General features: G+C 34.8%; 4 protein-coding genes across 9 annotated transcripts; 3 read left to right on the top strand and 1 right to left on the bottom strand.

Annotated features, from left to right (window-relative positions):
* The first annotated feature begins 12,543 nt into the window (after positions 1-12,543).
* Positions 12,544-45,209, top strand: LOC108330230 (serine carboxypeptidase-like 11). 5 transcript variants are annotated; one of them, XM_052876374.1, is made up of 14 exons: positions 12,544-12,866; positions 12,952-13,098; positions 13,176-13,252; positions 13,916-14,038; positions 14,176-14,278; positions 14,418-14,455; positions 16,589-16,687; positions 16,787-16,873; positions 44,019-44,168; positions 44,265-44,336; positions 44,422-44,540; positions 44,636-44,749; positions 44,923-44,968; positions 45,126-45,209. In XM_052876374.1, exons 1-14 carry the CDS (start codon positions 12,701-12,703, stop codon positions 45,207-45,209), a joined length of 1,425 nt encoding a protein of 474 aa, XP_052732334.1. In that variant the 5' UTR covers positions 12,544-12,700. The 5 variants fall into 5 exon arrangements, 1 of the variants encoding a protein (XP_052732334.1); XR_008248399.1 differs by lacking the exons at positions 12,544-12,866; positions 12,952-13,098; positions 13,176-13,252; ... (7 more) ...; positions 44,923-44,968; positions 45,126-45,209 and adding exons at positions 19,717-19,782; positions 19,887-19,992; positions 34,847-34,966; ... (6 more) ...; positions 37,137-37,235; positions 37,315-37,541 and having other exon boundaries at positions 16,634-16,687; XR_008248400.1 differs by lacking the exons at positions 12,544-12,866; positions 12,952-13,098; positions 13,176-13,252; ... (7 more) ...; positions 44,923-44,968; positions 45,126-45,209 and adding exons at positions 34,847-34,966; positions 35,119-35,363; positions 35,471-35,728; ... (4 more) ...; positions 37,137-37,235; positions 37,315-37,541 and having other exon boundaries at positions 16,637-16,687.
* Positions 45,210-61,122: 15,913 nt separating this feature from the next.
* Positions 61,123-62,149, top strand: LOC108330229 (pathogenesis-related protein 5-like). The gene is made up of 3 exons (XM_017564728.2): positions 61,123-61,229; positions 61,368-61,425; positions 61,700-62,149. Exons 1-3 carry the CDS (start codon positions 61,123-61,125, stop codon positions 62,147-62,149), a joined length of 615 nt encoding a protein of 204 aa, XP_017420217.2.
* An 11,971-nt stretch (positions 62,150-74,120) lies between these two features.
* On the top strand, positions 74,121-85,243 carry LOC108332119 (serine carboxypeptidase-like 13). 2 transcript variants are annotated; one of them, XM_017567243.2, is made up of 14 exons: positions 74,127-74,530; positions 74,616-74,761; positions 74,839-74,915; positions 75,071-75,193; positions 75,270-75,372; positions 75,520-75,557; positions 76,333-76,431; positions 76,535-76,621; positions 83,876-84,025; positions 84,122-84,193; positions 84,279-84,397; positions 84,491-84,604; positions 84,774-84,819; positions 84,962-85,243. In XM_017567243.2, the coding sequence occupies exons 1-14, from the start codon at positions 74,364-74,366 to the stop codon at positions 85,043-85,045; spliced, it is 1,425 nt and encodes a 474-aa protein (XP_017422732.2). In that variant the 5' UTR covers positions 74,127-74,363; the 3' UTR covers positions 85,046-85,243. The 2 variants fall into 2 exon arrangements, with proteins under 2 accessions (XP_017422733.2, XP_017422732.2); XM_017567244.2 differs by lacking the exon at positions 84,491-84,604 and having other exon boundaries at positions 74,121-74,530.
* A 25,896-nt stretch (positions 85,244-111,139) lies between these two features.
* LOC108331131 (transcription factor MYB98) lies at positions 111,140-113,526 on the bottom strand. The gene is made up of 3 exons (XM_017565761.1): positions 112,886-113,526; positions 112,486-112,612; positions 111,140-111,993 (listed from the first exon to the last, which is right to left on the bottom strand). The coding sequence occupies exons 1-3, from the start codon at positions 113,446-113,448 to the stop codon at positions 111,313-111,315; spliced, it is 1,371 nt and encodes a 456-aa protein (XP_017421250.1). The 5' UTR covers positions 113,449-113,526; the 3' UTR covers positions 111,140-111,312.
* Between the last annotated feature and the right edge of the window lie 8,370 nt (positions 113,527-121,896).

Below are 121,896 nucleotides of genomic sequence, written 5' to 3'. Positions count from 1 at the left end.
TTCATAATAGTGAGTGATTACGGCGCATGGGCGTCCGCCCTTCAATACCTAACCCTTCACAATCAGTAAGTAAAAGGGTAGTTTCCTGGGTCCCCTACGGTAATGTGGGCGGCCGGTTCGTTTGGTAGTAATAAAAGTTTTAAAGAATAATTCTGATGTATTATTTCAAAGAGTAGAGTACCATATATATACATTTAAGGATCCTATAATCCTTCATCTATTAAAGGAATGACAGGTGCACAAATCTGCACAAATTATAATAATATCTAAATTATAACTAACACAATATTTGATTGCCTAATATCCTTTAATAGAATATTTGGCATATCTTAACACCCACGCTCAAGTTGGTGCATGGATATCACACATTCCCAACTTGAATAGAGACTCATTAAACAATCTTCTTGATACTCCTTTGGTGAGAACATCAGCCAACTGCAATTCTGATCTTACAAAAGGAAATGAAATTATTCCAGCTTCAAGCTTCTCTTTGATGAAATGTCTATCAATCTCCACATGCTTTGTTCTATCATGTTGCACAGGATTGTGAGCAATTGCTATAGATGAAGTATTGTCACAGTACAAACTCATAGCTTCATTTTGTGTAAAGCCCAAATCTGATAGCACATTTTTAATCCACAAAAGTTCACATACACCTAGTGCCATGCCTCTGAATTCTGCTTCAGCACTAGATCTTGCTACTACAGGTTGTTTTTTACTCCTCCAAGTTACAAGATTCCCTCCTACAAAAGTAAAGTATCCAAAGGTAGATCTTCTATCATCTTTTGAACCTGCCCAATCTGCATCAGTATACCCTTCTACCTTTAAGTTTTCATGATTTGAGAACAAAATTCCTTTTCCAGGAGCGGACTTCAAATATCTCAAAATCCTTTCAACAGCATCCATATGAAGCTTCCGTGGGTCATGCATAAATTGACTAACAACATTCACTGCATAGGTGATATCTGGACGTGTATGGCACAAATAAATTAATTTTCCTACCAGCCTCTGGTATCTTCCTCTGTCTATGCTTGTTGAATTTGAGCATTGAAAGAGTTTATGATTTTGTTCAATTGGTGTATCAGCTGGTTTACTCCTAAGCAGTCCAATTTCCGATAGTAAATCAATAGTATATTTTCTTTGGCATAGAAAAATACCATGTTTTGATCTAGCTACTTCAATACCTAAAAAATATTTAAGATTTCCAAGTTGTTTCATCTCAAATTCAGATGCAAGGTATTGTTGTAAACTAGAAATCTCATCTTGGTAATTTCCTGTAACAATCATGTCATCTACATATATAATCAAAGCTGTAATTTTTCCTTTTCCTCTCTTAAAAAATAAGGTGTGATCAGAGTTACTTGCTCTATAGCCAAAAGCCTTCATAGACTTGGTAAACCTTCCAAACCATGCTCTTGGTGATTGTTTTAATCCATATAGAGCCTGTAAGATCCTTGAAAATATTTGTTAGATACTAGAAAAAAAAAATAGTGAATAGTAAATTGTGAATAGTAAATTGTGAATAGTAAAAAGTGAATAGTAAAAAAAAATTATTTTTGGAAAGGATAAGTGTTACACGTAGCTTTGAGATCAGAATTCACCAATTTGCAAATAAAAAATTATTTTTGTAATAGTAAAATGAATAAAAAAATGAATAGTAAAAATGAATAGTAAAAATGAATAGTAAATTTTTTTACTATAAATAGTCAAGGGGGGAAGGCTAGAAATTTACACCAAAATTCTAGAGAAATTGTGAGAGAAGAGAGTTGGAGTAAATTCTAGTTGAAGAGGGGAAATTCTGAAAGTTTCCGGAGAACGGTTTGAGAAGAGGAAACTAAGTCTGTAATAGAGGTAAGGGGAGCTAACTTTGAGTATTTCCTTTTGTATTATCTTGAGTCTTGAATATGCTATATTTTGCTTTTGTCTGATCTTAAATCTTGAATATAGAGTATTTTGTTTCTGTATGATCTTGAATTTAAATGAGAGTATGCTTTTGTATTGATATCCAAGTGTGATAGTTGTAAATTGTGATGTTGAATATGTTATGCCATTTGTATGTTATTAGTTGTTTATTTTTATATTTTGGAAGGATTAGAAATTGTCTAACCGGCTCTGCCAGATTCAATTTCTTGTTTCCCCAAACATTTTATTGTTTTCCTTATTTATTTTTATTGTAATTTGGAAGGATTGGAAATTGTCTAACCGGCTCTGCCAGATTCAATTTCTTGATTCCCCAAATTTTTTTTATTTCTTTCCTTACTTATTTTATTACATTTTTGGAAGGATTAGAAGTTGTCTAACCGGCTCTGCCAGATTCAACTTCTTGTTTCCCCAAACTATTTATTGCTTTACTTATTTATTTTATTGCAATTTTTGGAAGGATTAGAAGTTGTCTAACCGGCTCTGCCAGATTCAACTTCTTATTTCCCCAGACATGTATTGTTCTTGTTATTTAATTATATTGTATTGTTGGATGGATTAGAAGTTGTCTAACCCGCTCTGCCAGATTCAACTTCTTATTTCCCCAAACATGTATTGTTCTTGTTATTTAATTATATTGTATTGTTGGATGGATTAGAAGTTGTCTAACCGGCTCTGCCGGATTCAACTTCTTGTTTCCCCATAAAATTTTATATTAAGATTATTTTTATGATTGTCAAATATTGTATTCTTGTATGACCATTTATAGTAATATTTTATTATTGTTAATTGTTTATAATTATCTTGTATGAATTCTATTATGGATGTTTATTGTGATGAATTTAATCTGTTCTGAATGAGTTTGTTGGCTGAAATTGATCTTGTTGGAAGATCTGAAGTAAGGGTTCTGAAATAGCTTATATATGGGTATTAAATAGATGTACAGATATTGTTTGAGGTTGCTATGAGAGGAAGTGAACACATTAGAATTTGGCATTTCAAATTTAGAGCATAAAAGAACATGATAGATAATTTAAATAAATCAATTGTTAATTATTGAGGGCCTTTCTTTGTTGGTAGGATAGAGGAACCTCAAAAACCTGAGTTGGCACATCCCTGATCATAGAGCAGCCCTGGCCTGGTCCAGTCAGTTGTGACTAGTCATATGTGCTGGCGGCGAAAGTGAGTTTGATGCGTTCAGACATCTGGGTCCTCTCCGGTGACCAACTGGAATAAAGAAAAATCCATACTAGGATGAAAATAAAATAAAACAAGTTGATTGTAGATGCATAATATTATCATGGTAAAAATTTCATATATATTTTATTACATTGAGCCCAGACTTTAATATGTATTTCCTAAGATATGTTGATATATTTTGGTTGATCCATGATCTTTGTTTGGTGAAAATACGTTGAGTTATACTCGTTATGGGCAAAATGAGTTTATAATATGAAGCATGATATCTGGCAATATGTTTAATTTATTGATACCAAAACGGGTTATTATGAATTCATGATTAAAGAATGAACATGATTGAGTTAGATGGATAAGAGGGTATGAATTGTTGGTTTTATGAAATGTTGGAGTGGATATGAGAAATCATTACTTATGAAATGATGTTTACTACCGGGAGTAGTATGTTCGAGTTATACCATGAGAGTTTGGTATGAGCAATGTAACACCTGAGGTTTATGAAAGCAGGCAGAAAGTGGTCTGACCATAAGGCTTTGACATAAACATATGATTCGTAAGTTATATAGAAGCAGGCAGAGAGGGGTCTGACCATAAGGCTTCAGAAAGTAAGACATAGTATATAAGTGAGGCTTAAGGAAGCAGGCAGAGAGCGGTCTGACCATAAGGCTTCATGAGTAAGCATGGTACACTTGTAAGATTTATGGAAAGGAGAAAGATGATTTTGATAACGATGAATTAATGACATCGGAATAATGATATTTTATCAATTGCAGAAACACATGATTATAATATTTTTATTACAAGTTTAATGATTTTATGATATGGTTGGCTTACCCTTATTTGTTTGTACTATGATCATATAACTCATGTTATATGTGATTAGATAATGTTGCAGATGCGGTTGAAAAAGCTTAGAGATGAGAGAGATGCGGGGAAAAACTTTTAGGGATTTTTTGTAAAAAGAATAAATTTGTATTGGGAAGATTATGTTGTGTAAATCTTATAAGTTGAAATTTCAATGGTGAAGTCTATATTGTTTAAAGTTTGTAAGTTTGGTATTGTACTTTGGAGTAATTGAAATAAAGTTTGATTGTTTATATGAGATATCAAATTAATTTAGTCTCTAACTATCAGTAATACCCTTTAAAATATTAGGGTGTTACAGAGCCTTCTTTAATTTGCAAACCTTCATTCCAATTGAATCAGTTATGCCTGGTGGAGAATCCATATAAATTTCTTCTGAAATTTCTTCGTGTAGGAAAGCGTTTTTCACATCAAATTGTAGAAGAGGCCAATCTTGATTTGCAGCTAGCGACAAAAGTATTCTCACAGTATTGAGTTTGGCTACTGGTGCGAATGTCTCTTGGTAATCTACACCATAAGACTGAGTGTAACCTTTAGCCACAAGTCGTGCTTTATACCTCTCAATAGTTCCATCAGCTTTATGCTTAATTGTAAAGACCCATTTGCAGCCCACAGTTTTCTTCCCTTTTGGTAAGGACACAAGATCCCAAGTGTTGTTTTTTTCTAAAGCTGCCATCTCCTCAACCATTGCTTCGGTCCATCTAGGATCTGCCAAAGCTTCTTGTACATTACTAGGAATAGAAATTGAAGATAATTGAGATACAAATGATGCATATGACTGAGATAACCTGTGAGATGACACATATTTACTAATGGGATATTTAACTTTGGCTTGGAGGTCTGGTTCATATTTAACTGGAGGTTGACCACGGTTAAAACGAGGTGGAAGAATATATTGAACAGTAGTAGACTCGGTGTTTGGTGTGCTGGTGGTCTCACGCAGAGAAGAATCAATTCCATGATCAATTTCATTAGTATTATCAGAGATAGGATCAGAAGGTACCTCTAAAGAGTCAAGTTGAACCTGTGGAGAAGATTGAGCCAATTGGTTATGATCAGAAGACACTATATTATCCAGAAAAGAAGGGTCCATATTTAGGATTGGCTCACTTCCTGCAGAATGATCCTCACACAATAATTTATCTTCACAATCAAACATACCAACATCATGATTATGCACTTCACTTTCACTGCCTCCCTGAAGTGGAGAATCAACATAAAAAAATTCATGCTCATTAAATGTCACATCCATAGAAATATAAAATTTCCTTGATGGTGGATGGTAAGCACGATAACCTTTTTGAGTTGATCCATACCCAACAAAAACACATTTGATCGCTCGTTCTTCAAGCTTTGTACGTTGATGTGGGTGTAAGTGAACATATATAACACATCCAAAAATATGAGGTGGTAAATAAACTATAGGAGGAAGGATACAATGATCAGACAACACATCAAAAGGCCTTCGAAAGTTAAGCACACTAGAAGGAGTTCGATTAATTAAATAAACGATAGAGCTCACAGCCTCACCCCATAAATGAGATGGGACATTACCATCTATCAAAAGTGATCTTGTCACCTCTAATATATGTCTATTTTTCCTCTCAGCCACTCCATTTTGTTGTGGTGAATAAGGACATGTAGTTTGATGCAAGATGTCTTTAGAGTTCATGAACTCTATTAATTCAGTCTTAAAATATTCTCCTCCATTGTCTGATCGAATGACCTTAATAGATGTGTTAAATTGTGTAACAATAAAATGATAGAATGAACGAACCACATCACACACATCACTTTTATATTTAAGCAAATATACCTAGGTTACCCGAGTACAATCATCAACAAAACTGATAAACCATTTTTTTTCCATTATGTGTAGATTGCGGGGCAGGGCCCCAAACATCTGTGTGAATTAATGAAAAAAGAAAATTAGTTTTGTTATTGCTTAAAGGAAACACAACACGATGATTTTTTGCCAAAACACAAGTTTCACAAAAAAAATCAGAAATATTGCATTTATGAAATAGTGATGGAAATAGTTTTTTTAAATAACCAAAAGAGGGATGTCCCAACCGTCTATGCCACAACCAAATTTCTTTTTTGTTTTTATCTTGTATGTGATCGTTCGCAAGACAAGTCAATCCTTTTTTATGGTTTGATTGTGAGACATTTTCAAGATAATACAGTCCTTCACTCTCTCTACCACTAGCAATCTTCTCCTTGGAATGAATGTTCTGAAAAAGACAATGGGTTGGGTAAAATAAGGCAACACAAGAATGTGATTTGGTTAACTTGCTGACGGAGATAAGATTACAGTTTAATGTAGGAACAAATAAAATATCAGGAATCGATAAGGAGGGTGAGAGGGATATAGTACCTATACCTTCAATAGGAGATGAGACCCCATTGGCATTAATAATAACAGTTTTAGAACAATTAGAGGAAAAATTAGTAAATATATGAGGATCACAAGTCATATGATCAGTAGCACCCGAATCAATTATCCAATCACTATCCTTAGTAACAACAGAAAGATTAAGGGCAGAGTTAGATATACCTGACTTGGTCACAAATCCGGCAACAGTAGAAATATAACTCTTGAAAGCAGTGGAAGTTCCAGAATCATGTTTCTCCGATTGATTGTTATCAGAAGAAGCCATCAGAAATATTCAATGAAAAAAAGCACTGATTCCTATATCTTAGGGGATATCAGTGTTGGCTCTGATACCATAATAAAAGTTTTAAAGAATGATTCTGATGTATTATTTCAAAGAGTAGAGTACCATATATATACATTTAAGGATCCTATAATCCTTCATCTATTAAAGGAATGACAGGTGCACAAATCTGCACAAATTATAATAATATCTAAATTATAACTAACACAATATTTGATTGCCTAATATCCTTTAATAGAATATTTGGCATATCTTAACAGGTAGTCCGATGTCGTGGATGTCCTTCCGTACAGTGTCCGGTCTTTAGGTCTCATACAGTGATGTGGGCGGCCGGTATGTTTGGTAGTCCAGTGACGTGGATGTCCTTCTGTATGGCGTCAGATCCCTGCTGGTACATCATACAAAAATAACACAACAACAAACCCAAAGATCATAACATCATACAAAAATAACACAATAACAAACCCAAAGATCATAACATCATACAAAAATAACACAGCAACAAACCCAAAAATCATAACATCATACAAATAGCATGACTATAGACTCCAAAATAAATACGATAAATATTTCTTTTTTTTTTGCACAAGTGATGTATAACTCAGTTAGCAAGAATTTCTTGTAAAAGGATAAATAGTTTGATGTTTAAGTAGTAAGAATATGATTTTATTATTTTATTTAGTCTGTTATGTATCCAGGGTATGAATAGGTATTTTTTTTATTAAGTCAGACTACCCAATCCAATAGCGTATATGATTTTTAATGCAAGTGATCCCTTTTAATTAAAAAAAACACGTAACTTTCCATTTTTCGCCTTCCATAAAAGTGTTTTCTTTTTTCCCACACCCTTGGACTATTTTTTCTTTTCCACACACAGAATTTGTTGTCTTCCTTTTCACCGTAGCAACCTTGACGTTTCTGGTTTCACACAACAAATTTTTGTCGAAGTAACCAAAAGAGACAAATTATATGCAGTACTTTGAAATGGGACACAACCGTCCAACTCTTGATTATTTAGGCGGCTGAATTACAAGATTAAAAAGGGTGTCTTCTTCCTTAATTGAAACTAAGCCAAAATTAACAAAGAAAACCGGAGGAGTCAACTAAAATAAGTTAACATTGTGCATAGTATGGTTGTAACTTGTGTCGGTTAAGAGCAACTTTATTCTTTTACCTCGTACAAAATTTTGTCATTTTCACAAAGGTGGACATTTTTTCATTCAAACGTGAACATGTTATTTTAATTGAACTAATCTTCACTACATCTGTTACCACCAAATGAGACTTTACTTCCCTTAAATATTTTGTTTATAGTGCAGGTTTTTTTATTGTGTTTCTGCACCAAAGGTTACAATTGTTAAATAAAGAATCACTATACACACCCTCATTTCTATTTTTTTAAGTGGAGAAATTCATGTATTGCTTTCACGGTCATGATTCATATTGAATGGTTGTATAAAAAACCAAACGGTCAATTAATACATCAATGTGCAACACTTTAAGTTATTTAAAGTTTCATCTTAATTGTCACATGGGTGGGACATCTTACTCTCTCATCCATGAACTTCCCTTTTAGTGCAGATTTTTCTGGTTTTATTTTTTACGGGATCGTTAGACTTCTTTTCGGCTAAGATGCAGTGCTATTGTTCTCACTCATCTTGAATCCATGAACATGATAATTCCTAAAACGAGTAACTTAATTTAATGAAAACTAAAAAGGATCTGCAGAACGTTTTAGTACAACATTTAAATCTGGTTTCGTTTTCATAATCTAATATATGCAAAGAAATTCTGTTTGGACATGCCTGGTTCATGAGCCTTGAGTTCATGGTTCAACCAGTAATTAATTTCTGTTTAGTCTGAAATGTTTTTGATGTAGTGATATTAATGGTATGAAAAGAAGTGGGATATGTTTGAATCAATTGAAATTTGGGTATTAACGAATAACAGAGTTGGAAAGTTAAATATAAGGATATATGTGTGGGGTAAGTTGGTATTGTTGGAATTATCTTTAAATTCTGAAACGGTAGAAGACATGTTATAATGTGAGAATAATAGTATGTACTCATACAATTTTTCTTTTTATTGAAATGATTAGTTTAGTTAAATTAGTTAAACTTGGGACTATGGGAGTAACAAACACTACTACAACCAAGGTGTTACTATGGGCTCACAGACTACCGATCGGTCTTAGGGCTCACAGACAATCGGTCGATCTTAGACTACCGATCAGTCTCGACAAGCTTTTCAGCGGTTCAGTTCCGACAACCGTTGAACAGAGTTAAGGCACAATAAATGTGGCAACGACTACCGTTAGACAGTTAAGGTTTGCATTAATGACCATTAAAAGGTAAATTAATTGGTCAGATTCCTTTAAACTCTATAAATAAGGGTTTAGGCTTGAGGTAAAATAACGATCAACTCATACTCCAGTATGCCTTACTTACGTCCGGTCAAGACACAAATATACAACTGTGATATACAATTCATTAAACCGCTCCTAACTTGAGCGTTAGAGTGTCTTTTGCAGGTACATCCCCCTCCGATCCAAAGCGACAACCGAGCGGTCAGAAGCATTGCCGACCGGAACTAAGTGACAACCGAACGGTAGACTGGGAGTATACAAGAGGAGCACACAAGTTAAAGGTTAGTGTCTCGGTCTCACAAACCCAACTAAAACATTTTGGCGCCCACCGTGGGACCGAGGCTTGAAGACACCCAATGGTGACCACAAGAAATATGAAAGAGCAGAGCACCAGAGATTTAATCAAAGAGTTACAAGCCCAGATTGAGGCACAGGCGCAGACCATACAAGCGCAGGCGCATGCACAACAAGAGATGCAACGGAGGCATGCAGAGGAGATTGCGGCGCTAAGGGTCAAACGGGTCCCTCCCGAGCGGTCCGCCTTAAATAGAGAGAATGACAACGAAGAGCCATAATCACACCAACCCGAACGGTCGAGGTAGAAGGGAACCAACGCCCCTGCATACCGTTTGGCCTACCAGTTTACTTCCCTTTACGACGACCATCATGCAAACTCCCATGCCAGAAAAAACTTCGCCCGCATTGGATAAGTATGATGGTTCAACCGATCCGGACAATCACCTAAGGACGTTCGGTAATGCAATGACATTCTATACAAACAGCGACCCGGTCATGTGCAGAGCCTTCTCATTATCACTCAAGGAAGAGGCATTGGAATGGTATAACACTCTTCCTCCCAACACAATGGATTGCTTCGCCACTGTGGAAACCCTCTTTAGAAGGCAATACGCCTCCAATCGAAAACAGAAGATAACACCGGCGGAATTGGTAAATACTAAGCAGGAGAAAGGGGAAACTTTGAAGGCCTTTATGAAAAGGTATACTGAAACCACACGATGAGTTAGAGAGGTCAATCACTCTTTTATCATCAACAATTTGCCTTTATGTCTGAGACCAGGATATTTTGCGGAAAATTTGTATGTACGACCACCAAAAACTATGGAGGAGTTCCAGGAAAGAGCAGCTGAGTTCATCCGTATGGACGAAATGCGAATCTCACAAAGAAAGCGACAACAAGAAGCTGATGTAAGCGGAGGCAGAAGGGACGACAAGCGACACAATAATGATAAAAGTGGGGAGCTTCCCTGAACATTTAAGTTTAACCATTATACAACCCTCAATGCACCTAGGGCAAAAGTTCTCGAAGAAGCCCTCAACGTAGAACTTCTCGCACCACGAAGTAAACCATCTCCAAAAAACGCAGACGAGAGGAAGACCTACCATTTCCATCAGAACCATGGACATACTACAGAAGAATGCATTACGCTGAAAAATGAAATAGAAAGTCTTATTCGGGCGGGACATCTCTGTAGGTATATAAAGGAAGCAAGAAGCAGCCTCCAAAGGGAAGGATATTCGCGAAGAAACCCCGAACGGGCGTATAGGCTTGAGGTAAAATCACGATCAACTCATACTCCACTACGCCTTACTTACGTTCAATCAAGACACAAATATACAACTGTGATATACATTTCACTAAACCGCTCCTAACTTGAGCGTCAGAGTGCCTTTTGCAAGTACCTCCCCCTCCGGTCCAAAGCGACAACCGAGCGGTCAGGAGCATTGCCGATCAGAACTAAGTGACAACCGAACGGTAGACTAGAGTATACAAGCGGAGCACACAAGTTAAAGGTTAGTGTCTCGGTCTCACAAACCCAACCGAAACACAAGGGATATTGCCTTTGTTCTTTTTGGTTTATGACCACAGTTATAGAACCGAGGTATATTCAAGTGAGGTAAAAAGTTCGAACTTTTAGCTTCGGTTCAAAAAGCCCGAAGCAGTAAACCAAAAAAGAGAAAAAATAGGTCTATTGCCTTGGTTCTAGTTTGAATCGAGCCGTAAACCTTAAAAATAATTGATTTAAGGGTCTATGACCTTTGTTGGGGTTCAGAATCGAGGCAATAGACCATTTTTTGCCTCGTCTCTTACCAAAACAGCTGCCTAAAGTATGTTTTTTTTTTTTTAAAAAAATTGCTTGTTTCTACAAACATTCCGTAGCATATATACAAGAACACAAACCCATAAACACACATATAATTTGAATTTTAAAAAAATATTTGCATTGCAAAACTTAAAAAGTCTTTAACTTTCACTCTGTTAACCGATCAATATGTTGTTTTCTATTTTTACGATTTTTTTGTTTTTTTTCAAACTTTACAAAATGAAAGCATCAAAAACTTAAAACGAAACTAAACTTGAAGGTTGAAGACGACTTCTGTGCTAAAACAAAACGAAATAAACATCAAAAAACACATGTGCACAAAATTAATCGGTAAAAAGGAAAGACAATGATAGATAAACATTTAATCAACGAAAAACAAAAGAAATAATGAAAAAACTGGAAGATGATGGTATGAAAGGCGTGGAGAGAGAGCAGTAGCGCATAGGAAATACAAATGTTTCAAATGTGCAAGAAATTTTGTTTGAGAAATTTAACCCTAAAAGCATGTTATTATCTCAGTTATAATATTAATCGAGACGATAAGGTTTTATGGCCTCAGTTCTTTTAAGAACCGCTGCCTAAAGCCTTTCAAAAGAATTAACAAAAAATATTTCAGTTATTTTATGCCTCTATAGCTTCGGTTCTCTAAACAACTGAAGTCATAGACGCTTCAGTTTTCTGTGAATCGAGGCATATACGTTTGTGATAATTACAAAAATGACAGTGTGGCACTTTATGCCTCGGTTGTAATGGAACCGAAGGTAAAATCCATATTAGTGTATATTTTTCTTCAATCTGATTTGGTACGTGGTAAATAAGATAAAGTTAAAGTGTAAGACATAGATTCTGGTATTTTAAAATTAAGAAAAATGGGAATAGAGTTTAGAATAAATTCTGATAAATATAGTTAGTCCTCTTATTCTGCTTAAGGGAGACCGTTGAAGACTTTCTAATTTGAAGGTGTGAGATAACTTGGAGTGTTTGGAAGGAAGTAAAGGACATCTAGATCATAAAAAAAATTTAAATAAAATTCTAGATCATAAAAAAAGAATTCCTTTTAGAAAAATATGTACTTATTTCAATAATAAAATAAAATATTAATAAAATTATAAATTTTATAAAACCCTTATATTAAAGGAAAAAATATAAAAAAAAATTCTTAAAAATAGAACTCACGATTAATAACAAGAGCATATAATAAATCTTGTAATTTAACACCACATATCTTAAGTGACTGATTTCGTCCACCAATTATCAAACCTACCACCAAACCTACCAGCTTGTATAGAAAATAATACAGCATTACCGTACGGACCAAAGTCACCGTTATTAAAGCCTTCAAATTCAATAACTACAACTAAAACCAATAAAAAAGCTGAAAACTGCGTAAAAACAAATCTTATGGACTAATATTTTGAAGAATCCAACTTTTAGGCATCCATTACTTTCTGTCCTTATATCAATCCACGGCTCACCAGGAAAGTTCTAGAAGCTAGCTCCAGCTATAAAGCATGAGAGTGATGAGAGAAAAGGTTGAGAAAAGAGCATAAAAAATGGGAAAGTTGAAGTCAAGCGTCATTTCTTCAGATTTGGTTCACCGTAGTATTCTACTTTTCCTACTTCTTTTATCACTCTATTCCATTGAACCAGCATCTTGTGCCTCCAGAGTGAAGTTTCTTCCAGGATTCGAGGGACCCCTTCCTTTTCTTCTTGAAACTGGATAAGTTAAACTCTTACTGCTAACTACTAATCCTATATATGCTTTAAGTTTTGAAAGCATTTGGTTGAAACTGATGATACAAAAGGTATGTGGGAGTGGGAGAATCAGAGGATGTGCAAACATTTTATTACTTCATTCAGTCAGATAACAATCCCAAGGAAGATCCTCTCCTGCTTTGGCTATCCGGTGGCCATGGTTGTTCATCCCTAACTGCCCTTTTACTTGAAATAGGTAACACCGTTTATCTTCCTTTTCATTTTGCGTTTAGAAAGAGAAAAAACTATGTTTACTCCGTATGGGTGATACAGGTCCCCTTGCATTAAAACAGGAGGAGTACAATGGAGGTGCACCCAACTTGATCGTCAGGAATCAATCATGGAACAAGGTGCTAGTCTACATCCACTTCTCACACAAATAAGTTCATGACATTACTAACATTATATACAAAATGACGTTACTTATATTCAAATTTTATTAAAAATATAAAAATCACTGGTGCATAAATGATTTGTTATGACGAGTAAAATTCACATATTATGATAACTGAATTGATGTCATAGTTGTAACACTCATCACATTTAATTTGTCATAAAAAGTATCATCATTATAATGTATTTTTTATTATTTATCATAAGATAGTCAGTGTATTGTGACAAACTTTTAGTTAACAGTTATATAATACATTTTATTTCGAATTAACCTGTAATAACATCAATCAATTTTTTTATCATCTCATCTATTTAATTTATAATTCTTATACTTAAAATAAACAGATTCAATTCAACAAACAAAATAAAATTTATTTTATATATTAAATTGTCTAATAATATTTAATACATTATTTATACCTAAAATTATATATTTAATCAAAATATTACATTAATCTACGGATATTACTAGTTAAGTTTCTACTGTTTAGTAACACTTAAAATAAAGAAATTGACTTGTTTATAATGTCTTCCATGTTTGAAACTTCATGGGAGATAAATATATTTTCTGTTTTCAAATTCGGTCTTATTCTTACGTTTTTTTTTTGTCCTTTTGATAGGTTAGTAGCATTATATATGTAGACTTGCCTGTTTTAACAGGCTTTAGTTATGCCAGAACAGAACTTGCTGCTCAAAGAAGTGACAAGTTGTTAGCCGATCAAGCCCATGAATTTCTAAGGAAGGTATTCTCCAAAATTTATTTCTTTATTTTAAAATCCTTGTCTTTTCTTTGTTTTTAGTTGCGTTTGCAGCTACATTTCTTTTCTTTTCTTTTCTTTTCTTTGTTAGTCAATCATTTTCTTTTCTTAATTGTTTGTAGTGGTTAATTGATCATCCAAAATTTTTGTCAAACGAAGTTTACATTGCTGGTGCTTCATATTCTGGCATTCCAGTTCCAGTAATTGTTCAAGAAATTGCACAAGGTAAAATGTTTCTAAATTATTTAAAAACCACATATTAACAATCATTAGATCGTTAATTGCTGACTGCTGAAATGTAAATTATATCATTAAGTTACTATAGTTTGTTATAATACGTGTTAGCAAATTTCATTACTTTCAGCTAATGAAGAAGGGATTCAACCAACGATAAATCTCCAGGTTAGCATTTAAAATTATTGTTTTATGTTATATATAAAAATAAGTCTTTTTATAACAGTTAAAAATAAGTTTTTATATCGATTATGCCTCAATCAAGTCACAAAACTTGCCTTTGACTAAGGCGGTTATGCCGACTTTAGAAGAAATCTGAAAAGAGAAGTATTTGAGAATTTTTATTAATGGGTTTATAATTAAAAAATTAAAAAAATATTTTTTATAACTGTTATAATTAGAATTTAGATATAAAGTTTTTTTTACTATGAAAATGAAAATGTTATTATATTCACTTTTTATATCAATTATAAAATTGATATAGTTTTTTTTTTCTTTTTTAAAAGATGTCATCGCATATAGTTATCTCTCACTTTTATACTAAATGAATTATAATTAATATAAAAAAATACTTTTACAATTGTGATATTTTAAATTAGAGTTGGACTGTATGTACATGGAAACTTAATATCGGATAATAATGTATTTTGTATGGTGATGGGAAATAATTAAATAATAATTAATTTTAGAGATAAAATAATTAGTTACTGAATTAACTAAGTAAACTAGATACTATTGTAAATTAAAATATTAATATTTAAAATAGTCTCTATTATAAATAAAATATTATAATTGATATATGAATTAAAGTTAAATTAATCTCTAATATTAATTATCTAAATTTTATCTATTTAATATTATTGTTTTTAAATTATTTATAACTTTAAATTAAAGACTAATTTAGATACTAGTTTTTCATGGTAACTAAGTCAGAAATTAATTTAAACTCTAAATATAACTTTTTTATTCATGATAAAGAATATTTTATGTATTAATTATTTTTAATTTATAAAATAGAATCTAAGTTAATATAGTGAATAATTATTTCTTTATGTAAAATTAATTTTTATTTAATAATTTATTGTACTATTATGAGAAAAATTAAAAGTTTATTTCAACTATGATAGAACTAGAGAAAGTTAACTAAAATGGAGATTCAAAGTAGTTTAAAACAAAAAATATCTTCATAATAAACAATAACAAGATATAAAATATTAAAAAGAATAATTTTAGAAAGAAAACGCTTTCATTATAAAAAGTTAGTATGTTACTTCCTTTCACTTTTATGTCATCAACCATGTTTTCAAATTCATAAATTTAATTAAAAATAGATTCATTATCGTTCATTTCAATCATTTTTCACAAAAATATTTGTTAAATATTTTTTAATAAACTTATATTTCATGTCATAATTCAACATTAATTTTAGTATAACATTGTTTTGAAAATACTAAAAGACAAAGATCTTAAAATATTGAAATACGTTCCCAATATAAAATATCTTTCTTAAAATTACCATGATTAATGATAGAAGATTTCTAATAGTCACTTATTACAATATTACAATAAAGGGAAAATAAGTTTTAATTTTAGTTTTGGTTATCACAAAAAGGACCAAGTTCAATGAGTCAAAGCTTGTTTGATAAAGACTCAATGATGTAGATATTAATAAAAGAATATACTATATCTTGAACTTTTGTAATTACGAAAAAAAAAATAAGAGAAATAAATAAAAGAACTTTTTTTCTCACTCTCTAAGATTACCTGAATAAGAAAATTTAGTGAAATGAAACAAGCTAGAGATCAAAATAAACAATTCTTAGAATATATTAGGATAACAAATGATAAAAAGTACGGGATAACAAATATTAACTTTGCATGGTAAGAAAAATTAATACGCACTTATTTTTTAATACTATATGTCAAATCACTTAAACGTAACGAAGAATCTTCAAACCTTAGCAGTATCAATATTTTTAAAGTGTACAAATTTAGAAATTTTTTAGAGAAAACAAATAATATATATATATATATATATATATATATATATATATATATATATATATATTTTACTCTCAAGTACTTATCTCTTTTTACAGTAACAAAATTCCATAGATGACCTATTTAATTTGGTACTCTTTGTGGTAGTATAGTGGAATGCAACATGAAAAACCTAGAAATAAGATTCTTAACAAAAGCTAAAAATGGAATTATGTAACAAATGAAAAAAATTATTTATTTTTTAATAGTAAAAGGTGGCATCAAACTTAATTTCTGATAATGAAGCTTGTTTTACTTTAGGGATACCTTTTGGGGAATCCACTAACAACTAGAAGGGAACCAAACTATAGAATCCCTTTTGCTTATGGAATGGCACTTATTTCTGAAGAGCTATATGAGGTGATTTTATTTTATTTTAATTCATGAATTTCTATTTTAAAGGATTCTACTGATTAAAAAAAAATCAAAGACTAAGGAATTCTCTTAATTTATTAATAGTCACTACAAAAAAATTGTAAAGGAAACTACATCAATGTGGACTCCGAAAATGTATTATGCTATAAAGATATGGAATCATTCAATAAGGTATGCATTCTCTCTTTTTTATATCCCTTCTTTTCTTATAAAATTTTGGTGACTAGAATTTTTAGTGAAATAATAAAACATTATAAGGTCAACTATTATTTATGTTAGAATTTTAAGAGTAAAAAAGATAGTTGCTATGTTAGACATGTTTAATTTAGTGAATAGTAATATAGTAAATATAAGTTGTAGAAGATAGTTTTGGAAATAATGAATAATGTGGAGGAGTTTATATTGTTACAATAAGTGACTTTACCTATCTACTTAAGTAAACCACTAATTCTACACTTTTCTAGATGATTTTAGATTTTCTTAACTTTTGTAATTATCTTATTGTTATAATTTTAGGTTTTATCTATTATTTGTCTTTCTAGCTTTGTTTTTAGATTTTTCTTTTCTTGTAACTTCTAGAAGTTTATGCCAAATTTAACACTTTTAAATGCAAATTTATGACTTTGGGTGATATCTTGGTGAATATGTTTTCAATTTGATTTTTGTGTTTATAGTACTTGAGTTGAATTTGCTTGTTTGATTATACCCCTTTGATGAAGTGATATTTAATAAGTATATGATTTGTTTCTTGATAATGGAATGAATTATTTTACATTATCATAATTGGTTTGTTGTCATGATAGTAAATTTATATTGTTTTTCTTTCATTTATTCATGTATTCTTTCATGTTTTGTTGATTGACTTGTAGTTTTTACAAGTGTCATATAAATTGTTTCTACGGTTGATTTTTTTATGTCTATGAAACAGAATCCTAATCCAAGTAAGGTGTAACCTGATCTACTCTTTATGTCAACCAATCACTATTAGTGCAATTGACTAGTCTTAAGTTTTTCATGAACTTGTACTTACCAAACTCTCTTATGTTTTAGGGATTAAAGTTCTTTTTTTTGTTTTTCCAAGGTGTACTTAATTAATATCAACTTTGACAAAAGACTTCTAACTTACATAATATTTGACTTTGTGGTTATCAGACATAATAAGTTTTAATTAAACAAGTCTAACATGATGCATCAACTTACCGTGCTCCATCATCCTTTTGCATCTTCTCATTTGTCATTAATGGAGTAACAAAATTTTTCACCATACATCTTGAACATCTTTAGTCAGTCTCAATATATTTATTTTGAGAGGTAAACATTCTTTCTTTTTGTTGTCTTACCTCTATATGTCGAGGAAGTAATTTATTAAGTCAAGATCGATTATCTCAAATATTTTCATTATTTTTTCTGAGTTCCACCATCATATTGTTTTTTATGTGGATAAGATATACTTAAAAAGATATATAATAAGAACATCATATTAACCTTAATTCTTAATGTATAGAGTTGTCTCACTTTTTTTCCTCTTGAATCCTTTATTGATGATGGAGTTGTCAATTTTGCTCTATTAGGATCAAGGAGATTGCTCAAAGCCATATACAATTTTAACTTATGTTTCTTTTTTCCATTTTAACATCACCTATCCCTCATCTACTATTATCATATATTACACATGTAAATCAATTAAAGTGAAAAGTGTAATATTTCTCCATCACTAGTTAATGCTCAAGAGATTCTTTGGAGATCTCCATGACTATGCAATTTATCCTTTCTAACAAAGTATTTTGTTATGAAGAATATGTAATTGTAAGTTGTCGCTTAATTCTTTCATCCCCACCAAACTTATTGAATTCATGTGAGTTATGTTTTTTTCCTCAACCACTTCTTAAAATTTTGTATATGTTTACCACTTCATTTGTCGTTGAGAGCTTTAATCTTTTTTGAATATTCCAAAATGTTCTAATCTTTCTACATCCAAGTCATTCTAGAAAACTAATTAGTGAAAAGGAAAACATACTTGTCAGTTATTTATGGTAGCTCTAAAAAGTTTTTCACTCTCCATGCCTTTGTCTATTGAAAATGGTAATATGTATTACTTTCCTATGAGATCCTTAGCTAACTTTATAATTTCATCTATGTATGGTAAACCTCTCCTAATGTCTAATAACTTCAAATTTTGGGTGTTGACGCAACAAAATCTTGATTCCAATGTTATATGAGTCATTAATGGTGGCACTTTCATGGAATTATCTATAAAAGCTTATATTTCTCTTCTCCATTTTAACTTCACCTATCTCTCATCTTCTGTTATCATATCTTACACATGTATCCCCATTAAAGTGAAGAATGTAACATTTATTTATCATTGGCTAATGCTCAAGAGATATTTTTTAAGATTTAGAGCTAAAAATAGTTCTTTTATTGGTCTTGTACTTTTCTTTATCTCTACAATAACATTGACTTTACCTTTTAACTCCACTAGTGCATCGTTCATTAATTGAACTTTCACTTTGATATACAATCATCAATATTTCTAAATATGCTCATGTATTTGGTAATGTGATTATTGAATTCCGTACCCAAGTATCAACTTTCACTTGTTTTTTCAATGAAATCTAATGTAGCATAAAAATATATTATTCACAATCACATTCTTTATGAAATTTGTGAGACCCTGGATAATTAGCAAAGCTAATTCTGACACCACACCAATTACGCACGCCACGTCACACACCAGTGCATTAAAAACGCACCAAACTCTGCATGCACACACGCCACTTGTCGCATTGGAAGCGTCCGTTTCAGAGTTTGGAATGCAGGTGTCGGTTTGGGAGACGTTCGTTCAAACGAACGTGAGTTAACAAAAATCAGAATTTTCGAAAACCCTTTCTCTCACCTGCACCATTCATCTTCTTCCTCAGAACTCACCCTTTCAACTTCTCCAACCTCTCTCTAAAACCAGTAAACTTCTCTCTACTGCAACTCCTCATTTCCTTCTCCGATTTCAATTTCAGAACCATAGGAACGTTTCCAGAGACGCGGATGTTAGTTTGGACCGAACAGAAATTGATTCTAAGCTGGTAAGTTCCTTCCTCTAGTAGCTGTCCATTAGGGTTTCATGCGAAACCATGCTCTCGGTTCATGCATGGACCGTATCTGAGAAATTTCTGGTTTTGGGTGTTAGATCAAGTGGTTAGATTGAGTGGAAGGAACTTAAGTGGCTGTTACGTATAGAAGAGCTGTAGTTGAACGTGTGGAAGTCATATTTTAGGGCGTACACTGCTATCCAGGTAAGGGAAGCTTACATATATTTAAATTTATACGTGTATGAGTGTATGAAAGCATGATGTGGGTTGTCTGTATGAAATTTCTGTATACGTGTTTTTCTGGATCTGCATGAACGAACCCTGTTGTGCTGTTATGAATGTTTGCTGATATGATTTCTGGGTTGTTGAACTGCATGCTGGTTGAAACGTATGAGTGATGGATGAATACTATAATGTATGAATTGTTAATATGTTGATTATTGAATATGAATTAATCTGGAAGTGAAAGTATAAAGTTCATCAATTTGAGATTCATTTGAAGTATAAAATATAAGTTAAATTGTTGAAATCTGGAAAATTGTTAAGGTTGAGAAATCTGCACTTAAATCATGTCTTTGATAAATGACGCTCGTCACTGTACGGTCTTAAACCGTTCGGTTTCCTCTTAAAATAACTTAGAATGAGATTCCTTCATTTGGAAAGAATTCTGCTCGTGAACGAGCGTCCCTATTTGGATCTGTGAGAGCGTTCGACCTCATGTCGAGCGTTCGTCTGTGAGAGCGTTCGACCTCATGTCGAGCGTTCGTCTTTGAGAGCGTTCGACCTTATGTCGAGCGTTCGTCTTTGAGAGCGTCCGACCTTATGTCGAGCATTCGTCTGTGAGAGCGTTCGACCTCATGTCGAGCGTTCGTCTTTGATAGCGTTCGACCTCATATCGAGCGTTCGTCTTTAATATCGTTCGGCCTTATATCGAACGATCGTTCTAAATCGCGCAAGGTCTCCTATCAAGCGCTCGTACAACTGAATAAGTATTTGATTTTAAACAGTGTTCGTCCTGAATTTGAAATAGCGTTCGTCCTGATCTCAAATAGCGTTCGTCTATACAGTTAATTAACGTTCGTCTTTTAGAGAAGTGTAATTGAGAATGAAAATGTGATGTTGAGGAAATTATAAAATGGGCGAATCATATATGAGGTGAAGTTATGATATTGATATTTGAACGAGCGTTCCAAGGAGGAACGACTCTGATTTCTATTGGATATTAAATTGGTAAAGTATGACTGTGGATAAGTTAAGACTCGCTGTCCATCCTGATGTTCCGTGATACGCCTCTTCAAGTAGAAGGGGGTATTCATGTGTGGGAACGGCAGGAGGTCCTTAGTCCATAAGTTAACATGGGCGACGTAAGAACGGACTTACCTCGAGTGGCAGCTGTTTGGTGTATCCCAGTTACTACATCACTCGGGTGCAAGGACGCTTGTAACTACACAGATTCATACAGTCCGGACGGTCGGTCTAGCATTAGTATATTTATGTTTGATTGATGTTATGCGTATATGAGTTGATTGTATGATGGTTTGAATAAAAATGTTGAAGTATGAATTTAAATTACGTAAGCTTACCCTTTCGTTTTTCCTTGTGTTGTCCACTGTCCATGTACGTTCGTCCTGTCTTGCAATGATCATCCGTTGTGGATGTGAGCAGATGGTGGTGCATCCCTTGAAGAAATGCTGGAAGAAGAAAATTTGGACGATGCCAATCTGGTGGAAGTTGAAGTAAAGGCCGAGCCTTAGAGCGCTCGTAGATGTTAGGTTGTAGACGTTAGCTCATTTTTGGACGTTCGGTTACTTCTTTTGTAAAACCGTTCGTTCTGATTTATTTTCTTGTTTCTCTGAAACGCTCGTTATTTTGTACTGTAGCCGTTCGGCTTTGACCCTTGAACTCTGTTTAATCTTAAGACTGTTTACTGTACTGTTAATTGTAATTAATCCTGATTTATGGTAATTATGATATTTTGGGATGTTACAAAATTGCTTTATGCTTGGTTTTTGTAACAATTCTTTATGTGTCTAAATTTGTTGTAGTACTAATGTTGAGTTTCTTGGTGATACTAACAATCTCTTTCTTAGTAACTTGACATTTTGTAAATGTCACATTGAGAACATTTGTCTTTATTGGATTTTGAGAAGCTTTTAGAATTATTATTTTTTCAATTTTTTTCCTTTTTCTTTGCTTTGTTTCCTTTATTCTAAGATTGTGATTTAACCTTTGATTTAAAAATATATGAAAAGTGTCTTTGTTGTACCTTTTCAATCTTCGCTTAAGGGAACCTATTCATATTAGTAATAAGATGGACATATCCTTATCTTGCTCGATCATTATCATAATTGCATCATATTTTACAGGGGATAGAAATCATAATTTTTTTTATCAAGCATATGTCTTCATTTTAATGTTTTGATAAATATAATTTTTAGTGAAAATAGTCATGGGTAACGATGAAGTTGAATTTGTATAGATCATGATTAAGGAAACGTTTTGGAAAATACTCTAAAACAATTGAAATTTTGAGGTAGTTACGTAAGATATCTATATCCTATAAATAACCAATCTTAACTTTGGTATACCATACTTAGAATTTTAGAGGAAATAGTAAAGGTTAATTGTTTTGTTATGATAGTTTAAGATTTTGTCTTAGTAACAATGTACTAAATATAGAGTTAGACATATTAATTTAGCCTTATCATATAGTTTGATCTTGATTTGCATGGGTTGGGCCCAAAAAATTTACAGAACTAAAATGTTTTTCATTGAAAAAACTCACAGGTCAAATTATTCGCAAAAGTCATGTGAATCAGGGTCAATCCATGAATCTTCATTTTAATAAAAGATATTCATTTGAATACAAGAAAAAAATGTAATTCACTCATAATTAGTAACAAATTTAAGTATTTTTAATTTATCAAAGAACTATGAACATACATTTTAATAAGACTAATATAAACTTTCCTTATTATATTATTATTACTATTATTATTATTATTATTATTATTTTAGTAGTGTTGCAAATTCTTAAAAGAATTTTTCTCTTAGAATTGCTAAAAAGTTTTACGTATTGTATATTGATATCTAAAGTATTATTTATTATAGAGATTGATATTTTTAGTTAGTCAACGTGGGGCCACTGTAGGAAGGTGTGAGTGAGGAAGGTAGGTAGAGTTCTTTTGGATTTTGCATGAAATTGTGGTGACGTAAAGTGGTGTGATAAAAATGTGTATAAAATAATATAATATATAGGTTAGTAAAATATTTTTTAACGATTTTTTTCACATTTTTTTTTGGACTGGTAACTTGTGATAGGTTGAATTTAAATATACATACCAATAAAATAATGATACATGTAAAAAATTATTAAAAAAATATTGTTGACATATTATAGTCCTGTACGTCAGATGGTGGTGGGTCGTGAGGAATTTGTAGAATACAGTGTATAAAATAATATAATATATAGGTTAGACGGTGATGAGTTCGTATGAGAGAATGTAAAAGAAAACTTGTAGCATAGTGTGGGACCAGTTGGGTATGGGAACATGGAGAATTAGGGGAATCATGTGACATCTACATGGGTAGTTATATAGCGTTTTATTTTATTAGGCTTGGTGGTTGTAAGTAAAAAGAGGGGCTGTATTTAGTATATGGTTGACTATTTTGTGTGTTTCGGTTGATTTTATCTTGGTGTGACATTTATTTAATTATTATCTTGTGAATGCAACTATGTGAGGGACAATTTTGTATGAGATACTAGACAACATGTTTTCGAGTGTGAAGTTGTGAATACGTGTATTTCTGTTTGGTTGTTTGCGTGCGAGGATAAGACATGGGATTACAGTGTTATTTTAAAATATGGGAAATATAGTGTAGATTGACATGTAAATTGGAGTTTTCCAGTCTCTTACTATATTCTCTAAGTGTGATTTTGGATTGTTGCTGTGTTGTTTAGGTGTGTTTTAGATTGTTCCTTTGTTGGTTGAGTGTGTGTTTGAATTGTTATTAATCAATTAAGGTGTATTATTATGCGTGTTTTGAGATGTAGCCAACCTATTGGTTATTTTACTGGATTGATTTAGTTACAGTATAATGGTCTTTGAATGTTATGGGTGATGAGTGAATTCATATTGTTGGATTGTGGGTTGGATGTATGGTTGTATGAACTATAAATGCCAAACTATGTGTGATTGAACGTTGGTTATGATGTGGTTGTGTTGTGTGAAGTTGAAACAAGTGTTGTTTGCTTTGTCTTCTTACCATACTTCATTAATTCGTTGTTGTATCTTTCCTCTTGTGAAAATGTAGAAAGGTGAATCTTTTCATATTTAAGAGTCAATGGAAGAGATGAGTCTCTTCATCCATGATGGACAGTAGAAAGGCCTGATATTTGAGTGTTTCTCTTTCCGCTTTCAAGGGGTAGAACGAGATGGATGTCTCACTATAGGGTTCGAACTTATGTTAAGTATAGTGCCAATGGGAATCATATAAGAATTTTTAGTCATAAGTCTTTCAGGAGTAGGAGAGATAGGTCCAGAGCTACAATGGAAGACGATTCAAATCGTCTTATTTTGGTAAACAGGAATGATGTGATGAAGTATGAAAGATGACATACGATTGTGAAGATAGTTAGTATTGGCACGAGTTGTCCTTAATTCAAACCTGTGTACAATGCTCATTATAATTTTATTGGTATTTTGATGTTTATCGGTAGCTTCACTAGTAAAAAATTGCATTTTTAACTCGCACATTAGGCTTTGGTTTTTCTGGAACCGAAGCGTATCAAAACGCGGTGGCAGTTCTGTAATTTTCAAAATAGTATATACCTCGGTTGTTAAGCAACCAGTGTCTAAAAATAATACTGCCTCGGTTGGTAGGGTAAAATCGAGGCATAAACCTCACGTGACAATGATACAGCCTCGGTTGGCAGATGGACCGAGGCATATGGGCTTGGGCTGAACCTTAAAAAGCCAAAAATCTAGCCTCTGCGACCGCGAATGATTTTCCCCAAAAACCTAGCAGCACTCTCCTTTTCTCCTTTTCTCTGCGATGTGCGATGGGGTGAGAGCGGCGACGGTGCGGCGAGACAGCAACGACGGTGCGGCGAGACAGCAACGACAGTGCGGCGCGACAGTGGCGACGGTGCTGCGATGGCGGAAGCTCTTTTTTCATGGAGCGGCGGGGAGGCGGCGGCGACGGCGGAAGCTTTGCGATGTGCGATGGCGGAAGCTCTGCGATGTGCGATGGCGGAAGCTCTCGAGAGCGCATCTCTCAACCTCCATTACACATCCACCTCTCCTTCGCACTCTAAGTCTATTTTCCTATGTTCATTCCTCTTTTCCACCGTTTAAAACCTTGGTTCCACCGATTAATCGGTCAAGATAGTGTCTCTGCAAGTAGATGACGAAATGGATTTGGGGGTTCTGCTTCTTAGGTTGCTCTGCGGCTTCTATTGCTCGTTGGGAAAGAAGAAAGAGAAAGAAAGGGAGCATCTTGATGGAGTGGTTGAAGTGTCCATGGTAAACATTGCTCCAATCTTTGCCGGACTTCAACCTCAGCCGCTCGGAGAGCTCCGATTGCACCTCCGTTAGGGGCTTTTGATTCGGGTTGAAAATTTGGGTTGTTAATGCAGGTTGGAGTTTGGGTGGCACTGGTTCGTGATAATCAGAGGATTTGAACGCGTTGATGGAGTTTGGGTGCCATTGGTTCCTGATACCGAAATTATGTTTTTTTTTGTCTCAAAATTGTGTTTCTGTGTGTTTTCTTCCTTTTGTTGTTCTTTCCTTCTTTCCTTTGGTTCGTGATACCGAAATTTGGGTTGTTCATGTAGTGGCTTTGTTGAATAAATAGAACTAGAACTCAGCAACATAATCAATAACTCTGTGCAACGAAGAGGGAGAAGTGAACTGTGGATACCGAAAAAATAGAAAAAAAAACACGTTATTGCCTCGGTTATGTAAGAACTGAGACATAATCGAATCTCGTTTTGACCCGGTTCAGAACCGAGGCACAAAACCACCTCTTTTTACCTCGTTCGTATATGCCTCAGTTACAGAACCGATGCCTATAAGCAAAACTAACCGATGTCATATCCCCTTACTGCACTAGTGCTTGATGTTTATTCTATTAGCTCACCCTTACTTGTTTATGTTTGTGTGATGATCATATAACTTGTGTTATTATACGAGAACAATTGTTTTCTATAGATGCATTAGTTGATGAGTAAAGTGACAATGATTAGCGAGTGTTTGGGAAACTTTTGGGTGTTCAACAATTTTTTTTATTAAATAATGTAATGATGCCCAACCCATGAAATTCGATGTCGAATGAGTACGATTTCGAGCATAAAGAGAGAAGAAAAAGGAACTATTTAGCAAGAATCTAGGTTTAGCAAGATAGCTTCCAAAAAGACTGAGCTTAGGTGCATAATGCTTAAATAAGTGATTGAAGAGTAGCTTTCCATCCTGACAATGACTACTGACTTTCAATTTTTGGGATTTCACTGAACTTAAAAGATTGGACTTCCAACAACAATGAGAGAAAAGGCAAGGAATTGATCCATTTCTTCTTTTTTTTTCCCTTGATTTTCTCAAAATAGGAATACGGGAATAATTCAAATATTTGTTTGATTGAAAGAGTATTTTCAATTCCTATAAGATACATAGAATACATTACACTACTGGAATATAATAGAACGAAGATAGATTTTGTATTTGAAGACTTCTATGGTGTGAGACAAGAAAGACGACCTCGAGCTTGAGAATGACAGGGCAGGGCAACCTGTCTTCTTTTGTATTGTTTTTTTTATAATAAGAGCGAGATGTAATAGTCTCCTTAGTTAGCGTCCGAGAGTCAATTGTTGAAAGCTCAGAAAAAAGGTTTCAAGACGGTGCAAAGACCTAGACCTAAGCCTTCAACTCTGCAGTCCGGTATTTGACGAAGATCTTTCTATCAATAGATAGGATTTAGTGTTCGATATAGGGGATATGATCCATCTGCTCTTTCTCTCTCCATTTTTCAGAGACAACAGATCAGATATAACGCTAAAAAAAAGGGATAAAGGATACATAGACATCTAAGGGGATTCCTTCTCCCTACTTTAGGGCAAAAGTACACAATCTACAAAGCAATGAAAGAAGAGCTATGTTGTTACCAATTCCTATCTAACCAGTAAGCCCAACAACAAATAGATTTAGGTACCTCTTTGATAGGTAGTAAGCGGAAGGGAAATGTCACTTCTTTTCTTTCGGGCAGAGACCTTTCTTTCCTCATTGCTGGATCGAGAGATTGAAGTCTTGTTGTGACCCGTGCTACCTATTCTAGTTCTCCTAGGGCTATGGTGCTGCTTGAAGTTCTCCACTCCGATCTTGGAAGGACTAGACAAGACATAAGAATTGCTAAAGGCATCGGGAAGTCAGTAGCTTTTTCCTTTCCCATATATAGAGTTGAGATTCAAAAACATCCTAATTCAATTGTATGACTTATCTTTTTTTATTTTCGTATCGTATGTCCAGAAAAAGTATTGGAAACATATTCTAGAATAGAAATAAAAATCCAATTTGCATGAATTGTACATAAACCTTAAAACCTGGTCAAATAATTTCTGGATAAGTTATTCATTAGTAGTAGGGTCAATCCCACCTTAATCTTGATACTAACCGACTTGAGAGGGAACTCTGAAAGTTGAAACTTTATTTTTTTTCACTTGAAAAGATCTTTTAAAACAGAACTTTTCAAAGATTAAAACTTACTCATAAACCATGGATCAAATTGACACTATAGGATGTGGATAAAGATGGAGGATAATATGTTAGAAATTTATATTACTTGTATTTTCTATTTTATATATTTTGGATCAGTCAATTTTACAATTTTCTAAATTATTATCTAGAATTATATAGTTGTAATCTATTACTTATGGTGGTTGTTTCGACCGGATCCGGGCGGACCCTGCAAAAACACACGAGCTTACTGTTGATGGCGGACGGGCGGACGACGAAGACGAACGGACGACTGATGGCGAACGCTGGAGCCGGGCGGACAAGCGATCACGAACGTCGGAAACGGGCGGACACTTTCAGCTGGATCCCACGAACCGAAGCGAGCTTCACTGGCGGGCGGCACCAAGATGGACGATCGCTCTGTGCTCCAAACCGGGCGGACGTCCTCCAATCCGGACGCTCGCTCTCTGCACCAAGCTGGACGGGCGTCTTCCCCTTCTGGCGGGTGATCTTTTGCTTTCATCTCCAAGCCGGGCGGGCGTCCTCCCTCTCCTTGGCGCTGCTCCACCCTCCCAGTTGGGGAGGGGCCGGGTACCTGCTAAAGGCACTCCGACGCTCAAGTCAGTAATATGACAGGGCGTTGAATAATGCATGCATGTGTTGCGTTCTAAGCAATCTGTCTAGAAATCATACCTGAGACCTTTATTTATACTGATCGTAATGGACTTTTACCTTTTGGGGGCCTTCAAACGGCCCAATAATACCTTAATCTTTATTAAGGACTTAATGTGTCATTAGCATTTAACCGTGTAATCAGCGAAGTGCGTCGGTTGGGAATGATGGTCGGTCAGGGATGTTACCCTAGGTGGGCGTCCAGCTCTTGGGCGGACGTCAATTCCTTGGGCGGACGTCCAATCCTTGGGCGAACGTCCAGCTCTTGGGCGAACGTCCTCCTCTGGGCGGACGTCCTACTCTGGGCGGATGTCCTCTCTTGGGCGAACGTCCACTCCTTGGGCGGACGTTCCACACTGGGCGGACGTCCAGCTCTTGGGCGAACGTCCACTCCTTGGGCGGCGGACGTCCAGCTCTTGGGCGGACGTCCAGTCCTTGGGCGAACGTCCACTCCTTGGGCGGACGTTCCATATTGGGCGGATGTTCACTACTACAAAATTGACTATAGATAGCGCATAATAGATAGCGCTTTTTCTAATAAGCGCTATCTATTAATGTGCAGAACAATAGATAGCACTTATTTAAACAAGCGCTATCTATAACTATGACAATAGATAGCGCATATTTAAAAAAACGCTATCTATAATTATTTAATATTATTTTTTTAATTAATAAATTGAAATATATCTATAGATAGCGCTTGTTTGAAAAAGCGCTATCTATGACAATTGAATAGATAGCACGTTTTTAACTAAGCGCAATGTATTGTGACCCAATAGATAGCACGTTTTAGAGTACGCGTTATCTATAACGATTAAAATTTTTTCCTCTTCGCGCTACTAGGAGTCTCTTGCAATTTGACGTTCACTTCATCACTGCTTAGCGCTGTTCCAAGGTTTCATTCGCGCTGCTCCTTCGTTTCATTCGCGCTCCTCCTCCGTTTCATTCGCGCTGCTCCTCCGTTTCACCACTGGTTAGGGCTCTTCTCCTCTGTTTCATCAGCGTAGGGCTCCTTCTCCTCCGTTCATCAGTGCGTTAGGGCTCATTCGGTAGTTCTCCTTCAATTGGACGTGTACGTCTTTGCTCACTCTTTTAGTGCACTCCCGTTTTCAACAGTGTGTGTGGCCTTTGCTCCTTCGTTTTAGGACTTCCGTTTTCAGGTATCACATTCCCTCTCCCTCCTCTTCTCGGCTTTGTTTATCCTTTGCCTTATTTTCATGAAAACACATTTTTATCAGGTGGTGATTGCGCCATTAGTGTAGAATTTGTGTTCGTGCACTGGGTTTAAGAACCCATTGTCACTCGCTTCTGTGTTAGGGCAAACACTGAGGGAGAACGACACTCCTCTGGTGAGTTTTTAAATTTTGCAATTGTGTTATAGTTATAGTTATTTTATTTAAGCACACATAGGTCGCGTGAATATTTGGGTTTGATGACTCTGTTTTGCATGAGTGAGAGTAATTCTTAGTGTAAGTATGGAACAACTTGGATTAGTGTGTGTTTGAGTGTTAGGAAGAGGGAATGTTAATGTAACAGAGGGGAGAAGGGTAGTTGCAGAGAAAGGTTGAGAGAAGGTGAGGTTTAATGTTTGATTGGAAGTGTGAGGTGAGAGAAAGGATTGGAGTGTTGTAGATCATGTTCAGTCAAAGGAATTTGGATTTTTTATTCAAATTTCAGCTTTCAAAAATAACTATTTGAATGATAGTTCCAATAAAATAGAAACATAATGATAAACCATAGCTAGATGTTCTATTGTTGTTCCGAAGGACAATAATTATTAGTTGTGTAGAGGTATAGATGATTCAAGCTATATAACTCTGGTCATACATGTTTGTTGGTATGTTCTCTACTGGTTTCAATAGGATAGAGATAAATGATAAAATAGTTTTACCGGGCAATTAAAGTAGTATGAGTTGTAGAAGGAACAAAGTCTTTAATCTGGCTGTGAACTTTTAATTGTGTGAAGCCAATGGTGTTGATTCTCGAAGTTGTCATGTGTTAGTAATAGAAAATGTTGTTCTTGAAATTAACAGTGTAAAAGTGTCACCATTTTGCTTCAAAATCAGTAATTGTACATCAACCGTAGCCTTCCACTGTTGTGCTCCTCTTCACGTTCCAGTCGTCCACTTCCACTGTCCACTATCCAGCTCTCTGCATTCGCACGGGCTGCTCCTCACGGGCTGCTCTCCCCTCTGGAATGTCCCCCTCTATTCTACTGTATACTACACTACACTACTGCTACTGGAATCTAAATTACTCACACTTAACACTACACAACCTTCTCCTTATATTCTTGGAAGTGCACACTTTCATTTGTTTCAGCCAGCTTCCCCATGTGTTTGGTCTCCCATTATCATTTTTTAATTAATTTCTTCCATCAATTGCTGCTCCTGGATGCCAAATAAAATAAGGTGGAGCCCTCCATTTGTCATACACTTCCGCATGCTACTGCTTTGACCGAGAACACCACTTCTTGGATGCGTGGTGTTGTGTGCCACCGTGAAAAAGCTTTCTCGCTTCCCCTGGTGCTGCTTTGTGCAGGCCAGACACCACTCCCCTTCTTGCTGGACGCTGCTTTTTTTTCCATCCAGCCATGCCGTGAAAGCTCATCCAAGCTGCTGTTCCGTGGTGAAAGGCTGGACTTTGTTTGCTGGATTGCTTCCGCTTCTTGCCACTTCTTGGATGCTTGGTGCTGCACCTTAGCTGGCCGTGATGTTCTTCTTCCAGCAAGGCCATGAGCTTCCTGGATACAAGACTTGTTGGACATGCTTGCTGGATGCGTGAAGATGGCTGGATTGTTCCAACACGTCCCAACTCTTTACAGACCGGACGCTGCTGCACCTTAGCTGGCCGTGAGCTCCTCTTTCTTTACATGGAGCAGCTGTTGCTCCTGGATGTGGCTGGACATATTGAAGGCCTGGCCCTGACACTTTCTCTCTTCCAACATCATGGTACCTTCATGTGCCGTGAGTTCTTCAAGCTGGACGGTGCTGCTGTGTGGCTGTTGGATCGTGGAGTCCTTCCTCATGCAGCAGCCATTCTTCTTCTCCAACCTCTGGATGTGCTGGACTAGGCCGTGGAGTGTGATTGTGTTGTGTGCAGCTGTGTGCTCCCTGCTGGCAGCGTTGGACGTGGCTGGTGCAACTGCCTTCCTTTCTCTCCACCAAGAAACTAAGCATTTTGCTGCTGGAAAAATAAAAGAAACGTGTCCCCCTTTCCGAAACAGAGAGCCCTTCTAAGAAAGAAAAATTCCAAAACCTCCATGCAGTAAGCGTGCAGCTTTTCTCCAACGTGTTCCTTTGCTCAAGGTGGCTTTTGCTGGACGTTGTGTCTCCTGCGTGCTGCTGCCTGCACTCCTTTCATCTCCCACCATGCATCTTCAATTTATTTAATATTCATTGCCCATGGGCTGCCAAGCCATTGTAAAAGAAACCGTGAGTGGTACCCACCTTTTTGTATTGTCTCCCACTTCTTAAAAGAAAGAAGATTCCCTTTTAATTGGATGGCTAGGCCGTGTGGTGTGATTCTTCAATTGCTAGAGTTAATGTGACGGTGTAGTAAGCATTGGCAGCAAATAAAATAGGAAGCCTTCATAATTAGTGTTTCATCCTTGCTGCTGTCCGTGTGAATTTTAATTATTTTGTAAATTTTAATAAAAGTATATATATATATATATAAATAAATTTTAATTATTTTGTAAATTAATAAAAGTATATATATATATATATATATAATATGGATAAATAAATAAATAACTCTTTTTAAAGTTGTTTAAAAAGTTAATATAATAATTATTAAAATAAAATAATATTATTAAATTCATACTAAAGTTTATTATATATTTTAAAAGAACTAATATTGCTACTTTTTAGTTAATCTTACGGCTACTTCTAGGTAGACAAATACACCTTACCACACAATATTGACCTTACTGCTTCTATTTAATTAACCATCTTACTGCACATTCTTCTTTGAATTTATAAGTAGACAAATACTACTACATTTTAATTTTAATTAACCTTACTGCTACTTCTAGGTAGACAAATACACCTTACCACACAATATTCACTTTGCTACTTCTCTTTAATTAACCACCTTACTGCACATTCCTTTTTGGCCTTCTAGGTAGAAAAATATTATCATTTTATTTCTTTTCTTAAGTGACCTTGTTTTCTTTATTCGGGCTCTGATAGAGTATACACTCAACATCATTGTTGCTCCCAAGTAGGCATATTGTAGTGTGATTTTTATTTGTGCAGGGTGCATTTTCATTTTCTTATGATCATCTGAAATTGGTTTGTTTAATTAGATTTATAAATACTTGATTTTATTTTTACTAATTGCATTGTTATTCTTTTTGTAAATTGCAATTGTGAATTTTTCTTACATATACTGTGTGTTCAAAGTTGAGGTAGGATGAATATTATTTTATAGTTTGTTATTGCAAATAGTGTTAACTTGTATATATTGCTAATACTATATTGACTAATCTTGATAGATTAATAAAATATGGAACAAAAATGGATGTCTGCTAGTCGATTATCAAAAGAATACGAGGATGGGGTGAAAAGTTTTCGTAGATTTGCAGTTGAGCATGCAAAAAACCCTAGTAGAATCATTTGTCCTTGCTTGCAGTGTTGTCATTTAAAGGTAATGAATGCAGATGAGTTAGAAGAGCATTTAATTTGCAATGGAATTGATAAAAGTTATACATGTTGGACCAAACATGGTGAAAATAGAAAAAGTCATATGAATAATGATTTTCATCATAATACAAGTTATACACCGAAAGAAACTGATACAACATATGAGTTAGATGATGTTGAGGAGATTGTAAATGTAATCGAAGAGGATATGCAAGATTCTCCTCAGATGTTTGATAGGTTGACAATGGATGCAAAGACACCACTGTATAATGGTTGTACTAGTTTCACAAGACTATCAGCAGTCTTGAAATTATTCAATTTGAAAGCACGAAATGGATGGTCTGATACTAGCTTTACTGAATTACTATCACTTATAAAAGATATGCTACCACAAGATAATGTGCTTCCTAGTCGAATGTATGATGCTAGAAAAATATTAAGCTCTATTGGGATGAGCTACGAGAAGATTCATGCTTATCCAAATGATTGCATTCTTTTTCGAAATGAATATGCCCCATTGGATAAATGTCCTAAATGTATGACATCGCGGTATAAGAAAAATTTAGTGCCGAGCAAAGTGGTATGGTATTTTCCTATAATACCAAGATTTAGGCGCATGTATCGTAATGAACAAGATGCAAAGAACTTAAGATGGCATGCAGATGAAAGAATACGTGATGGAAAGCTTCGACACCCTGCAGATTCTCCTCAATGGGCAAAAGTTGACCATGATTACCCTAATTTTGGGAAAGAACCACGAAACCTACGTCTTGCTTTGTCTACTGATGGAATAAATCCGCATGGTATGCAAAGCAACTCGCATAGCACGTGGCCTGTGGTTATGATTATATATAACCTACCTCCATGGCTATGCATGAAAAGGCAGTTCATGATGTTGTCCATGTTAATTCCAGGTCCAAAACAACCAGGGAATGACATAGACATATACTTGGCACCTCTTATTGAAGACTTGAAGGATATGTGGAACGAAGGTGTAGAGGTGTATGATGGGTATACGGAAGAAAGTTTCCTGCTAAGGGCAATGTTGTTTGGCACAATTAATGATTTTCCGGCATATGGTAATCTATCTGGATATAGTATCAAAGGGAAGTGTGCATGCCCTATATGTGAAGATAATACAGATTGGGTGCGATTGGAACATGGTAAGAAAAATGTATTTCTCGGGCATCGCAGATTCTTACCTTCAAAGCACCGTTATCGAGGATGGAGAAAAGCATTTAATGGGACGACAGAAGAACGTAGAGCTCCAAAATTGTTGTATGGTGATAAAGTTTTTGAAAAAGTAAAGGATATAAACAACAAATTTGGTAAGCCTTTTGCAAGAGATCTAGTCACAAGTGGGTGGAAGAAAAAGTCTATATTTTTTGATTTGCCATATTAGAAGTCCTTGTACGTTAGACATTTCCTTGATGTGATGCATATCGAAAAAAATGTATTTGATAGTGTCATAGGTACGTTGTTGAACGTTCCTGGAAAGTCTAAGGATGGCATCAAAGCAAGGTTGGACTTAGTTCAAATGGGAATTCGAACAGAATTGGCACCAATAAAGAAAGGTAAACGTCAATATCTACCTCCAGCAGCTTATACTCTATCTAGAAAGGAAAAAATTGTGTTTTGTAAGTTTCTACAAGGAGTTAAAGTACCAGAAGGGTATTCATCAAACATTAGGAACTTAGTATCTATGAAAGATCTAAAGCTAATAGGGTTAAAGTCTCATGACTATCATGTTATGATGTAGGAAAACTTATCTTATATAATAATTTATCTATTTATCTTATAGTAATTTTGAATGGTTCATTGGAGTGTGTGATTAATTGGAAAATTATAAGATTATGGTAGTCTTTTTACTGTGGAAACTTTATGTTCATTGTCTTTCCAATCTATACATGGAATGCTTTTAATGCTCTTGAAAAATGAATTAAATGAATATGGGATCAAATGTTGATTCTCTTGCAATTTTCTAACTAATTTGATCTTTTCTACAATAATTAGATAAAGGAATTGGGATCAAATGTTAATAACATTCCCCGTCAAGAATTATGGAAGCATGGTCGTGTGAACAAAAGCGGGGCAATTGAAAATGAAGAAACTCAACAAGTTTGAGACAAATGTGTAAGTAATATGTTTTCATATTATATTTGTGTGTGGAATGAGAATAAATGTGATATGTTTGGTTCTTGTTTAGGTTCAATTGTCACAAACTAATTCAGAAGAGATGAATAATGATCACTCTGACATTTTGAGTCAAGCTTTATGTCTCCCAGAGTATCCAGGTCGTGTTAGGGGAATGGGATTTGGAGTCGGTCATAGAGATTATTTCCCGTCCAAAAAGCGTCATACACAGCATGAGCATGATAAATTAACTGCTCAATTGAAAGACATGTCGGAAAGAATTGCACGAATGGAAAATGAGATGCTTCGAAAAAATGACACACTAAATACTACTGAAGAAGCTAATAATAATAGTGGCCAAGGGAGTTGCACATTGTCATCAAATAGTTTTCCCGAGGTAACTAACTTATCTACATTACTTTCATTATTATTTTAATTTTCTTACTTTAAACTTTCATAGGAATCACATTGAAGATTGTCTTATAATTATGTTTTATAATGTAGGGGGTCTCAAGTTGTAAATTGTTTACATTATCACCATCACTTTGCTTGGTTGCCCATGGAAAATTGCATAATTTTAAAAGTGATACACTACATGGTAGACCTTTACCTAAGGGACATGTTAAAGTTAGTATAGATATTGCTTTGGAGCCAAATGTATCCTTGCCTATACCAATTGATGATGATGACATGATGACAATAGGACAAGCAATAGGTACATTTGTGGCATGGCCAATGAATTTCATACAGATTAGTGATGAGGTATGTTTATACAATTGTATTCATTCATATTTATGAACATATTTCACCTATTGCCTAACTTGTTTAATTGATGTTGTTTTAGGATTCTACTCAACCTAAAAAGAGAAACATGAATAATACAAATGAATGTATTGCACCTAAAAAGAAATGTCAAGGGAAAATGGCCTTTCAACATACTCCTCGTAAACTGTTTCATCCCAATATTTCTGAATGGTGCAATTGTCTCTCTTCATACATGAAACTAAAGCCATCAGAGTCACTTCCTCCAATACAAATGGACAAAAACATATTTGGACTAGATAATCATAAAGAAATTGTTAATGCAGAAATTATTGGAGAAGTTACTAACTATGCATGGCTAGGTGCAACTACAATTTCTATATATATCGGGTAAAACATATACTACATTTATCATTAACTTCATTATTAGATTGACACCTTATCATATTGCTAATACATTCTTATATTTTTCTTTTATAAGGTACCTATATCAAAACTTTGTTAAGCCAAATGATAAGGCATTCTTTTTTTATCACCCCAAATCACAACACATGAGCTACCAATGAAAGACAGAATGCAAAAAATAGTTACTATTTTTCTTGATAATGGGGTGATTGATAAGTTTGTTCTTGCACCTATTAATACCGGGTAATACTTTACTTTACAACTTTATCAACAATGTATTATTTTCAAAGTTAGATGTACGAATTCTAATTTTGTTGATTCATTTCAAATTGCAGCCAACATTGGGTTTTGCTAGGAATCAATCTTAAACTGGAGATAATTCATTATCTTGACCCAGTAGCGGTAGACATTAATATGAGGCAAGATTTGAAGAAATTGTTTGACATGTAAGAATATATGTGTAGTATACTTTTACTTGACATATTCGTATACTTTTAGTTGTATTGTTGTTACTTATACATGCTTTAATTTTATTTATTCACTAGGGTTATACAAACCTATCGAGCTCAAACAGGAAACATGGTTTCAAAATCTAAGTCAAACAATATCAAGTGGACAACAATTAAGGTACATTACTCTAGTATGTTTTGTGTAGTATAGTCTTGATTGTGATAATTAAATTGTTGAATGACCTCATGTGACCTTTTAATTCACATTATGGCTGCTTGTATTGTACTGGTTAGGTGAATAACTTGTATTCTTGAATTATTGAAGACTTATTTCCTTGTTGCATAGTAATGGTTAGTTAAATAACATGTATTATTGTGAAACTGGTTGGAGGAGTATCTGATTGTTATGAAAGCATAACCTTTTATTAATAGTTTAAACTTGTATATGGTATATAATTATTTGTTATTTGCACTGAACATGTTTGGAGTATACTAGAGTTTTGAATCTTTTTATGTTCAAATTATAAAAATGCTTTTTAATTTTGAAATTCTAGTGCCCAAGACAACCCAACGGCAATGATTGTGGGTATTACGTTTGCCAATATATGAAGGAAATTATTACATATTGTGAAGGAGGAACAATTCCAACTGATGTAAGTTATCTTTATCGTCATAATTAATTTGTAGTAATATTTAATTAACTAATTCTATATTATTTTCTCTTTCTTGCAGTATTTTTCTAGTTGCAGATGTCAACAATATCATGAAAGTCAAATCATTGAAGTTAGAGAAAATTGGTGTATACATGTAATTAGTACATGCTTATAGGTTATGTTAAGGTGATGTGATTATAAGTATTGATAGGATATATATGTTACACGTAATAGACGACTTAACGATTAACTTTTGAAATATTAGTGTACCAATAATTTGTATTTATATTAATGAACATTCTTTTTGAGACATTTGTCATATTTTTCTCAATATTTTATATTTTTTTTTTGTATATAATACCATAATAGAACTAATATTTTATATTTTATTCTAAAATTTATTATTTTTTTAAAAACAATTTTGAAACAATAGATAGCGCTTCTTTAAAGAAGAGAAGTGCTATTGATAAGTGCCAAGAATTGCATATCCTAAGCACTTATTTTAATCTCCTTTGATGCTTTATGGAGTAAAATCTCATGAAAAGTTGTATAATATGTATATATTGTTGATTTTGTATCAGTTTGAGTGTTTTTGTGTGTTTATTTTGCAGATAAATAAGGATTGGAGAAGAAAATAAAGAATCACTATTCACGCGTTGACCGGCACTATTCATCCGTTGACCGGCACATCTATTGTCAGCAATAATAGATAGCGCTTCTTTAAAAAAGCACTATCTATTGACAGCCACCAATAGATAGCGCTTCTTTAAACAAGCGCTATCTATTGGTGGTTGTCAATAGATAGCGCTTTTTTAACGAAGCGCTATTTATTATTGCTGACAATAGATAGCGCTTTTTTGAGAAGCGCTATCTATTAATAGATAGCGCACGCATAGATAGCGCTTAAAAAGCGCTATCTATAACAAAAAAAAAGCACTATCTATGCCCTTTTTTGTAGTAGTGGTTCCACTGGCGGACGCTCCACATTGGGCAGACGCTCCACACTGGCGGACGCTCCACACTGGCAGACGCTCCACACTGGCGGACGCTCCACATTGGGCGGACGCTCCGCTCCACTTTGGGCGGACATGCCAACCTTGGGCGGACGTCCACCTCTCAGATGGTTGGCCACTCGTTCGGTCCTGATTCCTGGGCGGACGTCCTTGGACGGTCGTCCGGTTTCTAAGGATGGACGGTCCTAAACTATTTGGCGGACGTCCGGATTACTGGGCGGGCGTGTCTTATGCCGGGAGGACCTATCAGTACATAAGCCCCCGAAGCCCGAGCATAATTTTATTGTGCGAAGGGGTTGTCCGTGCCTGGATGGGCGTCATTTTGGTAAACCGCTGGATCCATGCAAACTCGGACTAATGTTTATTTGGGCGTTCGGTCTTTGTTGCTTGACACGGGTGGCCGCTCGTCATTTTGAACGGACATGCCATCTTGGGTGGACGTTCGTCTTGATTGCCAAGTTAGGGCGGACGTCCAAATGGCAGGACGCTCGTCCTGTTTTCCATTTTTGGGCGGTCATTTCATTCTGGACGGACGTTCCATCTTGGACGTCCCTTTTTCAGTGATTGGACGCTCGTTCAATCTTTGGGCGGACGTGCTACTTTAGATAGACGTCCGGTTCTTGTTTTATGCGAGTCGTCCAGGGTGGGCGCTCGACTTTGGTACTCAACAGGGGTGAACGCTCGGCCTTGTGGCGCTCGAGCGGCCTTGGTCCTGATTGCCATTTTGGGGGGCGGCCTTGTTAACCGTTCGCTCGGTCTATGCTGGGAGGACTTATCAGTACATAAGCCCCCCCCAAGCCCGAGCGTAATTTGATTGTGCGAAGGGATTTGTTAGATGGTCCCCGAATTGTTGGGTCTATGTGGAGGTCGACTTGGCGTACCTTGGAGGACAAATGGCCGGATGGTTGATTGACGTCCTCCTACTCCAGTTTGGTGATAAATGCCAGATTCGGCTAAGTTACGGATGGCCGGCTGATTCCTGGATGCCAGATTTGGCTGTTACGGATGGCCGGCTGATTCCTGAATGCCAGATTTGGCTAAGTTACGGATGGCCGGCTGATTCCTGGATGCCAGATTTGGCTGTTACGGATGGCCGGCTGATTCCTGAATGCCAGATTTGGCTAAGTTACGGATGGCCGGCTAATTCCTGAATGCCAGATTTGGCTAAGTTACGGATTTCCGGCTGATCGCTGAATGCCAGATTTGGCTAAGTTACGAATGGTCGGCTGATTCCTGAATGCCAGATTTTGGCTAAGTTACGGATGGCCGGCTGATTCCTGAATGCCAGATTTTGGCTAAGTTACGGATGGCCGGCTGATTCCTGAATGCCAGATTTTGGCTAAGTTACGGATGACCGGCTGATTCCTGAATGCCAGATTTTGGCTAAGTTACGGATGACCGGCTGATTCCTGAATGCCAGATTTTGGCTAAGTTACGGATGGCCGGCTGATTCCTGAATGCCTGATTTGGCTAAGTTACGGATTTCCGGCTGATTCCTGAATGCCAGATTTTGGTAAGTTACGGATGGCCGGCTGATTCCTGAATGCCAGATTTGGCTAAGTTACGGATTTCCGGCTGATCGCTGAATGCCAGATTTGGCTAAGTTACGAATGGCCGGCTGATTCCTGAATGCCAGATTTGGCTAAGTTACGGATGGCCGGCTCTTTGCTTCGTCGCCCAACCAAGCTGAGAGTTGTTCTTGTTGGAACACTCTTTTTCACCAGCTTGGGTTTGATAGGGCGGATGGTCCTTCGCTTCTTTGCCCGGCCAAGCTGAGAGTTGTTCTCGTTGGAACACTCTTTTTCACCAACTTGGTCTTACTGGGAGGACGGTCCTTCGCTTCTTGCCCGGCCAAGCTGAGAGTTGTTCTCGTTGGAACACTCTTTTTCACCAGCTTGGTCTTACTGGGAGGGACGGTCCTTCGCTTTCTTGCCCGGCCAAGCTGAGAGTTGTTCTCTTTGAAACACTCTTTTTCACCAGCTTGGTCTTACTGGGAGGAACGGTCCTTCGCTTTCTTGCCCGGCCAAGCTGAGAGTTGTTCTCTTTGGAACACTCTTTTTCACCAGCTTGGTCTTACTGGGAGGATATGCACTCGTGCCATTGTTGCGGGTTACCTGCATTATGAAGGGAACATGGCGAATTTCAAAGAAAGTATGTGTCCGTACCTTGTAAGACGGCTTGGTGGGTTGATCATGCTCGGATGAGCGCTTAAGTCCGGATTGGACGAGCGCTCTCTGAATCCGGGCGGACGAACGCTTAAGTCCGGATTGGACGAGCGCTCTCTGAATCTGGGCGGACGAACGCTTAAGTCCGGATTGGACGAGCGCTCTCTCAATCCGGGCGGACGAACGCTTAAGTCCGGATTGGACGAGCGCTCTCTGAATCCGGGCGGACGAACGCTTAAGTCCGGATTGGACGAGCGCTCTCTGAATCTGGGCGGACGAACGCTCAAGTCCGGATTGGTTGGTCACATGCAGTATAAGGGAATATTGATCGTATTTCTAGCTTAAAGGGTGTGTTCGTACCTTTTAAGGTCGAAAATATGTGTCCAAATGGCCGAGAATAGGTTGAGGCCGAACGTCCGAGATTATGCTGAGGCTGAACGGTCGAGACAATGCTGAGACCGGGCGTCCTTACAGATGAGGAGGTCGAACGGCCGAGACTATGCTGAGGTCGAACGTTCTTAAATGTGTGGAGGCCGAATGGCCGAGGACATGTGTCGTGCGGCTATGAAGTACTGGTGATGGGGTGGTCCGTGCTCATTTCTCGTGGTCACCTTTGGGTAACCGAAGTTACACGGCCCCACGGTGGGCGCCAAATGTTTCGACCGGATCCGGGCGGACCCTGCAAAAACACACGAGCTTACTGTTGATGGCGGACGGGCGGACGACGAAGACGAACGGACGACTGATGGCGAACGCTGGAGCCGGGCGGACAAGCGATCACGAACGTCGGAAACGGGCGGACACTTTCAGCTGGATCCCACGAACCGAAGCGAGCTTCACTGGCGGGCGGCACCAAGATGGACGATCGCTCTGTGCTCCAAACCGGGCGGACGTCCTCCAATCCGGACGCTCGCTCTCTGCACCAAGCTGGACGGGCGTCTTCCCCTTCTGGCGGGTGATCTTTTGCTTTCATCTCCAAGCCGGGCGGGCATCCTCCCTCTCCTTGGCGCTGCTCCACCCTCCCAGTTGGGGAGGGGCCGGGTACCTGCTAAAGGCACTCCGACGCTCAAGTCAGTAATATGACAGGGCGTTGAATAATGCATGCATGTGTTGCGTTCTAAGCAATCTGTCTAGAAATCATACATGAGACCTTTATTTATACTGATCGTAATGGGCTTTTACCTTTTGGGGGCCTTCAAACGGCCCAATAATACCTTAATCTTTATTAAGGACTTAATGTGTCATTAGCATTTAACCGTGTAATCAGCGAAGTGCGTCGGTTGGGAATGATGGTCGGTCAGGGATGTTACCCTAGGTGGGCGTCCAGCTCTTGGGCGAACGTCCTCCTCTGGGCGGACGTCCTACTCTGGCCGGATGTCCTCTCTTGGGCGAACGTCCACTCCTTGGGCGGACGTTCCACACTGGGCGGACGTCCAGCTCTTGGGCGAACGTCCACTCCTTGGGCGGCGGACGTCCAGCTCTTGGGCGGACGTCCAGTCCTTGGGCGAACGTCCACTCCTTGGGCGGACGTTCCATATTGGGCGGATGTTCCACTGGCGGACGCTCCACATTGGGCGGACGCTCCACACTGGCGGACGCTCCACACTGGCGGACGCTCCACACTGGCGGACGCTCCACATTGGGCGGACGCTCCGCTCCACTTTGGGCGGACATGCCAACCTTGGGCGGACGTCCACCTCTCAGATGGTTGGCCGCTCGTTCGGTCCTGATTCCTGGGCGGACGTCCTTGGACGGTCGTCCGGTTTCTAAGGACGGACGGTCCTAAACTATTTGGCGGACGTCCAGATTACTGGGCGGACGTGTCTTATGCCGGGAGGACCTATCAGTACAGTGGTTATAAGAGAATCTAAGTTTCTAGATTTTTGTTTTCTTGAAACTCTTAGAAAATTGTATCGAATTTAACAATTCCACTGCCACAGCTTGTATCAGGACTTTATACATACAATATTTTGGAACCGTTGTGTGTGTTCGATCAACCTGAATCTCTTTTGAGAAGATCCCTAATTAAGAAATTTTCTGAAAAGCATTTATTATAGAGATTGATATTGTTTTTACCGTTTCCTTTTTTCTTATAGAAATAATAAAATACTTATTTTATAATTAATTATTTATCAAATTATGATTACAATATAAGATAAAAAAAATTATATTCTCCAATAACGTTTATTAAAATAATATAATTATTCTTAACACTTAGTACCATAAAACTCGAAGAAAAATAATAAAATAAATAAATTAGTTTTGTGTGGGTTTGTGTTAAAATTGTTGGTAGATAAATAAATAAATTTATAATTTTATTAATTTATTATTTTTCTGTTCGGGAATGGGTAGGTATGAAGCTTGTTCATGTGATAGAACCACAACCATGTGATTCATAACGTGGCAGAGAACCATAAACTGAGGGTGTGGGCTATGGGTGGTTAAAGGTGTTGTTGTGAATTCACTATGAATGTCGTGTGTGAATGTTGTGACCCTCCTTGTTCATTGAATGTTATTTATGATTGTAAGTTGTGGTGTTGTATAACTCATGCATTGACTTGTGAGTGACCGAGAATGGAATAAAATGTAGGGGTGCTATCTTGGCTTTATATTTGAATGTGACCATGTTGTGGGTGTGTATAAGAGCAAAATTTTCATAATAGGCATGCAACATCTACGCATGTGGGGATGTGAGAAAAATATGGGCATAACATTTTAGTTAGTCAACGTGGGGCCACTATAGGAAGGTGTGAGTGAGGAATGTAGGTAGAGTTTTTTTGGATTTTGCATGAAATTGTGGTGCCGTAAAGTGGTGTGATAAAAATGTGTATAAAATAATATAATACATAGAGTAGGAAAATGTTTTTTAACAATTTTTTTTATAACTTTTTTATGATCATTTAAGTAGTAATTTATGATTTGTTGGTTTTAAATATACAGATCAATAAAATAGTGATACATAATTTATTGTTAAAAAGTTATTAAAAAAATTGTTAAAATAGGTTAGATGGTGTGGGGTCGTGAAGAATTTGGAGAATGCAAGTGTGTGTATAAAATAATATAATATACAGGTTAGATGGTGATGAGTTCGTATGAGAGAAAGTAAAAGAAAATTTGTAGCATAGTGTGGGACTAGTTGGGTATGAGAATATGGAGAATTAGGGGAATCATGTGAGATCTACATAGGTAGTTATATAGCGTTTTATTTTATGGGGCTTGGTGGTTGTAAGTATAAAGAGGGGGTATATTTAGTACATGGTTGATTAAAAGATAGATTAAAAGTGACTCATAAATCATGGATCAAATTAAAACTTCTATAATCATGGATTAAATTAACACTTCTATAGGACGCGGATAGCAACATTGAAGGATAATATGTTAGAAATTTATATTACTTTTCATGTATTTTCTATTTTATATATGTTGGATCAGTCACTTTTACATTTTTCTAAATTATTTAAGGCTTTCTTAACTTTTAGAACTATCTAGAATTCTATAGTTGTAATCTATTACTTATGGTTATAAGAGAATCTAAGTTTCTAGATTTTTGTTTTCTTTGAAACTCTTAGAAAATTGTATAGAATTTAACAATGCCATTGCCGCAGCTTGTATCAGGACTTTATACACTCAATATTTTGGAGCCGTTGTGTGTGTTCGATCAACCTGAATCTCCTTTGAGAAGATCCCTAATTAACAAATTTTCTGAAAAGCATTTCTTGAAAACTGATCTCAAAGTGTCAGACGTAACATGTCCGGTAATGTTGATGCCTTAAATGAATGAGAGATGTTCTCTAATTACTATTTCCTTTCCATGTATTTGGCAATGATGTTTGCTTCTTTACCACTATTAGAGTTATACAACACTCCTTATGACTTATTGGGCAAATGATGATAATGTTCGAACAGCACTTAATGTTCGCAAGGTGAGTTCATACAACTCACTGCTTTTGGTTTTCCTTTACACATGCTAACTACATTATATAACAATTACAAATGCATGCATTGTAGGGAAGTATAGGAACATGGATTCGTTGTAATCATGATGAAGATTTCAAGTACGATATTCCAAGCAGCGTTGAATATCACGCAAATCTTAGTAAAAAAGGATATCGTTCATTAATATACAAGTTAATGTTCCTTCTTTATGTTGTTGTATTGCTTGAAGTAAAACTATACAACAAATTAACTATATATAATTCAAATTTCTTGTGGCAAATAACAGTGGCGATCATGACATATTGGTTCCTTTCTTGGGAACTGAAGAATGGACCAGATCTTTAAACTACTCTATTGTTGATTATTGGAGGCCATGGAATTCAAATGGTCAAGTTGCAGGGTATAATTTTATAACTTTCTTTTTTTCTTACACTAATTTTTACCCTATCTCTTACTGAATTGTCTTCCAACAATACCATGCAGACCAATAATGTAGTTATATTTAATCATGCTTAATATATATTAAAATAATAATTAAATATTGTATTTAATGTTTGTGTTTCCTGCATGTAGATACACGAGGACTTACTCCAATCGAATGACATTTGCAACTGTGAAGGCAAGTATCTCATTCTCTTTGTTACACTTGTGGGATCACGTACGCATATATATATATATATATATATATATATATATATATATATATATATATATATATATATATTGTAAATCTTTGCCAGCTTTTTGTTTTGTTATTTTTTCTCCAATAATTTCAGGGTGCGGGCCACAGAGCTCCGACTGACAAAGCGGGAGAAAGTTTTGACATGTTCAGTAGATGGATCTCTAAGAAGGCTTTGTAACAAAGGCCATTTACGATGCTGCAAAGGACCGAATTTATCTGTTTCCTAATAAATGTGTTCTAATGAACCCAAAAATAGTATTATACCTTCTTATATAAAAGGAGGGATTAAGTAATTGAGTAATGTTTTAATTTTGAATAATCACTTAAAAAATAATATGATATTTCTTTCCATTATTATATTTAGTTGCGAGCTAATTATAGTGACATTATATGTGTCAAATCGAGATAAGTTACAATTTTTATCGGTAAATAACCTAATAAATGTATTTGTCATTAAAGAGAAGTTATTAACTTTTATTTCATTATCCATCATCACAAATATTGATATATTGAAATTAATGATGTTTCATTTATTATAATGTTAATAAACAATTTAGTTGAGGAGCCTTGCTTCCTTTGAATTAGGTAATATAGATTGATTATGAATTATGTGCATACAAATTTTGTTACTTCTTTATTTTTTACATCTCGATCTAAATAATTTAAGTTAACATTGATCAATTTTTTATTTGTATATTCTTATTGTTTTAATTTTACATCAATACAACAATATAATGTATTATATTTCAGATATAATTTGTATTTTGGTTTTAATATTTATGGAGTTTATTTAATGTTTTTTTTTAATTTTTTGTTTTGTTTTCAATTCTACCTTGATTTTATTTGAATGGTTTAATATAACTTTTTCAGTTATTTTCATATTAATATCATTTGAAAAGTAATTACATATCACTATTTTGACTTTTTTGAGTTTGTTTTTTATTTTCTTATTGTTTTTTTTTTTAATTTTAACTATCACTTATTTATTTAAATCAAGAGGTACGCGCCATATGTTACTATGGGCTCATAGCCGACCGATCGGTAAGATCAGTCCGACCGATGATACTTCGCAGGTCAATGAACCGATCGGTAAAATCGATCCGACCGATGATACTTCGCAGGTCAATGAACCGATCGGTAAAATCAGTCCGACCGATGATACCTCTCAAATCAGTGAACCGATCGGTTAGATCAGCCGTTAAGGTAATTAATGGTAATAACTGCCGGGGAGTTAATGAGGATAATTATCATTTATTGATAATTAAATAGTCATTCATTGATGGTTAATGAGTTAGACCCAACGGTAAGCTCTTTATAATTTATAAATATATTTTTAGCAAAGGAGACAGGTAACTTAACTTGAACTGAAAACTGAGAGCTCTGATAACTAAATCTTGATTACAAGATTATTATGCAAAGTCACTGACTTGAGCGTCGGAGTGTCTTTTGCAGGCACCCTCCCCCGCGGCTTGGATAAGGAGAAGAGAGAAGACAACACAACTGGACATCAGAAGAGGCAACTTTGAATGTTTTGGATTAGGGTTCTAAATCCTGCCGAAACATTTTGGCACCCACCGTGGGGCCGAGCAGCATCCCACTGAAATCACAAGAAACCAAGACGAACGCTCGGTCTACACATTACTACGAAATGAATAATTGAGCATGCTTCTTTTGGATCGGCCTACTTCAACAACAACCCGAGAACGGTGTTTTCTTTTCCTTGGTTTTTGTTTCTGGAGTTTTCCAATGTTATATTATTCAAGATTAATTTATCCAGGAGCAAAGTTCAATAACACACCCTACATACAAGACTTATTATGAGCAAAGTGATTTTTGATTAACGAGACGTCTCCTGCCCATTATTTATACGTATATTATATATTCCAATCGGTTTCATTGATTTATATAGATTTAATATTGAGTTATTTCACAATAATATCTTCTTTCTTTTATAAATATATATAATATTAGAAATCAAATACAGGAGATCTTTTCCGCTGGTTAGCCTCAACCCTTATACCTTGCTGTTATAGCAATCCTAAATGTTTATGACGAGTGTGCTTACCATTTCCTCCAACATATATAATGCTTTTGCATTGCTTTGGAAAACACCGTATATTATTAAAGAAATGGGATTCAAAGGTCTACTAGATATTGTCGTGCAAAGATGCAGAGAATGATGATCACATGTTGATATTATGATTATTTCAAGTGACTTTGAAAATGTTAAACTTTTTGCATTTTAAATTTATTTTATTATTAGTTAAATAATTTAACTCAAAAGCTTTTATGCGTACTTTTTTCTTGGAAAACCTGCAAGGAGAAAAGTAAATTTTTTATTATTTCCTTTCTTTTGGTCTTTTCAAGAAACTTTGATTTTGATGAATTAGGGGTTGGGATTTATATCCTTCAATCAATCAAAGCCCGAGAGGCGCGACGCTGGGTACCGAAAATCCAAGCGATCCACTAGCTTCAATCAACAGAAGAGTTCCTTTGGCAGTGCTTGCCACAGGGAGAAAAGGTAAAGGCGGAATCCGTAGGTGATATACGGGAAGAAACATAAAGGAATAAAATTTTAAACATAGATACTTGAAAATGTATAAGATATTTAACAAATTGATTAATATTTTGATAAATTGATTTTATTTACACTACAAAAGTATATAATTATACCTCGGTTTATTTTCGCGTTACCAGGATTTTAACCTCGGGTAAATATATTACCTGTGGTTGGAAAAATCGCGAGAAAAACTGTCATCGATAAATAATTTTCACTGATTTTGTTTAAAATCACCGCTATTTGCAAAGGTTTCGTAAAAACCTACAGAAACCGACGGTAGTTGCTGGGGCTACTAAAACCGCTAAGACTTGCATAAATTATCCAAAATCGTCAAAAATTTCTAAATTTACTTACCTAGGATTTTAAAAACCGCCCACGGTAATACAATTAATTTAATTATTTAAATGATTTGTTTAATTTGAATAACAAAAAATATGTTTAATTATACATCATAATAATCTAAAATAAAAGTAATTAATATTATATAAAATAACTGTGAACATTAAAAATACAAATATTTTGTCAAATTATGAGGTTCTTAATAACAAGCTCTAACACATGTTATTTTTATTTTATTTCATGTCTGAGTTGCATCTACTTCACTATTGGTTTTCTCTTGAATTGCATTTTTCTCAATTTTCTCTTGAATTGCACTCTTCTCATGGTCATCTTAAAACTAGTTTAAATTTTCCTTTTTTTCAATTTTCTCTTGAATTGCACTCTTCTCATGTCATCTTCGAGCTGATTTAAATTTTCCTTCTCCTTGATCTTCAAGCTTGTGGAGAGAGTTGGGAACTCGAAATCCAATTGAAATTGTACTCTTCTTTCTTTATTTGTACTTTTGACTCTTGTTCTTTCATCTCTATTTTTGGAACGTTTCCCTGGAGAACATCATCAGTAGTATTGGATATTTTTACAGATGCTTAAGACAAAACTGGTCTATAAGCTTCATGCAACATAGAAATCCCGCATGATTTTCTGTGCTCGCATTATACTTTTCTCAAGTACTATATAATATTATGGCTTAAATAAATCATTCACAAACCTTTTCACACTTCCCCAAATTCTCTTTATCACCAACCTCATAACCAAAACGAATGAAAATTAGAAACGCAAGAAAATTATAATGAAAAGTAGCAACTCATTATAAGAGAAATTTCTAGAAATTAAAACCTTCAATTGTTAATAAAGAGGCAAGAATCACGTATAAATTTGTTAAGCTTCACCTTTAAAAGCTCTATCTCCTCTTTGGTTGGACAAAATTTAATGAGATTTTCCACTGATCAACATTGAATCATCCATGGACAGTACCGCAGCCTGGATATGAATTTCATCATGCAAAATCGTAAATTGAATAAGTTACAATCAAGAAATTTAGCTTGATACTTTTGCAGATATATAATAAGGCAAGAAACTGTTTCCAAGAACATCTATTATCAAAAGCAGATACAAGTACAATATAAGTACAAGATTCTACTCTCTACAAGACTTGACTTACACTTTTCTTGGCACTTTATTGTGGAACTTTCTGTACCACAAGACTGGCCAATCTTTTGGATGAATATAGTAAGACTTTCTTTTGAGCTTGAGAGACATATTTGTTAATCATCAATAAAGCATTTATCAATTTCATGCACAAAGCTTCCACCAGTACTGTCGCTACCACGCGAAATTTTTTTTATATGTTGAAATTTTCTTGTTTAAACCACCGAAAATTTTTTAAAAAAGAAAAAGAATAAAGTTGCTGCGGTTTTACTCATAAACCGCCGAAAATTTCCGGGATTTCATAACAAAAAAATTAACTCTCCAAAATTGTACTATTTTTGTGTTAGGATTTGAGTGAATGATAATTATATAATAATGGATGAATTGATAATTTATTTATTTATTTAATTGTTTTAGTTTTACTTTTAGCATTCTCTAGAAAACAATTTTATTGTATTGCTTTTTTTACTTTTTGACGTATGTAGAAGTCTCTTGAAATTTGGTTTAGGTTTGACTAGTTATTAGGTCATAATTTTAGTTGAAAACTTTTACGTAGGTCTATTTTGTTACTTTGTTTCAATTAGGTTTCAACACGAATTTTCAGTTGATAGTTTTTTTTTTCTAATTTTGTAATTTTTAATTTGTTTTTAATTTTTTCTTTTGCAAAATTTTTGGTGTTAACGTGTTAGGTTTGTGACGTGAGTGTCACGTGTTATTTGTTTGTGTGAGTTTCTAAGTGTTTTTGTCTTGTATTCACTTTGTAAGAAAATAATTCTCTTCTTACCCTTATTAAGAGGGGGTGAATTGATGATCAATAAAAATAATTATTTTTTCAATTTTTTCACAAACTTAAAAATATCTTTAATGTATCTTGAAATCCAAGCAATAAAACACATGTAATGAAAGTAAAAGAGATAAGGAAAGAAATACAAACACAAGATTTATATTAGTTCGACCTCAATGCCTACATCTAGTGTCCTTTCAATCAACCTAAGATTGAAATCCAATTGCACTATAAAGATCTCAGTTTTTACAACAAGACTTTACAGAGACCACCTCTCAAGTGTAACCACCTCTCTAACTCTAAACCTCTACTGGAAAAGCGCGATTTACAGACGGCATTTTACCAAAGGCTTTGAAGCCCTCGGTATTGAGATGATTAGCGAAGGCTTTTAAGCCTTCGGTAACGTCCTGGCTAATTTAAGTCACAAATTGGGTTTTTCGTTCCCCAATTTGATTTTCTTCAGCTTCGTCGCTTTCGTCCGTCTCATCCATTTCTCCACAGACTTCCCTCTCTTTCTTCATGCTCCCTCAATTTCTCGATTAGTCACTGGTGATGGCCTGTCAGGATGGTGAGTGGTGCGTTGATCGCTGTTCGTTCACGGTGCGTGGTGGTTTGGGGAGTCTTTGGGCTAGGGTTCGTCGTGGTTTGGTCTTGGGCTAGGGCTGGTGGTGTGGAGGTTGAGGGACTTTGTTGGAGGGGCCGTTGTGGGCTTTTGTCGCTGTCGTGCTTGTGAAGCGGTATCTTGGTAGAGGTAAGTTCCACATAATTTCATTCACACTGTCATGTTCATATTGTTGAAGCCTAGACAGTGTTGTTGCCTTGATATTGGTGGAGTGAGGGTGGAGAGAGAAGAGGAAGAGGAGGAAAATGCGGCGAGAATTGCAGATATTGTGGATGAGTTTTCTACTTCGAACGAAGATGATTCTTCTAGCACTACCACAGGTCCTAATTCTACTACTGCGGATAACTGGCAAAAGGGTAAGCTTTTTGGGCGTGGTTCATTTGGCTATGTCTATGAAGGGATTTCTGAGTAAGTGATTTTGAGCCCATCACTTCGCTTATACTCACTCAAAGTTATTGTTAGAAACGAAAGATAAGCCTTATTGTTTATTTCATTGTTTACTGTGGTGTTGGAGTTAGAGAATAGGGTTAAGAAAAAGAGAAATAATTATAGTACGGCCAGTGAGAACAGTTTCAGGGATTCGGTTCATCTATTTTATTCCTCTCTTTCTACTGAAATCTTTGTAGGATACTATGTTATGGAATGTTAGTGTTATAATTAGGAGATTGGCAGGTTAGTTGTAGAAGGTTTGGATATGAGAATATGTTGGAAAAGCATATGACAGTATGTGAATGTCAATTTTGTTGGAGAGTGCTTACCAGTACGCTATAATTGTTTTCAATTTGTGGACTAACGCATAGTCGTGGTTGTTGGGAAAATGTCTTGCTCCTTAAATAATATAATCAATCATTTCCTTTCTTTTCAAAACAGTAATTTTTTTACAGTGAAGAAGTGATCGGATCTATTGAGATGAAAGGAAAGATGATTTTTTGTGTTTTGGTGAGTTATTTGTACACATAATATTCAGGAATTATGACCAAGCTATCTAAGGAAACTAAATAAATTAAGGAAATAAGGAAACATGCAAATAGAATCAAGATGATATCTGAACATATATAACAGAACTTTTAAACTGTCTTGTACTTTTGGTTAACAATCTATTGAAAAAGACTATGATTAGTGCATTCCCTTTTTGCATGTGTTGGCCCGTGTCATTACTCCTTGGGCTGTTGATTTTTAAGCAATGGAAAACATAATTAGTATTGATTTAACTTTTTTCTTTGCCAAATATTCTAGATTATATTATTTTATATTTGTTGCTTTTATGGTTTAAGTTTTCCTTTCCTAAACTATCATAACTCTTTGATGCTAAAATATATTTGTTCTGTTGCTCTTCTGGATTGGGAAATACTCATAAGCATTATATGAGTATTTTTTTTTGTCATAGAATGGTCAAACTAAGTTTATTAGGCCACTTAGTTAAGTTATCATCTACTTTTGTATATCTTGTGTTCAAATTGCTTCATTGTATGGGTTGGTTTCCCTGCAAAGCCCCTATTTCAAAACTCTAAATTAATTGAAGTTCACAAGATTTGATATTTGATCCCATTATGGTGGCTTTTAGAAGTTACTTAAGTGCTAACTACCTGTGCATTCCTTTTGTTAATTTGTTTATATGTTCTGATTTCCACTGTAGAGATGGATTCTTTTTTGCTGTAAAACAAGTTTCACTACTTGATCAGGAGAATCATGGAAGGCAAAGTGTATATCAACTTGAACAAGTGAGATGAGATTTCTCTCTTCTCTCTATTACTTTGTTTTGTGAAAAATGTTTCTTATTTTTGTTTAGTGCTTTCACTTTTAATTACAAAGTGCTTCCAGAGAACTTGTTATCCCCTAGTCGACTGCATAATGTGATGACAAGAAGCAAAAAAAAAAATACTTTAGCTAAAGATGGAACTTAAAATAATAATATATACTAATTAATAGTCACTGATCAGTGTATTAAAAGTAAGAAAATGGGAAGCTTACACATCCTGCAAAGTAGTGAGTCTTGCAAATGTTGCAGGCAACTCTCCAGTAAAATTGTTGGAGGTAAGTAGCCTAAACGTATTAAAAGCAACAATAAATCATCAAGAGAAACCAAGGTCTTCTAATTAAACTAAATTGTTACTCAACAAGCATTGACATTTGATGTTTTAGAACAAAAATCAATGAAAGCAAACAACCTAAACAAAGTTTTAAAGTTGAATGGAAAAAAAAGGGAGCAAAATAAACATCATACAATCTTTGAATATTTGGAAGATTCCCAAGTTCACTAGGAAGATTTCCAGAGAGTTAGTTGAATTCGAGGGTCCTATTAACATAAAGCCAAAGTTCAACCCAGATGAGGTTATAAATGCGTAAAAACAATGCATGATGGATAGCCAGAAAAAGAAAAGTCACAAACTTTGGAGAGTGGAGATGTTTGCTAGCTTTGGGGGGATTGAACCCGTTAGTCGATTAGCACTCAGAGAACTACCATAAATTTGTATTACTCTTAGTGTTTCAATCACAATAATATATGCAGTGAAATAGAAGGGACCTTTTTTGTACAAACGTTTGAAAAATTAGATATTTTTTAAAATCCTAAACTGTGTGAAACAACCTTAAATCACAATGTTTGTGAAACTGAGGGAATAGGAAATAATCTTAAACTGCAGATTTTATGAAACAGGGGGAGTGGTAGCATTGTTCGTTTGTGCAGTTATAGATTGGTGAAGAGAAAATTGACAGAGAAACTAAAGAAAGTATACATGCAGACAAGATTCAATAAGCCCCACTCTAGAGGAATTGTCCCATTCAGGTAATTGCGACTAAGATCACTGTAACAGAGAGACAGTTGTTAGCAAAAATCAAAGATGAAGTTTTGATGATGAACAGATTTGCACAAGTCAAGATCCATAAAGACAAATTGAAGATCTATGTATTTTATAAAGCTTTTATAATAATCAAAGTGGATGTAATAGTGCTCAAATATGTATTAGGGTTGATTCTTGTAATTTATATTTGATTTATTTACTGTTGAGAATCATCCACAAGCTGTTTTAATCGATTAAACCCAGTTTTAATCGATTAAAACGAGGCTGGCACTGAAAACCTAATTGCCCTTGTAATAATCGATTAAAGCTAATAATAATCGATTAGTTAATCGATTATTCCTTAGAATAATCGATTAACACTAGCCGTTGGGGGTTTCAGATTTGAAAAACTAGCCGTTGTACTCATTTTAATCGATTAATACTTGTGTTAATCGATTAAATACATTAGATGACCCGTTTTCGAAGAATGGAAGGGTATTAGGCTGAGTCTATAAGATGGCTCACTGTTTATCTCAAAAACAACTCTTCCCTTGTGCAAAAGACCTCTGAATTCTTTGAGAACTCTGTGAGATTGTTGAAGCTAAGGAAACTCTTGTCTGCAAAGTCCTGAAGTGCTACTGCGGTGACAGAGGAATAGCTTGTTCATCTTTGGTGTATCCGAGGAAGTGCCTGGAAGAGAATCATCCTTCGTGAAGCATTCGAAGGAGGTGGTCATCCTTTGTGAAGATTCAAAGGAAGTGTAAGTTCGTCTCTTGTGGTTTCAAGAGAGGTGGTGTTTCTAAACTCTTACAAATTGTTTTTCTTTGTGATTAATATTTGTAACTGTTTTGTGTTAATGAAAAATGTTTATCTTGTTTGAGATAAGCGACTGGACGTAGGATCCGAGTGATCTGAACTAGGATAAAATCACCTGTGCAATTTTTCTCTTTCCCTTACTCTGTCATTTATATTTAATTATCTGCTCTGTAAGAAAAATTAAGAGAAAAATAATAAAAGGCACAATAAAAGTATATAACCAATTCACCACCCCCCTCTTGGTTTGTTCCACGCTAATAATTCTGTTGCAGCGATTCTAACAATTGGTATCAGAGCTTGCTTTGATAGTCATTCAAATGGTAGGATCATATCAAACCTTTGCAGAGGGTGCATCAATCAATAGACCCCCACTATTCATAGGTGAGAACTATGCATTCTGGAAGGTAAGAATGCAAATATTTATTGAATCTATTGATTGTGAAATTTGGGATGTTATTGTGTCTGGCTCTTCTGTTCCTACTAACAATACACAGGAACCAAAGCCCCATGGTCAATAGACCACTGAAGAAAAGAAAAGATTTCAGAATGACGTAAAAGCCCGGAATATCATTGCATCAGCGTTGACTGTTGATGAGTTCTACATGGTCTCTGTCTGCAAAACTGCTCAAGAAATGTGGGACGTACTCAGAGTGAAGCATGAAGGAACAAATGATGTAAAGAGGGCAAGAAAGAACTCCTTAATCCAAGAGTAGGAAATGTTCCGGATGAAGCAAGGAGAAACAATTTCAGACGTTCAAAAACGCTTCACCAACATTGTCAATCATCTCATTGGACTGGGTAAGTCATTTGATACCGATGAACTTAACATTAAAATCTTGAAGTCTTTAGACAGGTCGTGGCAACCAAAGGTGACTGCAATCTCGGAGTCACAAAACCTCAACACCATGACTATGGCGGCACTCTTTGGAAAGTTGAGGGAACATGAACTAGATCTTGGAAGACTTGATGAAGAAGAAGCAAAAGCCAAAAACAACAAGAAGAGTTTGGCATTAAAGTCGGAGGTTGAAAGAAGCAAAAGTAAATCGGAAGATGAAGACTCAGACGAAGAGGAAAATTTAAGTCTTGTGATCAAAAGGTTAAACAGGTTCATGAAGTCTAAAGGTAAAGGAAGATTTAGATACGAAAAGAAAGATAATCAAGTATCTTCCTCAAATTACCGATGCTACGACTGTGGAGAAAAGGGGCATCTAAAAGCAGACTGCCCAAATCAAAAGAAGGGTGAAGACAAAAAGGAGAAAAGGTTCTTCAAGAAAAAGAAGGCCTACATTGCATGGGAAGACGACAATGAGACCATTTCAGATTCGAGCGACTCAGATGAAGAAGCAAACATCTGTTTGATGGCAGATGATGATAATGTCAGCCAAGTAAGTAATTCACACTATTCTGATAATGATAGTCACATTGATGAAGATGAAATGCATGAAACATATGTTGCATTATTAATTGAATCTGAAAAATTAGATATTTCTCATAAAAAGCTGAAAAAGGATTTTAAAAATTTAAAATCTGAATTTGACAACCTTCTTGAAGAAAATGAAAATTTGAAGTTTACTTCTGAAAATCTCTCTAAAATAAATGATGCTTTGAAAACTGAATTTACAAATTTGTCTGAAGAAAACAGAAGTTTGAAAAATAAATTTTTATATCAAGCAGAAGAAATCAGAAATTTGAAAAGTAAAGTTTCATATTATGAAAAAGAAAAATATATTGCTAATAATGAATGTGAATCTTGCATAAAATTCAAATATTTTTCTGAAAATACAACCACTGAAGAATGTAGTAAAATCTCTGAAAATAAAGCTGCTAAGAAATTTGTTCCTAAAAATAAATATAGAACCCGCAGAGCATGGGTAGAAAAAGGAACGATTAACAGAAACACAAATGTTGTATCCTGTTTTTACTGCATGAGAAAAGGCCATACCTCAAACAAATGCAGAATTAAACGTTTTGGTGTTTCTAGTGGAAGATATGTTTGGGTTGCTAAGTAATTTGAATCTAACCCAAAAGGACCCATACAAAGAAGTTAGGTACCTAAAATAGCTTGTTTGTTCCTTTTTTTTGCAGGTATTACAAAAATCAAGAAAAGTCATGTGGTGTCTCGATAGTGGTTGCTCAAAACACATGACAGGAGACAAGACGAAGTTTACAAATTTTAAAGAAAAGGAACAAGGCTTTGTTACCTATGGTGACAACAACAAAGGAAGAATTCTTGGAAAAGGCGATATAGGAAGCAAAGACACCTTGATGATCAAAGACGTGCTATATGTAGAAGGACTAAGGCATAACTTAATTAGCATAAGTCAACTGTGCGACAAAGGATTCAAGGTAACCTTTGAGAAGAATTCTTGCACTATTTTTAAGAATGATTCTTCTGAAATTGCATTAAAAGGAGTTAGACATAATAATATTTATTTAATTGATTTAGAAAATGCATCAAACAAAAATATTTTATGTTTAGTTGTTAAAGAGGAAAACCCATGGTTATGGCATAGGCGTGCTGCTCATATACATATGCAACAATTAAACAAACTTATATCTAGAGATCTAGTAATTGGTTTACCTAAATTAAAGTTTGTAAAAGATAAATTGTGTGATGCATGTCAAAAGGGTAAACAAGTTAAAAATTCCTTTCATTCAAAAAATATTGTTTCTACTTTAAAACCTTTAGAACTTTTACATATGGATTTATTTGGTCCTTCAAGGATAAAAAGTTTTGGTGGAAACTATTATGCTTTGGTTATTGTTGATGATTTTTCAAGATACACTTGGACTTTGTTTCTCACTCTTAAAAGTGAAGCTTTTAAAGAATTTAAAAAGTTTGTTGTTTTAGTTCAAAATGAAAAGGATCTAAGAATAAAAGCTATTAGAAGTGACCATGGTGGTGAATTTCAAAATGAATTATTTGAAAGTTTTTGTGAAGAACATGGTATTTCTCATAACTTTTCTTCACCTAGAACTCCCCAACAAAATGGAGTTGTAGAAAGAAAGAATAGATCCTTAGAGGAACTGGCTCGTACTATGTTAAATGAAAATAATGTTCCTAAACAATTTTGGGCTGATGCTGTGAGTACTGCTTGATATGTTTTAAATAAAATGATAATTCGACCTATTTTAAAACGTACTCCTTACGAGCTTTTCAAAAATAGAAAACCAAATGTTTCCCATTTAAAATTTTTTGGATGCAAATGTTATGTTTTAAACAATGGAAAACTAAATTTGGGAAAATTTGATTCAAAAGCTGATGAAGGAATTTTTCTTGGATATTCTTTAACAAGCAAAGCATATAGAATTTTTAATAGGAAAACGTTCACAACAGAGGAATCCATACATGTTACTTTTGATGAAATTATGGACCTTGAGGCAAAACCTCTTGAGTCAGAAGAATCTGATGCAGGAACAAGTGAAGATTCATCAAAGGAGACAAATGAAGAGAAGAATCATGACAGTCCTCAAGATGAAGATTTAAATAAAATATGACGACAACCTAGAGGATTATCTTTGGACAACATAATTGGCGATATCACACAAGGGGTAAACACAAGAAGTAATATTGTAAATTATTGTATGAATGTTGCTTTTGTGTCACAGATTGAACCAAAGAATATTAAAGAAGCCCTTCAAGATGAAAAATGGTGTATCGCAATGCAAGAAGAACTCAACCAGTTTGAAAGAAATCAAGTGTGGGAATTAATTCCCAGAAAAGACACTCATCAAGTAATTGGAACAAAGTGGGTGTTCAGAAACAAACTGGATGAAGAAGGAAACATCACCAAGAATAAAGCTAGGCTTGTGGCAAAAGGATATAGTCAAGAAGAAGGTATAGATTATGATGAGACATACGCTCCAGTTGCCAGGTTAGAGGCAATACGCCTACTTCTTGCTTATGCATCTATAATGAAATTTAAATTATTTCAAATGGATGTTAAAAGTGCTTTTCTAAACGGTTATATCAAAGAAGATGTATTTGTTGAACAACCACCTGGTTTTGAGGATTTTAAAAACCCAAATCACATCTACAAATTAAAGAAAGCACTATATGGTTTAAAACAAGCACCTAGATCTTGGTATGAACGTCTTAGCAATTTTCTTGTAGAAAATGGTTTCAACAGAGGAAAAATTGATTCAACATTATTTATTAAAAGAATTGGAAAACATTTTCTAATTGTTCAAGTATACGTAGATGATATTATTTTTGGTTCATCTAACGCAACTCTTTGCGAGAATTTTGCTAAGTCCATGCAGGGAGAATTTGAGATGTCAATGATGGGAGAACTTACTTTCTTCCTCGGACTTCAAATCAAACAAATGGAGAAAGGAACCTTTATATCTCAAACCAAGTATTGCAGGGAAATCCTTAAAAAGTTTGAGATGGACAATGCTAAAGAAGCATCAACTCCCATGGGAACATCCTGCTATTTAGACAAAGATGAGACAGGTAAAGAGGTAAGTCAGACCAAATACAGAGGTATGATTGGCTCTCTATTATATCTTACTGCTAGTAGACCTGATATCATGCAAAGTGTATGTGTGTGTGCTAGGTATCAGTCAAGCCCTAGAGAGTCTCATCTTACTGCAGTAAAACGCATTTTTAAATACCTTAAAGGGACAACATCCTTTGGTTTATGGTATCCTTCAGGAGCTGAGCCTAGTCTTGTAGGATTTTCTGATGCTGATTATGGAGGTTGTAAGATAGATAGGAAAAGCACTAGTGGAACCTGTCACTTTTTAGGTAGTTCCTTAGTCTCTTGGCACTCTAAGAAACAAGCCTGTGTAGCCTTATCAACCACTGAAGCTGAATACATTGCTGCGGGTAGTTGTTGTGCATAAATCTTATGGATGAAACAGCAATTAGAAGACTATGATATTCATTTAGATCATATTTCGCTTAAGTGTGATAACACAAGTGCTATAAAACTTACCAAAAATCCTATCATGCATTCTAGAACCAAGCATATAGAAATTAGGCATCACTTCATTAGAGACCATGTCCAAAAAGGCGATTGTGAAATGGAATTCATAGATTCTAAGCATCAATTAGCGGACATTTTCACCAAAGCATTGCCTAAGGATAGATTGTTTGAGCTTAGAAGAGATCTAGGCATATTGGAAATAGTAAAATAGGCATTCTTGGACTTAATATTGCATTTTTCGTTGCTTAACATGTTTAATCTGCGTGTAAATCGATTAAAATCGTTACCTATACATTTACGAATGGTTTAATCGATTAATCCAAGTATTAATCGATTACTTAATCGATTAAAATCCTATTTAATCGATTAAATGCGCTCCAGACTGTTTTTTCGAAAAAATGTTGCAGTTTTCATTAAACTAGCCGTTGCCAACGGCTATTAACGGGCAAAATCCCAAAATCTGAACGTTGGGGAGCATTCTTGAGCCTATTTATACCCCACTTGGTCCCCACCTTCCATACTTGAACCAATCTTGAGCATATCCCTTTTGCTTTCTCCTTTCTTTCACCAAAACCTTTGCTTTCCATCCATCTCAATGGCTGAACCTTCAAGAAGAAGGAGAAGAAGAACAAGTGGAGTTTCAGAGAGTAATGTTCGTAGAAGAGATGCTACCATAGAAGGGTGGCTTTCCGATGAGCAAGATCAACAGTCATTCTCACAATTTTGGAAGGAAAGGAAGCTCATCAAACAAAAATTCATTGATCTCGCTTGGTATACATCCTACAACTTCTCCTTTCTCAATCTCATCATTGAACAAGGAGTTCAACACATAATGGAACTCCGTGGAAGGAACTATCCGGATCTTGTTCGCATCTTCTATTTAAATTTAAAGGTTCGTGATGGGGTTTTCCAAACAAGGGTGAAAGGTGTGGACATTGTCTTGGACAATGACATTTGGACAAATGTAGCAAAAGTCCCTGTTTTAGAAAATTCTCAAATCATTCCGAATGACTTTGCTCAATTCAAAAAGATAGCAGTGTACCAGTCATTTCTCCGCAATCCTCGACAACATAATGCTCGTCTCTTCCTTGCTGATGGACTCAAGATGGAAGAACGCCTCTTGCACTACCTTATTGTGTGGCTTTTGTGCCCTAGAGGGTCAAATCATGCCCAATAGTGACGCAAGTGATGATTTCTAGATCCTCTTTGTTTGTTTTGTTGTTTATCTTTATGATTGTATGCATTTTTTTTTAAATTCAATAAAAGTTTGTTGTTCATTTCTTTTTCTTCTATGCATAATTTATTTTTATTAAGGGGGAGCACATATTTTTTTCTTATGATCAAAAAGGGGGAGAAGATAGTTTAAACTCTTTATTTCTTTATTTTTCTATTAATCTCTCCTTTCGTGAGTTGTGGTTGTTTCAGATTATTAAAAAGCTTTAAACTCAGGAGAATTTTTGATCATCATCAAAAAGGGGGAGAATGTTAGCAAAAATCAAAGATGAAGTTTTGATGATGAACAGATTTGCACAAGTCAAGATCCATAAAGACAAATTGAAGATCTCTGTATTTTATAAAGCTTTTATAATAATCAAAGTTGATGTAATAGTGCTCAAATATGTATTAGGGTTGATTCTTGTAATTTATATCTGAACCAGGATAAAATCACCTGTGCAATTTTTCTCTTTCCCTTACTCTGTCATTTATATTTAATTATCTGTTCTGTAAGAAAAATTAAGAGAAAAATAATAAAAGGCACAATAAAAGTATATAACCAATTCACGCCCCCCCTCTTGGTTTGTTCCACGCTAATAATTCCGTTGCAGCGATTCTAACAACAATTTCATGAAAAAAAGGAAATTAGAAAACACATTGTTGTTGAATTAAAGCGAGAAAAAGTGAAACAATATCATACATTTCTTGAAGGTACGACAATCTAACCATTGCTGCTGGGAGAGTGCCTCGGAGATTTTGTACTTTCAAAAGTCTGCATGCTCATTTTACCAATTAAATGTCCTCAAATTTGAATGCAATTTAACTTAATTTTTTAATTAAACTTGAAAGACAATTAATGAGAACAATATATAGAAACTTTGAAGTACATGTTAGTAACATGGCAGATTGTGGCATTCTCAAAGGAGCAATCACAGGTGACATTATTTTCTGTCCCTCTCAATTTACTTTCTCATGTCAATATTTTTCTTCTATATGGCCCCAGAGGTTTGCCTTCAATATTCTCTTCTAATTAAAATTATTGAAAAATGGGTATGGGCCGTCATTTGTATGAATGGAGTGTAGACATGGTTGTTAGTAAGTAACAATTATAATGTAATTTTGTTGCTGGATCCATGGTTCTAGCACTACAAGAAATGTGGGTTTTTTCGGCGGCATTTTCCCGACGGGCTACGACCCCTCGGTAATGCTGTGGTGAAATAAAATACCGAAGGCTTGTGGCCCTCGGTAATGTCTTCGAAGTATTTTGGTTAAAATCAAGCTATTCCCTCTCTGCAATTCATTTTCCAGTAGCTCAAGTTTCGTCGTCCAAAACCCTTCCTCTGAAACCCTTCCGCTTTGCTCCTCCAAAACGTCATCTTCCTCTCCTCTCCAACGAGAACACCAAACCCCAAGACCCAAGCATTTTCGATTTTCTAATTTTTTTCTTAATCAATGTCTGGATTATACATTTTCAGGTAGCATCTGCCACGGTATTTTCTCTCCAGAATCATTGTAGTTACACAGTTTCGCAGGGGACGCTTTCCGGCAACGGCGCCGGCATTCTCGGTTCTGGCGGTTTTGCCCTGCAGCCCGGTTCGTCGGTCCACCTCACAGCTCCGTCCGGTTGGTCAGGCCGCTTCTGGGCTCGGACTGGATGCACCTTTGACGACTCCGGCGCCGGAAAATGTGCCACCGAAGACTGTGCAGGGGGACTTAAATGCATCGGCGGAGGAGTCTTGCTGGGGACGCTGGTGGAGTTCAAGATCGGAAGCTCCGGCAACGGTAACAAGGACTTCTACGATGTGAGTCTCGTGGACGGTTACAACGTGGGAATGGGAGTGAGGGCTCTCTCCCGAAATTACCAAAATCTGGAATCCCTCTCTCCTCTGCGCAAATTTGGAATCCCTCTCTCTGCCCAAATTTGAAATCCCGCTCTCTGCCCAAATCTGAAATCCCGCTCTCTGCCCAAATCTGAAATCCCGCTCTCCGTCCTTCGCAAATTACCGAAGGCTTTTGCCCTTCGGTAATTACCGAAGGCTTTTGACCCTTGGTAATTACCGAAGGCTTTTGGCCGTCGGTAATTACCGAAGGGCAAAAGCCCTCGGTAAATGTTAGCGACAAGGGATTTACCGAGGGCTCTTTGGCCGTCGATAAGCCTTCGGTAATTACCTTTTACCGACGGTTTTGGGTTGTTTCCGAGGGCTTCTGGCCTTCGGTAATACCCTTTTTTTTTGTAGTGTAGATTGAGTTTATACTTTTTTTTCAGCCCTTTGGTAATTACCTAAGGCTTTTGCCCCTCGGTAATTACCGAAGGCTTTTGCCCCTCGGTAATTATCGAGGGGCAAAGGAATGGCCGTCGATAAGTCGTCGGTAAAAGGTCATTATCGACGGCTTCTAGCAGTTTCCGAGGGATTGTGGCCTTCGATAATGTCCTTCTTTTTTGTAGTGATCTAATATAGCCAACAACAAAACCTTGCAGCAAGAACAATCGTCTTATGCAGTCACCCTTTGAGACACCTCTCAAAGTACACATAACTACACGCTCTTCTTCTTGGTCGCATGCACAACGAACAACACAATCCAAGATTGCTGAAAACGAAATCAGATAAGTCAAGAATACATCTCAGTAGTGCGGTAGTTGATCAACAATGAAAGCTCAAATCTATTCTTCAAGAAACCTTCAAGATTATCATTTTTTGTGTATCTTGTTTCTTGGAGAGTCTCAACATACTTGTAGCTCTTTTATCAATTCACAAATATCAAATATGAAAGTTTAGAATGATCAAAAGTCTTTAGAGCAGTGTGCAATGCGCCAATTTATAGTTTTCTCATAACATATGCAATCTAATCGATTACTATAAAAATGTAATCGGTTACATTAGTAACAAAGTTACATCTGAAAAAATATTCAAACAAATGTAACCGATTAAGAACAAAATGTAATCGATTGACTTTATCATGTAAGTCAAAACATATAAAAATATGACCGTTGAGACAGTTAAGACTTATCAACAAACATTTTTCAAAGTATAACAAGCATAATTGATTACATAAAATGTGTAATCGATTAAGTACAACACATAGGCATTTTGAAAACATTTTCAGTTCAAAACTCATCACAACACATTTCAAAAAGATGTATGCAAAGATACGAGTTTTAATCGATTTTACACTTAAAGTAATCGGTTAAAACTTGTTGTTTTGACATAGCTTAAAACATAAGTTGTCTGATGAACTTAATTGATTACAACATCACTGTAATCAATTATTTCATACATAGTTGCTTTGTGCTTGTGGTTTTATCATACAAAAACATTTTGTATGCATATAGTAGATATAAACTCAATTATGATCATAGAAGTATGCAGACTAAACAACATATCATCATATGTATCAATCATAAAGAAACATTTACATACCAACATATGTATCAATAAAAAATAAACGTTTATGTTGTTGACATGAAAACATATGTGTTGTTACAATCAATGTGTTGTCATCATCGAGAACCAAACACATAAGGGATTGAGTTTAGCACTTATATTGCTTCCTTTATGCTCCCCTTATCAACACAAATCATTCTCAATATATGTTTTTTCTATTCATTTAAGTCTCAATTTGATTTTTAAATGGAAGAATGTTGATTTTTATAAAAAATGACTTTTTTATTAAATATGTTTTATATAGTAAAAACTATGTATGAGATTTGATGGAGGACCATCTAGAGGAACCCACGTTAGACCTCTAAAATGAGCCATGACTAGGAGAATGGAAGAGGAAAAGAGATTTCAAAGAACTCTACTCTTGTGGAGAATAACTTATTATCTTATCTTTCCTTCTCTTAAGTTTTGTAAATATGTAAGTCTTTTCTTTAGGCCTTGTTTTTGGGTCAAGGTCACATTTCATTTGGTCTTGTATTTTGTCTATTTTTGTTGTTCAACTACTGATTTAACCGATTATGTAAAACTCATAATTGATTAAAACATACAACATCATGAAAAGTGTAGTTTTTATGATTTAATCGACTATGAGTTTCACTTAATTGATTAAAACAAACAACTTTTGACAAAAACTGCAATTTTTCCTTTTAAACTTGATTCTTGAGTGGGCATGCGAACTTATTGGTTCTTTGAACTTGCTTGGGCCTTAAGTAACCCATAGGATATAACTTAGAACCTAAGGCACCTTATGCATGGATCTACACTCTTGATGAATGTTCTTGAAGTTTTTTAGATTAAATGCATTTATTTATTTATTCAATGTACTTTGTTTCTACTTTGTTAAGACCTAAGTCCACTTCCCATTCTATAAAAAGGAGTGCTCAAGAATTGTACATTCAACTTGGAAATAATATTTGTATACAAATATTCGTATACAAATATTATTTCTATTACTTACTTTGGTTCAAAATTGATTCCCTATTGAACATATTATATGATCCATTTTTATGTTTTCATGGATATTTTTCTTTCCTTCAAATTTTAGAGCATTTGTCTTCTACAAATAGCAATTTGTTGTCTTGGATTTCAAAATACACATTCATCTTTAGGACTCGTGTATGTATTAATGAAGGAGCACTTTGAAATCCGAAGACAGGAAAATGCGTTTTGGGGGATATAAATGAGATGAAATCTTACTGAAAAGGGAATCACTACAAGAAAAATGGCAATTATATACAGATTATTATATACGAATTTTCATCCGTATATAATAGGAATGTTATATACGGATGTTATATACGGATTTGTGGAATAGCCGTACATACGAAAAAATCCGTATATAATGGGGTAAAATGTTATATACGGATTATCCGTATATAATATCGGTGGGTAAAATTGGCGCGTGGAAGCGGGAACTTTTCCAGGGATAGATCCGTATGTAAGACCGTATGTAAGTTGACAAAATATTTACCCGCTGATTTTTTATACGGATATGGAGATAATTAATAATTAAAAAATAAAACTAAATAATATAGAACCTGACTCTTGTATCACTTTTCTCCCTCCCTCCCTCGAGCCATGTTTTATCCCTTCTCGAGCCCTAGCTATTCGTCCTTCTCCACTACTACCTATGCCTCCTTCTCGTCATTAATCTTCCTTACTTACTGCAACCTTCTCCCTCGTTGAGGCTTATTCTTCCTCATGGAGCGTTCTTCTCTATGCTACTGCAACCTTCTCCCTCGTTGAACCTCTCTCGAAGCCTAACTTGAAGTCTCCTCTGTCGAACGCAGTGAAAGGCTCTTCTATCGAACACACTAAAGGGCTTGGAAGCGTTTTCTCTAAATGTGGTTGTGCGTCGTTGCCTGCGGAAACAATCTCCTTCAGCAAACACTGTAGGACGACCTCCGTGGTTAGTTGAAACCTTCATCTGGTAAGTAATCCAAATTTGCTTCATTTTCATAATATCTATAATGTTACATTGACCCATTATTGTTCTTGTTTGTTTGGAGGTTGGAAATCCCGAATTTTGAAACCCTAGGTTGGTTTGTTCCCGTTGGAAGAGATAAGGTGGAGCTCCAATTGCCTTCTGCACCTGGTAGGTATTAATTCATTAGACTTGGGTTTGTGTTTAATTGATATAATTGAAAATGGGTATTGTCTTCTCATGATGACCGTCTATTTCCAACTCTAGATTATTTAGCACTCCTTATAAATTACCCTTTGATTTCTTCTCCTGCATAATATATTTTTATATGCTGTCGAATATGTATTTGTGAACTGTGACACCCCACCAACAGTGAGGAGCATTAATTCCTAAGAAAAATTTTGCATTTTCTTTTCTCTTTTGCCAACCTGTGAATTTAAAGCTTCCATTCTCCTAGCTAGCTAGTGCCTACCTCTAAGACAGCACTATTGTTTCCTTTCAAAATTTCATGAACACCGCAAGACATGGTGCCTTTCGTAAGTTTTGGTCTTGTCAGCAAATTATTACTGAATTGAAATTGATATAAGTATGAGGGTAGCACGATATGTTAGAGATATTTTTATCAAAGTAAGCTCTGTGATTAATAAATAAACTGTTTTTAAGGGCATTAATGATACTCAACTCAATTTGGTTAATACATATAAATGGAGTAATGAATATGTTATGCTGGAATCTGAGTGATCACCAATTAGTCTAGCATGTGATGTGAATCATTCCCCGAAACTGCGCATAAGATGCCTCATGTGGAAGAACATTTCCGAAATATTTTCCCTTCTTACTAAGATTAAGTGAAAGTGTTTCATTTACTCTCGGAAACTGTTGCCAAAACTTCCTTTTACTTCATACACAATATTCTGTTTAGAAAGTGTGTTATTGTGGAGGCAGAGGAAGGTCCTGTAGAAGGGCACTTTGATAGTTAATATTTGGTTTAGAAAGTGTAATATGAATAGTACGTAGAAATGCATATGCAAGTGGCTGAAACTCTGTTTATAAAGGGAAGTGGTAGCATAAGAAGTAATCCATTTGAGATGTTATGATCGTTATTAGATCTGAAATTACGTTGCACCCACTTCTTCTTTCACGGAAATGGTTTTCATGGCTCCCATTCCAAGCTGCTGCACCATTCTTTTCTTCTTCACTTATCCAGCCAACAACTATGCTTCTTTCCATGTGCTTCTTTTCAATATCAGCTGGACGTGATGCTCTTGGATGTGGCTGCAGTTGTTCATTGCCAAGACATCATTCTTCCTCTCGGTTTGCTTCTCTTGTTTGCAGCATGTCTGCTTCTTTTTCTTTGCTTGGACCGTGAGATTTGCCAAGCCATCACCGTTCACTGCTTCCACATACCAGCTCTTCTTCATTTTGTTGCTTCACGCACATTCTTCTCCAAGACCAAGACCGTGGAGCACCTTTCTCAACTGGACTAGCTGCTGCACCATGCCTCAAAACAGTGAGCTTTGAGTGGAAAATCATGTTAAAAATTTTGCATCAAGCCAAAGTGAAAACCATGAGCTCCTCTCTTCTTTCAATTACATTGCAACTGTTGTTTTGCTGTTTTCCTTTCCAAAGCCAAGCACACTTCTTGCATCCAGTGTGCTATGTGAACGCTGCTTACTGCGTAGGGGCTGCTGGTTGCGTCAGCTACTCAAGACCATGACATTTCTCCATTCTCTTCTAACGTCCATCCCCTTTTCATGCTACTAGATGCTTCTAAACTCCCATCATTCTCTTTCTCCATTCAGCTGTGACATCCTCACGCGTCCAGCCCCTAAGATGTAAGCTGCTGCCATGCCTTTTCAAAGCTAAACACACCTCCTTTTCTTTTCCTTTGCTGGTACCGTGAAGGTGGCTGTGTGATGATGGTGTTGGTGGTGCTGCCATAGAGCGTTGCTGGATGCAGAGATAGCTGGATTTCCGTGAGTGTCTATGCTTCTAGCACCTTGTGTTGCTGCTGGTGTTGTAAAAACCGTGAGCCACTTCCCTTGGATGTGAGTTAGACATGCTCCTTCCTTAACTGCTGGACCGAGAAGTGTTTCTTCCAAAATGTCCAGCCCCAATAAAATGTGCCTCTTCTTCAAATTGAATGAGTGCTGGTGGGGACATGGTGTCTCATTATTTTCAGAATGTCTGTGTGCTTTGTGTGGAGTGGGAGAAAATTCTGCAGACTTCATTTGGCACTCCTTCATGTGGCCGTGAGATGGTTGCCTTTCCTTTAGCATTTTGTAAAAATTTATTCAATGACAAAGAAGAAGGGGGCCATGTGTTCCTTTGCATGGATGTGATTTGCTTCTTGAAATGTGGTGGCCCCTTCTTTGCTTTCAACTTAAATGTTTGCTATTTGAAAATGAATTTTTTATGGGGACTTAGTGTATACAAAACCGTGGGCTGCACTTTGGAAGTGGTCCCTCTCTTTTTTATGCTAAATGCTTCTTTAGTATGAGAATGTGCTTTGAACGTGGTCCCCTGATTCCATTCAGCATTCACGCTCATTCTTCCAAAACCAAAGAAACATTCTCCAATCTTCATGCTATATAAAACAAAACCGTATGGCCGTAACTTCTCAAAGAATGTGGTCCCCTCCTTCAATTCCAATTGATTTGTTCTTTTGTGCTAGCCAATCATGAGCCGTGTCTTCTGCTGCTGCATTCTTCCTTTTTATTTCCAAAACTTCAGACATTCCCCTGTATACTCTTCCTTGATTCCAGCCACGGTTTCTAGCTTGTTTTTGTTTTTGTCCCCGTAGCATTTGACTTTTATGTGCTAAGGAAATAGGTGGGTTCCACTTCCAACCGCTTGCTGAACCGTGAGCCTTGCTTCTTCCTCTCTCACGGAAATTTGCTCCCACTCCAACTCAAGGATCAATTCTTCTTCCTTTCCACTTCAACGTCCGTAGCCTCTTCTTCACATGTCCGTTCCAGCCCTCACGGTTCTTGTATGCTTCTTTCTTTTCTGGACAGTGAAGGTCTTCTTCTATGTGTTGCACCGTGGATTTTGCCTCTTGTTGTGCACATCATTCCAGCATGTATTTCTTCTTCTCCATTTAGCCATGACACCTCTCCCCTCTGCTGTTGCTTTCTTCTGGACCAACATGAGCTGTGTGCTCCCTCCATTTCAAACTTCTTGCTGGATGGTGCAACCCTCACACTTACTGCTCACGGGAATCTCTCCTCTACTCCTACCGCTGCTGCACCTTGGCTGGCCGTGAGCTCCTCTGGACATGTTGTGCTCTCTTCTTTGCTGGGTAGGTGAAGCTTCTTCAAAGCTAGCTAGATGTTGGAGCTAGACCTTGAGCTTCCATAGCTTGCAGCTTTGAAGACTCCTCTCAACTGCTGGATCCCTTGGCTGGATGTGCTCGGACATTTGCAGCTGCTGCATGCGAGTTGTATCCTCCAAGAACCGTGAGCTCCACTTCTTAATAATATCAAAAATCTGCATCCCAAGCTTCTCAATAAGCCGTGAACTTTCTTAGGTGGTGGCCCTCATGTTTATGTTGTCTCCAAATGCTAAAAGGAATGTAGGACGTAACTCTTCAACAAATTCAGAAGTGGTGCCCCTCCATTATGTGCTTCTTAATGCTTCCAAAACCGTGAAGTGCATTTGGAATATGTGGTCCCTCCATTAATGCCATCTACAAGTTCATTTCTTCAATGTGCCATGCTTGCCAAGAAATCAATGGGCCGTTTGCTTTTAAGCATGCTTTGGCCGTGTGATGTTTCTACATTAATGTCATCTATAACTTATATACGGATATATCCGTATATAATTTCTATATATAAGTTATATACAGATTTATTCGTATATAACTTATATATGGATATATCCGTATATAATTTTCGTATATAAGTTATATACGGATTTATCCGTATATAAATCTAGCTACGACGGTATTATATACGGATTTTTGCCCGTATGTAATCCGTATATAAACACATATTATATACGGATTTTGGGACTTATATACGAATTTTTGCTGTATGTAATACACTTTTTTCTTGTAGTGAATCTTCAGAAAACTTAAACCGTAGTTCACAATATGTTTAATGGTGAAACATTTTTAACAAATACCAGTACCATTGCATAGTTTGATCTAATAGAGTCTTCATGTTTATCATATTTGGATAATTCATTTTTAAAATTTTCCTGGACATATTTTTTACGATCAAATTTCAGAGCAAATGATTTCTTTCTGTGAAAAACATCTTCAGGAAATTTAAAAAATGAATCACACTATTACTTTGACATTGGACGTTGGACGTTGTTAGTGGCCAACAACATGTTTCATCAATAGGTGAATATGAAGTGCAGTGGAACTCTTGTTCAAATTTACATACAAAATGACGTCGAATAATTACATAATCCAACGTCAATTACCTTTGAGGATAAAAAGAAATCCATTATTAAAAACCTATGCTCAAAAATGAAAATTAAACCAACAAAAGAAGTAGAGGTTATATAAAATGGAGAAGCTGTTTGAAATCCAGATTTGTTAACTCTATGAAACCGTCAAGGTTCACAAAAATTATTCATAATGACGATGAATCAACGACAAAGAAATGTCTTGCTTTTGTGAACTTGTAGGAGTTAATAGAAATTCAGAGACAAAGAGTTAACAATATAATTGTTGGTTACAAAAGCTCTTTAGGGAAGCGAAAGTTTGGTGAATAGAGGTGTAGGGTTTTCAAAAGATCCGAACACTCTTTTGAAAGTGAAACTATGAGGAATATAAGGAGCGTTTCGTATTCATTTATTTTGGTATGGACGTCTGTTGTTACTTAAACAGACGTTATATGTTTACTCAGGGTACAATTTAACATCGTTTTGGTATGTGGTTAGACGTCATTAATTTAATAATGTCATATAGTAGACCTAACATACATCTAGGTTATTGCATTTATTTACAACAATTTCAACGGTCATTTTTAACATTGACTTTTTCGTTTTCTGACGTTGAACTTTAGACATTGTAGCCTTATTTTGCACCATTGAGTAATCCTCGACTTTTTCAGGCATTCAAAGTGGTCCTAATTTCTGTAATTTTTGTTCAATTTAGTCCTTTTCTATGATGACTCTAAATCGTTAATGACATAGTGTTCAAATGAGCCATTACTGAATGAGGTGTAACTTTTTTTTATATATGTGACAATTGTCCAATGAGGGACTACCACGTGGTAGTTTAATTTTCAACCAAAAATTAGGGTTTTACTATGGTGGAGGTTATTATTTGGAGATGGAGGTGCGAGAGGTCACAACATGTGCTTTGTTCGTGATTTTGTTTCGGTGTGATGGCTCCGTGCAATTTAGGTTATGTTTTTTTTTATTTTACAAGTTTGATATTTGGGACTACAAGTTCTAACACGTGGAGAAGATCTCACGACCTAAGGTTTGCGATTTGTGATTTCATATCTCAAACTACTATGATGGTTGTCGTAATGGTTAATGAAGGTTTCCCATTTTCACGTTCTCTGGGTGGAAAAAGGCTTGTAGTGGTTGCTACTCGTTAATTTTTGAGGTTGAAGAACATCATAGTGGTGGGTTTTGATGACTGACGGCTTTCGCGGTGGTTCAATGATGTTGTGGTTCTTCTGATATAGTGGCTAGATTTTTGGGTGATGAGAGGCTGAAGATGATGATGCGACCACATTCAATTACCACGTTTTCATGTCAGCCTTTGTTTAAGTTGCCATTGTCGCAACCAGAATCGCAACGAGCAGAATAGCGAGACTCTTAAAAAATGTGATTTCAAAATTTTGAAAATCAGAGTTTGGAGTCACCACCATAGTTTATTCTGAAAAAACTACGGAAAAACCATAAAAGTAAGGCATGCGAAATCAAAGTTTTGAGTTCGGGAGTCGGTTATGCGTAGGGAAGGTGTTAGTACCCCTACAACGTCTGCCTAAAAGAGGTATCTTTAATTAAACGTGCAAAGTTGATGTGATTTTTAAAATGGTTATTTTCTCCGAAACTAACAGTACAAGACAATATAAATGAAAGAAAAATATTTTTGGAAAGTTGAGAAGTTGTTTGGAAAATTGTTTGAAAAATGAATAAGGATAATTTTGGATATTTGGGAGATGAACCTGACAAGGCATTGCCTTGCTCCTACGTATCTCCATATTTTATGGAGAATCAAGGATTGCGTAGTTTTGGCTCGTTGTCATTTGAAAAAAAGTTAATATTTTTATATTTTGGAGTTTTTTTATTTTTTTGTTATTTCGGGAGAAAAAACAATATCATGATCAAATCAATAAGCTCGACACACAGTTGGAAGATAAAATTATTTTTGATGATTTTTTTAAGATTTTGTGTTTTTTATGATTTTTGAATTGATTATAAAAATTAAGATGCAAAAGATAAATCACACAAATATTTACACTTATTTGTAATGAAAACATTTTTATATTTTTTTAATTTAAAATAAATTCGATACTTGACATGATAAAAATTATTTTTAATTATTATGAAAAGTTTAATTGTTAAACAAAAACAAATTTAAAACTTGACATGACAACTAAAATTATTTTGAAAAAATAATTATAAAATAAGTCTGAGACATGACATCTATATTTTTTAATTATTATAAAAAAATTTAATTACCAGGTAAGTTCAAGATTTAACATGATAAAAAAAATAACAAGAAATTTTAGAATTAACTAACAACTATACATTAACAACAAAATGAACAATAAGAGTGTGTACGATGAACAAATAAGATGTGTGCATGTGAACAATTAATATGAGTATCCATATGAACAATTAAAATATGTATGCATGCGAAACAATTAAGATGTGTGTACATGTGACCAATTAAAATGTAACAAACACAATCAAACCACGACAAAATAAAACACAGGGGTGTGGGGTTAACAATTATGGATATAAACTGAAAATAAATAAAAATAAAATCCAAAGAATAATAGGTGAAAACAGAAAAAAGCAGAGGTGCACGAAGTTTGGTCCAAAATGAAAACTGTGGTGAAAAGACTGAAATCAGATGGTGCACAAAGAGTTGGCTTCAACACTTCCATTCTGACAGCTTCAGCACTTCCTTCCTTCCGACCATTGTTGAATATTTCATTGATAATTTTTTCTACAAAACTTCAAATGTAATTGAAACTTTTTTCCATAGAAATTAGACTCAGAGGGCTTTCATTTGATAGCTCACACATAATTTTTGAACCTCTGTACTAGCTGCAGTTTAAACTCGAAATCAGGTTTTGAAATTTCGTTTCTGGCACTGACCTTTGGTCACTGTTTTGATTATAACTTTTTCCATAGAGCTTCAAATGCGATGATACTTTTTGGGTTAGAATCTAGACTCAAAGGGCGTTCATTTGAGTACTCACACATATTTTTTTGGACATCTGAGTTAGGTGCTGTACGATTTCGAAATCAGGCTTTGCAGTTTCGTTTCTGGCACTGACCTTGACTCACTGTTGTGCTCATATATTTTTCCATAAAACTCTAAATGCAATGAAACTTTTTGGGTTAGAATTTAGACTCAAAGGCTTTCATTTGAATACTCACACATATTTTTTTTGGACATCTGAGTTAGGTGCAGTATGATTTTGAAAAACACGAGTTGTGAAAGGATTTCAGTGTCACGGTTATGACGATGGAAATCAATTTTGTGGATGAAACATGTTGAAGATGGTTTGCTGAATGATGTAAGGAATATGGAGAGTGCGGAGGAGGAAAGAGGTTGAAAGCAATTGGGTTTGGTGTTAGAAGACCTATTTTCAATTTCTCGGATATGCTAGAATGGATGACGGGTTTCCCTCATGTTCTTCGTTGTGATGGCCTCGGTAGTAGGCATTGTTCTGTTTGTGACCATTATTTCAGAGGGAAAGCTAGAGAGGAGGAATCAAATCAGACTTGAAAGGTTCCCCTGTGTAAATGATTCAAGAGCTTTTTTTTTTAGAGAAAAGAGTGTTGGGTATGTAAATGTCGGTCATTTTGATTGGCTCAAGATGTAGTGGGTTGGTAGGAAAATTTGCAGTGTCTATCATTGGAGGGTTTTGCTGGAAAATGTTACCAACATCATTAGTAAATTTATCTTGATAATTGTCTCTACAAATTAGATCCAATCAAGTAAAGAGAAATCCAATATTTACTATAAATAACATTGTCTACAAAGTAATTAATACATTGTTATATAACGTACTTCATGAGCGTCCTATTAATACAATATTAATAAAATTCTAAATTTTATAAAACCCTTATATTAATAGGAAAAAATATAAAAAAATATCTTAAAAATATAACTCACGATTAATAATAAAACCTTATAATAAATATTGTCAGAGAGAACGTCATAGGTGTCCAATTTAACATCACATATTTTAAGCGTCTGACTTCGTCCACCAATGACCAAACTTATCACCTCCTACAGAATTTAATTCAGGGTTACCGTACGGACCAAAGTCTCAGTTATTAAAACCCTAAAATTCAATAACTACAGAAAAAATCCAATAAAAAAGCTGAAAACTGCGTAAAAACAATCTTACGGACTAAGATTTTGAAGAATCCAACTTTTAGATTGGGTCAAAAATTTGATTTATCGAATTCACAGGTTGGCCTACATGAACATGCAGTTACAGGAAGATACGGATTGAAATTGATTGGCTTTTATTTTCTGCCTTATATCGAATTCACAGGTAGCTCAAGCTATAAAGCATGAGAGTGATGAGAGAAAAGGTTGAGAAAAGAGCATAAAAAATGGGAAAGTTGAAGTCAAGTGTCATTTCTTCAGATTTGGTTCACCGTAGTATTCTACTTTTCCTACTTCTTTTAACACTCTATTCCATTGAACCAGCGTCTTGTGCCTCCAGAGTGAAGTTCCTTCCAGGATTCGAGGGACCCCTTCCTTTTCTTCTTGAAACTGGGTAAGTTAAACTCTTACTGCTAACTACTAATCCTATATATGCTTTAAGTTTTGAAAGCATTTGGTTGAAACTGATGATACGAAAGGTATGTGGGAGTGGGAGAATCAGAGGATGTGCAGACATTTTACTACTTCATTGAGTCAGATAACAACCCCAAGGAAGATCCTCTTCTGCTTTGGCTATCCGGTGGCCCTGGTTGCTCAGGCCTAAGTGCCCTTTTTCTTGAAATAGGTAACACCCTTTATTTTCCTTTTCATTTTGCGCTTAGAAACAGAAAAAACAATGTTTACTCTGTATGGGTGATACAGGTCCACTTGAATTAAAACAGGAGGAGTACAATGGAGGTCCACCCAACTTGATCGTCAGGAATGAATCATGGAACAAGGTGCTAGTCTACATTATCATCAAATTACACTAAAGAAAACATTTCTCGTCATATTAAAAAATTTATTATTGATCCTCTTATATTTTAAAAAAGGAAAAATTACATTTTCTGCTTTCAAATTCGGTCTTTCTTATGGTTTTTTGTCCTCTTGGTAGGTTAGTAGCATTATATATGTAGACTTGCCTGTTTTCACAGGCTTTACTTATGCCACAACAGAACTTGCTGCTCAAAGTAGTGATACGTTGTTAGCTCGTCAAGCCCATCAATTTCTAAGGAAGGTATTCATCCAAATTTTATTTCTTTATTTTAGAATACATTTGTTAGTGAATCACAATAATGCTTAATTGTTTGTAGTGGTTAATTGATCATCCAAAATTTTTGTCAAACGAAGTTTACATTGCTGGTGATTCATATTCTGGCATTCCCCTTCCAGCAATTGTTCAAGAAATTGCACAAGGTAAAATGTTTCTAAATGATTTTAAAAAATTAGAACCTCACATTAACAATCATTAGACCGTTAATTGGTGACGTCTGGAATGTAAATCATATCATTAAATTACTGTAGTTTGTTATAATTATGTATTAGCATATTTCATTACTTCAGGTAATGAGAAAGGGTTTCAACCAAGGATAAATCTCCAGGTTAGCATTTTAAAGTATTCTTTTATGCTATATATGTTTTAAATTAGAGTTATGTAAAAAGTTAAGTTTATTTCAACTATGTTGAAACTATAAAAAGTTAAACTAAAAAGATTCAACGTAGTATAAAAAAAATATCTTAATAATCAACACTAACAAGATAAAAAAATATTAAAAAGAATGATTTTAGAAAGAAAACACTCTCATTCTAACAGGTTAGTCGTAAACAATATTTTCAAATTCATAAATATAATTAAAAATAAAATTATTATCGTTCATTTCAATATTCTTTCACAAAAATATTTTTTAAAATATTTTCAAATAAACTCATATTTCAATTTTAGTATAACATTGTTTTGAAAATACTAATAGACAAAGATCATAAAATATTGAAATACATCCACAACATAAAATATCTTTATTAAAATTACTATTATTAAGGATAAAAGGTTTTGAATAGTCACTAATTACAATAATGGGAAAATAAGTTTTAATTTTAGTTTTGGTGATCACAAAAATGACCAAGTTCAATGAGCCAAAGCTTGTTTGATAAAGACTCAATGATGTAGATATTAATAAAAGAATATACTATATCTTCAACTTTTGTAATTAAGAAAAAAAAAGAGAAACAAATGGAAAGAACTTTTTTCTCACTGTAGGATTATCTTAAGAAAATGGAATTATGTAACAAGTGAAAGGAATTATTTATTTTTTAATAATAAAAGATGAATTTTTATATAACAACTTATTTTCTGATAATGAAGTGTTTTTTCTTTAGGGATACCTTTTGGGGAATCCAATAACAACTAGAAGGGAGAATGACGATGGAATCCCTTTTGCTCATGGAATGGCACTTATTTCTGATGAACTATATGAGGTGATTTGATTTAATTTTATTTTAATTCATGAATTTCTATTGTTAAGGATTTTACTCAATAAAAAAAATCAAAGACTAAGGAATTTTCTTAATTTATGAATAGTCCCTACAAAAAAATTGTAAAGGAAACTACGTGGATGTGGACTCCGAAAATGTATTATGCTATAAAGATATGGAGTTATTCAATAAGGTATGCATTTTCTCTTTTTTTCTATCCTTTTTTTCGTATAAAAGTTTGGTGACTAGAATTTTTAGTGAAATAATAAAAAATCATAAGGTCAACTATTGTTTCTATTAGAATTTTAAGAGAGAAAAAAAAAAGGTAGTTATTATGTTAGTATAATGAAGTAAATATAAGTTGTAAAAAATAGTTTTGCAAATGAATAATGTGGAGGAGTTTATATTGATCTTTCATGTATGTTACAAAAAGTGGCTTTACCTATTTATATACTTGAACTAATAATTCTACCACTTTCTAGATTATTTTACATATTCTTAACTTTTGTAATTATCTTATTGTTTCAATTTTAGGTTTTAGGTTTTATTTATTATTTTTCTTTCTAGCACAATTTCTTTTCTTTTTTAAGACTTTTTTTTATGATGTTCCTTGAAATTAATTAACTTTAAGAAAAATTGATTTTTATACTATTACGAAATAACGAAAAATTAAATACTTTATTTATTATCGTGAAAACAATTAAAATAATGTGAAAATAAAAAATAATCTAAGTATTTATTATAATAATGTTTGAAAATTTTCAAATTAATATATTATTTTTTCAAATATATTTCAAAATTTATTTATAAGATTTCTCCATGCGTCTTCTCACTCTAAAGAGCATCAACATGATATAACATCATCTTTCGTACAACAATACGAGTTATACGATTATCGCACAAACACAAACAAACAAAGATGAACTAACCAAAAAATAATACAAGATATTAAACAATATCCACACTTACCCACACTATTCAAATAATCCATTCCAATCCATGAAATTACATCACATTCGTGAAACACCACAATGTATCACCACTAAGTTATAATAAACAACATCACACGAAATCACATCACCACCAAGTGATACCAAAATATGTCATTCTCTAGAAACCTACTATCACAACACCTACTTACCAAAGCATCCTTACTTATCAAAGTAGTACAGTTTGATTCATTTTTCCTTCTTCCATAACCCTTACTAGTAATACTATGTTTAGGCCCAAAGCCTTACGGTTAGACTTTCCTCTACTTGCTTCCATAAATCTTACAAGTATACTTTGCTTAAGCCCAAAGTCTTACTCTCAAGATCTGTTTCTCCTACTTCTATAAGCCTTATGAGTATCAATTATCCAAATTAATACAAAAACAACTAGCATTGATACATGGCATAACATTTAAACAACTTGGCAACACATACAAACATTACAACATCACATAAACACCATGACATCATACAAAAAATAACACTACTATAGACCATAAAAGCATGGATTCAAAATAGTCACATTAGTTAATGAGTAAAATAGCATATATCTAGATTAAAACATAGATCAGACAACTTAGCTCTAACATGAATCTATACAAGTTAGGATGCATACAACCTGGACCAACTAGAACCAACTCAGATCCTACATAAATAGCACAACTAGATAAAATAATAGCTTGATTCATCAAAAAGCATAACATAACAACCCAACCAACCCCACACCCTTACCTTTTGTGATTAATCCACACTTAGACACTAGTTTTTTATGGAACTTCCCATATAAGGTACCTTTACAAAACATCCATTCATGCAAATATGGATAATAAAGTCATACATAGATTCAAAAAGTATGTTTAAATATTCACAAGCACCATGTACCATGCACCATGCGAAAATTCAGAAACTTCTCAAAAATTTATTCACATGCACAAATCATATGGCCTAAGGAAACTTATCCAACCTAAGAATTTACCAATTTATTTTTTGAAGACATAAAAGAACCCTTGCACCCTCCCAATCATGGTCCAACAACACATCAATTTCAAAACCAAACATAAATCGAAAATAACATAGTACATTATAGGCAAGCCTCTAAACTAGTGCTAACACATAATCACCCATTACCTCTGCCCCATAAACACCACGACTACGTAAAAACACTACGATGTCAGGTAAAACACCACGACATAATAAAAGATCACTACAGTAATAACATATCTCATAAAGATCAACATGCATCTCAAAAAGAAGATAAAAGTAGCACAATCAAGCAAAAGGATAACCAATATGGACAAAGAAATCTACATTTTATAAACCAAGGACAAGATATCAATTATATAAAAAGAGAGCAATGTGGAAGCAGAATTAGGCACCACAAAAGATTCAATGAACAATCACTAACAACAATAGTGACAACCAATCATACTAACATAATAGAATCATGGCCAGGACTGACAAACACAACATGGAACAAACAATGTCTCAATCAAAAGTAAAACAACAAAGGATCGCTCCCCTTACCTGGGTTTCCTGTTAAGCCTTTTCCTAGAATAACAATGTCTTTCTACTACACCCCGAACTCTCACAAATCTTCACTTGATCAAACTCTCACTCTCACGACACTCTCAAAGTTTCTACCTCTCTTCCTAATGGTCACAGTTTCTATCTTAACATAATATAAATAAGAGACAAAACTAACATTATCGGGTTTATTTCTTGAAATCTTTATAAAAACCCATTATTTTCATAATATAATAAAATAAAATTATCTTGATTCTAATTAATTCTAATAAGTCATTCAATAAAATATTTTATTTTAGTTTTTCTTAAACTACTATATTTAACATGTGATTTTATTGTTGTTAAAATAATGATACAATGTTTAGGAAGCAAAAATAACCACATTAATATCTTTCTATCACTAGTGCAGAAAGGGCATTTAACGTGTGTTATTTTGGCCTTTTAACGTCATCTCCAGAACCGACGTCATTGTGGGTGACGTTAATCAAACGTCGGACTCAAACAGGTCTGACGTCTTTATAGACGTTGATTACTGCATGACCTCGACGTCTAAAGGGCTCCATAGACGTCGGACAATGCAATGTCCGACGTCTAAAGGGCTCCATAGACGTCGGACATTGCATTAACCGACGTCTACTGCAGCTCGTGTCTTTGGGTAGCGTAGTAGCACCTTCTTCCTTTGCTAGTTTCGTCATAGAAAAGGTTGCGTCTTTTGGATCTCTTATGACATTTCAACTGAAAACCAAATCTGGGTTATTGCCTAGTTCCATTAAAACTGCCAATGAAAACGAACGGTGACAATAGAATTAGGCAAGGACCAAAGTTCGGTTTTGGATTGAAACGCTATAAGACATCCAAAAGACGCAAGTTTTTCTTATGAGGAAACTAGCAAAGAGAGAATGCGGTACAACGCTACCCAAAGACACGAGAAAAACCGCACCAAAACACGACAAAAACTCATTTTAATCGGTTCAAATGAAAGATAATCAACCAAAGACTAATATAATCAGAATAAAAGTATGTTTAAACAGTTCAAAAGAGACACAAACGCACCTGGAAAAGCAATGCCGCGGACAGAAAAGGCGAGGAAGAAGACGATGAAGTGCTCGTAACAGTGGGTTTGATGTCTGATTTAATAGCAAACTAGACGTCGGCTCCCCAGGTGAACCGACGTCTATTATGGCCTAGACACTGGGGCCCTCACTAATATGACATCCAAAACAACTTTTCATCAGGCATTTAGACGTTGGATGGCGTGATCCGACGTCTATACGGTGGAAAAAAATAATTTTTCATCTACCTGTCAGACATATACACGTCTGTTAGGAGGGGCACCGACGTCTATAATCGAATATAGACGTTAGGGTGGTAGGATTGGACGTCTCTAAGGCGAAAAAAAATGACTTTTCACCTACCTGTCAAGCATTAAGACGTCTGTTAGGAGGGGCCTCGACGTCTATAATATTATAGACGTCGGGGCCCCTCCTAACAGACATCTATATGCCCACTTATTTACGAAAATGTCACCGGTCAATAATTTACGTTGGTTATTTTGTGGTCCGACATCTACGGGATGACGTTAAAGCCCAATTCTGCACTAGTGTATGTTGATTCTCATGCTCATGATTACCTTAATAAACATTTTATTCCCTATGCTTGTGACCAGATACAATGAGCCTACTCTCATCCCTTTCCGAAAAGGCACGAGCAAACATAATATAATTTTGGCTCTAGCCATGGCTCAAACACAGCACACACAAATTCCAAATTAACACATCAAACCACACAACTAACACATTTACCTTGTCATACACATGCACACAATAAGAATCAAACACATGACCATCAATCATAACACAAAGCTTTAACAATCTCTGCTACACTTCACTTCTGTAATACTCATTTTTTTTATATTTACTAATTACGCCTAAGCCTACCGTCTTTCTAGATATTTATTTTTCCTTGGTCTTACACTTTTAAAATTTTCTTTTCTTGTAACTTCTAGAAGTTTGTATAAAATATAACACTTCTTAATGCAAATTTAGATAACTCCAAGCATAAATCATATAAATTTGACTTTGGGCGATACCTTGGTGAATATGTTTTCAACTTGATTTAATTTTCTGCCTAATAGTACTCGAGTTGAATTTGCTTGTTTGATTATACCCCTTTGATAAAGTGATATTTAATAAGTATATGATTTATTTTATTGATGACGGAATGGACTATTCCCATTGTCATAAATGGCTTGTTATTATAGTAGATGTTAGTAAAGTTATATTATTGTTCTTTCCACATCTTGCTGATTGACTTGTAGTTTTTACAATTGTCAAGTAAACTATTTCAACTGTTGATTATTTTTATGCGTATGAAAAAAAATATCGATCCAAGTGAGAAGGTATAACCTGATCTATTATTCATGTCAACAAATCACTATTGGTGGAATTGAAAAATATTAAGTTTGTCATGAATTTTTACTATATACCAAACTTTGTCTTAGGGATATCTTAAAATTCATTTTTTTTGCTTCAAAGTGTACGTGATTTTCATCAACCTTGACAAAAGACTTCTAACTTACATAATTGTTGACTTTTTGGTTGTTAGATATAGTAAGTTTTCGATTAAACACCTCTAACATGATACATTAACTTCTTGTGCTCCACCATCTTTTTGAATCTTCTCATTTGTCGCTAGTGGAGTAACAACAAAATTTTCATCATACATCTTAAACTTCTTTAGTGAAGTCTCAATATATTTATTTTGAGAAGTAAACATTCCTTCTTTTTGTTGTCTTACCTCTCTATGTCGAGGAAGTAATTCATCAAGTCAAGGTTGATCATCTCAAATGTTTTCATCATTTTTTGGGAGTTCCATCATCCTATTGTTTCTTGTGTAGATAAGATCTATTTATAGAGGTATAATACGAGCATCATATTCACAATAAGTTGTGATGTATAAAGTTGACTCACTTTTTCTCCTCTTAATTCCTTGATTGATGATGCAATCATCGATTATTTTGTACCAGGATCAAGGAGTTTGCTCAAAGCCATATACAATTTTAACTTATGTTTCTTTTCTCCATTTTAACTTCACCTATCACACATGCATCTCCATTAAAGTGAAGAGTGTAACATTTCTCCATCATTGGCTAGTGTTCAAGAGCTTTTTTAAAGATTTGGAACTAGAAAGACTTTTTTGATGAGTCTTGTACCTTTCTTTATCTCCACAACAACAATGGTTTTACCTTTTAATTCCACTAGAGCATTAGTTAAACTTTCACTTTGATAGCGTCATCAATATTTCTGAATATGTTCATATATTTGGTAATGTGATCATTGAATTCGTTATCAAAGTACCAACTTTGTCTTGTTTTTTCAATGAAATCTCATGTGAAACACATGAAAACACTAAAAAGGGAAGGGGCAGGGGTTTGAGTAGTGTTTTAAAAATTTTTCGCAAAATAGTGTTTAATATTACTTTGTACGGGTTAGACGGTCTGCGACAATATTAAACACTTAAGTTTATAAAGAGCTTTGAATGGAAAACTTTCAAAAGTAAAAGCAGTAAAGCACACTTTGTTTTTATACTAGTTCGTTTCAAGTTGAGCTACGCCCAATTCTCTCTTAAAATCCTTTAAAGGGTTCCACTAAACACGAGTTTACTCTTGGTTTACAAACTAACCAACGGGTTAGATGAGTTTCACCACTCCTAATATCAACTTTTAAGCGTTTAGGATATATAGTGTTTAATGTATATAGCATTTAGTGTTGGTTACATGTACCCTAGACTGTCTAACTTTTATTAGACGTTATTGCAATACATTTTGTTACCGTCCTTATAGCGTTTCGGCTTATTAAACAAAAGTTAGACACTCTTATATCATTAGACGCTCTTGTATCGTTTAGGCACTTAAAGAGTAACGTTTAACGCTTCTAATTATTTGTGTTAGATGATTAAGCATTATTTCGTTTTAGACATTTATGTTAAACTTCAAAAATAGGTTGCTTAGACGATCTTGTCTTAACAATTTTTTTTATGTGTCTAAATTTGTTGGACTAACGTTACTAACAATCCATTTCTAAGTGATTTGACTTTTTACAAATGTCACAAGAGAATATTTGTCTTTATTGGACTTTGAGAAACTTTTAGAATTATTGTTGTTTCTAAACTTTTTTCCTTTTTTCCTTTATTCCTTTATTCTAATATTTTGATTTAACCTTTGGTTGGAAAATATCCTCAAAGTGTCTTTGTTAAACCTTTTCAATTTTCACTCAAAGGAGCCTATTCATTTTATCACTAATAAGATGGAGTTATATCCTTATTTTGCTCAAAATCAAAATTGCATCATTTCTATAAAAATCATTATTTTCTTATCAAGAATATGTCTCCATTTTAATGTTTTAATAAATATAATTTTGTAGTGAAAATAGCCACGATATCAATGAAGAAGAATTTGTATTGATCATGATTAAGGAACTTTTTGAAAATACTATGAAACAATTGAAATTTTGAGATAGTTGGGTAAGATATATATATCCTATAAATAACCAAACGTAACTTTGCTACACCTCAAAATTTTAGAGGAAATAGCAAAGGTTAATTGTTTTGTTATGATAGTTTAAGAGATTGTTTTAGTAACAATGTACTAAATATAGGGTGTAGGTAGCAGCATTGAAGATTGAGGGCAGTATGTTAGAAATTTATATTACTTTTTATCTATTTTCTATTTTATATATGTTGGATCAGTCACTTTTACATTTTTCTAGATTATTTTAGGCTTTCTTAACTTTTAGAACTACCTAGAATTATATAGTTGCAATTTCTAGATTTATCTATTATTTACTTATGGTTCTAAGAGAATCTATATTTCTAGATTTTTGTTTTCTTGTAACTCTTAGAAAATTGTATCCAATTTAAGAATTCCATTGCCACAGCTTGTATCAGGACTTTCTGGTTACAATATTTTGGAGCCGTTGTGTGAGTTCGATCATTCTACACCTCCTTTGAAAAGATCCCTAATTGAGAAATTTCCTGGCAAGCATTTCTTGAAAACTGATCTCAAATTGCCAGACGTAACATGTCCGGTAATGTTCATGCTTTAATTGAATGACAGATGTTCTCTAATTACTGTTTCCTTCCCATGAATTTGGCAATGATGTTTGTTTCCTTTCCATTATTAGACTTATACATCATTCCTATCTGCTTATTGGGCAAATGATGATAATGTTCGAACTGCACTTAATGTTCGCAAGGTGAGTTCATACAACTCACTGCTTTTGGTTTTCCTTTACACATGCTAACTACATTATATAACAATTACAAATGCATGTGTTGCAGGGAAGTATAGGAACATGGATTCGTTGTCATCGTGATGAACGTTTCATGTACGATATTTCAAGCAGCGTTGAATATCACACAAATCTTAGTATAAAAGGCTATCGTTCACTAATATACAGGTCAATGTTCCTTCTTTATGCTCTCATGTATTGCATAAGGTAAAACTATACAACAAATTAACTATAATTCAAATTTCTTGTGACAAATAATAGTGGCGATCATGACATGATAGCTCCTTTCTTGGGAACTCAAGAATGGATAAAATCTTTAAACTACTCTATTGTTGATGATTGGAGGCCATGGAATTCAAATGGACAAGTTGGAGGGTATAATTTTATTTTTTTTCTTACCACAATTTGAATCATATCTCTTAGGTAATTGTCTTCCAACAATACCATGCAGAGCAAGAATGTAGTTATATTTAACCATGCTTAATATATATTAAAACATAATTAAATATTGCACTTAATGTTTGTGTTTTATTACTACATGTAGATACACAAGGACTTACTCTAATCAAATGACATTTGCAACTGTGAAGGCAAGTATTTCATTCTCCTTGTTACACTTGTGGCTCACGTTCACACACACACACACACACATATATATATATATATATATATATATAGTGTGTAAATCTTTGGTAGTATTTTGTTTTATTATTTTAACTCCAATAATTTCAGGGTGCGGGACACACAGCTCCGATGTACAAATCGAAAGAATGTTTTGACATGTTCAGCAGATGGATATCTAAGAGAGCTTTGTAGGAAAATAAAACGAAGACCATTTACTATCCTGCCAAGGACCGAATTTAGCTGTTTCCTAATAAGTGTGTTTTTATGAACCCAAAATTAGTATTATACCTTCTAAATATAAAAGGAGGGACTAAGTAACTCTATTTGAGTAATGTTTTAATTTTGAATAATCGCTTAAAAACAAATAATTTGATATTTCTTTTCATTTTATATTTAGTTCCGAGTTAATTATAAATGACAGTATTTGTGTCAAATCGAGATGAGTTAATACACAATGTTTATAGGTAAGTAACCTAATAAATGTATTTGTAATAAAAGAAAAGGTATTAACTTTATTTCAATATCCATCATCACAAATATTGATATATTGAAATTAATGATGTTTTATTTATTATAATCTTAATAAACAATTTAGTTGAGGGGTCTTGCTTCCTTAACTTGTTTGAATTAGGTCATATAGATTGATTATGAATTATGTGAATACTAATTTCGTTACTTCTTTATTTTTTACATCCCAATCTAAATAATTCACGTTAACATTGATCAATTTATTCTTTGTATATTTTTATTATTTTAATTTTACATCAGTACAAAAATATAATGTATTATATTTCAGATTTAATTTGTATTTTGGTTTCAGCACTTACTTATGGAGTTTATTCAATTTGTTTTTTTATTTTGTTTTTTGTTTTCATGTCTGGATTTTAGTTAAATTTTCTAATGTATATTTTGTTTTGTTATTTTAACGTTAATATCATTAAAAAGTAATCTCATGTCAATATTTTGACTTCTTTTCCTTTTATTCTGAGTTTGTTTTTTATTTTTTTTGTTGGTTTTTTTAATTCTAACAATCATTTATGTGTTTAATTCAATAGTTCTCAATCATATATACTTGAAAACATTTAAGATATTTAATAAATTTATTGATGCTTGATTAATTTTATTTTATTTAGAAGTTGAGTGAATGATAATGGATTAATTCAGTTGTGGATGAACTACGAATTAATTTGTTTCTTTCATTGTTTTATTTTTCATTCTTTTATAATTCTCTTCAAAACAATTTCCTTTTATTGTATTGTTTTTTCTGATTTTTTTACTTCTGAATAAGTGTCTTGAAATTTGATTTAAGTTTAACTTGTTATTTGATTCCAACTTTGATTGAAAACTTCTAAGTAGTCTTTTTTTTACAATTAAGTCTCAATATTTAAAAAATTCATCGAATTTGGTCCTTTCATTAATATCATACGAAAAATATTAAACACATGTCATAATTTACTTAATAGTTTTTTTTTAACTTTTTAACTTTGAATTCTTTGAATTTATTTTTTTTTAATTTTCTTTTAAAAAAATTTTTGTTGTTCAAGTGTTAGGTCTCTGACATGAGTGTCACGTGTCAATATGAGTGTCATTTGTTGTGTGGATGTTAAGTGTTATTATCTTGTATTCACTTCACACTATATATGTTTTTTTTATTCATTTCAGTTTTAATATTTTTCAAAATTGATTTTTTATTAAATACTTTTACAATTATTTTTAAATTAACTCTAAATTCTATTTAAATAGATTATTTTTAATTTTATAAAAAATATGGATTAGTAATATAATAGTTTTAAGAATTTTCTCCAAATGAAACTTAAATTTATGTAATAAATATAATATTATTTTTATCATAAATAAAAAAGTATTTTTTCACTTAAAATAAAATAAATATAGAATAAATATTTGTATAATTTAAAAATATTAAAATTTACAATAAAAATAATTAAAAAAATCAATTTTTCTTACATAATTAAAAAAAAATTATCCAATAATTTAAATTATTAATAACTACAAATTAAATTTTAATTATTATTGTTATTGTTATAACAATAAAGTAGTTTAATATGTATTTATTTTAATTTATTATGTTAAAAAGTTAATTTTAATAAAAATATCATTAATAACATTTATACTAATAAATTTGGTCTCAATTTTGAGCATGGCAACATTACTCCATTTAAAAAAAATGAAACTAAATTAATTAAAAATATTGAATTGAATATAAGACATTAACACGTGACACTATTAACATGTGACATTGTCACTATCACATGATAGTAATAATGTCACATGAAATGACACATACACCTTACACGTGGAAAAAAACATTTTGAATTTTTTTAAAAAATAAAAAAAAATACTACAAACTAACACATGACATGTTTTTAATGTTGTTGATATAAATTATTAAAAGTAACTAAAAGAAAAACAAAAAAGGGAACCTACTAAAATGCTTTCAACCAAAATTGATACACCAATTGAACAAAATCATAAATTCTTTCAATGTTCAAATTCAACAAGCATAGACAAAGGAAGATACCAAAGGCTAGTAGGAAAATTAATTTATTTGTCCCATACTCATCCAGATATTACCTGTGTAGTAAATGTTGTTTGCACTACAAAAAAGAAGGGCATTACCGAAGGCCATAAGCCCTCGGAAACAGCCAGAAGCCGTCGGAAAAGGGTATTTACAGACGACTTATCGACGGCCAAAGAGCCCTCGGTAAATCCCTTGTCGCTAACATTTACCGAGGGCTTCCGCCCTTCGGTAATTACCGAGGGCCGAAAGTCTTCGGTAATTACCGAGGGCCAGAAGCCTTCGGTAATTACCGAAGGGCAAAAGCCTTCGGTAATAACTTAACGTGGGTAGTTACCAAAGGGCAAAAGCCTTCAGTAATTTGGAGGGAAATGTAAGGGACAATTGTATTTCTTATGAAACCAACAACACAAACTGACCTGCATAACAGTATTCAGGCAAAAACAGACATGCATAACAGTTTTCAAGCACATACAGACCTGCATAAATGTGCATCTCAAAGATGCAATCGTTGATCAAAATCCATAACACATGTATTTATAGTTAAAACATAAAACAATGTAACATAATGTTCTAACATCCAAATCATCCAATTGATCTAACATCGAAATGATCTAAACTCCAAATCTTCTAATATCCAAATGTTTCTATAACAAGTAATAACAAAATGAAACTAATAATATACATAGTTATCATCAGAATGATCTTCATCATCTTGCTCCTCTATTGATGGCTGGACTGGTATGGGTTGGACTGATGAGGGTTGAACTAATGTGGGCTGCTGAGGGGCAGCGGGTGACGAGGAGGGTCGTGGCTGGGTCGGAAGGATACTCAATTCATCTTGTGAAGTTTCAGGCAACACTCTCATGACCAGGGCCTTAAAGTTTGTAAACTCTGCTCTCAAATCAGTGATTTTCTGGTCACGTTGCTCTAGTGCTTGCGTGAGGCGGAGAACGACCTCGTCAGCAGTAGTCGTGGAAGAGGAAGGTTGGTGCTTCAGAGTACTTCCTCTTGATGTTGTATAGTTTGTAGCAAGTTGTCCTGCACCGTACACTCGACCCTTTTTCTTCCCACCAACGGTCTCGACCCAACACTGTGTCCTACGTATGTCGTCTTCTGCATTACTGCCATTATCCGGTGTAGGAGCTAACTCATGTTCAGATCTAACCTGTGAAAGTCTCGTAGAAAATTCTTCTTGTTGAAACATTAAAAGCAATGTTAGGGAATGATAGAATAACATAAATGAAAAATTAGTAATAGAAATAGTGTTATTTGCTTACATGAGTCTTCCGAGATCTTTCATCAACGAATTGATTAGTGCCCTTCCTTACATGAGTCTGTGCAAAGACCTCATCAACATGGACCGCCCGTCCCAGAGCTTGTGCTTGTAACATAATTTACAATTAGAAGTGTACATATGAAATAGAAAATACATAACTTATATATGAAAGAAAAAGTTATGTAATGAAATTTTACCATACGAATGGCATGCTCATGAATGGTTATCGACCCACCAGTATGCAGGGTGCCACCCTTTTCAGATGCTCTATTTCTCTGCGCCTTGGCACACTTATTGTGAAACTCTATTGTATTCCAATGAGCCAGTAAAGAGTTCCAAATTTGTTCGCCCAGCCAGTAAGGGCGCTCTCCTGCATTGTGGGCATCCCTAAACATCTCTGACAGCCGATGAGATACTTTCATGTAGAAATTTCTTTGTATCTGTGTTTCATGTTCACGTTTCCACTACACCTTCATCTGTAACATTAAACAGAACAAACATTGATTAATGAACATACTAAAATAAGAGGGACAATTTGTTTAATGGATTGTTCACCTGAAAGCGCTCCCAGAATGGCTTTTTGTCGTCATCAGGTATTGCTCCCCAAGTAGGCCATGGACTTAAAAATTGTTGCTTAATTGAACGTGTGATGGCCTGGGAAGCAACCCTAGATGGAATAAACCTACATAATAAAAGTCATTTCAATTACAGTAGGGTTTAAACATCAAATTATATCAAGAGATTAAAATCTTACCCTTTACCATACGGCTCAATCCATGGTCGATCATGGAGGGGCGGGTCAACACCTTCACCATCACCACTTGAATCTGGATCAGCAGATGGTGTGACAGTCTCAGAAGGAGGTATACAAGATGAGGAAGGTATAAAAGTAGGGTCATGGAGAGGAGTGGGGGTAATAACCACAGGGGGAGGAGTGAGGGTTATAATCACAGGAGGAGGAAGAGGGTCTGCTGTAGGGGTAGTAGAAGGGTGTGCTGCAAGGGTAGGAGAAGGGTGTATTGCAGAGGTAGGAGAAGGGTGTATTGCAGAGGTAGGAGTAGGGTCTACTGCAGGGATAGGAGGTTGTATTGTAGGGGTAGGAGGAGGCCCCACAGATGATGTACCGGAGGCAGCAATGGTAGGTAGTTTAGCAGGCACCCTAAGTACATACTTTGGTGCTTGTCGTTGCCTCTTTTTAGGCCTTGCTACCCCATTTCCTTTATCAGGACGTTCTGAACCTTGTCCTGTCATTACTGCATTGAAATGGTTACAAATAAAGCGAAAAAAAAAGAAATGAATAAGGAAGGATCAATGGTTTTTAAAGTCAATGTATAAATAATTGCATACAACTTTTAAGATGGTATTTTAGATAACTCTATTCAAATGATAGTTCAATTTACTACAATAGATGTCCAACATCCAATCGTCGTCATCATGATCTTCATCTTCACCTTCATCTTCACCTTCTTCTTCTTCATCATCGTCATTATCATCATCATCTTCTTCTTCTTCGTCGTCGTCGTCATCATCATCATCATCATCTTCTTCTTCTTCTTCTTCTTCTTCCTCTTCTTCTTGTTCTTCATCACCTTGTATTGTTGCTTCTAATTCATCTCCATCACCATCAGGGTCGACCAATGCGATTATACGTTCAACTTCAATAATTTCTTGTGGTTGTGACATTTGGTCAAGTTGGTAGGCAACATCTTCCTCAACCTCATTTGAGTCAATGCGACCTCGAGGCTTGGTTTGTATTGCTACGACCCAACCACGCTTGTCAATATTGCGGAATGGTGGATAGGGCACATAATAAACCTGTCTGACATTAGTTGGTAGAATGAAAGGATCAAACGGTCCATATCTTAATCTCTGGTTGAGTTCAACAATATTAAAGCGTGGATCCACTCTAGTACCAGCTCTAGAAGGATCAAACCATTCACAATAAAAAAAGTACCACTCTGTTTGGAGAAGTAGTGCTGTTGTACTCTAGCTCATATATTTTATGAATGATGTCGTAGAAATCATCATAACAACCCTCTGTTAGGCCCTTGACATACACACCACAATTTGATGTTTTCTTTCCTTTAGACCATTCATGTGTATGGAATTTGTAACCATTGGTGAAGTAAGTGTGCCATTCTTTGACACATCTCATTGGCCAATTCGAGAGATGTCTTAACTCTTGAACCGTGGGAGTTAATGTCTGATTAAAAACCTACAAAGATACTTAAAAAATTATAACAACGGAGAGTCAAATTAACCCTTCTCTAAACGTAGGAAAAAGTACGGACCTGATTTCTAAACCAATGGGGAAACTCTGAGTGTATTCTAGCAGAAGTATTTCCTTCTACGACTTGCTCAACCACAACAAATGAGCTGGTACAAATGAAATTCATTAGTGTATAACAATTGTACCGTTGGAAAGATAAGAGATGGATGACGACATACTCAAGGTATGACTTAACTTCACTGCAATTGATTGAGACATGGACATGAGCAGAGTTGAATTCAGAATCAATTAACCAATGAGTGAATTCTTTCCCTGCGTGACGGCCTGATTGTCGGAAAACTGATAATGCACCTTTACGTGGTTGAACTTGCCATTGCATTTCATTTCTGACATGAGTGGGGGACAACATGAAGTTTTTGAAATAATGTGAACAAAAATATGTTGTCTCTCTGTGCAAGTAAGCTGCACAAATTGAGCCTTCTACTCTAGCTTTATTTTTAACTGAACGTTTGGATTCTCCCATAAACCTTTCAAATGCATACATCCACCTGTATTGCACAGGTCCCCCAAGCCAAGCTTCATATGCAAGATGAATTGGAATATGCTCCATTGAATCAAAGAATGCAGGAGGGAATATTCTTTCTAATTTGCAGAGAATAATTTGGATATTTTCATCCATCCTTTTAAGGGAATTCTCCTTTAGTGTCGAGCAACACAAATCTTTAAAGAAGTTATTGATTTCTATCAGTGGATTTAACACCTGCATTGGCAAACAACTGAACGCAAGAGGGATGAAAGTCTCCATGAATACATGACAATCATGACTCTTTAACCCTTGAATAGTACTGTTATGAACATTGGCACATCTGGACAAGTTAGAAGCATATCCATCTGGCATTCTAAGCTCCTTGATCCATCCACACACTATTCTTGCCTCGTCTTTTGATATGGTGTAATTTGCTTTTGGTTTAAATAATCGGCCGTTACCTTGCGCCTTCAACTCTAAGTCTTTTCGTCCACAATACAAAGGTAAATCTTTTCTTGCTTTCTCATTATCTTTTGTCTTACCTATAACATTCATAACTGTGTTGAAGACATTGTCAAAGAAATTTTTTTCTATGTGCATGACATCGAAGTTGTGTCTTAGCAAGTTGTCTTTCCAATAGGGAAGTTCCCAGAATATGCTTCTTTTAGTCCAATTATGCCATTCTCCAAACCCTTCTATCCTATTCTGACCAGATTCAGTGACTTTTGGATAGTCTTTCACTCTTCTCCAAACGTGTGATCCAGTCAAATTTGGCAGGGGCATATCCGTTTCAACTTGCCCTTTGCGAAATTCCTTTTTGTTTCTTCTAAAGGGGTGATCAATGGGCAAGAACCGTCGATGGTAGTCAAACCAACTACTTTTCCGACCATAACTCAATTGGAATGACTTTGTATGTTCCATGCAATGTGGACAAGCTAATCGACCATGCGTGCTCTAACCAGATAACATGCCATACGCTGGGAAGTCATTAACAGTCCACATCAAGGCTGCCCTCATAAGGAAATTTTGCTTCCTTGAAACGTCATACGTCCAAACACCATTCCATAACTTCTTCAAATCATCAATCAATGGCTCCAAATAAACATCAATCAATGATTTGGGATTAGATGGACCTGGTATTATACACGATAAAAACATGTAAGGCTTTGTCATACACATCTCAGGTGGTAGATTGTATGGAGTAACTATCACGGGTCAGCATGAATATGGTGATGCAGACGCCTGAATGTACGGGGTAAACCCATCAGAGCATAGACCAAGTCTGACGTTACGCGGTTCACTAGCAAAGGATGAATGTTTACGATTGAAGTGCTTCCAAGCTTCACCATCAGAAGGATGACGCAAAAATCCTTCAGTTTTGTTACCATCATGCCATGTCATGTGTTCTGATGTTTGCATTGAAGTAAACATTCTTTGTAATCTTGGAATTATAGGCAAGTAGAACATGGACTTTAAGGGAATTGGTTTTTTTTTGCCTCCGTCCAGCATGCATAATATGATATCGAGGTGAGCCACAAAACTTGCATTCAACCAACAATGCATCATTTTTGCCACTGTCATTGTCATAGAATAACATAGATCCATTAACACAACAATCAATCTTCTTGACTTCCAATCCCAACTTTGAAACACATTTTTTGGCTTGGTAATAATTCTTGGGCATAAAATTGTTTGGTGGTGTCAAATCTAACATCAATTTTGTATAGAAGTCCACTGCTTGAATGGGAACGTTCCAATTATATTTGCCAACCACAAGTCTAATGCACACTGACAATTTTGACTCAGATGAACCTTCAAATACAGGTAGATTTGCCTTTGTAAGTAAATTGTAAAACATCTGAGTGCTTTCATTTGGAGACTCTTCATCATGACTATCGTTTGGTTCTTGTTCAGCATGGTGACGAAGAGCATTGTCGAACATCTCTTGCATATAGGCAAATTGATCTATCTCAGATGTATGTACAATAGTATTCGAACCTGATGCAAGCCGATTTTCAGCTGCAGTGGAGGTCGAAGGAATTTCTTCACCATGAAATGTCCAAACCGTGTAGTTAGGCATAAACCCTTTTTGGTATAGGTGAAGTTTGACGACTTCATCTTTCAAAATCCTTGTACATTCGCACTTGATGCATGGACATCGAATCCCTCCATCAAGAGCATAATATTGATATCGTCGGGCCGTCTCCACAAACTCTTCAACTCCGATGACAAAAGATTCCTTCAAACCTCTCCTTTCACTATAACAACGGTTGTACATCCATCCACGATGGTTGGGAAAATGGGTCATGTTCTGTGACAAGCCAAACAAATAAAAACTTAGCCAAAACAACAACACTCCATGTGACATAAGTAATAAACCTATTACTACTCAAGTCGAACATGTAAGGCAATTTGAACACTATTGTCATAGGCATTCAATAAGGGCATGCAAAGAGAAGTCCTCAGTATTGAAATGCCTTTGACATCCTAAGTGGTTGTGTATTAAATTTGGGGGAGTCAATTTTCTAACATTACTAAAGTTCTCTTTTATAGAGTACTTCCACATATTTTGTACAATGTAAGTGTTTAAGGTACTTTTACCCTTCTCATTCCATTGAGAATGTGTGTAGTACCATAGGACTTTTATGACTACTTAACTTAATCAAGTTGTAGCCTAATAAATGAATATACAATATACAGGAACATACAATATATACATCAACATACAACATATACATGAACATTCAGTCATGGTCTAAATGCAGGTTTGATAACAAATTCCTGCAAGGAAATAAAATTACACAACAGTGATCAATACTAACCACTTCAAGAACTTTGTTTCATGAATTGAAACATGTTAAAACTTATATTTAACTCAAAACCAAACTGCTACTCAAAATCACCTTTCTACTTCCCAAAATTGACTCAAAATTTGTGGAATTGGAAGTGATATTGTGCCTAAGCCATTCTGACACTTTGGTAATCATTTCAACAGTTTTAATTCATCAAAATACACTTGTTTGACCTCTAACCGGGGGCACAAAACAGAACTGGAACTTAGATTCACTTTGGAAGTTCCAAAAATGGCTCAAATATCATGATTTGACATACTAAATTGCATACAGGTCTTCATAACTTCACGTGAATGGTTCTAACAGCTTTAATACATCAATTTGGACTTGTTTAAACTTCCAAACATCACAAAATCACAGCAAAACGAAAAATGACCTGCAATGACTCAATTTTACTACACTTTTTAAGGTTTAAAGTAGTGTGATTTTGAGTTTTAGGGAATTCTTTGCTTTTAACCACTTTCCTAGCATCATTTAACTACTAATGACTTGTTAGGATGTTAACATTACTTAAAATTACTTTACTTTAGGTGAATTGACAATTTGTCATCCTTTAAGTGAACTTTTTAGGTTATAAATACTCAAACTTTGAGTTTGAGGTGATTCTTTGCTTTGGACAAGTTTCCCAACTTCATTCCACTAGTTTAGACTTGTTAATCTAATTAACATTAATTAAAATTAATGTACATTAGGTCTAATTGCCAATTTCTCACCTATTTAGTACACATTTTTAGGTTTTAAGGAGTCCAATTTTAAGTTTTAGGTACTTGATCCAATTTGACATCTTTCTTACATTCAGTTTACTAATTTAAACTTGTTAGGATATGAAGATTAGACATTCTTAGGCTAATTTAGATCAATTTCGAATTTCTCACCTACTTTAGTCTATTTATAGGTGTTCAATAGTCAAATTCTGTTTTTCTTGTTATTTTTCATTTGAGACTTCATTTTTGTCTTCCTTTTATGTTTTAAAAGTTGTGTAGATAGTTACTTTACCATTTTGGTGAGTACTTTAATAGACTTTGCATTCTTTGCACTTTTAGTATATTTTAGGTACTACTTTTAGGTTCTAAGTTGTCATATTTTGAGTTTTAGGTATTTTTTGTAGTGTGAGTTCTTAATTAGCTAGGTTTCTACCATTCTTAACTTGTTAGGATAGTTTATTTGTAGTTTATTTTCCTAGTTTAGTGCAGTTTGCAATTGTAATACAATTTTTTTCAGCTTTGACTAGTGATTTTTAGCTACTTCATCTACTTTTTTAGGTTTCAAGTAGGCAAACTTTGAGATGTAGCTACTTCATCTATTTTGACATGTTTCTTAGCTTCCTTTAACAACTTTAAACTTGTTATGATGTGTAGAATACACATTCTTAGGTTACTTTAGGTCAATTCTCATTTTCTCACCTATTTAGTACACTTTTTAGGTTTAAGTAGCCAAATTTTGAGATTGTGCTACTTGATCCAATTTCACATCTTTCTTAACTTTATTTAAGTACTTTAAACTTGTTAGGATAAGAACATTACACATTCTTAGGTTACTTTAGGTCTATTTCGAAATTGTGACCTATTTAGTACACTTTTTAGGTTCTGGGGTGTCATATTTTGAGTTCTAGGTTTTTTTTGTAGTGTGAGTTTCTAGTTAGGATTCTTTTACCATTCTAAACTTCTTAGGACAGTTTCTTTGTAGTTTCTTAGGCTAGTTTAGTGTACTTAGCAAAATTTGACCATTCTAGTGCATTGTAATTTAGTGTAGTTTGGACCGTGCTGTTTGAGTTGTGTGTGAATCTAATTCGAGTTTAACTCTACCTAGCTGCTGTTTTCCAGCTTGGTCTTGTGTAGTTACACATTCTAGAGTCACTTTTAACATTGCCTAGTCCATTGAATCTGATGAACTCAGTTTTGGTGGTGTGATGGAGTGATTTTTATGCATTTTTGGCCATAACAAAGTAAGTTTTCGAATGATAGCATTTCTATGATGTGTGACAGTTTAAGCAAGTCTAAAATGATGTTTAAAAGTTGCTAGCAGAGTTCAATTAGTGATATAATGGTCTAAGTGCATAATAGTATACTAAACCATCAATTTTGAGTAAAAATTGGGAAGTGGCAAGGTGTTTTTGAGTAACAGTTTGGATTTGATCCAATTCAAAGTTTGAACCAGTTTAAAAACACTAAATCAGGTTGCTGGACTGATTAGTTTTGAGCTATAGCCACTGCTGTGACATTTTGTGTCTTAAACCACCAAATTGTGAGTCATTTTTGTGTCAAAAATGGACCAGACAACACTTTGAGCCTAATTGTTTATGGTGAAAGACTTTGATTGCAAGCCTTTTTGCCTAATCATATTTCAGTTTTACCTTACAGAACCAGGGGCACATTCAAACCTTTGATTTCTATGTAAAAGACTGTTATGTTAACTCTTATGACTTGAATATGTATAGGGACCTCTCCTACAACAATCTGAGTGGTTCCTTGCCTAGAATCTTGGGAAGAACTAACTAGATCTTTAATTACAAGATAAAGTTTGTAAACATAGGTGTACGTTGAGAAACTGGCAGCATTAAGGCAGAAAGGGAATGTGGAGGAATATATTTAGGATTTTAAAAGATTAATAAACAAGCATCTTAGTTGATAGAGGAACACCTATTGGGCTATTTCTTTGTTAGACTGCAGGGAGATATAAGGAGCCAGATTAGGCCCACAACCCCAAAGATTTGTTGAAATGGAGATTGCCAGGGACGTTAAGGAGGTCACCAAATCTCCTGGCATCAATAGGGGGCAGCCAGTTGGAGCAGCCAATCAGCTAGAAGGTATTAGGGAGGTTATGGGGTTATTTTGGGCACAAAAGTGTTCATAGGAACCAAAAGCGGACATAGTACGAGGAGTAACCTTAATACAGGATGAAAGGAAGGAACTAGTACCACTAGAGGTTCCAAGATGGGCGGTAACAATGGAAGTAATATCAGATATAGAGGGTTAAGACTACGTTAACTGCTACCAAAATCCTATAACTATTATTAAAGAGAAATCAAATGACCATCGACAATATGAAATCAAATGCATAAAAAATAAGATACATATTACAAATATATAATTATTTATACATGTCAACACAAACACACCTTTAGAATCACAAAAATAATAGAAAGATCAAATTACATAACAAAATTTGGATATCACTTGTGCTCTGGTTCATAAAGGATGAGGAAAACTCTAATGGCAATAAAGGAGGGCAATAAAGGGAACTCTAGGCTATATGTGCCAACATTGATACCATTTCTAAACAAATAAGTACAATTGGAATAAAGGGAACTCTTGGCTATATTCCTCTAGGTATGTTCTTAGCCTTTGAATCATTAGTGTTTCTCAAAATTTTCTACCTTTTGGTGTCAACTTTTGTTACTTATCATATTTGTGTATTGACAGTTGTTGGTATATGTTTTATTAGAGTATGGAGTGAGCTTTGAACTATCAACTTACGGTGACATATTCAACTTTGGGATTCTTGTGCTGGAAATGCTTACAGGAAAAAGTCCCACAGATGAAATGTTTGAAGATGGTCAAAATCTTCATAACTTTGTTACAGTTTCATTTCCTGATAATCTTTTGCAAATTTTGGATCCACTACTTGTTCCAACAGAGGAAGCAGCACCATTGACAGGAAACAATTAGAATCTTGATCCAAATGTTAAGATGTCCTTAGTTTCCCTTTTCAGGAGTGGGATTTCTTGTTCTATCAAATCACCAAAAGATAGTATGAATATTGCTGATGTCACTAGGGAGCTTAACCGAATCAGTGAGCACTTTCTTGTTGGTGAGTAAACTTTTATGTCAAAAGAAGTCATACAATTTATTTCTCTGTCTTCATTTCCAAGAATTCTTTCAAGAAGTCTTCCTCATCAAAATTAATAATACAGTAAATTGACAAACTTAAACACTTTATGTGTATCTTTAAGTTCATTAGAATACAACTTAACAAACATTTAGATCAAAGGGTATTTTGCTAGTGAAGATAACCTACTAACTCAATATACATTTCCTATTCAAGCATAAACAAAGTTGAATGAAGTAGTAAATGTGTGTAGCATTTACACGAAAAGTTGAGGTGTCGAATTGTGGTAAGTTAGTAAGCTGATTAAACATATTATGGAGGGTATACGGCAGGGAGATGAAAAAAAAACATACGGGAACCTTTTTCAGGTTTCCTCTTTTATTTCCACTATTGCACTACTGTTTTATCCCTTTTGGTACCCTAAGCAAAGAGTGAATTTAAGAAAGCACAATCTTCTATTAACCAATACAGGAAAGAGAGTTTCCAGAGCAAGAAAGAGTGTGTGTTTTTAAGAGATGTAGACAGAGAAAATAGAGATGGGAAGAGGGAGGGTTTAACTGAAGAGGATAAAGAACAAAATCAACAGGCAAGTCACATTTGCCAAGAGAAGAAATGGCTTGCTCAACAAGGCCTATATGAGCTCTCAGTCCTTTGTGATGCTGAGGTTGCCCTCATCATTTTTTCCAACCGTGGCAAGCTCTATGCGTTCAGCAGCACCTCAAGGTATATGTACATTCATAAATAAACTCTTTATGCTTATGGTTGTCTCATGTTTGATTGTTTGAATGAGAACACAATAACTAACCTACATTCCTATTTAGAACTAGAAACCAGAAACAAGATCAGGCAAATCAAATGAAAGAAGAAAAATGGAACAGAATCTCATGTTTCTCATTATACAATTACAAATTCATCAATTCAATAATCACAACAATACAGAATCACACACCACACCACATTTCCAACACATGTATATCATATCTGTAGGGTTTCAGGTGGGGAACGAAGGAATATTACCTCGCGAGTGAAGTGTCCCGAACAGGAGTCCTCAAACCGGAAGTGAAGTTCAAGCCAATACAGGTTTGCAGAGGCACGATTGAACTGCAATGGCGGTTCACGAGCTCACGTTGCGGTTGAAGCACAATGGAGGGAGGCGAACTCCAGCACCCCGCACCTACGGCCCTTGGACCAAATAATTGTGACGATTCTTAGATTGGGAAATCAGAGAAGGGAGGGCAAATGTGTTTGAATGCGAAATGAAAATGTGAGAGGGAATACCTGATTTTTGCCCTAATGATAATGTGAGCGGCGAACTCTGGTAGCTAACGCAGGCGAACACCGGTAGCCAACGACTAAGACCCTTCGAGAAGATGACTCTAAGGACATTCTTGGAATGGTCGACCAAATGACGAAGATGGCTTCCTTGATTGAACGACGAGGCTGGAGCGCAATGATGGTGGAGGGAACAGTGTGCACAAGCAGTACAGGGAGTTGGGAGAAGGACTTAGGGGAAGAAAGAGTTGGAAGATTCTGAATATTGGGGGAAGAAGAGCTTTCGCGAAATAAGGGGGAGGGAAAAATTTTCTTATACACCAACCACTTAGCGAAGGTCAAGTTCCTTCGGTAATGTCCCATGTCGATTACCGAAGGCCAAAATCCTCCAATTATGTACTACTTTAGAGATCGTCGGAAAATCCTTCGGTACCGAAGGCCTAAGGGCCGTCAGTAATAGCCCGCCAGTAATCCATGAATTTCCTATAGTGTTGTCAATTCATGCTGACCCACGAAAGCTTCATATGGATCCTGTTGAGAGGATTTTGAGATATTTGAAGTCCACTTCTTAAAATGGGTTTAAAGTTCACTTTTTAACATCGTATCAGAGCTACGGTTAAAGCTTACCCTAACAATATTTGTTGTTTATTGGGCATATTGTTCCACCCGCTATCGGACTGTTATCAGACCATCTATTAATTTCTAGTCTCACGCTCAAGATGTATACCTCGACGTTAGGGAGTGTTTTGGAAGTCCTACCTAGACGCGAGGGGGTGTTTAGAAGTCCTACATCGACTAGAGATAAAACAAATTTAAAATATATATATATATATATATATATATAAGTAGGTGCAAACCCCACCTTGTAAGATGGTTTCGTGGGATTGAGTTAGCCTTCTTAACAACTTGAACACAATTGATACAAGATGAAGAAAATCAATAAAAGATGATAAAGAAAGAAGAAATAAAATACAAAGATTATATTGGTTTTGAAAACCAACTGATCTTACATCCAATCTCAAGTTTTCCTTCAAGAAAGACAGGTTCCATTATCAACAATAAGAGTTTGAACAAAACACTCACTAGTAAAAAATGTTGATTCTGTCACGCCATATACGCTTTGGTCATGCGAAAACCGAAGCGTAACACAATATATACCTCGGTCACAACTAAACTCGTGGTGGAACTAAGTTATTGCTTCAGTTAACATGAGAACCGGTGCCTATAACACTGCTCAGGACCTCTGCTACTTAGTCTGATGTCAGTCTGAAAAGTCAAGCTCCTTATTGCCTCGGTTTGTTGGGAAATCGGTGCCTAAACCACGCCCTACGCCTTGATCTCGCACGACCGTTCCTCTTCCATTTCACTTTTCTTTTTCTTGTTTCTCTTTCTTCTCTATGCTCCAACCTAAAGCTGCAAGCAGAACACAGCAACCACCAGATCTGGGTTTGCGCTCCCGATCTCTATGCTTCTCCTACGAACCTGAAGTTGACGGGAAGTATCTTGCCGGAGGATCTCGCCAGAGGATCTTCAGCCCACGGTGAAGATCTACGTCGACGGACTGCATTCTTCGTTGGTGGCGATGAAGCGATCAGCGACGACGAAGTTGAGGCTGTTGGCGAAGAACAGATCGGACGCAGGAGCAGCGGTGCCCTGATTGGCGAGTCTGGTGCGGTGCCCGGTCTGGTTCTGTTGCTCAGGTGTAGCGATCCGTGGACGCAAGAGCACGCGGTCACGGCGTTGAAGTTGCTGATTAAGGATCTGATGAGTCTTGCGTTGGTGGAGGAGAACCAGATCTGGGCATTGGTTTCGCTGCTATTGAATGCCTCCCACAGAGGGAAGAACGACGTTGTACAAGTTGTGTTCAGTGCGGCAGAACAACCAGATCTGGGCAGTGAGCGCGGGGGCAGTGAAGTCGTTGGTGGAGCTAGTGGCGGAGGAAAGGAGCGGGATGGTGGACAAGGCGATGGCGGTGCTAAAAAACTTGGCAGGGATTGCTGCGCTTGTGGAGGCGAGAAGAGGGAGAAGTGGACTGTGCATATCGAAAAAATAAAAAAAAAAACACGCTATTGCCTCGGTTATGTAAGAACCGAGGCATAATCCTATCTCGTTTTAACCCGGTTCAGAACCGAGGCATAAAACCACCCCTTTTTACCTCGTCCGTTTATGCTTCGATTGCAGAACCGAGACCTATAAACAAAACTAACCGATGCCATATCCCCTTACTGCACTAGTGACTCAACAATTACAACACTCTGCTATAGGATATCACCCTCAACCTTGCACTGAATATATAAAACTCTCGAGAGTCCAGTGTTAAGTTCCTATTTTGTCATATTTTTAATTGTTAAAAGCACTTCTTTTGGAATTAATTGTTTTGATTTTAATTATATTATTTTAATATATATAAAATGTTAAAATATATAGAAAAGCAAACTTTACAAACTGTTATGAAATTCCTAAAAGAAAATCACTATATTATGAGAATTTATGAGAATTTAAATGGAATTATGCAATGCCGAGCAACAATACTATTTACAATACTAAATGCATCTAAAATATGAAATCTAAACAATTAGAAGACATGTAAATCACTGGATTTGAATTAAAGTGTAGAAAAACATGAAAATGAGAGCTATCGATATGGCTGGTGTGTGAACGAAATGCAATTTTCTATGTATGAATGGTCGAATAAATGGAACGAATGACGAGGAAATTAACGTAACATGTCGTTATATTCATTATTGTATTATTTACATAATAGTAAAATGATAATATCATAATCTGTAAAAGAATAAAACATAATATTTCGGTAGAATTTAGAACCCTAATCCAAAATATTCAAAGTTGTCTATTCCGATATCCAGTTGTGTTGTCCTTTCTCTTCTCCTTGTCCAAGCCGCGGGGGAGGGTGCCTGCAAAATACACTCCGACGCTCAAGTCAGTGACCTTGCGTAATAATCTTGTAATCAAGATTTAGTTATCAGAGCTCTAAATTTCAGTTCAAGTTCAAGTTACCTGTCCCCTTTGGCAGACAAATATTTATAAATTATAATGAGCTTACCGTTAGGTCTGACTCATTAACCACTAATGAATGACAATATTAATTGTCAATAAATAACAATTATTTTTATTAACTCCCCGACAGTTATTACTATTAATTACCTTAACGGCTCTTTTTACCGATCGGTTCATTGACCTGAGAGGTATCATCGGTCGACCGACTCTTCTGCACTCTTATTGTTCGGTCGGCTATGAGCCCAGAGTAACACATACTAAAACTTATTTAACATCAATTATTACCTAAACTAGAATTCACATTTAACTTAGCAAAGCTAGATAAAATCCTAAACTAAAAATAGCAATTGGATTAACTACTGTGACATAAAAACAACAACTACATTAGAAAAATAAATCTGCATTACAATTAACAACCACAAGAATCTAATACTACACTACTTAAACTACTACAAGAAAACTAAAATCAAGCTAAGACTTAAACTAAAAATGCAAAATAAGCAAAACCAATATTAGAAATAAGAACATAATAGACAATCCCATGATATCAACTAAAGTCTAGACTAAAGAAAATTAAACTAAGAAAGTCTAAGACAACACTACTCTATTCTCAATTATCATTAAACTATGTTTAAAAACTATCAATTACGAGAAAATACAAATTAATGCCTAACTATCTAATCTACACTAAAATTGTCCTAAATATTTTAAGACTCTCACTAACAAGTCCTTAAAGGTGTTTTTAACTTTGAAAAATTCTACCACTTAAGGATTCATTAATGTCTTGTTTAAATGATGAATTTTCTTTAAAATACATATAGATGTCTTGGATAAGCGTGGGAAATATTTTCGTGAGAGGTCCAAAGTATACAAACCATTTTTTAATGAACCATTTTGGAAACTTTAAAGGGATTCCTTTTCTAAACCAAACCATTTAATGAACCATTTTGAAAACTTTAAAGGGATTCCTCTTCTAAACCAAATGAACCATGAGAAAGAATTATTGCAGTGACAAGGAAAAAAGTGACATTCTCTACCATTTGGTATCTGGTCTCGACATTCTAGAGAGTTATGCTGATGAAATAAACTGGTCTATGTTCATTGTCGACCTCTTGGACAAAGACGACGCTCACTACATCATCTTTTGCCGCTATGTAGACTAAGAGAGGTAGGTTGGTGTCCGATTTGCAAAGAATAGGCGGAGATGTCAAAATATTTTCAAAGAATATAAAGTTTTATGGTCAAATTAGTTGATTAAGAGCTTGTATAATCATTTCAATTATTCATGAGAGGTTCATAACATTATAATCAATTATGTGTTTTTATAATCGATTAAAATAAAAAAATACTCTTAACTGTTTTCAATAGATCACTAAAATAATCAATTATATTCCTTAATAAATGATTTAAGTTGTTTACAAAAATTAATAAAGAGCCCGTTTAATCAATTACCACATTCCATAACTGATTATAACATAGATATGTGATAACTGCTTTTCAAATTTTAGTGAAATAATCAATGAGGAATTTTGTTTAATCAATTAAAAGCATTGTCTTCAACTTTAAAATCAACGTTTTTTGTGATTTATAAACAGAGGACTAATCTCAATCTTTAAATAACTTTAGCAAGCAACTCTTGGCTAAGACAAATGAATTATTTGAGTTGTGTTGTGATGGATAAATCATAATGTTGTTTAATAGAGAAAAATATCATCTAATGCAAGATTTATGCACACTTCTCTCTAGTTTGTTAGGTGAACACGAATGTACTCTAAGTAGCTTTCATGGACACAAAGTTGAGCAATGCTTTGTCAGTATGTAACATGATCTCAAAGTTTTTACAAATTAGTTTTTGGTCCTTGACCATCCTAAACTCTTTTGAAAGTTTTTCTTTCATCCGACGAGTTTGATTGTGAAGGATGAGTTAAATGTTCTTCATCTAACATTAAATTAAATGTTCTTTTCTTATTTCACATATCATCTTAGTTATCTCTTCTCATATCGTGTATCTTTATTTGAATTTTTCTAAAATACAGAGTCATACAAAACATAGAATTCTAGTGTTGACAATGTTAACTTCAAGGAGTTGTTGAAAAAAAAAATAGCTTTAACTCTTCATTCAAAAGATGACTTTATTTGACTTGTCATTTTGCAAGCATATCTCTTTGAAAATGACTATGATATGTTAATAACTTTTTAACAATAGAACATGTGTCACTATTTTATTGGTCTGTATATTTGAAACAGACCAATCACAAACTACCACATAAGCGGTTGTAAAAAAATTGTAAAAAAAAATTGTTAAAAGAACATTTTCCCTTTTTGACAAATGGAAGTACTAACAAAAATTCCTTGCAACATGGAATAAGTATATTCTGTCATGCAATACAATGTTAGTTGACAAGTATATTTAGATTACTTAAATTTTCATATAATTTTGACACTTATAATGCATGAATAGTTGATATTATCCATTAATTCAATCTTCTTTAGCTTAATATTACAAAATGTGGTATAAAGAAGTAGATAATTGACAAATTATTGATACTTTTAAGTATTTAAATGAAATCTATAGAAATTAATGATGGCAAAGTTGAGCCACAAAAATTGGCGTTGGATACTCAAGGGTAGCAAAGAAATAATTCAAGATTTGGCCTTGTAGAGCCCTGTAAGAAAAACCTCATAATGAAGAAACCCGAAACAGTAAATTATGGAGCTAATAGCCATACTAGTAAAAAATCGTAATTTTAACTCGCATATTACACTTCGGTTCCAGCAAAATCGAAGCGTATCAAAACACGGTGACAGTTTCATAATATTTAGAGCACTATATGCTTCGGTTGTCAAGTAACCGAGGTCTAAAGGGAATACTGTCTCGGTTATCAGAGTGAACCGAAGCATAAACCCCACAAATATTATATTAATTAAGTCTTTCTTCTGGTGGATGCAGAGATACTACATCGGTTGGTAGGAAGGATCGAAGCATACAAGCTTTACAGCCTTGGGGCAAGAAGGACCGAGGCATAAAAGCTTTTCTTATATGCGAAGGAGGTAATTTTCCCCCAAATGTTCATCTAAGGAAAACCTAGTGAGACTGCCTTCTTTCTCGTGTCGTCCAGCCTCGTCCCCGACCATTCTACCGGCGGCATCATCTGCTCCGACTGCGGCCTCGTCCCCGACCACTCCACCGACGACATCGTCTTCTCCGAGTGCGGCCTCGTCCCAGACCACTCCATCGGCGACATCCTCTACTCCGAGTGCGGCCTCGTCCTCGAGTCCCACTCTACCAGCGATATTGTCTTCTCCGAGTACGACCTCGTCCCAGACCACTCCACCGGCGACATCCTCTGCTCCGAGTGCGACCTCGTCCTCGAGTCCCACTCCATGGACGAGATCTCTGACGGGCGACAACGACCCCAACCGTCCTCGAGTCTAGATCCCCTCGCAACGATGACGGTCACGGCACCCACACAGCCAGTACAGCCGCGAGATCGGTGGTTTCCGGCGAGACAAAAACGATGGTGGACGCGGCAGCGGCGAGGACGCAGCGGCAGCGATAATTCCTCGATCTCCCTCACCATCTTTGTTTTCTCTCCTACCGTCCTCTCGAGCCCGCGTATAGGGTTCTTTAGAAGGGGGAAAGGGGAAAACTAGCCCGCGGCTTGCCAGGAAGAAAAGAACTTGTCTGCGTCAATGAAGGTTTGGTTTCTGCGATTTGAGTTTGGTTTTTGCGATTTGAGTTTGGTTGCTGCAATTTGAGTTTGGTTTCTGCGATTTTTTAGTTTCTGGGTTCTGTGTGCAGGTTGGGGTGGAGAAGATTGAATCATGGAGGCACGATTTGGGTTCTGGGTTGTTGTTATGGTGGTTCTGGGTTGCTGTTATGGTGGTTCTGGGTTGCTGTTTTGGGTTGTGGGTTGTTGTTCTGGGTTATGGGTTGCTCTTCTGGCTTCTAGGTTATTGTTAAGGAGACTCTCATGCCAGAAATATTTGGTGAAGCAAAAGAAGTGCCAAAACCACGTTTCTGTTGCTCTGATTTTTTCTTCTTGCAGTTGCATTTTTGTCAATCTCGGTCACCAAATCCTCCTGCTTGAATTGTGTTACCTAAAATTAAAAAAAAAATTAAGAAAAAAGTGTTACGGCCTCGGTTATCTAAAATTCGAGGCATAATCTTACCACTTTTGTCTCAGTTCATAACCGAAGCATAAAACCTACCTTTTTTTACCTCGTCTGTTTATGCCTCGGTTGCAGAATCGGTGCCTATTACCAATTATAACCGGTGCTATTTCCTCTTTACTAGTGCCATCAAGGAAACTCTCCAAGGGATGTAACCTCAAGTGTTAACCATCAGAGTAAAAGGTTGAGCCAGAAAGAAAATCCACCTTGGGAGGAAACTAATGTTGTTGAGCACGAACTAAATGAAGCTGAGTGTTGGCCCAAAACTCTATAAAAATAAGGCATCACCTCTATTTTAGACATTACTTTTCATAGTTTCTTTAGACATTCTCTGTACTAAACTAGAATATCTTGTTTAGAGACATAGGGTATGCATGACAACTCCAAGAGTTAGTAATATTTTTTATCATTAGGAGTTGAATTCTCTTGGGTTGGTTGAGGTTGGATGTATTTGATCCTAACTCTTTTTTATCGTTACATCTTTAATATTTATGTATGCTTTCGTTCAAATGTTTTTTATTTGATTTATGTTTTAGTGTTGGGATGATTTAATCATTCATCTTATCTCAATATTTTAGATTAACTTAAAACTAATTTTAAATTGTGGTCAAATCAAATCACTTCTTATTTTTAGATGTTAGAAATAGATATAAAGTTCTAACTAGATACATGCATTTAAGGCAATGATTCGTTCAATCAGGAGTTAATGAATCATCCTAAATCTTAAGTCATTAGGTTTTAGATGTTAGAGATGAATCTAGAATTACTTTAGAAAACTCCTAGAATATGGATTGATTTGCATAATTAAATAAATAAAGATCGCAACAATGTAGCAAAGGAATGTGAAATAAAATCTAACCTGAACACACTTTCTTCGCATTTGTTAAAACTCAATTAGTTCTATGTTGATAACCATTAAAATCACAACAAAGATTGTTCCACTGAATCTAATTTAGATTTGAATGTTGAATGATCTTAACAAATATATATGGACATGACACTTAATTTATACTACAAACAAACCGAATAAATTCGATGAAATTAATTTCAATTATACTGTTAGCACTAGTTTAACTTAATTCTATAAATTTAATGTTTGAGCATTTTTATACTTTGTCAAAAGTAAACTAAGACTACATGTGTCTCACATAACCTATTGATACTGAAGCTATTATCTTACAAACGAAGCCTAATCATGTTTTATACTTAGTTACTTTCAATACTTAATTAAAATTATAAATGTTGCATTTTTAAAAAAGAAAATCATTTTTTTATGGTTTTTAAACCACCAAAGTTAAGACAAGATATTTTCAAAATCATGTTCAACATATCAAATTTTCAAAAAGAAAAAAAAACATTTTTCATAATCAAACTTATATGTATGAACATTTAAAGAATTGGGTTATCAAAATCATAAGTTCAATTCTAATTAATCCTATCATATCAAGAAGATACTATCTTAGATATTTGATAGTGACAAAGAAAATTCAAACATGATTATAACGAATGAAATACTTGGAAAACATTAGAAAGGAAAGTTGAATAGTAATATAGGAAAACTTTTCGTCAAAAGGTGATTTAACAATCTTGTTAAAGATTAAATAGTTTATATAAGTTATTAAACACTTGAGTTAAAAAGTTTTGTTTTTAAACTGCAAGTTCCAAAATAAATATTTTTCAATTGTCTAGTTAAATATACAATAGTGTTTTGAGAAAGATAGCTCTTAATAAGAATAACATTTAGTGATAATAGCTTTTATAAACAATTCATATAATAAGTGATTGCAAAGTTTGTATGAAAAACCTTTAACAAGACTGAAGTAATAAACATACAGTTATTTTATATTGGTTCACTAAAGTAATAAACACACAAGATTACAACTGACTATTCACACCACTTCTAGTTAGTGTTGTCAAAATGGGTTGTAACTCGCGGGCCAACCCGGCTCACCACGAGTTTGTGTCGGGTTGAATTTGAGTCAGGTTGGGTTTGAGTCGGGTTGGGTTTGAAAAAATATAATTTTTTTATGCGGACTACTTTTCAACTCGGCTAACTTAGAACCCAGCTTACCGGGTTGACCAACCTAATTTAATTTAATTATTTATTATTTTGTATTTCAATATTATTAGTTAGCATTTTTTTTATTATATTGTAGATGGTGATAAAGAAGATGTTTCAAAAGAGAAAAATATTATAGATTTATCTATTCAAGACTCTATTATTATAAATGGAGATACAAAAATTATCAATATTAAAAATTTATTTGTTTGTCTTTTGTACATATTTTTGGATGGATTACACTTGGATTGTATGATATTTTTTTATATTCTGAATTATCTTTGGATTTTAACATCATTTTAGTATGATGTTTATTTAGATTTGATTTAAAAGAAAATTGAATTTTTTTATTTTAAAAAACTTATAATTAAATGAGCTAGTGAGCCAACCCGTTTAACCTACCAATCCATGGTGGGTTGGGTTCGAATTTTTTCAGCTCGCTAATAAGTGAGTCGGGTTAGGTTGACTTACTAAGTGACAACTCATGGTGGACCGGGCCAGGTCAAGCCGGGCTATCCGTTTTGACAGTTCTAGTTCTAGTATCACCTAGTCAATCCTAGTAATCCCTAATATTCTGACTAGAACCAAGTATCACTAATTCCTTGTTGTTCATAATTCTTCACCCCTTCAGATATCCCTAGACAATACCCACTCTTGATTTTCTCTAGACAAACCCGTCTAGCTACCGTTTAACTAGACGGATTCGAATTTTTTTGACTCGCTAATAAATGAGTCTGGTTGAGTTGACTCACTAAGTGACCAACCGGTAGTGAGTCAAGCCAGATTGGACCGGGTGATCCGTTTTGACAACTCTGATATCTTGTGTATCTGTCTTTGTTAATTTATTATTATTAATGATAATTTAATTTTTAGGAAATAGAATACCTAATTACACATTTTATATTTTGTTATTATCATCATCATTATTATTATTAATATTTTATTGTTATTAGCATTCAAATGTTTTATTCAGCTTATTTAATATCCTCATTAATGTCTCTCGTCACTGTGTTGTGAAACTGCGGAATAAAGTATAAGATTTATTTCAGTTTTTGTTTGTTGGTGTTAAGTCTTAATTAGTCTTAATTAGTCTTAAAAGAATCAACTGACACATTAAATCACTCAATTAAATATACAACTACGTTATTCTAAAAAGAAATACAACTGTGTTGGAATTATTTTGATATTGTCTCTAGTCTTGTACACACAAGACCTTTTAGTAAATTAATTTCTGAACAATTTTGCATAAATTTTCAACAATTATTCTTGGAATACTTTATATTTTATCTTTTTAATTTTAGATAATATAAAGAGTTGAATCCATAATTTCTTTCATTCTTCCTTCTAATTTTATCACCAAACCGTTTTATTACTCCATGTAATAAGTCTTCAATTAAGTAATTATTTTTAACACTTTATAAAAACAAACAAAGTTTAATAGAAAAGGTATTATAAACAGTAATTTTGTTCGCAGTAAGGATGTTCCTTTTTTTAAAAAAACAAAATGATAAACATTTACAGGGATTTTGTTATAATGTGTAGTATAGACATAATGGTAGCGATCTAAATAGACCATTCAAAAATATATCCTGTTGATAAGATCTGTGTTTAAATTTAACACTAGTGCTGAAAGACAATTAATAGACTAAAAAAACAGGTGTTTAACAATTCTTAATATTTTAAAAAATGTCACTGATATTTTACAAGAATAGGTGTCTAAACATTTTCAGTAATTTAAAAAAATGTCACTGCTATTTTATAATATTTTATTTTAGAGATAAATGTATAGACTTTGTTGATTCCATGATCCTTAAATCATATGACAAAATAAAAAAATTATAATAGGAATTGGAAGTGTCCACTTGAAGTTGATAAAAAAAATTATAATAAATCAAAAAATTAATTTATTAAAGCAAGAAATGTCAATTATTTTAAAATAATGGGTTAAATATATTTTTAGTTTATCAATTTGGATCTAAAATTAAAATTTGTATATCTTTGATATATTTTGGTTTCCAAACTTTAAAAATGAATGCATAATTCAATTTTATTAAATTTGTTTGACGTATTAAACATGTTTTAGATGATGTTTGAGTTGATTATATTTTTTTAACACATTTAAGCTCAAATTTTAGCTTGTAATATTATTTAACAAATGAAAAAAATTAAAACCAACTATATATATCTATTTACTTTGGATTAAGAAACTAAAAATATATTTAATCGTAAAATTTTTAATAAAAAATTGAAGTTTCATCTTTTTATTGATTTATCTTCGATTCTATGACCGACCAATGTTTTCTTTTTTTAAAAAAATAATAATGATAATTATGTGTGTCACCTAATAAAAGTATAAAATTTTGAGAAAACTATATACACGTATGGTTATATATTATATCCACCTAACAAAATTTAAGAAAATCCTAAGTGACTTAATATTTTCTAAATCATTGTTTAAAGGTGTTCATGGAACACAATTTATTGAATTGAGATAACACTAAATATAGCAAATATCTGTTTTTCCCTTACAAATTTCCTTATTGGTCTATGCCTAGCACTATATTAGGAATGTAAGAAATGATAGACATCTTTAAGGTAGCTGAAATTTTGAAATGGAATGATGCCTATGCATTTCCTTGTTTCCAAAAAAAGGAAAATGCATGTGGAGCCATGCATGCAAGGGATCTTAAACATGAAAAGTTTCACTATTAATCTGAGAGATCATCTCAACCAAATCCAGCTCCTTCTTAACTTCAACTTCCAACATCTCTGGTTGCATATCTGTCTCAACATGATTCTCATCTCCATTAATAGCTGCAAAACACTCTATTCCTCCATATTCGAAATGCTGCATTCCCTCCATCATAGGATCACATTGCAATTTTCCTTCACAATTTTTGTTATCCATGAAAGGAACACAAGGCACACCATCTAGAAGGGAATGAATACTGCAATCTTCTTCCAAGAGATTCTCACCAAAGAGAAAATCTGGGACCACATTGAAATCAGAATCTGGTGGCAATTCAATGGCAGAAAATTGAGAAGCTGTCTGGGGCAAAGCTGGTGCAGTGGATTTGCTTGTGCTGGTTTTGATAGCATGGTTAGCAGAAGATTTTCTCCTATAATCAATGGGGGGATTCTTGTCTAAGTTCAAGCTCTTGATATACTCTTGTAGAAGAGTGCCTCTGGGGTACTTGGATCTGCACTTTCTTTTGGAATATTGCCTTCTCTTGGTTGCATTCCAGTGGTTTTTGATCGAGTTCTCAGTTCTTCCAGGCAACCTTTTAGCAATCTCTGCCCATTTGTTACCTACCTCAGCATGAGCTTCTATTAGTATTTTATCCTCTTCACTGTTCCATGTGTCCTTCTGCATAATGCCACAATAAAAATTCAAAACATAAATGTCCAAAAGTTCATTTTATAACTTGCTAGAACTTTGACATCTTAACGTTAAAATCCCAGAATTCATCAATTGCATCACAAAAAGAAAAAATTAAAGTAAAAGAATACAGAACATTGAACCATCAAATCTATTATAAAACTTATACTTCAATAAAGTAGATAAACTATTATGAAAAAAATCCAAATAAATATATTTATGTAAAATATTAAATCATTTGTATTATTCTTTATAAATGAAAATTAAATTAATTAATTTATTAATACAATAATTTTATTAACCAAAAACATAAAATTTTTGAAATATATATATACAAAAATGTAATATATATAAAAAATGTAAATACCCATGTCATTTTTAGAGACTCTGAAAAACCATTAAAAATATTATGATAGACTAAAGAAAACTTGTAACAAGATAAATTGTGTACGTAAATCATGATAAAAAAAATAATTGTACCTTAATATCAGGCCTTAGATGGTTATGCCATCTCTCTCTGCATTGTTTTCCAATTCTTCCAGGCAGTATCTTAGCTATATGAGACCACTTCCTCAAACCGTATTGTTCCACCAGTTGAATCAATAATCTGTTCGTGCAAACACAGATCCATATTTTTAAAAGAAATTGAAACACATAAAATTCCATTTTGTAAACAAAGAATATAGTGTAAATGTTTTAAAAAAGATTTGTGACCACTATTTCGACTGTAGTGTTGATTTTTGCAACCTGAATTATAGTCATATATATCAGCCAAAACTAGTACAACGAAACTGCGACCAACAAATAATTCAAAACCATGATGTAAATGACCAAAATGATAGATTTCATGAAATTATGTTTTATTTTTCAGATTTTTTACCCATCTTCTTCTATTGTCCAATGCCCCTTTACTGTGTTGGACTTCTTGCGAACTTTGGACGTTCTTCGAGTGGTTGGATAGGATTTGTTATTTTTGTTAAGGCCAATTCTTTTGTAATAATTCATCGGGGATATGCATGAAACTTCATCTGGCAAAGAAAAATTGGAGGGTTTGATTTCTTGAGGACTAAAAGGCAAAAAGCTTTGATCTGCAACCATCAGATCTAGTTCAACATTCCTTTGAGGGAGAATCAAGTTATAATTTCCATAAAGGAAATTGTCCATGACATGAGTATGCCTATTCTCCACAAAAGGCTTGCTCTCGTATACATCTAAAGCAGGTGATGAACCTGTAAAGGTGAAATTGTCAAAAGCATCAAAAGTTGGGTTCTGGATTATTGAATTATTGGATGAGGGCACATTGAAGTGAAACTGATCAATATGGTGAAAATCTTGCAAGCATTCTTGCGATAAAGGATTTCCCAAAGGAATCATATCTTTCATACAGCTTTCTTGTAAGGGCTGTGGGACAAAGGTTTCTTTGAACAGTGTCTCAATATCCATGGATATATGAGTTAGAAGAGAACAAAAAAGCAATGGAGTTTCAAAACTCCTAGTTTGAGAGCTAGAATGGATTCAAGGGTTGATTCACACCTTGAACAAAAGTTTAACCCTACTCATCTAACTTTATATTTTCGATCAACATTTCATTCCGTAAACTACGTTGGTAACCGGCACTTCATTAATAAAAACATTTATGTTTTCTGTCCGTTACTTAACCACAAGTCAACGCAAATGAGGTGGGAAAAACCATTAATATAATTTTATTTCATTACTTTTTTTTATTATATTTATTATATTTATTATATTTACATATATAATATCACGTGCTATGGTTACAAAATATGTTTTGTACATTATGAACTAACCGCAAACGTTAATATCTCATTTATATTGTTCAAAATGTAACTCTCACTTTAAGAGTTACTCTATTGTACTCTTAAGAGTTACTCTAGTCGGTATATAGCCAGTAAATAAACTAGTTACTCTTGTACATTCGAAAATAGAGTTCACTTGTACTTACGCAGATGATCTAAATATTTAGGATTATGATGTATAACATAAATAAGCACATAGACAAACCATAACCATACAATTTTCCACACATCACACATTCAATAACAAGTATGAGTACTCATTTATTATGCATTCCATACCTGATGTTACAATGTACTTTCGAGGATTTTGTGCACTGAATTGAGTCTCGGGAGATTATGCATATCATATGACCCTTCCTCCATAGTGATCAAGTGGTACCTTGTTCCGTACACTAGTAAATAAATAGTTTTTTAACTCGCATATTATGCTTCGGTTTCAAAAAAAACCGAAGCGTATAAAAATGTTGTGGCAATTTCGTAATTCTTGTGACACTATATGTCTCGGTTCAGTTCGAATCGATGTCTAAGGGGGTATAGTATCTCGGTTTTCTGACCAACCGAGACAAAAAATCCTGACAACTTTTTCAAAATAGGCCTACTGCCTTGGTTCTCTGACTAATAGAGGCAAAAAACCCTGACAACTTTTTCGACATAGGCCTACTGCCTCAATTCTCTGACCAATTGAGGCAGTATGTCATGCCAGAACTGATTATGAACATTTCAAATCCATTTTGTCAACTTCTACTACCTCAGTTCCATTTTAACCGATGTCATAGGCCCTTTATGCCTCGGTTTAAGCGCGAACTGAGGCCTATAGTTTTTTCAAAATTTTCATTTATAATTTTATTTTGAATTTTTTCTAGAAGGTTTACGCATCGGTTGTTTTTATAACCGAGGTAAAGCGTAAGCACATTTTCGGTCTTTTTTTTTCTTCTTCTTCCGCCAGAGAACGTGAAGTGTTGCTTCCAATCTCGCCCGAACAGTTTTCCTCTTCGTCGTCGCTGCCTCCACCATTAGTCGTCGTCGCTGCCTCCACCACTGGCCATCGTCTCCTCCGCTTCATCCTCATCGGCGTCGCCGCCTTCATCCTCCTAGTCCTCTTCCTTGTCTTCCTCATATGGGTCATCCTCCGCCCCACCAAGCCCTGCTTCACCCTCCAAGACGCCACCTTCTTCACCTTGAACCTCTCTTCCCCCATCCCCAACACTCTCTCTCTCACCATGCAGGTCACCCTATCCGCCCACAACCCCAACTTCCGCATCGATGTCTACTAACACGCACTCCACCTCCACGCCTCCTACCGTAGCCAGTAGATCTGCCTCCCCACCACCGTCCCCGACACCTACCACGGCTACAACCACTTCACCGTCTGGTCGCCCTTTTTCTGAATAGACAAAAGTCTCCATTTTTGGAAATAAAAGAATAAAAAAAAAGCATTTACTGCCTCAGTTTGAATCCAACCGAGGTAAAAGACCCCCACATACTACCTCGGTTCTGAACCGAGACAAAAAGGATACCCCTTTTTGCCTCGCCTTTTTATACCTCGGTTCATGAACCGTTGCGTATAGATGAAAAAAACCGGTATCATTTCCTTTTATTGCATTAGTGGTAGAGCCAAAGTCCCTCAGGACAAATTCCTCCTCATATGACAAAGTAAATTTCTATAATTCTGCTAAACATGAACCTTTCTCATACCATGCTCTAGAACAAAGAAACCTCCATCGTCTTTCATTTTCCACATATCTTCTTCTATGTAAATTCAATAATTAGTAGAGTCTAAATAATCTCCTTATCTAAAACTACCAATTCAAATATTTTAATGCACATCAATTGTGATTTTCCTCCTTTGGAAACTCCATATAAATTAATATGTATAAACGATGTGTGTATATATGTGTAATAATAGTGAATTATAGCCTCAATGCATTAGCTCTTCTAGCCTTACACGAAAAATTTGTACCTTATGCCTTGGTTCTACTTAGTCTCGCACAATATGAACCTTATGCCCTGGCTCTACTCACCCGATAGAGTAGATTTGGACCTCATTACCTAGCTCTACTCAGTCCCACACAATAGATCTGGACCTCATGCCCTAGCTTTACTCCACCTCACATATACACCTATACATGTATTTTTGTATTTGATAAGTGTTTGATATTAATAGTTTACAATGTTAAATTAGCATTTTTCTTACTTTATTAAGTATAAAATCTATGATAACTACCTTAGTCTTAAGTTGTTTTGCAATAATGAGGAGTTAAATTTGTAATTCAAAGAAAAGTAGCAGAAACTCAACACTTTTGAAAGAATTTGTCTCGCCATGGTTATAGTGCCACCTGAGGAATTGAGCCATGAAGAAAACCCACTCAAGAAGGTTTCCTTAAACCCTAACTTAAAACTAAAGTCATGAAAGACTACTTCATTATTAAGTTACTTCACCCAGCTCCAGCCTATAAGTTCATAGCTTAACCCATAAAGGAAACCCACCACTAGTACATAAACAACTTTTTAACTCGCACATTATGCTTCGGTTTCAAAAAAATTGAAGCATATAAAAATGCGATGGCAATTTCGTAATTTTGGCGACACTATACGCCTCGATTCAGTGTGAACCGATACCTAAAGGTGTATACTGCCTTAATTCTCTAACGAACTGAGGCGAAAAACCCTGTTGACCAAATGCAAATAAGACTTTTCACTTGACAGCTTTTTCGAAATAGGTCTACTGCCTCGGTTCTTTGACCAACCGAGGCAAAAAACCCTCACAACTTTTTCAAAATAGGGAGGAAACCTCAGAGTTGGAGTCATGGATCATGACTTGAGTCATGTGCAAAAGTCTATAAATACAAGCACCTTGGACAAATTTAGAGAGGTGGAAAAAGAAGAAAGAGGAAAGGCTTTGGTTTAGGCTTTCTTAGAGTGATTTTAGAGTGAAACTATAGTGAATCTTATCACATTTATCCTCTGTAATTAAAAGACACATCTTTAGAGGATTAGGAGATGTTTTCTTCCTCTTTGTTTGTACTTCTTTCATCATCCATGCGGAACTAAATCTCCCTTATGTTGGAGAACGATTTAACAGATTTAAACTCTCTTGTATTCAATAAAACTTTTCATTTATGACTTTTTTTTCTTTGGTTTAAAGTTTGTTAATTGATTTATGCTTGTTGTTGGATAAATTGATCAATCATCTTATCTAATTGGCTTAAGATTGAGTGGAAGCTAGTCTTAAGTTGTGGTCCAATCAATTTTCATGTGGGCTTTTGGATACCATGAGTAGATATGGGGTGTGTAACTGGAATAAAGTCTTAATCATAATGTAGGTGAGTCATACGCAGTCACTAACAAGTTTCACATTGGACAATAGACAACATACTAGGCTTTAGGTATCAGGAATGGACCTAGAGTTACCATAAAGAGTACTTCCCAAACTTGATCATCTGAGGCTTCGTATTTGGAGGTGAATCTGGTACAAGAGAGGAGAAATCTGTGAAGTCAAGCTTCAACACGGTTTAACCATAAAATTACTCTTTTGATAACTTAAATCGAATTCTAAAGTTAATTTTAAAACACTCTGAAATTCCACACTCACACTTCTTACACATAACGGGTTTACAAAAGATCAAACTAGTTAAAACATTGCAATTTCTACCAAATTCTTGTGGATACATCACTTGTTTACTACAATAATCCAATATACTTGCTGGTATAATTTGAGTTGTAACACTAACACAAGCAAGTTTTTTGCGTCATTGTTGGAGATTTGAGTCAAGAAATCTTTGCTTAAATTATATTGATCATTGTACAAATCTGTAATTGGTTGTAAAAAGAGCTAACTCATTTTTTTTAAATTTTCATTTTACTATTTTATTGGTTACTATTACATTGAATCTCACCACTGTTTCTGCATAAATTATATGTTGTAACATTGCTCACTATTTTAGTTGTTGTGTATGCACAGAAGAATAGAAAAACATGTTTTGTTTTATAATCTAGAGGTAGAATGAACATTTAGAAGGTGCAATAACAACAGTAAAAAACAAAAGAAAAATTTTGAAGTCACCACTGTAGTCGTAGAGTCGGTTTTTGATTTTGGGGTAAGTTGTTTTAATCAAATGTCTCCAAGTAACAATCAAAAGAGATTATTGGGAGATTTACGCTCAACAAAGGGGGTTACGTCTAATGTAAGCTCCTCCAAGCATGAATCACGAAAAGATAAGCTCAAACTCAGAGGCGCAACACTAGAAAACCAAGTGCAACGAAAAATGGGTTAAGATGGTGATGTTTGATGTGTTTGAATGAATGAAAGGTGTGTGTATGAGGCCTTATAGCTCAGAAAGTCTTCCTACTAAGGAAGGAGAGGAGAGTGAAAGAAGTCAAAATCTAAGATAGACTTAAGAGCAAAGGGCTAGAATCAAATCTGAAACAATTCATTAAGTTCAAAAGTGAAAAAATTACAAAGACCAAACACATCTGTTTATAGCTTGGAGGGAGCCTCAAAGTCTGATAATTTTCTCTCTAAAATTCAAATAAAACCAGCTTGAGAGGCCATTTATCGATGCACATGGTCCAGACCTGCTCACATGGTTAGTGACACCTTCACATGGAACTAATTAGATCTAAACCAATACAATTTTGTTTGTTGTGTCATCTTCCTCTTGCTTTATCTGTCATTTTGTATTGCTTTCTGACAATAATATTTTGGTTGATATTTGTTTTGTTCCTTTGGTGTATTTAGTACAGTCTCATCTTCTAATGTAGAACATTATAATAAGTATTTCAAGAAATTCATAACTTTCGCTTGAACTTTCACACTAAAACATGTTTTTGGAAACTATAAAATTGGTACCATATTGAATGGAAGTTGTGCAACTATTATGTGTTTCAACCTTTTGGTAACTACTACATCAAGCATTCTTAGATTTCAACTAAATCATCAACCTTTGATAATTGTTGAAATCACTCTATAGTTCATCGAATTGCAATGCTTGATTTTTCATTGAAATCTTTCCCAAAAAAATCTTATCTAAATTAATTTCATTTTTTTTCTAAATACATATTATACTTCTAAAACTACCTCGATCTTCATCATTCAAATTTTTACAGTAACGTTATTTCTTTGAACTCATCAATATATAACATTTCTTTTAAGATATATACCATTTATTTGCACCATCTCAATTTTTATTATACACCATTACATTAAACATGAATTATCAAGCTATTATCTCTTATCATAACATCTATAATAGTGATATATATATATATATGATAACATCTATAATAGTGATATATATATATATATATATATATATATATATATATATATATATATATATATATATATATAAATAAAAGGTAATAAGGAGATTCAGTTTCAATCCCCTTTACTATCTACTTGTTCATAAATGGTGCTTGCGTGTGCAACCACTCATAGGCTTTAGGTTTTATTTGGACAAGAAGTCTAGTCCATTTTATCTAACTTTAAAGATTCTATCTAAAAAGAAAATACTCTTAATTATAATAAACAATTATTCGAATTTTTATTTAGTAATTTTTGAGTACATAAGTGTACTGGATGACCGTAAACACCATCTTGAATCTTTGAGTCGTCTGGCCACCAAACAAGGTCTCTTAACAATCGTCAGGGACGACCGGTCAATGAAAAATAACTAGCACGACAAATTATGGTTAAGGATAATAGATCATGATTGGGCCGAGATTAAGGTATCGTTAATTATAGACCCACACAAAAAAGTATAAATACAGGTTAAAGGTAAGAGGTAGGTTATTGTATTTATTGTGCATTTATTACTGTTATATTAAATTGTCGAACGAATTATTTACTGACTTTGGCATTGGAACACCTTTAACAAGTACATTCCCAGACGACAGGACGAGGACATAGACTTGGATTGAAGACTAATTAATCCCAGAACATAAATTGTGTAGATATTGGAAGTAACTCGACCTCATCTGGAACAATAAAAATAAGGGTTAAATATGTTTTTAGTCCCTTAAGTATCAGACGATTTTGTTTTTAGTCCCTACTCAGAACTTTGATGGTTTTTAGTCCTTATTTTTTTGAAACTCTGACTAATAGTCCTTAAATTTAGACGGTGTTAAGTTTCAGTGGATGTGGCAAACGGCGTTGCCACATGATCACTGATCTGCTGTATTCTCTCTCTGCCACGTTGGATGTTTAAGTGTTGAACTGAGATTAAGTTAGTTAATTACGTTGTTCATTGAAATCAGATATAGGGTTCACAATTTGTCAAATTAAATTTTTGAATTGGGGGAAAAGTAGTTTTACTCGCAGGATTGTATTGGAAACCTTTCAGAGGAAGCATTGTATCTTGGTGGTCCTTGCGGTGGTGGTTGCGGTGGTCGTTCCGGTGGTCGTGAAAGTCAAGCGTTAAGACAAGCGTAAAGGTAAGTTAAGCTTTTGTTTTTCTGTTTCGGTTATGGTTTTTCCAATTTGTGCGTAAAGCGTTGATGTCTGAATGTAGGTCTAGAAATGTTTTTCGACATTTTTGTTTGCATCACATGGGGAAGTTTGTTAGTAAAAAGGGACTACAGTATGTTGGAGGAGAGATACACGTGATCAAAGGACTTGATCCGGATCGTTGGTCGTATTTTGAAGCAGTTGGAATAGTTAAAGAATTTAAGTATGATGCAGACTTCAAACTTTGGTGGAAGGGGACCAAACAAAGGCTGATGAATAATGTGAGATTATTGAGTGATGACAGTGAAGCACTGTACTTGGCTAATTATGCAGAGGAGAATAAGGAAGAGGTAGAAATCTATGTTCAACATGTTCCTAGTGAGGCAATGGAAGTTCACTTTCTTAGTTGTGGTGAAGTGGCTGAGGAAGTGGAAGAGGGTGATGTTGAAAAAGGAAACATAGACATGGAAGAAGTGGTTTCCAAAGTGGATGAGATTGTACAAGAGGGTGGAATGGGTCTAGAAGAGGGTGAGGAAGATTGTGATGGTGGTCATGAACAACAAGAGGTTCAAATGGGTGAGGAATAAGAAGAGTTTGGTGGTGGTCATGAACAACAAGAGGTTGAAATGGGTGAGGAAGAAGAGTGTGATGGTGGTGAGGAACAACAAGAGGTTGAAATGGGTGAGGAAGAAGAAGAGTATGATGGTGGTCATGAACAACAAGAGGTTCAAATGAGTGAGGAAGAAGAAGAGTGTGATGGTGGGGACGAACAACAAGAGGTTGTAATGGGTGAGGAAGAAGAAGACTGTGATGGTGATGATGAACATGAAAAGGTTCAAATGGGTGAGGAAGAAGAAGAGTGTGATGGTGATGATGAACATGAAGAGGTTCAAATGGGTGAGGAAGAAGAACATGTTGTTGGTCGTGATGAATATGATTATCTTGGGGAAGAAGAGAAAGGGGGGAATGTTGTTGAGGGGGAAGTAGAAGCTTCGGCTGAAGAATGTATGAATGACAGTGAAGAGGACAGAATGGCTAATGAAGATGATGGGTTTGATGTTGAGAATGATAGGGTGGACCAATTTCGGAGAAACATTAATCCAGTTTTGGATAGGTGGAATAGACTGAAAAAGAAGAAGAAATGTGTGACTAGAAGAGGCAATGTTGGGGAAGGTTCATTTATACTGAATGAAGAAGTTGGAGATCATGACATGAATGAACAATACAATAGTGATGAATTGGATTCAAATGTAGAGAGTGATGAGGATGTGAGCAAGTCAAAGGGGAAGTTTAAAAAGTATAGAAAAGATGATATGAACAAGAACTTCAGATTTGAATTGGGGATGGAGTTCTGTTCTTTAAAGGAATTTAAAAATGCACTATTGGAGCATAGTGTATTAAATGGAAAAGAGGTTAAGTTTGTGAAGAATGACTTCAACAGAGTAAGGGCAGTTTGTAAAAACAAATGTGGTTTTCTGATTATGGCTAGCAAGGTAGGAGGCAAGCAAACATTTAGGGTGAAAACCTTGGTTGGACGACACAGTTGTGGAAGGGTCTTTTGAAACAAAAGTGCAAATGTGAACTGGATTGCACAAGTATTAGTAGATAGGTTTGTAAATGTGGCTAACA

This window comes from Vigna angularis, chromosome 4, assembly GCF_016808095.1.
Source record: "Vigna angularis cultivar LongXiaoDou No.4 chromosome 4, ASM1680809v1, whole genome shotgun sequence".
Lineage (NCBI taxonomy): Eukaryota > Viridiplantae > Streptophyta > Magnoliopsida > Fabales > Fabaceae > Vigna > Vigna angularis.
The sequence above is the reverse complement of the archived record's forward strand: the minus strand, read 5'-3'. Positions and strand labels throughout refer to the sequence as shown.

What these genes read in the sequence shown, in the direction of transcription:
- LOC108330230 (XM_052876374.1), top strand. Translation starts at nt 12,701, where the DNA reads ATGGGAAAGTTGAAGTCAAGCGTCATTTCTTCAGATTTGGTTCACCGT. An exon ending in TTTCTGAAGAGCTATATGAG is followed by an intron (nt 16,688 to 16,786) that starts GTGATTTTATTT and finishes ATTTATTAATAG; the next exon opens with TCACTACAAAAAAATTGTAA. An exon ending in TGTCAGACGTAACATGTCCG is followed by an intron (nt 44,169 to 44,264) that starts GTAATGTTGATG and finishes TACCACTATTAG; the next exon opens with AGTTATACAACACTCCTTAT.
- LOC108330229 (XM_017564728.2), top strand. Translation starts at nt 61,123, where the DNA reads ATGGCAGATTGTGGCATTCTCAAAGGAGCAATCACAGGTGACATTATT. An exon ending in TCTTCTATATGGCCCCAGAG is followed by an intron (nt 61,230 to 61,367) that starts GTTTGCCTTCAA and finishes CCATGGTTCTAG; the next exon opens with CACTACAAGAAATGTGGGTT. An exon ending in CGACGGGCTACGACCCCTCG is followed by an intron (nt 61,426 to 61,699) that starts GTAATGCTGTGG and finishes ATACATTTTCAG; the next exon opens with GTAGCATCTGCCACGGTATT.
- LOC108332119 (XM_017567243.2), top strand. Translation starts at nt 74,364, where the DNA reads ATGGGAAAGTTGAAGTCAAGTGTCATTTCTTCAGATTTGGTTCACCGT. An exon ending in ATATGGAGTTATTCAATAAG is followed by an intron (nt 76,622 to 83,875) that starts GTATGCATTTTC and finishes CCATTGCCACAG; the next exon opens with CTTGTATCAGGACTTTCTGG. An exon ending in TGACATTTGCAACTGTGAAG is followed by an intron (nt 84,820 to 84,961) that starts GCAAGTATTTCA and finishes CAATAATTTCAG; the next exon opens with GGTGCGGGACACACAGCTCC.
- LOC108331131 (XM_017565761.1), bottom strand. Translation starts at nt 113,448, where the DNA reads ATGGATATTGAGACACTGTTCAAAGAAACCTTTGTCCCACAGCCCTTA. An exon ending in TGGACAATAGAAGAAGATGG is followed by an intron (nt 112,613 to 112,885) that starts GTAAAAAATCTG and finishes TTGCACGAACAG; the next exon opens with ATTATTGATTCAACTGGTGG. An exon ending in ATCTAAGGCCTGATATTAAG is followed by an intron (nt 111,994 to 112,485) that starts GTACAATTATTT and finishes GGCATTATGCAG; the next exon opens with AAGGACACATGGAACAGTGA.